Source organism: Anopheles ziemanni, chromosome 2, assembly GCF_943734765.1.
Source record: "Anopheles ziemanni chromosome 2, idAnoZiCoDA_A2_x.2, whole genome shotgun sequence".
In the NCBI taxonomy this organism is placed as follows: Eukaryota; Metazoa; Arthropoda; class Insecta; order Diptera; family Culicidae; genus Anopheles; species Anopheles ziemanni.
The window spans coordinates 85,938,077-86,080,473 of NC_080705.1; the positions used below are offsets into that span (position 1 = coordinate 85,938,077).

At 43.9% G+C, this 142,397-nt stretch overlaps 12 protein-coding genes and 1 non-coding gene across 19 annotated transcripts in view; 6 read left to right on the top strand and 7 right to left on the bottom strand.

Moving 5' to 3' along the window:
* LOC131285259 (uncharacterized) overlaps nt 1-9,925 on the bottom strand; it is an 11,981-nt gene extending 2,056 nt beyond the window's left edge. For both annotated transcript variants that reach the window (XM_058314123.1, XM_058314115.1), the window contains exons 1-2: nt 8,968-9,925; nt 481-622 (exon numbers count right to left, since the gene is read on the bottom strand). In XM_058314123.1, the coding sequence (XP_058170106.1) occupies nt 481-622; nt 8,968-9,014 (189 nt within the window). In that variant the 5' untranslated portion in view covers nt 9,015-9,925. The remainder of the gene's footprint in view (nt 1-480; nt 623-8,967) is intronic.
* Nucleotides 9,926-10,944: 1,019 nt separating this feature from the next.
* On the bottom strand, nt 10,945-11,017 carry Trnaa-agc (transfer RNA alanine (anticodon AGC)). Its single transcript has one exon. It is a non-coding gene; the product is annotated as a tRNA-Ala (tRNA).
* Nucleotides 11,018-17,106: 6,089 nt separating this feature from the next.
* On the bottom strand, nt 17,107-43,775 carry LOC131283493 (protein N-terminal glutamine amidohydrolase). The gene is made up of 4 exons (XM_058312775.1): nt 43,473-43,775; nt 19,558-19,860; nt 19,101-19,225; nt 17,107-18,343 (listed from the first exon to the last, which is right to left on the bottom strand). The coding sequence occupies exons 1-4, from the start codon at nt 43,541-43,543 to the stop codon at nt 18,207-18,209; spliced, it is 636 nt and encodes a 211-aa protein (XP_058168758.1). The 5' UTR covers nt 43,544-43,775; the 3' UTR covers nt 17,107-18,206.
* Nucleotides 43,776-47,076: 3,301 nt separating this feature from the next.
* On the bottom strand, nt 47,077-51,945 carry LOC131281995 (uncharacterized). The gene is made up of 4 exons (XM_058311376.1): nt 51,906-51,945; nt 49,855-50,550; nt 47,396-47,527; nt 47,077-47,315 (listed from the first exon to the last, which is right to left on the bottom strand). Exons 1-4 carry the CDS (start codon nt 51,943-51,945, stop codon nt 47,077-47,079), a joined length of 1,107 nt encoding a protein of 368 aa, XP_058167359.1.
* Nucleotides 51,946-55,649: 3,704 nt separating this feature from the next.
* Nucleotides 55,650-65,524, bottom strand: LOC131294606 (uncharacterized). The gene is made up of 9 exons (XM_058322651.1): nt 64,759-65,524; nt 61,769-64,559; nt 61,510-61,687; nt 60,842-61,162; nt 59,983-60,675; nt 59,666-59,905; nt 57,835-59,574; nt 56,655-56,946; nt 55,650-56,564 (listed from the first exon to the last, which is right to left on the bottom strand). The coding sequence occupies exons 1-9, from the start codon at nt 64,958-64,960 to the stop codon at nt 55,651-55,653; spliced, it is 7,371 nt and encodes a 2,456-aa protein (XP_058178634.1). The 5' UTR covers nt 64,961-65,524; the 3' UTR covers nt 55,650.
* Nucleotides 65,525-66,185: 661 nt separating this feature from the next.
* On the top strand, nt 66,186-68,068 carry LOC131282806 (V-type proton ATPase subunit G-like). Its single transcript, XM_058312348.1, has 3 exons — nt 66,186-66,362; nt 66,560-66,660; nt 66,728-68,068. Exons 1-3 carry the CDS (start codon nt 66,281-66,283, stop codon nt 66,899-66,901), a joined length of 357 nt encoding a protein of 118 aa, XP_058168331.1. The 5' UTR covers nt 66,186-66,280; the 3' UTR covers nt 66,902-68,068.
* Nucleotides 68,069-68,202: 134 nt separating this feature from the next.
* Nucleotides 68,203-79,901, bottom strand: LOC131282483 (tumor protein D54). The gene is made up of 6 exons (XM_058311963.1): nt 79,730-79,901; nt 71,305-71,426; nt 71,058-71,218; nt 70,775-70,834; nt 69,925-70,087; nt 68,203-69,846 (listed from the first exon to the last, which is right to left on the bottom strand). The coding sequence occupies exons 1-6, from the start codon at nt 79,740-79,742 to the stop codon at nt 69,730-69,732; spliced, it is 636 nt and encodes a 211-aa protein (XP_058167946.1). The 5' UTR covers nt 79,743-79,901; the 3' UTR covers nt 68,203-69,729.
* Nucleotides 79,902-85,642: 5,741 nt separating this feature from the next.
* On the top strand, nt 85,643-87,504 carry LOC131294607 (ribosomal L1 domain-containing protein CG13096-like). Its single transcript, XM_058322652.1, has 2 exons — nt 85,643-86,473; nt 86,534-87,504. Exons 1-2 carry the CDS (start codon nt 85,719-85,721, stop codon nt 87,444-87,446), a joined length of 1,668 nt encoding a protein of 555 aa, XP_058178635.1. The 5' UTR covers nt 85,643-85,718; the 3' UTR covers nt 87,447-87,504.
* Nucleotides 87,505-87,849: 345 nt separating this feature from the next.
* On the top strand, nt 87,850-88,652 carry LOC131282265 (uncharacterized). Its single transcript, XM_058311679.1, has 2 exons — nt 87,850-88,070; nt 88,139-88,652. Exons 1-2 carry the CDS (start codon nt 87,850-87,852, stop codon nt 88,650-88,652), a joined length of 735 nt encoding a protein of 244 aa, XP_058167662.1.
* A 727-nt stretch (nt 88,653-89,379) lies between these two features.
* On the top strand, nt 89,380-119,475 carry LOC131282079 (hippocampus abundant transcript 1 protein). Of its 6 annotated transcripts, none has more exons than XM_058311471.1 (11): nt 89,380-90,468; nt 114,689-114,784; nt 115,172-115,362; nt 115,442-115,583; nt 115,660-115,851; nt 115,933-116,141; nt 116,233-116,319; nt 116,398-116,495; nt 116,558-116,950; nt 117,446-117,506; nt 118,605-119,475. In XM_058311471.1, exons 1-10 carry the CDS (start codon nt 90,388-90,390, stop codon nt 117,493-117,495), a joined length of 1,539 nt encoding a protein of 512 aa, XP_058167454.1. In that variant the 5' UTR covers nt 89,380-90,387; the 3' UTR covers nt 117,496-117,506; nt 118,605-119,475. The 6 variants fall into 6 exon arrangements, with proteins under 6 accessions (XP_058167454.1, XP_058167456.1, XP_058167457.1 ...); XM_058311473.1 differs by having other exon boundaries at nt 116,558-116,938; XM_058311474.1 differs by lacking the exon at nt 117,446-117,506 and having other exon boundaries at nt 116,558-116,689; nt 116,795-116,950.
* A 2,903-nt stretch (nt 119,476-122,378) lies between these two features.
* Nucleotides 122,379-123,305, bottom strand: LOC131285897 (brachyurin-like). The gene has a single exon (XM_058314787.1). The coding sequence runs from the start codon at nt 123,303-123,305 to the stop codon at nt 122,379-122,381; it is 927 nt and encodes a 308-aa protein (XP_058170770.1).
* Nucleotides 123,306-124,978: 1,673 nt separating this feature from the next.
* Nucleotides 124,979-125,920, top strand: LOC131294608 (brachyurin-like). The gene has a single exon (XM_058322653.1). It carries the CDS (start codon nt 124,979-124,981, stop codon nt 125,918-125,920), a length of 942 nt encoding a protein of 313 aa, XP_058178636.1.
* Nucleotides 125,921-132,133: 6,213 nt separating this feature from the next.
* Nucleotides 132,134-138,775, top strand: LOC131282097 (uncharacterized). Its single transcript, XM_058311493.1, has 4 exons — nt 132,134-132,243; nt 133,067-133,292; nt 137,175-137,381; nt 138,455-138,775. The coding sequence occupies exons 1-4, from the start codon at nt 132,134-132,136 to the stop codon at nt 138,773-138,775; spliced, it is 864 nt and encodes a 287-aa protein (XP_058167476.1).
* Nucleotides 138,776-142,397: the final 3,622 nt, after the last annotated feature.

Below are 142,397 nucleotides of genomic sequence, written 5' to 3' on the forward strand. Positions count from 1 at the left end.
GCAATAGTTCCGCGCGATCTTACGCGCTTCAGTGGGCCCACTTTGGAGAGTTCGGAACAGAAACAAAAAAATGCTACAAGAAATTTAAGTTTACGACCAGGTAGGTAGGTTGGGGGCCGGGCCAGCGAAGGACGAATGCCAAGAAAATCGCATGGAAACGAGCAAGAAACAAACGGCTTTTTGTTCGTATTTTTTTTTTCGCTTCCCAAACGCATGTAACCCTCAAGCGAAGGATCCAATAATTAGTAGTAACAAAATGCAAATGGCGAAGGTTTCTTACTTTAAAGCAATACAAACCATATCGTTATATAATGAACAATAAAGCAAGTAAAATTGGATACAACATCGAACCGAACATCATCAAAACGAGCGCACAACATTGCGTTTTACAATCGAAGAAGTTGTGAAACCATCAAATAGAAAAACAAAAACCAGTCGGATTTTTCCCAGGAAGCGCACCACCGTCAACGCGTCAATTACCTTGCGATCCATTAACCGGCAGGGAACCAGTATCGTTTCGTCCATGGTGTTGACGGATTTGACGAACTTGTCCATCGCGTTCAGTATGCTTTGGTTCGAGAATTCCTGGTCATCGTGGCGGGCGATCCGTCGCAGGCAGTTCCTGAATGGTTTGAAATGAGAACGAGAAAAGCAAACAGTTGCATTACAACTTTATAGAGCAGGCGAGAGAAAGAGGAAAAACCGATCAATCCCTCACGATCTTCCTAATGTGACGTTCACGAACGAACGACGATAATGAAACCGATGGTGGTGGTGAAGTGAAGGCGTCCGGAAATGTGTATGAATGGTTTGATGCAATGGTCTCCACTTTCCAGAAGGTTTGGTCAATTATGTGTCATGGTTGTTTACCATACAGTTCATTTGCTCACCGCACACTGCCCACCGGAAGTGAGAATGATCAAGAGTGCAGGAAGTGGTGTGGCTGGGTGACGCAAAACGGTCCAGGCAGTGACGTCAATTGAAAGCATCGTTTAGGCAAGCTTTCACCCAAAAGCTAAGTATATCTATGAAAAAAAAAACGCAACTACATCTTGACCTTCCGAGAAAGTAAAACAAACCCATGTTAGTTCTGTCGATATCACTGAACCTAAAAATGTCGCTAAATCAGAACTTACTCGCACGACGACTTTCAATGCAAGAACCCTAGTTCCATGGTTCGGTAATGGAATGAAACTCAATGGGCGCCGCCAGTAAATCTGCTTATACCATACAAGTTCCCCAGCGAAAGTGCAGACCTAAACCTGACAACGGCCACGAATGGCGAGGCAAGAGTGTGTGGCGCCATCGGGGAGAAGCTTTTGGAATGCAAAACTAATGCGAAAGAGAAGTTGGAAATGTTACGCCCGTGCTAATAGGTGAAGGAAGATAGTGGGACTTTTAAAAAGCGAAAACCAGGACACACTGGTGGCCAGTATTTCATAATAGCGAAATACTAGGCGACGGTCAACCCAACGCAGGATAGAGAGCCGTCGGCGACCCACTTCTCTCCTTACCGTGACCTTTATGCGCGTCTCGGCCGGTGCAAAATATAGCTGCATGCCATACGCAAACGCCAACGTGGAAAAGGAGATGGCTAAGAGCATCGTAGGCGATTCTGCTCGATTCGGCAAAACATCGAGTTTAAAGAGTGTCCGCAAAGGACGGATGGATCATTTCGCGAACGTTCCCGATCTGTGTAGGGCGATGGTGAGGATACTTCGAGTTTACAACCACTTGTGGACGACACGCGCCACAAGTTCAGTGTATAGAAAGTCGTCGCCTTTGACCTATTCCTGGCCGACCTGTCTGCTTCGCCTAATGCGGCGACACGCGACGAGTGACTGGTTGTAACCGTACCGTACCTGATTGCACCTTCAGTCCTAAGCGGGTTACGATACCCTACAGTGTGGCAACATGGTGTGGCTTAACAGGCAGCATTTGCAGTGTGAGGGTAGCGATTCTAACGCCCACTATGAAGGCGCGACTTTTTCCCCCGAGTTCTTGCTCGTCATCGACTATGTGCTTCCCATATGATGCAATCTGATGAGTCAAATGATCTTCCGACAAGAACAGGAACACTCATCAGTCAAATGATCCGCCGACAAGAACAGGATCAGTCATCAGACTATATACAGTTTAAAGACATCGTTTGAGATGGAAACTTGACATGGGATTTAGACAGAACTGCTTTGTTACATGGGATTGAGAGAAATTTAGACTCCATAGTGAAGCCGTTTCCCAGAAAGTCACCCAACATTGACCGTTATCATAAAACAGGACACCCACCGAACGTTCAAGTTCAAAGCACCACTTACCCTCTAAATCGGGTGGCTTTGATCGTGTGTGATCTCTCAATCCGCACAACCTTCCTCCATTCCACCGCGCTCAGTTCAGGGTGAATAAAGCCAAATGTCCCGCCACGTACTCGATGCGAACGCATAATAACGCTGCGGCTAGGCAACGGGGCAACCCCTCAGCACGCAACACTATTTGGCGCATATGGCCGCGAAATACCTGCATTCGAAAGCTCTTTGCCTTCCCAACCTCACGCCGTCCCTTGCTTCCTCCTCCCGCTCTGTCCGTTCGTTCGTCCGTCTGCAACCCCGGAGGCATGCGGCTTTTGCTTCCGTGGAGGTCAATCGTCGAATTGTGCGCCGTCGCTTCCAAAATATCAAGTACCACCAGTACGACTGGAGAGGAGGGCGCAGAGGGGCAGCATTCCAAAGTCCACCGCAAAATGGCCCCGCGCTTTGATGCGCCCACTCCGGGCGCGCACACACGTTTCTGGCCTAACGGACGAAGTAAACCGTCGACGTCAGCGCTCAAGGTCCGGCCGGTACCAAAAACCCAGTGGACACCGTTGTGCCAAAGGTACGCTGTAAGATGGTGAAAAGTGAGTACAAGGCAAACGGCACAGCCGACGTGCTGGACATGCTGCTATTACATGCATAATAAAGATGGGTGTCTTAAATATTAATTCAGCGCACGAAAATAACGGCGCATGGAGCGAAAACCAAATCGGCTCGTATCAGGAAAGGCCGGCCAAACCGAACTATCTTTTATCATTAGAATGTGGGATTGGGGTCAATTCAGAGTTAGACTTGACCAAAATATTTTGTAAGGAAAGTAGGAGGTCTACCGATAAGGTTACGCTGTTTCTTCACTCCTCAATTCTTTTATCAACAAATAAAAGGCGGGCGATTAGTACATACATCAAAAAGTACTACTTACTTTGCGAATTCTGAATTCTGGGTATATTGCAAAATTCGCACAAGTTCTAATATTTTACATCGCTCAAGTTCTAATTTAGTCCTAATATCTCAAGAAAATGGAAAACTCCCAAATAGGATCCTGCGCACCAGATTGATTAGTGCCCAGCAAGTTCTGATGTGGGAAGGAACTAAATTTCTCAAAAACAAAAACCAAAAGGTACGTCAAAATTTCTCGTATCGGTAGAAATTGAATTCTCCAAAAACTCAACAAATGGTGCCTCAGAAGTTCTCATATCCGACGCAACTGAATACTCCAAAACCAGCATCCTCCTCACAGGATTTGACATCTGGCAGAATGCAATTGACATTCTTTGTCTCCCGCGGCGACACTCTCGATCGCTTAGTTAGATGGCTGCAACAAAGAACCTAAACATCCAACTTTATGGGGCATACTATCGAACGTTAGAAAAAAAAATGGCAACCAATTTTCGTGTCGATTGCAAAAACCCCAACGAATGGTCGCATTTGGTTCAGGTAAGACATACAGAAAAAAAAATCCGAACTCGTTCCCATTTACGCTCGAACGAAGTATTATATGATCTCGCTGGCAAAACATTGAACATTGCACACACAAACGGCGACACACTCTGGAGTTTCGTGGGGAGGACGGACGGTGGGTGGGGAGCACATGGATGTAGTAGAAAGGCAAAAACAAGATGTAAACAAAACATTGAGCAACCGAGGACCGCAAGCCAGCGCTATTGACCAGCCATTGAGTTGGTTCGTTCGCTCTCGTCACGTCTCCCAAGTGTCTCCCCGCATGCGACCCAGACCAGCTGAGACCGCCTCGAAGACAGCTTCAAGCTCAGGTCCGAGAGCCGAGATAACACACACGATCGCCACAACTTCTTCGAGAACCACCGACTGGGCCTGCTCGGGCCACGATCGCCGAAAGAGGGTGGCGAAATCAACCTTCCGCTGCATTCACATCTCGAAGCGCCCCTCCCAGCGTCGTCGCTGGCGTTTCGGTGGTGACTCTCGCTTTCGTCGTCGCCTCTGGTGGTGGGAACCTCCCACCGCTTCTCGCTCGACCGGAGATTGCTATCTCAAGGCGCACGGTAAACCCGACGCCGTGCCTTTTGGTAGTGTCTGTGTGGCCCCACACACTCCCAGACCGAAACCGCAGACGAGATGCTGTCCGGCCCGGTGGCCAGGAGAGGGTGTCGCGCTTACATTGCTTCATCGCGGGGTCGCGCACCCCCGGCTGCCCTATTATTTGTGAGCTAGGCGAGCGAGCGAGCGCGCGCCCTGTTGAGGAACGGCGCAAGGTACACGTCAGGTGGACGACCTTGGCGAAAACTGACTGCTGTGAATGAACGCCACCATCCCGTAAATCTCTCGCCCACCGAGAGGCTGCGACGTGGTGCAGCTCCTTCCCTGTGCTGCAGCGAAACATTAGGCAGATGCATGATTCCGCTATCTAAGTGGCACAACCATGACCAACCGTTGGCACCAAAATACACCTGTGACGCAGGAATCCTGGTTTAGTCCGCATCGAAAGGGGGAAGATTTTTTTCTGTTTGGTACGTGCTAGCTAGTTCAAGGTAATTATATCTTATCACTTTGCGGATTATGCGCGCTAACCAAATCACGCCACCAACGGTTTAAGACGAATCATAAGAATCGCACTATGGTCAAATAAACAAATAACAAAATCTTCAGACATCAGGCAATATTTGTGTGTTTTGAACATTGTTTCCTGAAGCCCAAGCTTTGTACATCTATAGCGTCGCAATCATATTGAAGGCCTTCAATCACTCCAACCATGGTACCTCCCCACACCCAAACCTGCCACCTCCGGTGTGTTGAAGATACCCCATTCGAGGACGAATCTCTGTGAGTGTTACATAAAGTAGCGGAGAGGGAGGGGGGCAGTGAACCACCTAAAGCTAGTTTTTTGGGAATTTGGAGCGAAAGGAGCTGCTGCCCCGAGCTATAGGGTGGGTGATCAACGGTCGATTTACGGTTGCAGATCCCTCGGAAAAGAAAGGGGATGAGGCAGGGGAAAGACCCACAAACCGATGGCGGGGCGGTGGTGGTGGTAACGCGCTAAACGAAACGAAATCCCAAATATCAAACATAAAACCCAGCCCGACCAGACGGAAAAGGTTTCGGTGAATGACTTTTACAAGCCTATGAATGCAGCGCGCCTCACCCCCTTTAGAAGGTGGTCTGGGCGGGGAATCTGTCGGGGGGGTTTTGACGATGGCGTGACCTCGACATGTTTGGCGAAACTACAAAAGTTATACGCACACGAGATAGCGAGACAAAATCGAAGAAACGAATCACACACCACTCACTCGGCGAGCGGACTGTGTGTGACATAACGGTTATCCCGGGCACCACCTCAAGGTTCGAGAGATTGGCTACCGCGTTGACATAAGAAACACCGAATGATCGTAACGAGTGTTTTGAACGAGCTTGAAGCATCGCACGGGTTGGTGGTTGGCCAGAACTAGTTGCGCCTGCCTATCCCGTTTCGGTAGTTCGGGCTCTGCGAAACGAATACCGATGTCGGCAGGGGATCTCCCAAGGACGCTAAACCCATTTTATGGCTGCAATAAACGCAATCCGTAGGACGAAATAAAAACAGTTAAATAGTTTGTTTACAGACTGGACGGGAGGAACACCAAAAACAAAACAAAACAAGAAACCCACGTGGTGGGCACCGCAAGAAGTAAAAGTTGTTCCGAGCTATTTTCCGCCCCGTGTGAACGGCCTCCGGGAGCGACGCTTCAGAGACCATCATCGTGGCCTTCGATCGATCACTTCCTAGCTTCCTCAAACCATAAACGCGAGCGCCCGCGGCCACAAAGAACAACCATCCTAAGGTTCAAAACAAAAAAAGGGTTATTGAACGTATGGAAAATACCTGTCCGCCGCTAGAATTGGAAACCTGTTTAAAAACCTCCCATTTTACCATAACTTGCCGATTATTGAGCATCTCCTGAATAGACGCTGCTTCGTCCGTGGTCTCTAACCCCTTGGGCATAAGTGCTCTTGGAACAATGTATACTTCCGGATCGTGGTCAATCCGTCGTACCTACGAAACAAAGAACCACGACGGGCAAAAATGCTTCGCTTATCGTAATCCTCGCCGAAAGGACACTCTCGTGCGAGCGTTTGCGGTCGAATTAGAATTTCAACGATTTTGACCCCGCCGAGGGTAGTGGCCTGGTCAGGCAAAGAGCAAAGCCATGCGCAAACAGTTTCGAAAACAAAAACTCAACATTAATTATACATACACCAGCACCGTTGCCTACTACTGTCGACGCCTGGTGGCGTTCGATTTTGACCCATTAATAGATAATTCAATCCACCTGCCGATTGTGTCGCGTCTGGGGGTCATAGATTTCTATGTCAAGCCTTAGGGGTTTCCTGACTTGCCGAGCATGCAAATGGAGTGTTTTGATTTAAAATTTACATCGCACTTTGCCACCTCTATTACCCTAATGGCACAACAAAGCAGGGGAACCACACTTGCAGGTACGGTAACTTTTTTAAACTCTTATCCGCAGTTTCCGATCCTGCTATCACTCGGTCCATCAGTAAAGTGTACCTACGAAGTATGCTACAGTTGTAAAGCTGTATTACTCATCTATACTAGCTTATCTTACTTAATAGTCCCGTCAAACTGTCAATTTTATTCCTGCAATGACGAAACCCATCGGTAGAGGACATACATTCGCACATAGGAGATTATCTCACACCATCTTGGTAAGTTGTGTAAAGCAATACCGGCGTGACGCTGCGAATGATAGTAAATGATGTTACCTCATCACAATAAACTTGCCCATGCCAGTGCCGGGGCGATAGAACATTCCAGGCGGTTTCTTTCTAAAACGATAGTACATTTTTGTGTGGAATAATTTTACAAATATCAAATAATCGCCGCAGAAAAACGAAACTATCAACCTATTTTCCCCTAATGAAGAAACCTCGGGAACCCTGTTACCAAGAGACATTATTTTTTAACAGTTGAATGCGGTTTTCGAAAGTATTTAGTCGATTCTTCTTTGTGTCAGGTGCATATTCGTTTCTTTACCTTGTAGGCCCACGCTGCGGTTGTGAAGAAAATCATCTGATCGACGCAAACCCCCAATACGCACGCTGGCGCAACGTACGGTATGTAGCAATAGAGCGCGGGCCTCGATGTGTGCGTTAGTGAGCCCGGTTGGCCACGTACGGCTACAGTGTGATACATTTGATTAGTTATACCATACAAAAACAACTCAAATTGTTGATATCTTTGCTGTCTTTCGGCAAAGTCGGCCATGCAACTTTTGTCCATATGTTTTCTAAAGGAAGCTGGTTGCTGGAATTTAGTAACATTTGTAAACATTTTAAAATCTTATCAAGCAAGACTTATTTCAAATAAATAGATTTCAAAACCGCCATTCTATTTACTAGCCAAGAATTGTTGAAAGCGTCTGTAAGATTGACAAGGTAAGAAAACTCTTGTCAAATTGCCTTTCAATGTACATTAATAAACATAACCGCACGAGTACCTCTCCTCAAGCCTACAACAAAAGCAAACTCCGATGTACACTTTAATTCTACCCGTAATTGATCGATTTCCATCGCTGGGTTTTTTGGCTTTTATATTAAATCATTTACCAGTAAGTTGTTTTACAAATAAGTAGTTAACCGACTACGAATCGACTCTTACTTAATCTAAGGGAGCCCACCTTATAAAGGCAATACATTTCCCACGATGATTATGGTATCTCTGCTCGGGAGAGTTCCCGTGATCTATTCGAACAGTATTTTGAAGTTGGTCAGCCGTCCGTAAAATCGTCATACAAAATGCTGGCTATAGTTAAAATGATACCCTGCACTGTGGAGAAACTTATTGAACGAAGTACGGATAGCTGGTAGTGTGGGTCGTATCCAAGCTGCAATGGATTCAGTGCGCATGCACCGAATCAAATCTAGTAGGCAGCAGATACCCGCTTTACCAACACCCCGATAGCGGCAGAGTGAAGCAATTTTTGACACTTCTTGACCCGCTGCTTCAAGCAATCGTTATCGCACCTGATGCGATCAGGTTGCAAAGCTCTATCTGTTATAGCATGCAAGCAATGAAGCAATACTGCTTTCTTATCAGCCGGGAATACCTTCGCCCAGACGGTTGACTCAGCCTCTTAGCGATGGGTTTGAGAACATGAATCAGCATTGTGTACCGTCTTGCCATTAATTTTACACTCACCATTCGAGGTATGCCAAAAGATGGTCCTACTCGGTGGTTCAGAAATATCAAGGTAAATCAAAGGAAGGCATCACATGTTGCACAATGCGCAGTGTGCAGTGAAACATAAATAAACGCTGACCTTAACCAACAAACTAATACCATATTCAGTCAACCCTGGTCCGGTCTAGGCCGTTGTGCGGACGAAGCTTGATATCCGTGACTGATAAAACAAATCGCTGAACCAACCATCCCCATTTGTGTGGGCTCATGTATTGTGGGTAGTGATTTTAAAATCTCGGTCGTGTATGTGCCTATTGTAGCAGTAGGTCCTCGACATCGACAGGAAGGATTGATCATTGCACCCCCGAGCAGTGGATGATGAAACCCTGATGCTATGAATCTGCGGAAACGAAGCGGACTTGTGAAAGAGACTGGTTTTCGGTTTCAAAGCCGCACCCTTGATGACGAACAACCTTGCCGAAAAGGATAGTTCTAGAAACTTACCGGCTGTTTTCCATGTTTGTGGGTAGATCTGTTGTGTAGCCGTTCATGTTCCGGTTTGCTTAGCGCGTCGAAGTACGGCTTCGCGAAGAAAAACGTTCTTCTACTGGTTTGATTAGGAAACAGCTGCGAAGATGGATGGTGACACGTTGGACACACAGTTTCCCGCTGCAGTCGACTGGCACGAAACTTTCTCTAGTTTTTATTTTCCGATTTCGACTGAACGATTCGACAAAAACACACGGGTGGCCACTTGAAACCGCACACAAGGGGCAAACCGTCGCGGGAAACACGCGATTGCTAGGGTTTTCTTTCTTGCCACTATCGAGCCAGGGGTTTTTCCTGGCACTGTGTAACAGATGTGTTCATCAAGCAAGCTTTGTTTGCCAGAGACCAGCAGTTTCAGACTCCGTACAAATGCTTCCGAATTTCGATCACTCCAGTTTGCACACGTATGCAAACGTCGACAGGCACTACACACGTTCGAGGCGAGACGGGGATGCACAGCGTTAAATCATACAGCACTATCCACACTGCGGGGTGGGTTTAACCGTTTTAATAAGCACCGATTGCTATATTTCGATGAGGCAAAGAAGACGACCTTCCGGCAGCATTCGTTACCCGCCGCAAATAGTTGAAGAAACCAGCTCCTACATCGACTCTAGACAGAGAGTTTTCCTTCTTCTGGGCCAGCAGCTAGCTAAGCTAGTTGACTATTTTATCTTTTCCTATCTTTCCCACAGTGCGACGAGTGCGGAAAACGAAACTTTCCTGCCAAACTTTACAATTCACACGACGACGACGACAGCCTTCACCTTTGCAGTGTGCTACTCGACAGGCTTTTCCTCGCAGTTGACTCCAGCTTTTTGATCAAATTTTCGTTTTCCTGCAACAAGCGCGGGCGTTAGGACACCACACCTGTTTTATTTCTCTCTGCCTATCGCGAACACAACCGACACGACCGAGCGTTCAATTCCAAGTGTTTCATCAAGCGACCCGCGTCTGCTGCTAGACTAACTGTCAAGCGGTAACGGCTGACTGGATGCATTAACGTTATTCCCGCACACTGGTACCAGCGCGAACACAGCTGCGGAGGAGCGCTTTAAACTGAATACAGCACATGGTTATCGACTACAATTTACGTCAAGCAGAACATTCAACAGAAAATAAATCAAACAGAGTTTGCTTTTCATATCGTTGATGTTTATTCTTCATTAAAATAAAAATGCTTGTGCCTCAAATTTCGTCCCCAGCGATAAACCATGTTGAGACTAGTGTGCGCAAGCGCGTTTCCACAAACACCAACGTTCGCCGCCACCGGGTGCATTGTACCTTTCACGCACACTTCCAACGAGGGCGGCTCGGCTGATCGTACGACTGGGCTGTGATTGGTCGATTTCGGCAGCGCAGTGCAAAATGTGTGTAGGGATACGGTGCATCTCTGGCATTCGGTGCAGCATGCAATGCACATTCGGAGGTGATTTTAATCACCGAGCGGTTTTTGTTTTAAAGAGCTTGTTACCGCTTCGTTTCGCTATTGTTGTGTGTGCGTTTTAATGTTTTATTTTATTTTGACATCGCGCTTCAAACAAACATACGGCCGGTCAGATTTTTGCTTGCACTGTAGGTCCGTGCATAGCAGCATCATTTGAGCGAACGGATTTCGGGATGCTAATCGCACAAAGCTTAGCAGCTCTTGCGTTAAGACTAACGAGAGACGAGGTAGCATGTGACGGAAGGTAGCAGAAATCGCACCGTTTGATAATTTTTCAAAGAGTGCGATGCGTGGAATGTTGTTTGCAATGTGGGGAGTCCTACTTGAATAATTTCCACTGTTTTATGTCTAAATCGATGGAATTTTTAAAATTATGTTTATTGATTTTTAAAAAATATGGGTTAATAATAAATAATAAAAAAAACTTTCTTACGATTAAATGTTAAGCTTTAAAAGTAAAACCTATAGAAAAAAGTATCTTTGGTTGGAGATGCCGGGTATCGATCCCGGTACCTCTCACATGCTAAGCGAGCGCTCTACCATTTGAGCTACACCCCCTGATACGATTCGGCAGGCTTATAAGCGCCCAGATTCAGGTCAAGAACCCAGTCAACATAAAAGCATAAATCTTCAGAGGCGCACCAAATTGCATAAAACAGCTTCCGTTACGTACTAGACAAGATATTTATTCCCCATTCGTTATACCAGAGCAGAATGGTAGAATGCGGTTGATTAAATAAATGCCGCACGCTTCAGACTGATAAAGCACTTCAAACCCTAAAGACGGCACAGAAGGCGTAGGTAACCAGACTGATAGCGCGAGTGAATAGGGTAAAGCGCGTTCAAAGAAACGAATTGTACTTGTGGGTGAGATAATGGCGGGTGAAGTTGGCGGATGTCGAAAAATCAGGCGATTCGCATGACTGGCTTTCGTGGGATGTCGTACGATATGTTTAAGAAAAATCAACGGCGCACTTTCGTGGATCAACGCTTTTTGTCTGTCTGGTGCCACTTTTTAAAACGTTTTATCCATAGATACTCTAGGATGACGGAAAGCCTAATTTTATTAATATTTAATTTTTTAAATCGATATGTACCACATTGAATATGGCTAAGGAATTTGTTATATTTTTTTTATATACTATTTTATATTTTATATTTAATTTTGTTTCAGACGAATTTAATTTTTTAAAACTTAACTTGGTTCCACGGTGATGGGGGCAATTTACAATATGTAATTTCATTTGTTTTCAATTGGTTATATTTTGTTTATTTTCATTTTTATTCTCTTGACTTATACATTCAGGGGTTTACCAACTTCAAGCATCACATTGAAAATTCACCACTGTTTGCGGCTCACAGAACATTGAATGCGGCATTCTGGCCCACTCACTTGCAGCCTCACTTGATCTGTGAGAAATTGCGAAAGTTCTAGGTCGTCGTTTTGCGTTCCCCATGTTTTATTAATTCGATTGAAGCGGTCAGTACTGTGCTCTTTACAAGTGGCGGACAATCGCCGTGATGTAATAAACGGAACCGCTACTGTCCCATCGAACTATCTAGAATTGTTTCCAACGGTAAAAGATTCTTATAATAAATATTTCAATTCCAAAAAGTTAGCCATGTCATCATGCATTAATGGCTAATCACTTATCAAATTATTGTATCATGCATTTAAGGGATGTTGGGGACTAATAAAAATATAAAAAAAATTTAGTCAATTTTTTTAAATATTTAAATTAAATAGGAAACATGAACTAAACATACGCAAAAAAATATTCAACTGATAATTTTATATTTGATTAAAATAATACTACATAACGAAAAATTGGAAATTCTAATACACCGCTTGTAATATGAGAGGTAGCATGTAACTCTACAACCGGTTTTAACCTGCAATATCGAATTTGAAGGTTAAATGTACTTCGAAGAAAAAAATGACTTTCAAACGCATAAAAGTGAAAATTACCTGATGTCATTTCGTGAGTGCTGTAGAGCAATTATCCAAATCATGTAAATGAAACAAATATTTGACTTTGTATCGATGTTGTTGTTTGGTTCATGTTTATTGAAGCATCCCACATGGCTGTACATGTTTAGTTTTTTTGTATTTTGTTAAGTTTGTTTCGTGTTTGATATATCGTTACACAAGGGTACGGCTTTGCTTCCACAGTCGTCTTTTTCACGGCGCACGGTACTTTTCTTATCCAGTACTTGCATAATCGCACAATTCTAGGCATTATCTCCTTCACTCCGTAACGTTGTGTTTACTTTCTAGTATCATTATTTTAACTTTCCTCGTCCCCTCAAACTGCCGGGGACCATGTTTGCATAACAACTTTAGACAAAAACGAGTGTTTTGTTTGTTGCGTAAATGATTGCTTGAAATCAGTTTGTCTCATAATCAGGAGTATGGATTTTATGTTCAAATATATCGTCTGCTTCGCGCATTAACAACTTTGCAACAATGCACTCCATCGCAGATAGTATGCCTTCAATCATCTGCTAACCTGCTCGTTCGTCAAAATGAGGGTTTGAAATAAAAGTTGTAAGTGTTGTAAACCATTTTGCAATATTATAGCTACTCTTTTATCGCCACTCTAGCTCAGCTCCTTAGAAAACAACGGTGCTGCTGAGTGCAAGGATTATTATGGGATAAGGTGCACATCAAAACGATTTAAATTGGCTTACTTTCGCTTATTTTGGAGACGATAATAAGTAGGATGATTATGCTTACACTAAGGATATAGCAAAATAGTAATATTCATAAACTTGTATGAAATGCAGTTACTTTTGATATTTATTTGTTTACAGTAAGTATATGTGTATGTCCGTCCGGTAGGGCGTAAGGAGGTCCTAATGGCTACTTCTACCTTATGTTTCAATCCACTCCCTGTTGATCATTCACATCAAAACGGAACCAAAAAGCGACACAGAGAAACAGATTTGATTCCGATAGGGGTTGTTTCCAGCTTTTCTTGATATAAATAGCCATTGTTTGAAATGGGACACACAGATACAGACAGACATACATTTATATTTTAGTCGTGTTTTGTGTAGTGTTTATTACATTGTTATTGGTCCATTGCGTGTAAACCGGACAAAATATTGGAAATACTATTCCTGTGGTAGAAATACGTGCTACAATGGAGTACAAAGTAAAATATGTTTTCAAAAATGCAAAAGCTTTGGATAGGTTAAAGTACATTTTGGCGGTTTGTTTTTACTTGTTTACGTTTAAGGTATAGATTTATTATAGCTAGCACTAGGTACACTTGTGAATTAATGGTTAGCTTTTGAATCGTAGGTAAGTATTTGTTGTATGTGCCATGTTTGGTGCAAAACCGATAATCGAATCTGAGAGATACCATCTTTCTATGCCGAAAGCAATTCCAATGATTAGTTGTTTTTTGTTGATTACCAATTAGATAGCTAAATTAAGGGCTCCAATACATGGATTTTGATTAGCACCCAACATGTTTATCTGTGTGTGTATGTGTTTTTTTTTTTAATTTTCCTTTCTTAACTTTAGAAAAACTATTAGTAGTTTCCTTCTGTATTTTGCTACTTTTTCCTGATTGTTTAAACAGTGAAAACATAACACGGCATCCGCTAAGATTCAGAGAATGTTCCAGAATTAATTTCTGTACCTAGTTAGTCTTAAAAATTTCAATTAGTTCAATTACTTTAACATCTCGTTGTATAGAATTATCAACACAGTGTACTAGAATAGAAAACCCATGTATAACCACGTCCGTTCAAGAAATACAGTTAATCGTGTAGACCAGCATCAAGAATTCAACAAGGAAAATCAACTACGAACACCTGTAATGATGCATTATCACAAAGTTTTACACACGAAAGTTAAAAGAGTACTACCTTCATTAACTTATCTAGTTGTTTTTTTGCTTTTCATTTAATTTTAAAGTTTATCGCCGTGCAAACAGCGCACAGCTCTCTTTTGCTAATTGTTAACATTCGTTTTCATGGTATTTTTAAAAGATACTTTTCTATTACGTCTGAAACTCAACTGATTACTGTAACTCGGAAAAGAAACATGCTGGATTGATGATAAATTGAATTCAGAGTATCTTATATGGACAAAGTATTAGGTAAGGAACACTAACTTATATTCGGATTGACACCCGTTACACATAAATAATATAGTTTTTGTTTTAACAAGATTGGGAGGTTATCAAATAGGATAGTTTGATTTACTTATGTGTCAATATTACAATGCGTCAGGATTGTTCACAATAACAATTATGAAACAAGACATAAGTTGCACATCATTTTTATAAGGAGCTAAAAAAATGTCAAATCAAGAGTTCCTTAACTCTAATATTGGCAAGCATTACCGTAATGTATCATATAAACGGTACATCATCTAATCGGGTACTTCACTTAAGCCTTGTTTTATTTTGACTAACAGTGTATTTCAGTGTTTTTAATACGGTTTTTTGTGCCATCCTTGTGTGTATCGGATGCCACGCACATCCTGCCTTACTCAATCTAATATTTCAAAACTTGTAGACTGCAGTTATGTTAAGAATATTTGACAAGTCACTATCTAAAAACAGTAAGGAAGGAAAAGTTTACAAACAGTTAACAATCAATTAGAAGAGATATTCAAGAATGGCTTCGGTTAGTAGTTTGCTTAGCGCTTCCTTTGCAATTTGTAAGGAATCATGTTGTAAAGCGATTATTCGCAGATTTTGTTAAATTTTTTTTATGTCAATTTATAGCCACATTTTTCCCTTTATTTCAATCAATATTTTGCTTGATACGCACTTAGTTTGTAGCGGGTAGTACATCATGTTTGCATTCTAGATTGAAATGTTGCGCATATGACATGGAAATTGTTCGCGATATTCTTTCTCTGACTTAACGATTTTCTTCCGTAATTATTTAGCCTAACAAGACTTTGCTAAGGAGCTGTAAAAGACCCGATGGTTTAAAAGTATGCGTTCACTTTTACTGCCTTCAAATTTGCGAACAAAGTGTATCATTTTTAACGCTTGAAAATGTGTTTGTTGATTATCCTACGTAGACTTTAATAAAATTTACTATCTGGTTTTAAGTATTATTTAGGGAGTTTTATGAGGATACCAGAGAGTTTCCATTTGTGTGTCAAAATCGATCAAAATATACGTTGAGAGGTAACCATGTGCATTGAATAGATAGAATCGTGATCCTAGTTATTGTACTACGAAATTGATCGAAAATTTAATAATAAAAAATAATATTATAATTCGTTACCGATTACAGCTGGATAGCTTTGTTGCGCGAAAATCTGTTGATTTTGTGCATTCTTGCTTTCAACTGTTGCATGCAACATTGTATCCAACAAGAGAGGTATGTTAAAGGCTGATTCGCACGTCGGCAAGTGCAAGTGGCAAGTAAGCAGGCAAGTGGCAAGTAGCCGTTCGCACTGCAGGCAAGTACTTGCCGGTAACTAGATCACTCACACAAGTACACAATAACGATTAAATTTTATTTTACCATTATTTCATCATCAATAAATAAAAATATTGATCAACGATACGATCAAATAATATTTCTCGAACATTAGTCGAAAATTGTCCTAAACAAATCACGAAAATGAAACAGTTTTTGTTTGACATCTTGTATTTACACGAGTTGTCAACCAATACATCCACCTACTTGCCTGAAAAATAGACTCGGTTCTATTCCACTGGCAAGTAGCTACTTGCCACTTGCCACTTGCTTGGTCCTGATTCGCACAGGGTAGGTACGCGGCAACTTGCCACTTGCACTTGCCACTTGCCGACGTGCGAATCAGCCTTAACACTAACTGACCATGAAGTGTTCATTTGACCTTTATCGTTTGTTGACTTCTGGTTCGTAAAAACGCCGACACCAACGTCATATGTCTGTTTTACAAATTTTCAAATAGATAAAAAAAAACAACAATGTGGTACCATTTTCTTTGATCCTGATTATCGCTTCTTGCTCGGATCTGAATTAACTTGACGGTAATGTTCGCAAGTCTTTTTAAATTTCCTCATCAAATAGCAACAGGTTTTGTCTTCCAATCATGTTATAAATGTTTTTTAATGTAATGTTATATTACTAAGGAGTACGAAACCTGAATTCGTCTATAAAATAAAAACATGTTGCTGTATACGGAACATTCTAAAACCCGATGGTGTATCGATGACAATTTCATAAGTTTTAGGAGAACGGGTGAGTACTAGTGGGAGGTATTAGGGTACTGTAAAAATTTGCCAAATTCAATTCAAATCAATCGAGAATGATCACAAAATGAAATCATCTTACGCCATCTTAACGAGCCCTGAAGGTGTTTGTGAAAGGACTATCTAAATTATTTGGTTGTTATCGGCAATTCGGGGTAGGATTAAACAAAATGAATCTCTTACTTGTTGTTGATGTTTGTTAAGGTTCGCAAGGTCATATGGCCGTTGCTAGACTGGATACGAAAGCGTTTCCCTTTTTTTGTTTTGTAAACTTTCCGTTACTTGCCCGCGTTTGTGTTTGTCGAATGGTTTATTCGTTTAGTTAACTAATATCACATTGTAGAGTAGAAGATATATTTCCATGTATAACTTTCCATTTAGCGCTCAATTGATGAAAATTGAGATTGTTTTAACTTTGTTTCGTTCGTTTCCGTCAACCCCCTCGTTACGGTTACTTCGTGCAATTTGAGTATCTTACTCTTTTGCTGCGTATGCAGATCTGAAAGCATTCGCATATGGCGCCATTCAACATTATTTCTGGTGACAAATAGAGCAATAACATGCGGCGCCCCATACGCCTATGCTAAGTACTGCCGTAAGTGTGTGCACATTAAAAGAGATTTAAAGTTGTGCGGTTCCCGTTCCATCTCGTTAACGATACACGCATGTCGATGGCGTTTTCTTGCGCAAAACAGCTAACAATTTGTGGGACCAACTGTATCGCCCGATTGCTATTACACTCTGTTCTATTGTGTGTATAAATTACTAGGGTTAAGATAACGGACTATACGTTTGCCTGTTCCGTTTTGACTGGCGTGGTATAGATTGTTGATTCTTACAATCAATCTATTCATGGTTTTTTTTTCTTCTCTTTGAATATCTATACTCTGCATGTGTTCATCGTTCAACATATTAAGGATAAAGTTTGTCTCATTTTCAAACCGATTAGAGTTTGCTATTACATTTGAGTTAGCGCATGTTTGTGCATTGCCTCCAAAACTGCGCCTTCAATTGTTTAATGTTGGTTTTATGCTAACAATTAAGAAGCACTATATAAGATTTTACATTTTAATAACACTTAAATACGCTTTACCTCTTACGCAGTACTGACAATTGTCTTAACCTATTCACGAGGCGTCGTAATCTTGCGTTTTTGCCCTTGCCTTCCAATGCTCTCCCGCCGTTTGCAGTATGAAGCCTTGGCGTAAGCATAAAAATATGCAAAACAGCCCGGTATGGTGCTCGGCCAACGATACCTACCCACCTTTAGTCGCTCGAACGATGGCACGGTGCGTACTCTGGTGTTGTGTTCCAATAAATGGTAGCGTCCTATTCTCGCTTGCCTGCTGCAAATACGCCCCGACACAGCCGGCCAAACCAACGCCTAGCCAGCATTTCGAATCCTCGTTCTCTTTGTCCTCGCGAGCGTTCGCGCGAGCTCTACCAATTCGTTCTCGCTAGCTATCACCATCAACGGCGTGAGACATTCGCCCACCGTGCCGAACTACAGCGCGTCCGTTAATGGGTTTTTAATTCTGCGTTTTGGTGCCGATGTTCCGATCCGGTGGCTTGTAGAACTGCTGAACAAAGTGCAACAGATCGTAGACCGCGCCCGGCCCGCGGCCCGGTTTCATGCAGATGAAATCATCCAGGCTGTGCGTGCTTGCTGTAATTAGAGAAAGTAATAAACATTTAGTGCAAATCGCACAAAGCGTCGACAAATATGTTGATGTATTTATAACAATTTGTTTTGTAAAGTGATGGACTATTACAATAGAAAAAAAGAAATAGGAAATACGTACGTTTCGAGTAGTTTATGTCCTATATACAAATGTGACAAATAAAAAGTGAGGTTTAAAACTAGACACCTGAGGTTTAGTTATGCAACTGGTCAAACACCTTGATTTTGTTTATACCAACAATTTAGTTTGTCATTACAATCCTTTTAATTTGTAGGCACGTTTGAGATTTTTTATTACACTTTCGGATACACAAAAAGGACAGTCCTGTTATAAAAATCTAGTGAAAGTATAAATTAGTTTAAAAGTACAGACAATCATGAATTAGAATATTACAGTCATTCGACACAAGCTTCTTCTAGGTAAATTCTCTGCTCACTATTTCAAACAAACAAAAATTAGGTTCTACTCTAAACGGATTTACACGTGCTGCTCCCTATAACTATAATTAACCAGGCGCCTCCATCGGAGCAAACAAATTTGATTAAAAATCCCTTTTCCTTGTTTTTTCTACTTCTTTATCCCTTCTAGGCAACCAGCTCTCCAGGAGACGAATTTTTGAACCACCACCGACGACGACATAAACTAAATTAATGAATCAAAGCTGACGAGAGGGAGAGAGAAACGTAAAACCCAAACGAACCGTATGACACTATTTGCAGATTACGCTCGTCAACTACCTACCGGCGGTCTGGATGGGCGAGTAGGACGGTGGCGGCTTGATCCAGGACCCGTCCGGTCTACGCATATGCCTTCGATCGGACGAAAACTCTGCCAGATACTTCTCCGCTGGTATCACCCGGAAGAACCTGCGAACCCCGCCGGCCCCGGTGGTGGAGGAGAGCGGCCCAGGTTGCGTTGCGTGGTTGTGGCAATGTTTATTTGTTTTTTCGTGTGCCGTAAACACCGAGCAAAGGGAGGGAGAAAGGAAAAACAAATCCAATTAAATTTAGCACACTGGCACAAATTGATTAACGACCGAATCAGAGCACCTCTCCGCAGGGCGGGATGCTACCGAAGGTGTGACCGAAGGGTGCACGGGCTGTGGGCGCCCGGCCCCATGGATTAGTACCGGACCAGGCCCTCTCAGCGTTTTTTTTTTTTGTTCCTCCCTACAGCCGAACCATCCCGAACGACCTACCTGTGGTGCTCCGGCGTTAAGGCATAATCCGACCGAAACGTTTCGGTAACGTATTTGTGGAAGTAGGTCGGGAACGGCAGGGTCGTGTCTAGATCGAACACCAGACACCGGTTCGGTGACGGATTGTGCATGAAAAACACGTGGTAGTCCCATATCACAAGCTTCTCGTCGCCACGGCCGGCCTTCTGCCGCCACAGGGGCACCGTGCGCCGCTCGTTCGATACGAAGACGGCGTAACATTTCGGCAGCTCGGAAGGGTGTGTTTTCTTGACCTGCTCGCACAGTTTCCACACGTTTTCCTCGCTACAGGGAAGGGGAGAGAAAGAAAATAATGGGGAAAAAAATGGTGAGAAAAAACGCACATTTATCATTCAACACTCGTCGGGTCTGTAGGACTGCGGTGTTAGGAAAGTATCGAAGTATTAGTTGGGGATTATGTTTTCATAAATAAAAAAACCTAAAACATACATTCGGTGTCAAAGTGTCATTTATCAAGAATACAATGTAATCCATATGTTATTTATAATTTTAAGCCGATTGCCTAGGTTATTGTCACCACTATTTTTTGCTGCAAAGTTTTCCAGTGTGGATCTGATAATTTTTATTAAAATAAATTTTTAATTAAAGTTTTCCAGCGTGAAGTTAATAATTTTAATTTAAATTCCTGCGACATATTAAACTTTAAATCGGATTGTAAATGTTTATTTACAATAAAAGACGATGAATAATCCTACCAGCATGGGAATGGTTCGAGCAAGCAGTTGATTTATGTTTCCTCTGCCAAACCGCAGTGGAGAATGTTTTCCCTTCCAAGTTTCTTGGAACACCATAACGATTCATGCAAACTTTTCCGTGGCTCGGTACACCTCGGTACAGCAGAGCCGGTCGGACATTTCTTTTCAAACGCGAACGCTGTACTTCAACAGACGCCCCCAGACAGTTTTCACTCGGAAGATGCTTGAGCGACCACATTCCATCCGCTTGCGAAAGATTTCCTTGCAGTAAGTTTCCCGGTGTAAGTGTAAGTTACCGTGGCCGTACTATTTTCGTGGCAATGATTTCGACCGCCAGTGAGAATAATGAAAATACTTACTCAAACTACATCAAACGGGAGGGTGGAATCTTTTGTTCAGAGTTTTGCAATTATTCTGGCAAACATAAAGCTACAAGTTTATGCATTCTGCTACTTTATATTTTATCCCAATTGTAGAACGTATGCGCTCTAAAGTTATCCTTAGACATACTAGAGTAATTATAAACCAAAGAAGCGTAAAGTAAAATCTTAAATTCCAATTTAGCAGCACAGGAGATATTTTATGAAGGAAAATCTTAAGACACCTTGAAGTAATTATAACAACATAGCAATTCAAATGCTACGCTCGTTTGGTGTTTAAGAGCAGCAGGAATAATTTTGCTGAATCTCAATCCGCAAAGCTCGTAAAGCTCTAATCAGACGATGGGGATGGCTCCCAACGCAGATCCGCCACATTTTCTTCCCACCAAGCAAAGTAGCCAAAATGGACAAGTTTTAAACCGGGGGGGGGCTGAAGAGAACAACTAAGCCCAAAGAAAACTAATCATCGCATTTCATTCAAGCATTCAAAATAAGTCCATCTTCATCGTCTTTTTCGAGGAATGATGGACAAAACATAAACGAAAAGTTTGAAGCAAAGAAAATTAGATAATTTAGGCATTAATTTTCAAAGTTCTTTGCGGGTAAGGAACAAAAGAAAGGGATGGATATTTTAACGGGGGTTTAAATATGACAGTGTGAAAATACTGGTGTGAACTGGTCGAACATAGAATCATCAATTTGTTATTTGTATTCATGAATTGAATTTTGCTACCTTACATTACTTTATTACTCCTGCACGTTTACAACATCATAATCCTGACCCCTATTCGTTTCGTTAGCTTCACTACTAAAAACGACCCACGTATTGCCGGCGCTTCATCAACGACACGCAACATCGACCCGGAAAACATTATTCAAATTCCTTTTGGGTAGGTTTTCGGGTAGCGTGTAACTCCTTCCACCGAGGGCGTGTGTGAGTGACCCCTGATTCCTATACCCATCACACCAGGACCAGGATCGAATTCCACTAGGAAAACCGTGCACGGATATCGCACGGTTTGCCATCGCCCGGGGGTAGCTAGTTCGCAAAATGGCCACTAAATCATTCATCGCAATCACAATTACCGTGCAACACGTCCTTTTTCAAGCCATCCGTGTATGGAACAAGGCACCGGGGAGTTTGATTTGCCTGCCCCTGCGGCCTTCGTTACATACATTTTTGACGGAGTGAAAAGAAGCTCCGGCTCCGGGGTCAACCGGAGGCGTGCCACCTGTAGGTTCCATTGCTCGATACTGCCAACGTTAACCCACATTGATTGTATCAGGTTGAATAATACCGCTTCGAGAAAGTTTTGCAGCAAACTGCACCTAGCAAGCACCTCCCACCGGGTCGCTCGAGGCTCCGTTGTCTGTCAAGTTTACCTTAATTCAGGTTCAACATTGTAGGATCGCATGGGAAAAATGGTTGTGCCCGAAAAAAAAAATTCGCAACGCTCAGTGTTTTCAAACTCCATTTTGCGACGCTCATATGCTCATAGGGACAAAGATGATGATTTTCAAATAAAAATTAACACGAAGACACCAATTAATTATCTGTAAACGAAAAATAAATTAAATGACGGCTAGAAAACCGTGAGCTGTTTGAAAAGGCCGAGGAAAATTTTGAAAATAGACTTTGCATTAAAACAATTGGACAAACTTTCGTCGGTGATAAGAAATAAATTACCAGTCTACGATAATTTGATGAAAAAAAATTTTATTGTAAAGTTACATCATATAGGTACATAGTAAACACTACTTTCAATTTTTATTCCGCCGGCCAGTCAGGCGGCATTACGGCACTTGGCCATAGCAGACAAAACTATTTTTGTTGGTATGTTTTTCAGCTTTTGTGACTTTCATGACAACATGCTAAAACGTTTGGAGTTTCAATTATTGGGTTAGATCCTACATTTGAGAGGGCTCAATGTTTTTTTTCGAGTGGAAGTAGTTGAGGGGCATAAGGAGGGTTAGCAGTGATAGCTATATTAATGGTCTTTGACCGGTTAAACTCGTCTGATGATCATTGGGCATGATTTACTGTGGCCAGATAAGTCCAAAACACTGGATCGTACTCTACGTGATGTTTTCTGATAAATTTGCTTACTGCAGGGAGGTACTGCAAACTGTTCACTTTTCGATACGCCGGAACGGCTCAGACTTGACAGAACGAACAGCGATTTTGGCCATAGCCTTTGCGATGATTTTCGTCCACAAAATGATGTTCTATGGGATTTTTGGGACCCCCAACTTTTTAAAATATGCTGTAACAAGCTTTAAAAAGAAACATAACGTTCCAGAATTTTTAACCATTCGTCGCTGTCCAGCTTCAATTAAGCTACAACATCCGGTCACGATGTCGCGATTTTCTGTAAACATGTTTTACAGAAGCTTCACTTCCGTATAACAATTTCGATCTTTTCTAAGTTGTTTTTAACTACAAGGCAAGTTGAAGCGACCATCCAGCCCAAAGAACGGAATGGTTAACCCATTTTTCCTTCTGTCTGACTTTACACCATCTGTTGTAATTTGGGGTCCCGATTTTGGAACCTTACTCCATAAGTGACAAAATAGTCAAAAATCCAAATCAGCTGAGTTCGGCGGACAGGACATATCTCAAACAACATCAAACATGTTCGTTCCGCGATATAGCTGGAAGAGCAAACATACAATCAAACGAAGTTGGTTATCTATTTTGGCTACGACGGGTTCAATGTTGATTATAAAGCTTGTCAAACTTGTTCTGAAAACAAAAGAAATGCTACTTTTGATGATTGCTTTTAAAAAAAAGTTGCTAGTGTTTTCCATGTTTGCACTAAAGCTCGTTAAAATTGGTCCATTTTTTATCGCAAATGGAGTTATCTCACATAAGTCGTCAAAGCACACGAACAATTCAGATACACAGATTTAAGCTAGGGTCATGGGTAATAGGATATTTGGAAAGCATAAACAAAAAAAAATAAGAATGCTGATACATCCACATGATGATTTCTTTTTCCTGCTTTACGTCCTGCTCAATGCTGTAGAATCAAATATCCATGACAGGAGCGAAAGCAATGAAGCTAGCGATTTCCAACGGTGAAGTGCCATCAACACACTGAACAGCGTTTCCTATGCTATGCTATGCACCACCCCGAACATCATCATCATCATCATCTGATGCGGCATGATTTCATGCAACTTTACAAACCGTTGTCGGTTGCAACCAGAATGGATCATCAACAGAAAACGAACGTCAACATCCATGAGCAAACCGACAAATCCTCCTGTCTCCGATACGACCAACATGTGTTGAGGCTTCCAGGCACAAAACGAACACTGGGACATGACACACACAGAGTGGAGAAAAATTGCATAGCTTCACAGCATCCAAAGTCAGTGGAAAATAAAAATCCATGTAGCTTACCGGGACGTCTGACCAAGACGAGTAAACCGGACCACCGACTCTGGCGGCATCAATGCCACAGACCGTGAGCCTCTAGAACCCTATGCTCTGGTCGGGAATGGGATTCCCAGACTGTTTCCAAGGGCGGCGGTTCTAGTTCCAAAACACATCAACAACAACTGACCACGGGCCCGGCCTCAACCGGCAGGAATAAGCTGTTAGTGCTCATTAGTTTTCTTTCCGCTTTTTTTCTTTCACACACACCCGTCCGCTGTCGTACCAATTACAACTTCGTGTTGATTTCGTTATGTTTGCGTGACGGTTTGTTGTTACAGGACAGCTGAAGAGGAGAGGGAGGGATACATTGCAACAGGATGAGACGGTGTGAAAGTATAATCCCATTTTTCTATCTGTCTTCCCCGCCCGGAGCAAATAATCTGCTAACAAACCTGCCCCGAGTAAAACACGGCCACGGAGCCGGCGGCTCGCACGCTAATGGTTTCCCTTCACGAGAGGCTCAATTACTTATTTAGCCAAATGAGATTAGAATGTGAAAATTTCATCACACTTTCGCAACACGAGAAGTGAAACGAGCTGGCGAGTGGGAAGATAATGTTCATCCGGCGATGAACACCGCCGTGGCCGTGCACCTGCCAATGCAATGTAACCAGCAAGTGTTGTGTGTATGAAAGGACCCAAGGATGTCTACAGGAGGCAGGAGGCATGACCGGGAGTGCCGGTCCGGGTGGCATGTTTTGGGCACTGCACACAGGAATCAGGTAAAACGTTACATACACCAGCGTATACATACATACATACATTCCCACCACAGTAAGCTTCGGACCTGTGCAAACATCACAAGGTCGATGATGATTTCACGTTTCGCGGTGGCCCTCTCAAAACGCTGAGATGAAGAATTTGAGGCAAACATTCTGCAGTGGGACGTGAATTTCCATTACCACTCGAGTGCGGGCAAAACGGAACGTTCGCCCCAGAAAGGACGAGCCACAACGCAAGAAGGGTATTCGGTATTTGGCATCTTGGAGGGATTGGAACGTACCTTGTCCACCATCGCACCCCGAAGCTTGTGCTAGTTGTGGCAGTCGTCAACCCAAGGAAGCATTGCGCACCGTTCGCGGTGGTTGTTAAAAGGAAAGTTTTCACCCCGTTTTCCACGGGCACGGCAGCAAGCAAAAGCATTCCACTAGTTTTCTCGAACAAGAGCAGCGAATGCAAGTCAGTTCCGAGGTAGTGATGGATCTGCCAGCTTTGGAAAGTTTCCCAATTGCGGGCGCAAAAGAAGGAGACGATTTACAAGTGAAGTTGTCATGACATTTCGTTTTTTTGGAAAACGAGCCCCTTGGTGCATTCATATCGATGAAAAGCGATGCTAAACCATCGGCAAAGTTTGTCGGTAGCAATGCGACCTTTGTAAGTGGATTTGTACACATTCATGTCGCCGCGTTCACACAATGGGAAGCTTGCGTTATTATCGGCTTTACCCTTTTACAATACACCTTTAGAATATACTATTGAAAACATTATGTCAGTGCTGTGCAGCAACATTTTATGTTTTAACAATAGGCACTTTAAAACTTGTTTTATTTTTTAATTGGACGAAAGGAATACAAAGAATTTAAAACATTTGTCAAAACAAACATGAATGCTGAAAGAAGCGACCCGCATTTTAGCCAAATAGAACTGTTATTTCATAACGACGATAAGACTTCCTTCAAATAAAAAAAAAATAGTCCATTAACTTGAGTATCGTATTTTTCTGTGTATAATGATCAGCTTTTAGTTTAAAAATATTTTACCCAGTTTTGTTATGCGCTACTTATCGATGCAATTGAACAAAATTTAACACAATATTGATCTAAATCACAAAAAATCTAAAAAAAAACTCTGAGAATGTGAAAGGGTATCCGTTATACACGGGTAGTAACTTTTCGAATGTAGCTGTATGGATTACCGATCAATTTACATTTTAACGTTTCGAGACTTTTTTTGACAACTTTATGTATTTGTTATTACGGATTTGTTGACAACTGATTATTTTTTTATTGATTCGTCTTCAAAATGGCGCAATTTAAGGAACATCTCTCCGACAAAGAGAATTTCGCATAAATCCAGTTCCAAGTTAAAAGTGACTTAATACGCAAAAGTGAATGGAAATCTTGCGGCAAAGAGGCAAGAAGCAGATCTACGATCATAGAGTGGAGGTTAAAAAAGGAATAAAATTGTAAAGAAATTGGTAAACATTGAATAATTTTGTAGGGGGGTCGTTATACACGGAAAAATGCAGTATTTTAGATAAAAAATGTAAGAAAAACACATGATTACAGCAAAAGGTGTTAAAAATAACGGGGTGTTGGTAGACGAGCAAAAATATGACCTTCGCGATTGGAGTGAATGTAAACTTTTAACTCGTCACCTGAAATAACTTTATGTAATTGTCTACCAATGGAATAAAGTTAAAAGTTAGTTGGTCAAACGTTGGAGCAAACGTAACAAAAAAAGAGGCCGTAAGGGTGTTTTATAGAGGGTGAGAAACTCCTGCTCAATTCATTATGTGAAAAAATGGTTATTCAATTTTAATTTGGAAAATAATCCAAAACCTCTTCCAACCGTCTTACAGAACAAAACCGTCCACTTACGTTCGTCAAGTCTTCTTTCTGTCTTTCATTTTGGCAACTGTTGTCAGGTGAATTTGTGGGCAACGTTGAAAAATCGAATTGCGTGTTACAGACGGAAAGGACGAGCAGGCAATAAAACGCGATGGAATATTCAATAGCAAAACCGGGCCAACCATTACCATTACCATTCGCCGAATTGGGTGGATTTCACGGCAGTTGGATTCGACATAATTAAATTCTTTCGTTGCATATTGAAACGGGAAGCCTGCGGGGAAATGGGAAAACTGTATCGAAAACCTGGTTTACGACTTGGTGGCGTCCAGAGTGCGTTGCATATTGATGTGGTCGAAGCATTTCGCGGCGAATTAATTTCCGTAACATGTGTTTCATTTTTGTGCAACTTAATGTAGATCAAAAGTAAAACAGTTGAAAAGAGAACTTCATTTGCAATTCCTCAATATCTGCGAGGAAATCAATATCATATAAGAAATTGTGTTTGCTAAAGGAAAGATATTATTTTTGCCACGAAAAGCATCAACGAAGAAACTAAACCCATTTCATGGCATTACAAGAAAAAGGCAAGCGTATAGATAATGGGTCACTATGCTGCTAATGCGTGCAGATCGTGATGGTTTGATACAATGTCCGTGCGTAGGAAGTTCGCCCCACAAAGACAGCAGCCCGGCAACTGGCACAGTATTATCCTAATCCGAAACCAGCCAGCCAGCCTGTCGCGCCAACGGTCGTACGCAGGATAACGAGAAACACCCACCGGCCGCTTTGTACGATCACCCAAACGGAAGTAAACACACGCCGTCACATGCATTTTGATATCCTCCACAAAGCGCTCTCGTTTTAGTGCTGGCGGATGAGGTGCGCATGGTGGGGCGAGGCAAACAACGAGGAGAGAGGCCGAGAGGCCCGACGCCGCAAACCCGAAGTTTGGTGCTTGGCAACGGAATCGTCCCGCTGGGAAAAACGGTGGTACTTCTCGGTGGGTGTTGGCTTCGGTTAACACCGCGTGGCTCATTGCGCTGGGAAAACACCATTTGCTGCGGGACTATTAAACTACAAGTCACTTAAAGGAAAGGATGCCCAAGACGCTTGCAAACACCCATCGTCGCATGGGAGGAGGGGAAGGATTTTCCGACGAGCCGACGAATATGTACGCAGCATTGTTCGTTTTTTTTCCTTGCCCCTTTTATTGAGTTTGTCTGATGAGTGGTCAGAGATTTCGTAATTTCAAATTTGTCGGTAGCAGCTTAATGCAGTTTTTTTTATGTTGGATTTAATATTTTTTCATGAGAAGTATCATTATGAAAACGAAACATATGAGCACGTCAGATAAAAAGAAAAATAAATAAAGCATAATTAGCATATATGATACAAGTTGGACATATAAAAGCTTTGATGGATAACTGTGCGAAAAAGATTGTGCGAGATTTTTTCTCAAAAAGGTTGGAAAGCTGATATATTATATATTGGTGCTTTGCAGTTTGTTTTACAAACAAACAATGAGCCTGCATAAATGTGAAAAAAGATAACTTTTTAAGCATTCCAATTACACAACCTTTTTTGAGAACCATAAGTGCAATGTTTACTCTACAAAGGCAATTTATAAACACAATACATATTGGTGGAAATTAACAATATTGTTTTCTATTTTCAAAATCTCAATTTTAGTTAGAACAAACAGCTTTGGTGCACGAAAAGAGACGTACGGAAATGTTCATCGATGACAAATATCACCAACGCCGCCAAAGCGCAAAAATATCGATCCGACTGAATTAGAAATTCATAATGCTCATGCCATTACCGGCCGGCTCCGCACGAGCACGACGCGTTGTTCACCGCTCAACATCCTTTGATTGATGTACTCACAATCACTTCACTGCATCAAATGCACGCCCAAAACCCATGCGATCCGGCCCTCGGCATATATGCAAACCCGGGTTGCTGTTGGTCCCCAGTCACGCTCATATGTATATGCTGCTGATGGAAGCTTCCGTCCAAGCACTCTACCAGCAATCGATTCAAAGGAGTGATAGAGAGAGAGAGAGCGAGTGCCACGGTACGGATATTAAAGTTTCATCCGGTGTGCCAGCGATATTCAATATTTAATTTTCCACAGCCTCAACACACCGGTGGCTTCCATTGTTTTTTCCCCCGGCTTTCTTTTGCGCACACTCTCGGCAATACTTTCGGTTGCGATTTTTCAGCGTTCGGCTCCACCAAGAGCACGCTTGTGTTGGCGGGCGGCACGGGTTTCCATTTTATAACTTCAGCAAAAGGCAAAGATAAAACGTACTTCCAATAGGACCTTTTGTTTACCCATGCCTCGTCGAAGAACAACCACCACTGCCCCATTTTCATCATCGTCCTTCGCGTGTGTGTGTGTGTGGTGGATTTATCATCTGTTACGAGGTCTGCTTATGGCTTCTGCAATAAGCAATGGAACATCAGATTGCTCACTGATTAACTTTACGCTGTATGCCGTGTCCGTGTTTACTGATGCCAAGTTAATTTGGGTACTTGTTCGGTGGCTGCGATTTATCGATTGCTCACCGTAACATTTTATTCACATGGAATGGTTTAATTTGCATGCAATATTGGCTACATCCGCTACACTGAAACGTTCAATCATACGATTAGAGATTTCCTATCCTTGATGGAGGTAAATTTATTACACTCCCCTGGCCTGGCTTTCAGTCGTGACTTGCGAACAGCGACGGCCGAGCGGTGCGAAATGATCACTTTATCGGTGAAGCTTGATTTATTTCCAGCTCGCTTGAAAGCGAAACGTGCGATAAAATATGGACTTGACCACACAAATACGCGCGCGCCCGTGGAGTCCTTCGTATCGAACAGGGCGCGAAAAAGGGAGGCATTCCTCTTTCATCGGAAGACGAAAGGCGCACTGCTCTCCCATTTGCCAAACCACCCTCCTTCCCAAGCGGAGATCGTCGCGGATTTGCGTAACATTTCCGTAATGACTACCATTACCGTTTCACTACCCCCTCTCGTCTGCCTTTGCTTGGAAAAACGGAACGGTAGCGAAGGCGCGGGGGAAAAAGGTTGATACCATAAATTTCGAAATAATTAGAAACCGGCATCCGGGGCTGCCTAGCTCGGTTCGAATGGGAAACCCTAATTCATCATTACCTGTGCGCGCTAGCGAAAGCATGACCTCCTTCCCACAACCCCCGCCCTCCATTCCCACCTCTTGGATGCAAATGAAAAGCGGCTCTTGACCGGACGACCTCGCGCGAAACCTCACCCCCTCCCAGCCTGACTTTTCGCGAGAATGGGAAAACCTATCGTACGCATTATTTTCGCGGCGAAATTAGAATGTTATCTTTTGGGACTTTGATTTGAGCCGCGTTGGAAGGATCACATTCTCGGGTTTTTGATAAAAAAAATGGAAAATATACTCGAACACGGTACAAATCGGGTCATCAGCTCAAACGATGCCCGATTTTCTTTTGCTCATCCTATCGTTCTAGCGAAATGAAGAAAAATAACATTAAATTCTTCTTTTTCCGTTTTAAGAAAATAATCAATAACATCCTAGGGTTTTTTTTTCTTTCGGCATAAAATAACGTTTCCCACCATTCCAACCGCCGATCCATTTTCGCCCGCTTTTTCCGCTAATGGAAAAATAATTAGTTATATTTTGGGAGATCCATTTCCCCGTCCCGATTTTCCGCTTCCAAAAGGCCATCGCACCGAGCTTTAGAATTACCCTCTTACTTTGATGCGGTTTGCCCACAGACACTTAGCGCTGCTGCTTGTTTTTAATTTAATAAACATAAGCGATTTTCATTTAAATAATTTAAAAAGTCCATTAAGAAGACTAAGTAAAAAGAGTTTGTGGCTCCATATAACGTTGAAATTGGTTAATTTTGAAGAACATAAAAATACAAGCACACAGTTTACAAAAATATTCTAGGAACGAAACCGTAATGTTGATTACATTACCCCGATGTATAGAAAACGAAAGGTAAATAAATTATTCGTTTCGAGTTTGGTGACTGCGTGCGGATTCATATTAATGTGCAAGCCACACACAAGACGAAGGTGAAAAATCGGTGACAGCTTTCCATCATGCGCCCCCCCCCCCCCCCCCCCCCCCCCCCCCCTTGATCTTGATGAACGTGCGCCACTGGCGGCTGGGCGAGTGGGGAGGGGCAAATGGTGCGGGTTTGGCACGCATCGAGCAGACGGTGGCGCCGGGCGGAAAAAAGGGAAGCGCACACGCATGGCAGCCGCGTGGTTCGCGTGTACTTTTTTGACAAGGGTACAAGGTCGAAGGAAGGAGACCGGTTTTTACATAGTTTATTTTTCGTTCTTTCATACGTTTGGTTTGTGTCCTACAAACCAACACCCACCACCAACACCACCACCGTTCCTTTTGTGTGACCAAGGGATCCGAAGGACTCGAAATCGTCAAACTCATTTTCTTTTATTGCAAGGCGTTCCACGGGGTCAAGGGAGGGCGTGGATGGCACGGCGGCCGTTTCAAGATGTTTATCTCGCCGGGCTGGGCTGGCCCAGGCCAAGATTTGCGCCGGTTCGACTACAATTTTGGAGGATTTGGAGAATACCGTTTGTGCGGTGGTTTATTGTCACGGCGGGATGTCGTTTGAAGTGTGTAACGGTTCGGTTCGGTTTAATGTGCAGCAGATATTGAAGCACACTCACCGGTACATGGTAAAATGAGGGGCGACCCTCGCGTGGATCGTTTTTGAAGGGAATAAGGGATTACGAAATGTAAAAAACGAACGGACAAAAAGTCAGCACAATATATTTATACTACATACACAGTGGCGCATAACAAATAAAACAGTCGGAATCCACGCGCCGCTTTCAAAACAGCTACCCACGTCCACGGAACGTGACACGGGAATACTTTGGAAGCGACGTGGAAGATAATCTTGAATAAGAACGTTGTTTCCAAGATGAACAATACCTACCGTTCTGGTAAAAGCGTAGCAAAGCATCTTCAATCTGTTCAATTTCGTTCTGTTACTCGAGGAAAACAGAGTGGCAGACGCTACGCGTCATCATTATCAATCCACCTGCGCCCCCACCTCGGTACATCGACGAGATAAACCCCGCAACCACTTCATGTCAAATTTGATCAATCGCTTGGGAGAAGCTTTAGCGATACGGTTCATAAAACACGCCATACAAAGGGTACACCGGGCCGGCTTTTCTTTTCTGTTTTTCGCCAGAAGTACGCGCTTCTGTCGAAGGCTCTTTTATTTGCCCGCCCCCACTCCCGGGACGATCACACATGATCGGTTCGGAAGGAATTATTCAAATCTTGGAAATTTTATCGGGTATTGAAAGCATCCCTCAAAGCAGGTACTTCTTGAGTTGTTGCTATGCTGCGTTGAAACAACCTAACGTAAATTCAAAAGCCTGTCGGGACACATTTCCAAGCAATCGTTTCGATGTACAAACAATTGGCCTCTTTTCAGAAACATCACACAACTTGAACCAAAGCATCTAGTCACAACACGTTGAGTGCATACTTGTTTCACAATGTTGCAGTTTTGCGACCAACGAGTGTTGTATCTGTTTGTCAAAACAGCGTAACTCCATCGATACCACTTTTCCCAATACGACGAAACTCCTAAAATCCTTTCCAAGCGTTTTTTCCCCACTTCGCGGATGGATAACAAAAAAAAAACCCTGGTTCAACCAAACTTGGGGCCCCAAAAAGAGATTAACATTTCCCGGTCGCAGTGCAATTCTTCTGTGCAAAACCCGAACCGGTTCGAACGGTATGGTGAAAACAAAGTACGAACAGCGCAGAATTCGCTGCCCGGCTTTTGGTTGGGCCGGTGATAAACCTCCACATTTGTGCCCCAAAAAGCTTATGAAAGAAAAAGGAGGGGGGGGGGGGGGGGGGGGTGAAGAGGGTCTTTGATCGTCCGGCGTCTTTGCAGGTGAAGCCAAGATAAGCGAAACGGTCCGAGCGGCTTTTCGGGCGAATTGTGCCCGTGGTGGATGGACTTCGCTTCGCGGTGGCTTAATCCGGTGTATTACCCGGGATGGACATCTGGACGGGGGTAGAAGCAGAACGGTAAGCGCTTTTTGCTACTGGGCTTTCGAAACGGAATTGGAAATCGCTTACATACTGGTCGCGAAGCAAAGGTCATGGATTGGTTGTAGAAAAGGCGACTCCCATCATCGCTGTTGAATTGGTAATGTTCTGCCGCATCATTCAAAGAAGAGCTCTCCAACATCAATATTACATTACTTTTATGAAAAAGCTATAAACTCCCAGCCAATATTTCATGATCGGTTTCCCTGCTTTTTGTTGATCCTCTTACGTTTGGTTATTAAACTGGTGAATTTGAAACTGATCTACTAAAAACGTTGTTTTCTAAATGTGCCAAAATCAAGTACACAAATTAACTTCCAACCACCGTTTTTATTTAAATACGTCGTCGAATATGAATTAACATCAAAAAGCAATTTCGAATGCAATCCTTTAAACGGAAACATTTTATATCTACAATCTACTAATCTTCAATCGAAGATTAAAGATTAAAAAAAGTTAAAATAATTCATATAATTTTAACAGAACAACAATTGGTGTTCTGTTAAAAATGTTATGATGGTAATTCCGATACATTTCAACATTTTTGTTCAAAGAATATTTTTTTGAAGGTAACGTTCATAGAAAACAATTTCTTGCTTGCTTTTATGTTTATTCATTGAAGTTGCATGAACATTGTAAAGTTAACGCATTGGCGGATTATTTGTTGACGATCTTTTCCCACACGCGGCTTTGTTTTATACTTCGTTTTGCTTCATTCTTTTGTCTACCAGCTTGTGGCGTTTATCCTATTTAATTAATCCTATTTCTACCGAGCTTGAAACATGAAACTATACGAAAGTTGACTTTTATGCAATTCCACTGAATTGAACTGATGATTTTGAAACAATATAACTCATCGAAAGGTGATTTTTAAGCAATTCAACTGAAATGTGCATCATTTCATCGTCATCATTAGAAATTTAAATTTTTCGCCAAAATTTCATACAAACAGAACAGTTTACAAAACATACAAAACATAACATCTACAGTATAAATTGATAAAAAAAAAACTAGCCATTAAAATATCAACCATTGTTACTAAACTAAACCACAAAGAATGTTATCGTAATTCAACCGCTAATTAATAATCATGCAATGAAGATACTTCATCCGGAATCCATTTACAAAAGAGACTAATCTTCACACTATACAAAGAAAACAAGTTTACAAAGAATCAAAAACCAACAGAAAGTCTTAAACAGGATAGATGTAAAGCAAAAGTAGATGGGTAAAATATCTGCTATCGTTAGCCGGTGAACAAAAATCGAACCTTGCATTAAAAAATTTCCTATCAAATCGCAGAGTATCGCTATCTTGAACGCTAAATCATGCAGTTTCAATATCTCTATTGCCTTGGCATCCAAGGGAATCGCACCGGTACGATATGGTAATCGCACTTTGGCCGCAACATCTAGCACCGGAAGCTTCCCTCTCCGGGGGTGGCGCAGACCCTACACCTAATTCCCTCGGTGTGCGCGCGCGCTTGGCGTTGGGAGTTGTTGAGGTGGGGGGGGCTCCAGATTCCATCCCGAGTAAAACCCGGCTGCGCAACATCCGGAATGCAACAGTTTAACTCCAAGGAGCAGCAAGGCGCAATGGAATATGGTTGCAAAAAGGCATCCACAAACACGCAACAACAAAAATAAAAAGTTAGTCGGGTGGGTGTGTACCGATTCCATTTGACGCCGGAAACTGGAACCACCGCCAAGACGCCGGCGAGGGGGTGGTGGAAAAATTGCTTTTGCTCGGAAAAGCGAGTGCCAGTGTGCAGGCACTCTCTTTTCGAGAGGACTTTGATATACGAGCCGAGCATTGGGGGGGAAAAGTGGGGCCACTTCTCCTTTGGAGCTTTGCAATACAGCTGCACGAGCTTTCCCACTCCCAGGACCGCCGTTCTGCCACCCGGGATTGAAGGGTCAGCACTCTTGAATAGCGTAAATTATGGGTACGTGACCACTGCGCGGGCACGGTGAAGATGGACAAGTCGCCTTTCGTACGGGAAGGCCCCCGGTTCCTCGCATCGCTTCCCCCAGTCCTGCGGCGCACTTATGGCGATACGTGGCGAGAAAATAAGCAGCTTCGGACTTTGGTACAATGTCGTCGTCGCATGGCGGTCGCGCGGCCGGAAGCTACCCCGATGTGGGGCGGGGTCGGAGTCACACGAAAAACCCGTGCGTGTCCACCCGCCCGTCCGTGCCGCGTCATCGTTCGCGCGTCGCCTGCTGAGCCGACACCACCACAGGAAGCCCGGTGCCGGCGAAACGGCGCAAAAAGGCTGTGAAGTGGACATTATTACGGTTTAGCATGCGATGGGCATAAACACCGGGGCGACCCGGGGACTACTGTTACTTTCCTGTCCCTGTTTGCTCTTCGCGCTCGCTCCAACAACCCACCCGGGACACCACCACTCAGGAGCTGCTGCCTCGGGGCGCCGGATCGTTTCAAACGACGGCCAAAACCTCCCAACCGAGAGCCAAAGTCCAGTTTTATGGGCCCCCATTCGTCAGCTCGTAACGTGCCAGTTAGTTACGCCGGCCATAGTCGCGACGAAACCCCATGCTTGCCACACCATTGCTACTTTCGGGGGAGGTCTTGCACACACTCGCTGTTAGCGTTTGTTTGCGTGGTGGGCAACTCCAAGGCATCGTTACAATCGGGTTTTAAAGTTCTCCGAAATTGAATCAAGTACACACTGGAAAGAAAATTTACGACACTCCGGTTCGGTTCGGAGCCTTTCCGCTCGTTTTCGAGTGTGTGTGTGTGTGTGTGTGTGTGGAAATGTACTACGGGGAGAAAACTTTGGCTCTGGCAATCCTTATCACGTTAATAAACAGGAGAATATTCAATAGCAACCAGCGACAAGTTTTGCGGTGCGCAAGCGAAACTCCAAAAAAGGACCAACCAATATACGATTATGTCGTGCTTGCCTCGCTGGCGCCATGTTATTGCCGAGCGGCATGCGAATATGACTCGCCCCCGGAGCTTCTTTGAACATCTGCCACTCGACGAGCTGGCGTGTGGGCTTAAAAGAACGGCGACGATTTCGAACGAACGCAATCATGTCAGCGCCACTCACGCGGAACACGTTGTTAATTAATTATGTAAAATCTCGGAATAATAATGAAATCATTCAGCACGCATCGTGTCGGAAATTTGACGATCACGAAACTAAGGTTAAGGACGGAACGATTTGTGCTGCTTTTAGTAGAATGAATCTTTAAGAACTCTTGAAGAATTACTCCGTCAAACGAGCAAACCACATTTAATTTCACAGACATATTTTCTCATTAGTTAAACCACCCTACAATTCTAATGTATTGTTTAATCTGTGCAGTGCAGTGTTTTATTTTTTTTTATGGGACACGACATCCCCTAGTGGGACGGGGCATCTCTCCGAAGAAAGTTGCGGTGACCAAAAGACGGTATATCATAGATCGGTGGTCAGCCGTTCCTAATATCGGTTCACAATCGTATTTTTTAGCCGAAGGTATATTGATGAGAATAATAATTATTTTTAAAGATTTAAATCAGAGTGAACAATCATCACGAGGATTCGAATCTTTATATTACTCTTTTGTGATTTGAAACGTGTAAAATGGATTATTAGTAGTCACAGAGATTTAAATCCTTGACAGGGAATCCTAAAAGAGTGAATAAGTCTGTAAAAGAGTTGCTAGTCGTCGTAGAGAGGCGAATCCCAAGTTGAGATTCGAATCCCAACTGCTAAAAGCATCATAAATCGTTCCGTCCTTAACCTTAGTTTCGTGATCGCCAAGATGCGAATCCCAAGAGTGTGTAAGAGAGTTACTAGTCACCACAGAGTTTCCCAGTTTCCCAGTTTGGGATTCGAATTTCCATTTGAGACTACCAACTCTTTTACTCACTCTTTCGAATCTCTAGTTGAGATTCGAATCTCAATCTCTATGATGACTAGCAACTCTTTCATTCACTCATTCACTCTTTTGGGATTCGAATCCTTTGAAGGATTCAAATGAAAAAGAAGTAATAAAAACTATCCGTTAGGATTTAAATTAATCATTCAATAGTAAGATTCAACTCACTCACTCATTCTTACTCAGTACATGGCAACGTGTGACATAATGATGAATTCTATTCACGTGTCAACACTATTTTTGTTTTCTTATTGTTTTACCTAGTATACTGAATTAACAAATCTAAACTAATTTATCTACAAACAATCGTTTTGAAATACTGTAACAAAAACAAGTTTCGAAGCTATCCCAAAAGCTTCAACATCTTAAAATATAAGTAGTGCAATAGTGAATAAATATACAAGTGTACAACGGTTCTATTGTAGTTGGTATATTGTTTTCAAGGTTTTTAGGGCACGAAATAACAATTTTACCCATGACTAAACTTTTTTATTAAATATACCGAAAAGATATAAAAATACTAAAAGGCTTAATTGTGCTCACACGAAAGACATATCAATTCTCCATCAAACATCCAAAACAAACCTACCAACCGAAACAAGCCCCTCCCAACCGGCATGGTGTATAATACAGCGTATAATTTATGGATCGAATTGGTAATGCAAAAAAAACCTTGGAACCTCCAGCCGAATGCAAATTACCTTCACGCACATAATCACGCACGTGGGCCGACGACGAGTGGTCAGTATCGGGAGAATTCATTTGCCTGACAAACCACCGTACAAAAGTAACAAAACTGAAACAAACAAATGTGGGAAAGATATGGCACGGAAAATGATCGTTGACCTACATTCCCAAATGAGAAGGGGGGGCTCACGACCGAAGACAACAACAAGGGCGAATTTACGAACTGGAGGAGTTTTTCAAGTGAATAATTCGCTAGATTCAAACAAAACACAAAATTATGTTTGCTTTAAACTTTATAATTTTTAACGAATTCCTATGAGGTTAAAATGTCCAGAAAAAGAACGAGGACGTATGTATTATAGTTTCCTATTTTTAAAACAAACACATAGATTCAATATAAATACAGGCACTCCATAAATTCAAAGTAGACATTCCAGCGATGAACATCACCAGTAATTTTCTTCAAGCAGTATTTCGTTACCGAAATTTAAATGATTTTGACATTAATCTTCCCAATATCAACGTAAAAAGCAAACGGCGGAGTCTGCACATTACAATTGCTAAACACCGCTCGAGCTTTTAGCCGCTTGCTCAATCGGTCCCGCCTTTCTGTCGGTGAAAAGATGCAGCATAATGGGCTCATGTTTCGCGAAACGCTCACCAAGTCGAAGGTCGGAATCAACTGTAATAAACCATAATCCATGCTTATCCCGATTCCGTGACTCCCACGAGAACTAATCGCCGGAAAATAGTAGAACGTGCCGGGATGGAAGCCACGGCTTGAAGCGTCGCTTTCGGGATCGTATTCTTTCTTACGCTACAACGTGAGGAAGTCTATCGATACGAAACAAAAAAAAACCGAGTGGGGTTCGCAAACCGATGAACGAAAGTAACGCAAATTTACACGTGAACGAACTATGGCACGGCACACGATCCTGGCAGGGAAGCCAATGGAAGCTTTTGCACCCCGGGAAAATTGTTCACGATAACCCGAAGGGGGCGAATTGTCTGTTGGAACAATTTCGTTCCATACCGCTCCGAAAAAGGACGTACGTACGTACGTTCGATACGTTCGGCCCGCATGGATAATAAAAGGTTCCATATCCCGTACGAGGAAACGTTTAGCATAAGATCCCATTAGGGCAATGGCAAAAGCGGGCGCGTGCATTTACGCTACCACTGCGCAATGGCCACTTTGGAGTAAATACTGGGATAAAATTATTTTTCAATTGTTTCATACTGCAAACTATATTTTATAACTGTTTTGTATGAAATTTATTCTCAAAAGAATAATTCCACCCAATCCCACTTGGGGGCGCTATATGCTATGGTGACTAGCTATTAAGCACATTTTACTGAAGCTATTGTTACGTAAAAATGTGCTTATTGCCCGATTGAGTCATTTATTATGATTTATCAATTGATTTATTTTATTTTCTTGTACTTTATAAAAATATGAAAACAATAAAATACGTTTTTTGATCTAAAATTATTATATATTCCTCATGGTATTAAAAACTTAAATAACTTTCGATTCTGCGCCTATCCGCAGGTAAACTCTTCATGGCTTAAAAGAATACATATCAGGCTATAATATCATGCCTTTGAACTTACGCAACTCCGCGCACTTTTTGTTTGGCAAGATGTCGAACTTCAAGTTGTTTCATATTTTATCTGTAATTTGATACGTTTTGTATAATATTTAAAAAAATATGAGCTTTGCATCAAATTCTATATTTTTTCTTTAAAGACAAATAAAATACCTTTCCAAAACAGTGTTATTTTTAAAAATATAACCAAAACTGCAAGAGTTATAAATATGCAAAATTGGATAATTTTTTTCAAATTTTCGGTCGGTTTTTTCGCAACTTTGGACTTTGACCTTTTGAATCTCAGAATTGGCTGGACGCATTGGCTTAATTTTTTGGCTAGTTCTTAGTTTGATCCTGTAGTTTGAAGCAAAAATGGTTTGTAAATGTTATAAGTAAGTTGGATTTCTGACTTCCATCCCGGCAAATGGGCATTGTGCACTGGGGGAACAACTCGAAGGATCCTCAGGTGACACACCTTCGTCACCTTCGTCACCATTACCACATTCACCGTCATCCGCAGGAGCAGGAAATCATCGGTATCCATCGACGGAAAGCACGAAAGGCATGGCGCACTCTAACGATAATGTTAATATTGAAAGCTTCATCGCGATAGTCGACGAATGGAGCTCACCACAGGACGCCTGTGCGTAAGACCCCGGGGCGTTGATTTGCTGGGACTATGGGATATTGGAACTTTGCCGTTGGGTTCCCGTTAAGGACGTCGCAGGCGAAAGCGTAGAAAGGCTCCTCACTGTCCTACAATTGGATTTTGGTAAAAAAAAGAAACCTAAAAGGTACCAATATAGTTTTCCATCCCCATGCAAGACCCGTGACCCTTACCGGCGGGGTAATGTTCAATCGTCCCGAACGTTTGCGTTAGCCATAAATGACCCGACATAGAGCGGATCCCTCAAGGACTGTCCTTTCTCTGGCTGATGATGCATAGGAGAAGAACCTGACTAAAGCGGCAGAGAAACGCATATACTACATCAATCCATGCAGCACTCCCTGCTTCCGCAAACACACGAGAAGACATGACAGAGAACAACGGAGGTCAAATGACCAAGGCTAAAACCGTACCGAAAAAAAAAGGTTTGGAGAATGTCGCTGGGTACCCCTAATATGCTGGCACGGATAGAACGGTACGTGGGGCGCACTGGCTCGTTTGAAGTCACGCCCTATCTCGAAGGGATGGCATCCCGCTGCGTCAGAACTTCGTCGAGAGCTTTGCGCAATATGTTTGTGCCTTTGGAAGCAAAAGTGAGGAAGGAAAGTGTAGCTAAGACATAAAGAATAATAATGAGATAGTTACTCAATTGGTAAATAATATAAATTTATCACATTGTGTAAATAACGAGTTACTTTACTTTTATGAATAAAATTTCTATGTGGTCATAGGACAAGACAACCCAAACACCAAATCATAATCTACACACATCTTCAGGTTTATAAATCACTCAAAAAAATTATAGAAATGTCTGACAAATTTTAATTACTAATACTGTTGCTTTAAGATACGTTATGGAAATGACCCTGGACCCACAAATTACCATACATTGTTCATAATTTCATTTCTTGTATATCCGAAGAACAATTTTGAAGAGATTAATGTTTTAATTCAATATTTGCATGACTCGTTGATTTTTAACCCCGATCCTTTGAAGCCCATTAGCGACACTAACTAGAGTTGTGTAAATCAGATTCAGATTCATGAATCTGAATGATTCTCTGCGTTTTAGGGATTCATGTATCTTTCGTCGAGAGATTCATGAATCCCAAAGACACATCAACTGATGAAAAGTGATCAGCCAAAAATGGGTAGAGAGACCCCTTTTTATTTTTTGGTCCTATGATCCACACCAATGAAAGAATAGTGGGGATTCGTGACAGAGCCACGTAAGATTCATGAAGATTCATTAGGCTTTCGAAAGATTCATTAAGCTTTGAAGATTCGGTTCCGCAAAGATACATGAATCAATCTGAATGAATCGTAGATGAAAGATTCATATGAATGAATCTCGTCAAAATATTCATTAAGCACAACACTATTTCTAACGAGTGTCACTAAAGTGTTTGGAAAAGTTAATCATTCCCCATTTGATTTTTATAACACCTAAAAACCGGCCGTGAATACTTGCTTTATTTATTTGATTTATTACATTTTACTAACACGAACATAACATTGTATCTTTACAATCTTAATATAAAAAGCTTTACTTTGCGGAATGAAAATAACTTCAAATCATGGACATAGGCATAAATCTGTCTCCAAAAAAGCCAAATTCGCATAGCGGCGTCCTACGAGTGCCTCGATGGAATCAAAGCGATGGGCGCCAGGATACTTTTCATTTGCGGATAACTGTCGGCACGATAGTGTCGTCGAGAGCACAGGACCAATATCCATCCAGCCCCGCTTGAAGTATACCATGCGGGGCCAAAAATGTGTCCCATCCATGTCATACTTTCGGCATTCCCTTCGGTTCCGTTCTGCTGAATATTCAGCGTACCAAGCGGGGACGCGGGCGAGATGATGACAGCCATGCCGAAAATGACGAAAAATTGCTGCCACTAGACGAGTCGTATGGGGCGCACACGAATGGTCAAGATGAAAGTCAAGCACCGTCGGAGGGAGAAATGCTACAACCGAAATGCTACCGGCAGCACCAGCAGCTTCACAAGGACATGAAAGCCGTGGACTGAACAACGACCTTCGCCCTTTTTCTCTTTTCGCACGCAGCACAAAATCTGCTATGCCGAGATCGTACCGGGTGAAATAAAGTAAGCGAGGCGAAAGGAAAAGAAATACACAAACATCCTTATCGTTTCGTGCTCCTGGCGTCTTGGGAATGTCCTAGCCGTCTTCATCGCCAATGATACGCTGCTTATTCCGTGGCGAAATTACGTGGATGTAATGGGAAAGAAGTTAATAGGTAAAATGTGCAACCGACCGCATGGTTTATTCGGAATCATTTACTCGCATCGAAATAGCGAAGATTCCTGCACAGTTGCGGTGAGTAATTGGGTACGGATTTTAACATTTATGCACGTAATTTCAACTTAGATGCACGCTTCGGAACTAACGCACAACAAAATTAAATACTTTGGACACCTCACGCAAATCTTTCGTTTGAAGTATCATTGAAAGAATAGGTGATTCCTGTGACATATTACTTTATCTGTATGAGTTTAGTAGTGATATGTATTTTAATACTTACTCAAAGTATTTATAATTATTTTGAAGAATATTTATAAAGGAGCTAGAGTACATGTTTAGTGTTGTTACATTATCGATAAAAATTGAGTTAGAAAAATTTCCTAGTTTTGATTCTTACCATCCTGGATAGGCTTAGGACGGATTAACTTAATTCGTATATTGAAACGTACATTATATAAAACCATTTCTCTATTCCCATTAGTTTGATGCAAATGCTGGATTTTAAAAATATTAAAATTATTTTGAATTTCGCGTTAATTTCAATGTTAAAACCATTTTTTTCGCGATCTGGAAAATATACTTCATATCGTATAGTGTTTATAGTATTTATAGTATACATGATGTTACATTTCGTTCAGTACAAACAAATTCCCAGATTTATTATGACAATAAATATTGGTTACAGCTTGTTGAGCTTCGGGTTAAAGCCAACATTGTTTTTATTCACTACCCATAAAGTTCGCAGACGGAGATGAACGCTTTACAGAGCATGCACAAATTGGGAACATAAATTCCGAGCCAAATTCTGTACATACTTCAATGAATAAAGATGCCACCAGCGGACGGAGATCTTGCCTTTGCCCAACGCATGTACGCCGCCGTGTGCAATCGGTTGCGTGGCACGCACGCACACCATTTGACCTCCACTTAAGCTCCACTCGACATCATCCGAACCGGAGGAAAGGAGATCCGAGAAAGGGGTTGTGAAACAAGCGAGAAAAAGGGCCCACAAAAGACTGTCCGAAAAACTGGCACCGCCGACTGGGCGGCTCCATCAGCAGCTAAAGGAAAACCCGAAGCAACCGTCGCACGTGCCTCGTGCCCGCCCGCCCGCCCGCTGCCGGTGCCTCGCGTAGGCAAGATAAACATGACCTTTGTTTGCCGAAATGACGACCGTAAAATTAGCAGACCGTGTGTGCGAGCGGCTGCGTAAATTTTGAAATATTTGCACCGAAAGGCTGCTCTTGCAGTGGCGCTGTTTATACAAACGCACGCTCGGCCGACGGTACGCGGAAGGAAAACATAAATTGATGTTAGAAAGATTGATCGAGCACCCGAACTCGAGTTTGGGAGGATGTATTCGGTTAGTTACGTTGGGTGCGGGTGCGGATTGCAGTAGCCTTTGGAACGTGCCAAGACCGTCGAACATTGGAACAGCTCCGCCACCCGCACACACACAAAGCTCTCGTGCGTATTTTTTAAGCCTATAACATCCCACGCAGCACTGGAAAGCACTCGCCTGTGGAGGGCGAGGCAAGGAAAGCGATGAATTTGCACTTACCAGTAGCAGGAAACGTACGAACAGTCGTTGATGTTTGGAAACAGCATAAAGTTAGCATCGTTTGCCGACATTTTCGCACGCGGATCGTCCTTTGCTCGCGTGTGTTTGATTTGTGTTCGTCGTTAGTTCGCGCTGCGTTGATGCTCGAGGATATGTTTCTTAGCACCGCTCGTTCTCTCCACGCAGGTACGGTAAGCTCGCTCTCTAGCTTTCCACGAGTGGGGAGCTCTTGAATCCTTGCGGCTACGACGACGGAAGTGGAGGAAAAACAGGGATGCAGACTTCACTTCCACATCGAGCCACACACACACTATACGGCCACCGTGGGTTCGTGAAGCGTTGTTGTTATTGTTGAATAGCTTTCGCAGTGAAGCAGCAGGGCTGTTGATTTTGGCTTGCTTTTCTAAGCTTCCTTTTCCGTGTCCCTGCCACAGCCTGCCGCGATTGGGAGCGATCCGCTATCGCGTACACGCTTTTTCCACGCAGTGCACACTAGAAACGCGCCAGCGAAATAGGTCACGTTCGTTGCTCGCACGAATTTCCACAGCCTTCCACCTTCTTTCCTGACACAACGATAAACAACGAGCTAACGAGGAGTATCACACATTCCCCGAAGGTTGGAACCTTACGTTTTGGGAGGAAAAACTACCGAACCACCCACGTTAAGTTTGCCGTTGCTGTTTGCAGTAATTTACCACCGCTGATTGATTTCTTACTTGCCGTTTATGGGCACTTCATCAGTGATGTCGGTTGGTATAATTATGTTTAGCTCAGTAAGCAGTGTTGCTTGATGGCTAATAATTTACGCTTTATTGCACAGCGCCAGATAAATCGATCATGAGCGCCAGAATCTGGCCGCAGCTGCACACCTTCCAAGCTCGGCAGGTGTGTATGTTTGTGTTCGGGTGTCGGTGCAAGAGCTGACAAAGAACGTCGAGCTGAAATTCTGCAGAGCGCGCAGAACACGGGAATGTTGTTTTATGCCGAAGAAGGAGGTAATTGATGATGGATCGTTATGATGCTGCGGTCGTCGATAGAGCGTTTTTTTCTTATTCTTCTCTGGATGCACCGAGGAAAGTTGTAGGACGTCGGAAAAATGGGAAATAGAACGCTATCTAACCGGCCCTACGCTCTCAGGGCGGGTGTCATCGCCGACGACGGGAAGATTTGCACGTTTTTCCACTACCGGGTGCACTCGCAATCCATTCTTCTTCCCACCCCACGTTAGACTCCGTCCGCAAATCTGCCAACTTGGCCACCTGCACGTGTCAAAGATGCTCGGGCGGGGGCTGCCACCAAACGTGGCGGGCGTATAGCGAAGACTCCTGCTACTAATGCGGGAAAACTGAGCAGCTTCTACTGCTCGGTGTAGGATTTTCCGGGACCACCACACATTAACACGCCGCTCGACGGGAAAGGAATCGCTGGCACGACCGCAAACCGTGGAAAACGTTCTCGTACTGCTCGGTCGGTTCGCTGCGGCGGTCTGCGGATGTGTTTGTTACTTGTTTTGTATGGATTTTCCCCGTTCAAATGCAGGAGGAAAAACCCTCTCGTTTTGCTGGCTCTGAAGAGAAAAGGAGAAAGTATCTCCGTTTACCCGACGATGGAAAATGAGACGGGATTCTCACGTTGCAGAAGTGTGGTTTTCCAAGAGAGTAAGAGAAAAACCGAACAACACCGAACCGAAGATCTTCGGAAAAAGGGATGCGGAGGAAAACTGTAGGAATTTTCAATGGAAACTCGAGAGCAACAACGAACAACACCAACGAGAAAAACGAAACAACAATAAACAACCGTCCAGTGTTGGCACCATCGGGATTCGGAAGATTCGAAAACTCGTTCCCTAGCCGGATTCTAAAGAGTGGATTTAATTGGGATTCGATTCAGATTTGGTTTGTTTGGAATTCAGTTACTCAATTCGAACGCTGGATAGGATGGATTGGACATAGATTGAGTTATTGCGCGATTTAACTTAGGTTCGAGAAAATTTCATAAACCTTTTTTTAACAAAGAAATACAGCAGAACATCGATTATCTGATGTGTTCTATCAATGATTTAATGGGAATTCATAATAGGATAAACGATTTCCGTTTGGAAACCGGCGTTGATTGGTATATATTGCCTTACAACTCTTTGATGTATTAGGATTCGGATTCGGATTTGAAGATTTCGAAGATCTCAGAATGGATTTGAATCGAAAGATTAATTGTCCCATCACTATAGCCGTGTACTGCACGGTATATAGAAATTACAGGTTGCTTAAAGCAAATTGACAGTTCGATCAAAACCTGTCCCCAAAATGTGACTTTTACACGAACAACACGTGATAAAATTAAAATGAAAAATTAACCGTTATTCAATGGATTTTATCGAATGAGGATTATGTAGAATATACATATGAAGTCCATAAGTTGATGAGTAATAAAGTAGATATTTTTCTGTTGATGAACGAAGCATCTTGCAAACAAAATTCAAGTATCTAAATTATGTTCATAAAGAATTTCTTCTAGCCACGAGTCACCGATAAAATTGTGGTAACTCAAGCATCCAAACACATCGATGGAATTGTTGACAAAAATCTATGCTATTTCATAAAAATAGTTCATTTGGCATTTGAAATACAGCAGTCAATTTGGCTTAAAAGATCTTAGATGAAGCAGATATAGAGACTGTTTTACTAAAACGTTTCAGAGTTTCATTGAACAGAGGGAAACCGAATTAATTTCACCAAATGGATGGATTTGGATAAGCTGAAATTATCTTCAAACGAATATTTCATGGAGATGTAAGTTAAAAAATTTAACACTTCTCAAAACACATTCCAAGGAATCAAAAGAGTTTTTGAACCTTGTAAAAATTCAAAGAGCTACTTTAAATCAACACAGAACAGAGCGAAAATGAAAATTTAAAAGAGAAAGTGACAGATTGGTAGTTTATTCCACACATCAAAAGCGAAACTGGTTGGTACAATTTATTGACATGTAATATTAATTTTCCAACGCCCTCGTATCGTATCGTTTAAAGTGGCATATTCCTTTTTGTTTTTGTTGGCTTCTCGTACTACAGATTGGTATCTGGTTTTCCCTTTTTAGCCTGCACAACTTTTACATTTCAAAGCTGGCCCGCGGTCGTTTTCGACACAATTTTCTCCGTCTAATTGTAGTATTTTTATTTTTCAACAAAATAAATCCTGGAATAAAATGCATGTGTTTCACTTCCTTAACATCGTCCGCAACAACTTGAACAGTAGTGTCACAGTTGTCTTTTTCGATATTTTCTCTAGTTGTTGCTACATCCATACACATATCTTTTCTCTTCCGCAGCCGAGAGACGCGAAAGGGTTCGTTCCTCAAATGTGTTCCTTAAGCTAACAACAATATGGCACCTATTTACAATCAGTACACGAGCAGGGCAAGAAAAAAAAGTATGAGCCATCTTACGGGCTAGGTTAGCATCGATATGGCAAGGGGGAGGAGGTTCCGGACCGGGTGGTGAAGGTGAATTCGGCGGCAGACGCCACCAGCAGCACGACCCCCGGGCTGAGGCCTTCTAGTTCAAGCAAAAGTCAGGGCCGGCGGCGGCGGCAGCACGCACACTCGCTTAGCAGGACGCCAGCAGAACCGAGTGGGGCGGTCGGATGGTCGGCGGGTAGCTCATTTTCCGAGTCCGGCAAGCATATACACGGGATCGTGATAGTTGGTGCCACGGTACAGCTCCGGCACGGTGGACACCAGCGCCCGAATTCGATGCGAAGGCCGATAGTTCCGGATGGCGTGCAGGAAGGCGGCACTGCCCGCCGGCTTTGGATAGTCCGCGACAAACTCTGGAATAGAAGAAACCTTCCGAATTACCAGGCGGCCATTGCTGCGCCCGTCCGCACTCCGGTTCGGCGGGAGGGACCCTCGCCGAACGACCGTACCTTTGCGCAGGTGGCTGATCATGTTCTGGCCCTCGAGCAGCTTCACCTGCTCGGTGTTGAGATGCTTCGACTCCAGCGACTCCAGGTTGTGCTTGAGGTTCTGGAAGAAGTCTCCCAGATTCGTCAGCGCGCCTGCAAAACGGACCGGATACAGCGGAAAACTCGGTGTAGACCATATACATTCAAATCTGCTCTGAACGACCCACAGCAGAGATTATACGGCAACGAGGCCTTATGGTACGTGCGTTGTTCTCTGCGTGCGATCATTCACCAGATTACGCCATGAGATGATGTCGAGATTGGCCAAGCAAGTAGGAAGCGTGAAATATAATTCATCACCCGCGACTGACAGTGACGCGAGGGATAGGATTTGTGCGATGCCTCGCCGGAAGCGGATACCACGCGTGAACATGCTACATGGGATGAATTAAATCATCGTTATCGGATGTAAATAAATTAGCCATTGTCACATTGCGCCGCTACGACGCACGGTGCGATTTCAGCATCGAAAGGATGGAGAAGCCGTAAGGACCTACCGTGCAAGATCGTATCCAGGGCTGTATGATAAACAAAAAAATACTCCACCCACCCACCAGTGGGTCGCGTAAAACGCCCACTACAACGACACGCCTGACAATGATAGATTCCACACCGTTTTGCCAAACCAGCTCGTCAGCGTGCCCGGATAGTTTTCGCGCTACCTGGTTGGCAATTAATATCGCTATTTATGGGTCCGTGTTGCCAACGGGAGAATCCTGCCTCATCGCGAGAGTAATGGCTCTAATAATCAAACTCAGCAGTGTGAACACAGCGCTTCCCCGAGGAGCGAGGTGATCAATCAATCCCACTTTTGCCACCAATCAATTGAAGTGATGTAAAAACATGTCACTGTTACAGCGTACAACTGGGTAAGTTAAGGGGGGCAACGGGAGGGAAAAGTATGCTAACTACGCTCCAACTACGAGTTTGTATTGTGCATGTAACCAATTAAATAGTCAAGGCTTGAGTTTGGTACTGCCGGTTGACGCGTTAACATTCGTGTGTTTGGACCGGTTGCTCATCCCATTCTTAGTTTGGTGGATGGGTTTGTTTCACGAAAATGATTAGCATTCCAAATCAGAGGTATTTCTGTTAAATTTAGAATTATGTATCGCAATCCGGGAAAAGCAAAATTTTATCAATCACGGAACCAAACCCATCACGTTTATTTGAGAACGTGTTTCACTTCCGATGCAGTTCTAAAAATAAACTGTTCCCACAACAGAAATGTGCAGCGTTATAATGTTTTGATCAGTTTCTATTGATAGAATTGATTATAAAACAATTTCGAGTCATATAATATCATGCTGAGAATAGCAAATGTTCAAAAGTTCATTAATAGACACTGGTTTAATCTAGGTTAAAGAAGGAATACTATTACTACAGGGTACAGCACTAGAATACGATATTTAACAACCTGGACTCTCGTGATGAAGACTAAAATACTTTCATTATACTTTTACAACCAGGTTTCATCTGGAACATTTTTTGTAATTTAATAGTGCGTGCTAGAAAGATTTTGTAAATTACTAAAACAGTTTTAATCATTATTTATTAAGTAGTGAACATTTAAGTTACAGTCAAATTAATAAGTATGGGTTACACAAATTCAATTGCGGTAAATTGTACAAAACATGTTTTCGCAATATATTGATGTCCTATTCCTGGATATACATTTTAAATCATTCCGTATGCTTTTATATTTTAAAATAAACCTCTAGATCAAGTTAAGATAATATATACATTTATAACATTTCAGGTTGCCGTGATAAATTTATAACGAAAAAGTTAGACACAAAAACTCCCGAGAATTTGGAAAACGAAGAGAAAACAAAGATTATGAATAAGCTCTGGTATAAGCTGTGAAAAACAACAAACTTTTATGAAACAACATAAGCAAAGAAAGCTTAGCGGAGCCTTAAAGATGCGATCGTTCCAAAATTTTAATTATTTAAAATGAAAAGGATTTCGTCAAAAATGTTCAAGAAGATGGAGTTAATGTTACATTATTTTCGCATTTTTGAAAATTGCGCAATTTTCAAACTGAAAAAAAAGATTCATGCTAAATTACAACAAATCATTCTTCACGAATAAGTGTTAATAACAAAAATTTTTAACCTAGAAACCACATCAATATGATACAAGCCAGTTTAATCAAGCAATAACTACGAAACATCGATCATCTACTCAGCTGTTACTAAACCAAAATGTTTGCATATCACTAAACCACAAAGTAGTTATGAACCAAAAGAAAACTGTTGAAATCAGCATGCCTTTCGGCGGATACGGCACCAGACGTTGAGCTTAAAGCAGTTCAAGCGTGCAGCGGATGATGAGGCACCGTTTCAGGATGCCACGTGTGCGTTCGTTTCGGTGCGATGAAGGAATCGAATGGGAAAACCTTACTATTGTGACCGTACCGTAAAACTCACCAACACTGATGGAAGGCAGGAAGCTGCCGTCCTCTCCGTTTCCACTTCCCGCTCCCGCCGGCAGGGCGTGCGAGCGACGGGCGACGGTCGAACGAAGGGCGGCGGCTCGTTTCTGACCCACGGCCCCAAGAGGCGCATCGCCCGCCGTATCGGCCAGCAAGGAGCGAGCCGCACCATATCGTCTCGGACCTATTTCCACCAGCTTTCCGTGCAGCATGTAGTTGGCCGTTTCGGGTCCGTCCGGTAGCAGCGGGTTACCGCTGGAAAAGTCCCCCGGATCGTCCCCAAACGGTGGTGGGTGATCATCGGCATGTCCATGGCTGCCGGGACGCTGCTGAAGACGACCGTAGGGCAGCAGCACCTGCAGAACGGTTGCCAAAGAGTTCCGGACGTTGGCCATCTCCGAGTCGGATGCGGGTTTAAATTCGTGGCCCGAGGTGTATGGATGATGAGCCTTGGCCGGCAACTGCAGATGTTTTATCTGGCTGAACAAATCCGTCTCTTTGGAAGATTCGTCAGAGTTTTCACGGGAACCGAAGCGACCGCGGGTGTCCACAAAGTCCAGCGGGGAAGGTTGTGAAAGAAGTCCCAAGCCAGATGAAGAACCGGAAGCCGACGGTTGGTCCGTGTCTTCCGGACTATCGTTGACGCTGCCGTAGACTGTCGCGTCGGAAAAGGTAAGTTCTGAATTGAAATGAAAAATACACAAAGTAAAAATCAAACAACACTTTAAACCACTACACGAATTTATGAAAACTCGTAAGAAGTATTCGTCAAGAAAAATACTTTTTAATTACAAAAAAATGCTTCGACGAATTTTAATGTCACGGACTTGGCGGTTGAACGTTTTGTCCATAATTCATTGCCCAAAACCATTTATCACTGATAAGCGGCAACCGGGGGAGTGTATTTGTGTCGCGGTTACTATAGTTTCCGGAACGCGCTGGTCGCCAGAACATGGCCGTCGCAGAAGTCTGGCCGAGTGCGACGTGCTTTGAATATCAATTTGTTATCATCGGTAAAATTAGTGTCTTCTCAATATTTTTTGGCATCTATTTTACCATCTGCGTGTGAAATTCGTAGTAGTATGTGATGAGACTATCCTGTATACTTATAATTGTGTATTAATGATAGTGCCAAGATTGTATTGTCCTCCAAATTGTCGTCAACATGGTTTTCGAGAAGCAAAATTTAGAACTTGATTTAGTAATTCATATATCATATGAAAAAAAAAAATCCCCCAATAACAACAGGATGAAAATACTTATATAACTAGTGCAAAATACACGTTACTTGCATCCGATGTGAGATAACAATTGTCGCAATATTAAGTACTGATTTTATGACCGTAAGCACCACCTTTTCAATATATTATTATTTTTTCGACATTCGAGACCATTTGTATCATACAAATAATATAGTTTTACAGTTATTTGATTGTGGTAAAATTGTGGTACAGTGCCAATTTCACAATTCCCATTATACAAAACTTATCCTTAACGAACCACAAATGGTTCGCACTATTAGAAAAAATCTCAAATTGAAAAATACCGATTGAACCATTTAAGTTTGAATAGAAGACATTTTGCGAATTTTAAAATAAGTAGCATGGGACTACGGGACACTTTTAAATAAGGATTGGCGGAAAAAATGATCAGAGCGAAGGCATATAAAATTCAACAATCGCTGCACAAAAATAAAGATCACTTTTTCGATTAAATAAATTCTATAAATTGATTAACGTTCAACAAACGGTATTTTTAGTAGAGTTGGGTGGAGTAATCAAACCTTGCAATTAGGAACTATTACTGAACAATAAAACCACAATTATTCAACGTTTATCCGCAGCTCTAATTGGACACATCAATATTAAGCGGGTTTTTAAGAATACTTCCGTTCGTAGAGGGTTAGACATAAAAAACACATAAAACTTTATAGCTTGTGGATGTGTCTAGTGGGATTTGTGGTAGGAGGTGAAGACACACAGGACTGTAAATATTCATCTACTACACGATGGTACACAGAATAGAGGTAATTACCCGCCGTAAATATCAATAGTGCAATCCACAAGAGCCACATTGTGCCGATCTACGTTTCGCACGAAAATTTAAGCTCAACGTAACACTATCTTCACATGCACACAACTAGCACCTAGGATTGGAGGGGTATTTTTCACTTCACCGAATTAACCACGAATGAGAGACACACTTTGGAAGCTGATGCAGATGCACCATACGTTGCACCGTTGGATGTCCAAGAACTGATCTACACTTCACGACGGGATCGGTTGGGCAAAGTCTTCCCACAGCTAACACCCACCGGATGCGACCTGTTGCTTCCGGTTTGGCACACTGAACGAGCGCACCGTCGAGCCGTCCACTTTTATACACTCGTCCTGGCCGGGCGGAAAGGACCCAAAAACCGCGCGCACAGTCCCAAGCGGCGGCGGTGAGAAGGACCAAGTGAGCAAGTGAAAGTGAATCGCTGAACATGCGTGTTGCAAATGGCAACCGATCCCTTCGACGTGCAATAGCCGAACGGTGCGACAAACTAATGAATGAACGGTGACGCCACTGGAAAGTCACCTCGAGGCATGAGCTCCGATGTCCACCTGTCCAGTGCTAATTGATCTCGAAACTTTGCGACTAATTAAGACAAACTTATCAACACAGTGGTTTTGCCTGCATTTTATTAGAGCTCAATCCATCGGAAGTCAATCCGCAAAGTATGTCAATACGGTCCTGTGTGTCGTCGCAGAAATAGCGCCTGCGAATGCGATGGATATACCATGAGTTTCACTTTCGCTTGTGAAAAATTAATGCACTGTGAACATTTACCAAACGCTCGTCCCGTCGTCGCCGCCTTCGACGGGGTGCTCCAACTGTTTATTTTTTAATATCATTCAACTTTTCCTTGTAGTCACGTGTCCGAAGCATTCGTGGGTGCACAATTTTCTACCGTATTTTTTTGTTTTTCTACATAAAGGTTCACTATAAATATATGTACAAAAAATTATATGTATTTGCGGAAAAGCCAACGTGTGGGAAATTCCGAATTTTGTCCGACACGTCCAAAGGATTCGTGGGGGGGAGTTCAGGAATCCTTTGAGAAACAACCAGTAGCTATAATTGGCCCTCAGGGATTTCTTTGGCGTCGGTAGAGTTTGAAACGACTTTGCGCCACTTTATCTTCCGTATTTAATTTTACCAGTATCGTCATAAAACCATAACATCCTTAATCGATACCGCAACAACCGGCACCACAAACGTACACAAAAAACAACTCACCGTATAGAGCAGGATCCAGTATTTTTATTGCAATCGAATTTTCAACTTTTAATCCATTCATCCAACGATCAGGCCAACACATTTGCAGTCGCCATTGAAACAGAAACTGTAGCGGAACTGCAGCGGATCACAACGGACCTTGCAAACAGGCTCGGTGTAATGTTCATTTTAAACATTTGCAACGGTGTGCTACAACTTGTGCAGTTTTGCGAATAGATTGATTATCCATGTGCCACTTTTTATACCTGGTGTTCATGACAAAATTGTAATTAAAACTGTACATTCCCCACCGAAAACATTCGGCGTATCAGCCTCGTTTTTGTTTTTTGGGTATACTTTCCAATCAAAACACGTCACTCACTGTTGAACAGGCAACGGCATTAACTCGTCAACTTGGCCGGGCAGTTTTAATATGTCTATTTAACGCCCATTGTTGTATGATTCAGATGTGCATACAACTTGTTTGTTTGTTTAAAAGCCAAACCATGAATTTCATTTTTTAAACGAAAAAAATTGAAACAATACACAATATTTGACTCAATCGGGTGTTTGAATTCACTTCAGAGTTTATTTCCAGTGCTGATCAAGTGTAAAAGCAATGAAATAATTTTGGAAGTTTGGAAATAATATTTTAAAATAATATTCTAATGAAACGGACTACCAATTGGACAAAAGCAATTATTACATAGACATTACATTTTGCATCATCTCCGTTGGTGCTCAAAATTTTGTTTCTTACAACTCATCCAAGAATTTTCCCAAAAATATGAGTTCTACAGGTTCCTGCACCCTGCTTGATTTAGTAGAAATAATATTTAAACAACATTTAATTAATGGGCAGGACAATCGCTGCGCCTTCTTTGCCTGACGAAGCTCCATCCGAAACTGGTCCAATTCCGTATTACCGTTGTTGGTTGCTTGCTCAATCCGTTGGTATGCTACTGCCACATAGAAGGTTCTTCTACTAATAATATGAGGATCTGGATGGACTTATCCCCTTAAAAAAGCCCTTTTTGTTTCACCCTTCGAGTTTCGGGTGGCAAATTTTAGCGATAGGTTGAATATGCAGGCAACCCCATACCTTTGGCGGTGGTAGCAATGGAACTTGAGAGTTTTCCAACCACCTTCACCTGACAAGTGACGTTAGTCTTGGTCATTTTTACAGGTCTTATTAATTACTGTTTTTTACAGTCATAGTTTTACTATGGCTATGCGCCTTTAATGTCAATGAAGAGATGGAAAGGATTTTGTTGAAACTCTCTGATTACAGATGATGATTGTAATGTAATGAAAAAATGGAGGCTCCAAATATATGGACGCAGCTAGTTTTAAGAAATGAATATGAAAAAATGTTGAGCATTTTAACGTTCAGTCGCCGTTCTTTCAAGAAAGTTAAACAAGGATGAATTTGGCAAAATACAACACATGTACCGTTCATATTAATATTTATTCATTTATTTGTGTTATTACACGGTTGCCACAGCAAGCCTCCAGGAGTTATCCGGGTCGGTCGGCTGTTGTACGCCTATGATTCAAATTGAATAATGCTCTCATGTCCCACCATTAGCGTCATCTATCATCCACTCATTGCAGTGCCTTAAAAAACCAATAAATGCATAATGCTTCTCTTTTGGTCATGTACGATCACATTTCCCAAACGGTTGTTTCTCGATTCATCCATCGGATCTGCACTATTGCTTCTACCAAACTATCGGAACATCACCAAAGTGCCACACACACACATACACACATACACACACACACATGCACACAATCACACAGAATAAAGAAGTGTATGGGCTCTATTTAACTTTCATTTCTACCCGGTCAAACAGAGAAAAGTTTTTCTGTAACCGTTTTGCTTCAATGTGACAATTTGCATTTCCTGTGATTCTGTGGTTAGGAGTGTGCAAGTAATAATATTGCACGAATTATTTCATTCGAAGTTGCGTCTGTCTTTCGACAGCTATTACGTTAATGTACAATCAAGATCATCAGCTAAACTGCTGTACACAGGTATCTTATTCCATAAATTGTATCACTTATTATATTTATATCACTAATACATAACGATTGCGAGATACAACGCACATTCGTTGGTACGGGAGGTCTATATAGAGTAGAGGTTAATGTTTTTTTTTGCTTTTGCGCGTTTAATATATTACTTTAGAGCATGCTTTTAAAATATTGTTATTGATCAAAGCAATCGGGGAAAGGTCAGTTTTTGAAGAACAATTGTACAGGAATGGAGCTGGAACTTGGAGATAGAAAAGATAGGATTGAAGGGAGGAAGAATGGTTCCCGATATTTCCTGTTTTAGCTTTGCTTCTAATGCTTTCATGCAATCCTGCTCTCTACCGATACTCTCTAATCTCATAATCCTTACACAGTAAATGTTAAATGTACCATCCTCCTTAACCGATACCCTACCTTCTATACTAGGCATTACTAGACTCACCAACGTTCTCATCAATTGATCGACAGGAAGGAAACGATCCTACGCATCTTTCGACGACGAATCGAGCAGCATCGCATCATCCGGTACCATGCTGAGTAGCTCCTCTTCGGACAGCTTAGCTAAGCGACTTTCACCGCCGCCATCGACGGGAGGTGGCGCACTTACGCTGGCCGATAGCGCCGTTCCTGGCAGACCGGGAACGATGCCCGCCTGCGCCGCGAGTGGAGCAACCATATCGAAGGGCGACACGACGGGAAGCGCGGCTGGCATGATTCGCTCGTCGATATCGCCCTGGCTGTTGGCGACGGGAATGGCGGGATAGGGAATGGCAGCCGGCTTGTAGTTCGCAAAAATTGACGGTGCTGTCGGGTTGTACTCCTCGTCGTCGACGGCCGCAGCCGACTCGACGTCGGGCACCAGCAGTGTGGAGGGTGTTTCTTTCGCGATCATTCCCATCCCTCCTACGGTCGACGGTGCGCCAAGCGGTTCGTTTCCAATGCTGGTACTACTGCTCGCGCTACCTTTAATACTGGCCAATATCTCCGACAGATTCGACGGGATGGGAATATCCTGGATCAACGACGGTGGAATGGCTGAATTGATTTCATCCTCCTTGAGCTCGGCCATACTGATTAGCCCAACGATCTCGTTCTTCTGTTCGGCGATCTTCCGGTTCAGCTCGTCCATGGCAAGGCGCATCCGTTCCGATTCGGGATCAAGCGTTGGATCCGCACCGGTGACTCGCGTTGCCATCTTTGACGTGTCCACGATTGCGGTTACATCGGCAAAATTGCTATCATCGCTGCCGCCGCCCGGTGAGTACGGTTCATCTTCGTCATCGTCGATCAGCATCGCGCTCGATTCGGTCATTGATGCGTGGGCGGTTGCACTCGTGTTGCTGCTATTGCTATTGCCATCACCAACCATCGCCAGAACCGACGAAATATTGCTTACTATTTAAAGCGAAAAAAGGTAGAAAAATGTGTTAGAAAAATCTTTAAATACTATGTCGCTTCTGCAAAGTAGTTTCAATTATCAATTACCTTTTCCTACAACTGGCGCTTTGATAATATCCATGTCAATGTCCATATCCATGCTTCCAAGTCCCAATTCTACGCCCTCCTTCGTTGGCGGCAGGTTCTTACCCTTTTCGGGATGCAATTCGATGTTTCCATCTTTTCCCACGATACTATTCCCGGATGCAATCGGCTGCTTAGTGGCATACTTCGTAATTACCTGTTGCAAGAGCGGGTCTGTTGTGGTTGAGCTGCCTCCAGCTGAGCTCTTGGATGACCCAAGTGCACTCATACTGTGCTTGGACTGACGCCGAGCGACCTGTAGAAGATTCAAATAAGTTATTAACAAAAAAGATATGACGTAGTTCTTTATGAATCTGAATGAATCGCAGAAGATGCTTTCAGATTCACGGATCGGAATATGAGTCGTAATTCTTATTAAATTACCCCACAATTGTTGTCAGACTAGACTTGAATAACTCAGATTCTGATTCATGAATCTGAATAAATCTTTCAACATTCATGAATCAGAATCTTTGTCCGAAAGATTCATGACTTTTCTATATTCATTACTATTCATAAATGAATCCTGAAAGAATTATGAGTCTTGTTAAATCCCTAAATTTAACAAGACTCATAATTCTTTCAGGATTCATAAAGCCTCATGCATTTTGTGAGGTTGAAACCTTAAAGATTCATTAATCTTCAGGAAATCATGAATTTCATTTGATTTCCACATGAGTCTTCTTTCAAGATTCGTGAAACGATGGAGGCGACTCAACTAGTGTTGAGTGAATCTGATTCATGTGAATCTTTTATAAAAGAATCTTTCAGAATGATAAATTAATCTTTGGGGGTTCATTATCATCATCAATCTTTTGGGATTAATGAATCTTCTGTGAATCGTTAAAGATTCATGACTCCCAATGATTCATAAATCTCTACAAATAAGAAAAGAATTAGAAATCTTGGTGACTCATGACTTTTAAAGGAATCAAGATTCAATTCGTGAGTCGTGAAAACATTCATATGCCTTGCATCTCATCGGACGATTCTCGACTAGAATCTGTTGAGATTGATGCATCATTGGGAGCCATTAATCTGTAAGGATTAATATCGCTATTCGCAGAAGATTCATGAGTCTCGAAAGATTGACGAATCGATCCGAAAAAATACCCAAAACTTTAAAAACGCAAACGGTACTTACTTTGAGTTGTGGCTGCGTACTGACAGGAGTGGAAGGCGCACCGCGCTTTCCTCCTCTGATCTTCACCAGTATACCCAGCAGCAGGTTGGGCTTGCGATCCCCTTCCACGATGCCAATGCCCCGCACCGGTTTCAGAATCATCGGTATCATCTGCTCCGCAGGCAGAGGGAAGATGTAGAAATCCTTGATCGCCGGCGAGGGCGTCTTCACCACGCTGTACCGCTTGCGGCTGTGCAGGTGGCTGTACAACGTGTAGTACGCACCGGTTTCCGTCGAATGGAAGCGCACGAGACAGACCTCCTTGTTGGGGCTCTTCTTGATCTGCCCGATGTACTCCCACACAATTTCCGGCTTGATCGTACCACAAATGTTCAAATCTTCGGTAAAATCTTTCGTAACGTCATGCACCTCGCCACTGACCGAACGGATCGACATTTCTACGCTCGCCACATCGACCATGTGAACGCTGCCCTTCCAGTGGTCCTTTTCCGCTTCCACCATTCGCTCGTCGATCTCCGTGCCAGCGGCGGCACCAGCATTCCCCGCATCGCTCGGGGGTTCTCCTTCGTAGGGATAGTGTGGAGGAGTCGGAATCGTAACGGTGCTGCTCGGTTCCTGATCCTGATCCGTCTTCGTCTCTGTACTAGGTTCGGATCCCTCCGCAGCACTCACAGTGGCATTATTATCGTCCGTTGTGATCACATTCACTCCAGGATCTTTTACCAATGCCGTTTCCTCATCCCTGGACTGCTCGTTATCTGGGGTTTCTTTTGTTGACGCCTTCACTTCCGTCGGCTTATCAGCACTAACAACCGTAGGGGACGTCAGGGGAACATCGATCGTCGCCGATCCCTTGGTGGACGTCTCTCCGGTGCGCTTCTTCGATGAACCCACGGACGACTTACTCTGCCCGTCGGTTTTCTCTTCCTTGCGCTCGGAGCCTTCTGCAGTGGTTTTTGAAGACAGATCCGTCCCGTCCGCGCCGCGACTGCTCGGCCTCGTAGACGATCGTTTCGAGCCGTCCTTCTCCCGGGAACCCTTTCGGTCGTGCTTCGAACGCTCTTTGCTTCGCTCACTTCCCCGATGATGGCGATCACGGTCCCGATCTCGCTCCCTGTCCCGCTCCCGTTCACGATCTCGATCGCGACTTGAGTGCCGATCGTGACTTCGCTCCCGACTGCGCTTGCGTTTGTGCTTCGATCTGCTGCGATCCCGTGACCGTTCGCGATCATGCTTGTGGCCCCGACTACGGCTGCGGCTGCGACTTCTGCGAGATTCCTTCTTGCGCGCCGAACCCGACAAAGAAGATCCCCCACCGGCGCCGCTATCCGATTTATTTCCACCGCTCGCCACCGCGGCAAAACTGCTGCTACTTATCGACCCACTGTAGATTCCACTGTACGATTTTCCATACCCTCCTCCGTAGTCGTAATCCTTCGATCGGTACAGGCTGTCCTTCATTCCGGACGAAGAATCGTCCAGCTCACTGGTGCTGCTTACGGCCGAATTGTTCAGCAGAGATACAACGTCCGCCACGGCCGTCGATGGATCCAGCTGGATGCGATCGTCCGTCTTCCCTTCAATCACCTCCTCGCCCTTGTGCGTCTTTAGGACGTAGTTCTTGGCGCAAGCCAGCAAATCGAGCTCCGACTTCTTGATCATCTCCAACTGGTGCTTTGTTTCGTTTTCGCGCCACTGCGCCAACTCCTGGCTGGCAAGCTCTTCGGCCGTCATACGGACCTACACAAGTTGAACAAGGTAATGATAAAGAGAGATTTGTAATCAATAATCGGTTCTAATTAGCAAAAGAAAGTATATGTACTAAACTTACCAGCTGCTTTGGCTCAATCGATTTCTCCGAAATCTTCTGAAACAGAGAGAGATTCTTGCGATCCTTTATGTTGAAGACGAGCGAGCGGTACTTCGCGCGGTACTTCATGCCCGTGTCCTTGTTAAACAGAACAAAAAGCTCCCGCTCCGTACTGTTGACGAACTGGTCAATCTCTTCTTCGGTCAAACGGGTTATCGGGCTGTCGTCCTTCAGTTCAGTCGTACGTTGCATAAGATGCTCCTAAAGAAAAGAAAAAAGCGCAACGACGAAACATTAACCTCATGTAGTGCAACTAAGTGCGACGTTAGGATATATACCTTCAATGTTTTCTTAACGGTTACGCGAATATTTTCACCGGCCGGCGTAGTTCCCGGTTTGGTATGCTGGGACTGCTTGGTCGATTCCGCCGATCCCGCCGACGACGAGGACGAAGTGGTCTGTTTCTTTTGCTTACTGGCGTTGGCCGCAGGTGTCGCAGGCGACGACTGTACGGCTCCACTACCGCCTTTCTGTTGATTCACGGAACTGCCCAACGTTCGGTTGGCGGTGGAATTTGTCTTTACACCGGAAGCTGAAGCCACGATCGCGGTTAACGGGGTTTTTTGACCGGCAGGATTTTTCGAAGATGCGCTGCTCGTAGCTCCGATCGCCTTTGAACCCGCGCTCGATGCCTGCGACGTTATGACCAACTTTTTCTGTTCGTTTAATTTCAGCTGAGTTTGAATCTTCGGCGACTGTGCACCGGTGCCGGGGGAGGAAGTAGTGGTGGAAAGTGCAGTAGTAGTTCCAGCTGGTCCTGCGCCGCCAGCGGCCTTCTTTTCGGCGGCCTCTTTTGCAAGCTGCGCCTTGCGTACTTCGGCCTGTTTCGCGATAATGATCGACGCTTGAACCGATCCGGGTGGGACGAGCTCGAAGGTGGGATGAGCCTCGAGCCAACTCTTGAGGTTTTCCAGCGAGGGTGCGTTCTTGCCCGTTATGCAGCGTCCGGATTTCCGTTCCATTACGATAACCTGCGGAAGAAAGCATAAACAAATCAAGTAAAATTAAAAAAGCCAATATATTGTACTTCAATGTTACTAACAACTATTACCATAATGTTGTTTTGGTCATTTTCAAATTTTCATTAAATGAAATAGAAAAAAAACCTTCCAAAAATATCAGACGATTGATTCTTACCACATTGGTATCTTTCGAAACGGTTGGACTCGGAACCGATGGAGTAGTCGACGGTGGTCGTTCACGTGTTTTTTCCACCTTAGCAACTGGTTGTGCCGTGCTGGCCACAGTACTCGACGCATGTTTTCGAATGCAATCGTCGCTGCAATAGATCGAGCTCGGTTTGGCCGGTTTGCTGCACACGACACAGTTTGCTTCCTTCTCGCTGGTGGCTGGTGTCATGACCGCTTTGGTACCCTGGGCAGGTTTCGCAATTGCCGGTACCTTAGCACCCTTGCTGCTGTCGTTGTTTGACACCAAGAATTCGGTCATTTTTGGTTGCTAAAATGGAATGTTCAAGAAAACAAACGAGGTTAGTATAAGAGATGGGAAATTCTGATTCAGATTCATGATTTTTTGAATAAGAAAAAGCTTAAACGGGAAGGAAATACCTCCTTGTTTAGCTCGCTCGATCGATACCCATGAAAGAATCATGAAGATTCACTGAAGATTCATTAAGATTCATGAATGTTTCCAAATATTCATCAATTTTCGCCCTCAAAGAGTCATAAAACAAACTGAATGAATCTTAGGTGAAAGATTCATATGAATGAATCCCTTCAAAAGATTCATCAGGCACAACTCTAGATAGTATAGATTTTATGGTTCAAGGGTCAACAAATCCATACCTGACGATCCTGTTTCTTCTTGAGGCAATTCGGGCACGTCCACTCGATGCCGTCCTGTTCCATTTGCTGACCCATCGCCTTCGTAATGTTGACGCACTTGCCATGGAACCAATCCTCGCACGAGTCACAGCAAATCATGAACCGATTGTTGTGCGGTTGTCTGCAGATACACCACAGGCTGCGAAAAACAGAAAAAACCCAAGGCCGGTCAGTTTCGACTCACATTGGAATCCCAGTTTCATTCGGGATTTTATCTTACCGATCCGGGTCGTCTTCGGAGTTCCAGCTTTCATCCGACTCGAGATCGTCGTCTTGGGCGGCTTCCACAGCGATGGCCACGTTGGAGCTACTCGCTCGCTTCACGCGACTATCGACCGACTGGCGGACCTTTGTGTTTCTTCTACCCTTGGTTTCATCGATGACCAGGTCGCCGGTACCGGGCGTGCCACCATCGTCCACCACTGTTTGTCCCGGTGTTGCCGGTCTTGAGGTGGATGGGGTGTGTATGCTGCCCCTCGGTTGCCGGGAGGATTTCGGTGTTTGCACGAACGAAGAATCCAACGCTGACTCGGTCCCGGTTACAACGGCCGGTGACGCACAAGACGAGGGAGTGTTTACGGTGGGTGTGCCACCCTGTGCGCGCCGCTTTGAGGAACGCGTGGCCGGTGCTTCGATCGGTGGCAATGTTATTACCCGACCATCGCTGCGTCGAACCAGAATCGCTTCCTTCCGTGCCGCCGACGCCGCCGCCGTTTGATCCTTGCCCGTTGGTGCCAGTGTTGGAGAATCTACCACCGGAGGAGGTTGCAACATTTGCTGCCCACCTAGCTCGGTTGGTTCGTTGTGAATCGGGACATTTTGCTCCACTGGCGGGAAGGTGGTGACCATGCTCGTCGTCGGTTGCGGCATTACCACCGGTTGTTCCGGTATTAGGTTGGTCAGTACGCCACCCATCGGCACCGAGGATGGCCCGAGAAGTCCATGCCCGTCGGTACCGATAACGCTCAGCACCTGCTTGTCGAGAATTTCCTGCAGCTCCTTGTTCTTTGCCAGTTCCGCCACATGCTCGAGGAGCTCGTCCGGCAGTGCATCGTGGTTGCTATTCAGCGCCTCGAGAATACTAGCGTCGGGCAGAAGGTTCACGACGGGCGCGGGTGCCATTTGTTCCATCGGTTTTACCTCGGGAAGCATGGCGGTGTTCAACAGTGTTCCTCCAACACCGCCATCGACCACGCTGCTGGAGGATGTTTCGAGCATTTTGACAATGTTCGGAATTTCCACGGGAGACGGCGAGGGTGGTACGGTGGATCCACCGGGGACCGGGATGGCAACCTTTGGTTGATGCAATTCTTCCTGTACGATTGCATTGATCATATCCAATCGTTGCTCGACCGCGGGACTTGGCGGAGGAATGGCGGCTTGGGCAAGGGACACCGGAACCGGTGTCGGTTTCGGTTCAACCGATTTCATCACCGATGTGCTCACTAGGGTCGGTTTAGCCATGGCCGGCGGTCCACCTGTAACGGATGCCAGCGGATGAACCGTTGCCGTGCCAGGGGAAGGTGTCGTTGGTGTCGTCGCTTTACTAGCGCTAACCTTCTTGATGATGTCCGGAGTGGAGAACAACGCCGACATATCGTTCAGCAGCGCCGTATCATGTGCATTAGATTTGGGTTTCTTTTCCTTCTTAGGGACAGGCGTAGCGACGGGAGTTACTACACTCGGAGTAGTCGGAGTCACTGGAGTCGATTTTGGTTCCGTCTTCGGTTGCGTTTTCGGGAGGCCATGCATTTGATGTTTGCTAGTCGGTGGCGTGGTGACCGACGGTCCGGTCGATGTTGGAGTGTGAACAATGTGAACACGAGGACCATCTTTTTTCACAAACTTCGGGATTTGACCGGATAACTTGCCAGCGACATTTTGCTGTGGCCATGACCCTTTTCCACCCAGAGTTTTGTTACCGTAAACTTTTGTCACCTTATGTTTGCCACCTTCCCTAGCTGCTGCTTCCTTTTCAACGAGTTCCTTCATGTCAAACTTTCTGAACTGGGCCCGCGAGGGAGTCTTCGGGGAAGGTTTGCTCTTGATTGTTGGCTTTCGCTTTCTGGGCGATGGTTTTCCACTGACACTGAAATCGGCATCCATCTCATCGTCGTCCTCTTCCGAGTAGGAACTTTCGTCCTCCTCCGAATAGTCAAAGTCCACCTCGTCGTCTTCTTCATCCTCGTCCACGTCGTCCATTTCGAGTGAATCCGTTGGGGCGGTCGAGCGTATAGGTCGGTTTACTTTCGGCTTCTGTTGTTGTTCCTGTCGTACTGCCGGTACTGGAATGGCCAAAATCTTTCGAGACTTCGTACCCTCGGCACCGGTTACGTTTCGCACCACCTGAACCGGGACACCAGCTCTGTTGCCCTTAAGCCCGAGCGATTTCCGCCGGTTAGCGATTTTCGAACTGGGGTGAGAGAGCGTGATCACTTTCGGCCTTGACGGAACCGTGGCAGAAGACGATTCCTCGGACGAGTCGACCTCGGACGAATCGAACGGTAACCGTGGCGGCAGTTTTTGTGTTGGCGACGTCAGCGGCGTGTAGCAATGATCGTTCATAACGATGTGCTTTAGGTAGTCGATATCCACGGTTTCCTTCCGAAGCGGATGCTGGTACCCGGTGAGACTAAGAACTTGTGCGGCAAAATGGGACGCTTCCTCCGGTGGATAGTACGCTTCCACGGTCAGGCTGACATGCTTCGGATCATCGCTGTCTTCCATAGTCAGTACGGTACCTCCCCCTTTCCTTGGGGCCGCTGTTCGAGTTTGGCGAGTCGCCACGCCAGTTACGCTGGAAGCTCCGGAGCTTGTACCCGCCACGGAGCTGCTCTCCTCGGAGGAGTCCTCGTTCGAGCTCCCGGCGCCACCACTACCACCCGCATCCGCATCCATTTGTTGCTTCGCTTCCTTCAACCTTCGCTGGTCTTCTTCGATCTCATTCTCGATGCTGGGCGTTGGAGAAGTTATTCGCACCACACTGACGGACGTGTCTGTAGTTTCATTTGCTAAAATCAAAGAAAATGGATCGTTAGATTTTTATGTTTTATTTATTTAATTTAAAGCACTGCACTATTTCCAATAGGAAACGGGAACATCAAAGAAACAACAAAAATAAAGCGGCGTCGCGGGGTAAAGGAAAAAGCGGGAAAAGAAAATGTCAAAACACTGAAAAACGAATGTACCGGAACAGATGTAAACAATTACCTAGCAAGCTCTGGAGCGTATTTTGATCGACCGACACTGTTCCATCTTTGTTGACTAATATTACCAAATTAGAATCGATCTTTAGCTCTTCGTGCACCGCACTAGCGTTGAGATCGGATTCTTTAGCGCCACTAGAGCCGGCGTCACCTTCCAGCCCATCCCGGCTGGTGGCAGAGTACACTTTGAACACTGAGCTTGACATTATGCTACAGCGGTATATACGCTAGATAATCGAGTACCACAAATTTAACGCCATGTGTTTCTTCACTTATAAAATTGCCGTAAAAATATCAGAAATAGCGATGCCTTCGGCACTGCCAAAGGTAGCGGCGTATGTCTAACATGCGCGCAAACGGCACATGCACTGGTTCTACAAACTATTTTTCACATAAACAATGAGGTGATGACGCCCAGCAGGAATTGTATCGCACCCAAGTGCTCTGTATCGCTTTTTTCCAGTGGCGACGATGCTTCGTTTACTTGCCAGTGGCGTTATTTGCCTTCGAATTGATCGCAATCAAATTGCCACCGGACCATGCAAACTTTTTGTTTAAACCTCACAAAAAGGTTACGAGCGCTTTAAAAACTGAACACTAAACAACACAGGAACGCGCATCGACGCCATGACTCTTTCGCACGCTTGGCTCGCAAAATCAGCCACTAATTCTGCTGATCCAGTTGATGAAAACGAGATGCCAACAGGCGATCACTACTTCTACTGATTGGAGCAATGCTGTGTTTGGTGAACAACTGGAATTTGAGTAGATTAATTCAATGAATCAATGTAATTTAGCAAGAACACAAATTTCGTGTTTGTGCGAGTGAAAATTCCCTTTCCACTGTTGAGGAACGCTGCCAAAATTGTTTCACTTTCCATCGACTGCTGCCAAGGTGCTTAAAGCTACTTTTCAATGTACATACCTTGGTTTATGATAATTTGTGACATTTCGAAAATCCTCGAATCCGAAAAAACATCGCGTTGATTAATCAACCAATTGTTTAATTTAACCAACATCAGTAAAACATTGAAAAATAGCTTCAATACTTTGTAAAATATATTCAGGGTTTTCTCAAATAACATGTGTTCTAATATCTTCTTTCCATTTATTTCCTGTTTTAATGCGATGTTTTTTCATTGAACGATATGTCAAACGCATTTACGAAAATTTAATCACTGTGGAAGACTGTAGCACGGATGAACGGACAAAACAGAAAAAGGTACATTGTAAAACATGGTTTTGCACATCAAAGCTTAGTTAGTTAGAAAGATGGTTTGAAGGTCCATTTGTTAACGCAGTATCATATAAGTATATTTTTAATTGAACAGCATATTAAAAATAATTTGTGTATGACGTGTTCGAAACCACCGTCCTATATCCCACAGTGAATAGATGACGTTTTCAAAGTCAATCGCAGTTTTAGAAAAAAAACTCACTTGCAGTCGAGGAGATCTCCAAAAAGTCGTCAGAAAATCCAAGAAAACAGGATATATCGGATCACCTAACGTCCTGAAAGTATTATCATGGCTAGCCAAACACAAGGAATTCAACAATTGCTGGCCGCAGAAAAGCGAGCCGCTGAAAAAGTGGGCGAAGCACGGAAACGTAAGTGCTGTGTTTTTTTTTGCTTCTTTATTTCGATCCCAAGAGTCGCCACACGAAAAATCGATAGTACACAATAGCAGCGAACGCCTCACTTGTTGGCCTTGCTGTGCAGCTCATTGCAGCTACGAGCCTCCCAATTTATGCCCCTTTATCATAAAGTGGGTTAAATGAATGACGCGAATGGTTTTCGTTTGCAGGAAAGCAACGCCGTTTGAAGCAAGCCAAGGAGGAGGCACAGGAAGAAATTGAACGATACCGTCAGGAGCGCGAGCGACAGTTCAAAGAGTTCGAGGCGAAGGTAAGCACTAACAAGGATTAGTCTGTAAAACAGCAGCTGATCGTAAACGTTCCCCGTTTTTCCGCAGCACATGGGCAGCCGCGAGGGGGTGGCGGCCAAGATCGATGCGGATACGGTCCGGAAAATCGAGGAGATGAACCGTTCGATTTCGGTGAACAAGGCGGCATTGCTGTCGGAGATCCTTACGCTGGTGTACGACATCAAACCGACGGTGCACAAGAACTTCCAGGTCACGAAGTAAAATCTATGTAAAGGCACATGTTTTCGCTAAATATGATGGGGCTCGTTAAGCGTAAGTGTACTATCAAACCCTAAAGCCACTGAAGTTTACACACACAGGCAGGCTCGCGAGAGCAATGTACTAGTTAAAAAAAACAGTAACAAAAAAAATGATTACAACAAGCGCCATTAGAATAATCGATGTTTGTCTAAGCGGAAGTAAGCCAGGGCAATAAGCTACTTGCAGTTGTTTTTAGTTGTTCATGTTTATCAAATGCGGATTTTTTACGTTTTTGGCACACCTGTTAAGTTAATGTTTTCTTCTACCCCACTTCCAAACAGTCCTATTTCTTTCCCGTCGAATTTTAGTCGCCGGACGGCTATTATCTTCCTCAAACCCTTTTCCTCGCTTTGTGAAGAATTCCTCTCTTACATTTCATTCGAACCTGATAGAAACCGCGCAAATCGAATATTGTCGTTCCGGAGTCTCATTCCAAATAAAATAAAATTCAATCGATGTGTGACTTGGCTTGTCCTTCCTGTTCCTATTTCCGCTGGGTAGTGAAAGATGAGATCGAAAAAGACATGACAATATTTTCAATCGAATAATGTACAAGAGATGAACCCCAAGAAGGTGGCGAGGGAGGACTATGTTGTTGATCCTAGTACGGCTTATCCGTGGTAGAACGCTACAGTTGATGGCTCGAAGCTTGCAAGTGTCCCATCGCTCTTATCAGCTCTCGTCGTTAGGGTTTGGGGGCGCATAAAAATGTCCCCGTTCCACTTCGACAGCATAATTTGATTTTAATGTGTGATTGTATTACTTTTAACCTTGCTCTCGTTATTCTCTTCAATCGCAATACTGTTGCATCTACTAATATAGAACGCCTCGTGAAATTATATTACCATATATTATACCCACCACGGAAACAAATCTACCGAGAAGTCGACGTTACATCGTAATTCGAATAAGCAAATGCAGTAGTGTCTGGAGAAAAGAGTTGATATCAGAGTTTAAACCAGCTGGGTTTAGGACCTCCAGGATTGAGCTAGGCTATCGGCGAAACGTGACCCGTAAACATCGGCTTACCTTTTAGTGATGTCCCTCTCCTCTCTTTCCGAATCCACTTCTCGACCTCCAGGTTCGACTGTATTTCCGAATGAAATAAAGTTAAAGATAATGCGGTTGAAAAGGGAGTGTGTGCTATGTTAGTCCAACAAAAAGAAAGAATTGTAACTTTTATTTCACAATATTCCAACTGATCATGGCATGCAGTCCGAGCTAACTTTTTTGTTCATGCAATGAAACAGACCAACTTTCATCAATGTGAAAATAGACACACCAAAATTGCAAGATTCTTTATTCTTCCTTAGTCACGAGCAGTTATTATTAACGAAACAAAATTTGCATCATTGTATTATTTCATTATTGTGTTACTAGTCCTTCTTTCGTACGATGTCCTCTCACTGACTAAATATTAATCCTGATGCATACACTAGGTTGGGAAAAACCGTCTTCTTAACGCGCGATTTACACGCATCGAATGTAGAGGATTTTTTGTTTTATGAAAGGTTGGTTTATCCCAAAGGGGTTACATCCAAAATTCTACACTTATCCCGGGTAGCATGGTGTCACGAATATTTCATTAAATTTGTATATAATTCGTTTTCCACATTTCTTACTCTGTCTAGGAAGGTTCGATAAGTACGAACGATAGAACTATAAATAATTATCTTTGCTGACTGTTTCTCGACCGTGTCTCAGCTATGCTATTCTCTATGAATGGGAGGGGGTGTCTTCCGAAAGAATACGTCTTCCAGCGGTAAGCTTTGATAACCGAAGTACTACTACTACGAGAGTGAAGTTTGTGTGCTACTATTGTATGTTTTATACTTTTGAACTTCGCGAGGAACTATGCCCGGGTAGTAATGCTATCAGCAAAAATCAGCATGGACCGTGTTTACTATGAATTTAGGCACATTTAGTTCGACTGTACGGTATAGCAATTGTTTATCCGCCTTCAAGGAGCAACATACAGTTCCGGGAGGGAGCTTTTTTGTCGTAGAAAACATACATCTGTACGCCCCCCGGAGGGCGAGGGCGTAATATCAATCACTAGCGTATTAATTCTAGCTAAATAACTTCATTGTTTTGTTCACTACCTTTTCCTGTTGTATAGCATAAGAATACACCACTCGGCCACTAGCAACAATCGTGCGCTGTACACGTCTAAAACGAAACGAAAATTGAGGCATATTTTGCAATGCGAATCCTGCAATTGTTTTCTCTACGTCAAAAATAAGGATAGCACCATTAGGGACATCTATGCAACTTTAAGAGAAAATTAAACGTAGGACACCGAAAGAGGTTCTTGCTTAGAAGACGCGAGTTCGCTATCGTTTATTGTTAGCTTTATGTTAACGACAAGGTGTGATTCATATTCTCTTCATTACTTTAAGCCTTCCTTCTGGATGATGTGATCTTTTACCGCGATCGCGATTCGTTATCATTTGCACGAGATTTGCGTAGGAGTCGGCGGCGAAGCCGGCATTTAGCTTTGCGATTTAGCAGTGTTTAACACACACTCACACCCAGACATCGACATAATGTACCCTCTTTTTGTTGTACCGACACGACTGACTGCATCCCTTGTCCGGGAGGAATAACGGAATATAAATTAGCACATATGATAGATTACAACATGTTGCAGATATACGAAAAGAGATGTTAGAGAATAGCCATTTTGTTCCTAACACGCCACACAATTCATCCAAGCTCTCTTTCTGTTGGACGATGGTCAAGTAAGGATCGGATGATCGACAGCCTAACTAACTAGAGGCTCACGGAACTTAAGAAAGGGGCTTTTCCTCTGGGATGGCGGTCGGCGTGGTCACGGAACTGCGGCGCTCATCGTTCTGCATGTCGGACAAGCTCTGCACCGAGCTAGAGCGCGAGGATACTTTGGACTGTCGATGGAAGAAAGATACAAAAAAACATAAGTTTGATGATCCTCGTTCGCGGGAAAACGGATTTGTCACACTTACCCGAACGTTTTCGTATGCCGTCCCGACCCGCTCCTCGAACGATCGGTACGAGTCGGATTGTTTCATTTCCGTCAGCTTCTGGGTCATCTTGCCGGCGATGCCGCCAATAACGGACGTCGTTTTTCCGGCGGTCGTCTTAATGGCGCTTTCCGTTTTCTGATAGCTATGAAAGGACGCGAACAAAAAAAAATGTTTAATTAACTCTCCATAGAATAAACACGAACTGAAGGCGTGCAAAAAAGAATACAGTGTGTGTGTGTTTTTTGTGCAGTATTGCGCCAGCATACAGTGTGTGCGACACTCAGGGAATATAGAGAGAAGGAGGAATCATTTAGTGCAGAAACGGACTAGAGTGAAGGTTAGTGATTTTGTAAGTAAAAATGGGATACGGAAACTTACCCACGCGCTATCCTATTTTTTACATGCAAGCATAAGAAAAAGAACGATAACTTATTGACCAAATATTTAAACTAGAGGTACAAATTTCAAAAGGGGAAATGGTGCCAATTATACACAACATAAGATTACAAGTTGTTATAAAATTAAACGAAAAGAAACAAAGGCAATAAAATAAATAGGAAAAAATATTGAAAAATTATTTTGTTTCGTTTATACTCGTCGAATTTAATGTTATATAAAATTTATAAAAAATAGGTTGGAGATTGTTGGGAGCATAAAAGCCGGGTTAAAAGAACACATTGGCTAATATATCGCACACATTTTTTTAGTTAGCATAATATTGAGTAATAGTTTACAGAACACGTGAAAATGGTAGCATCACACATAAAGCAGACCCCGCCGATCGAAGGCGGAACTGAACCCGCGTGGCCGAATTTATGGATTTACTTACATTGGTGCGCTTGTTACAACGTTAGTGATTTCTCCGACCTTCGTTTCGACACTTTGATAACTTAAAAAAGCATGAAGAAAATAAAAGAAAAATAAAAACCGATAAAACGGAAGAAGATGAATGGCAAATGGCGAGATAAAATTCACAAAAATGAGCGAAACATTATTCATATTTTTGAAAACCAAATGTACCAATCGGTAATACTTTCGCCGCTAACAAATAGGCTGGTTATGTACTTATTTTTGTGCCGGAGATTTCGCATCACCACAAACCTGATACTTACACGTTGCTTTCTTTAACGTTTTTCAGCCCTTGGCTGACATCGTCGGTGATTTCCTTCCACACGGTGATCCCGAGCTTGCGCTTCAGCTCGCTGGCGTGGCGCATTTTCGACTGTAATACCGTCCGGAGGGTTGTGATCTCTTCCTCGACGCGTGCCAGCTCCTACAAAAATGAAATGGTTGCATTATAATTTACACTTTTATTTTCCCTATTTTCACTCGATTTTTTTTTTGGTACAGGATTCTTACCTGACTCCATTCTTCACGCTGGGCCGTTTGCTCTTCCGCGGAAAGTCCTGAGAATTCGTTCGCAATTTCGGCTGAACTGATCGATCCAACGGGAGATGCATCGGACAATTTATCGGGATTGTCTGTGTTGGAGGTAGTAGAAGAAGGGAATTGTTAATCGTAAATAGTGGTTCTGAAAACGGAGCACAGCCTTAAACCGTGGTAAATATATTTAACAAATACGTTGAGGGAGAAAAATACTTTTAACACCTGTTACAAGAGCTGGTTATGTAAATTAATAATATAGGTTAATCAGATTTGTTTTAAATTCTTAAGAATTGAAACAAAAAGGACGAACAAATTCCTAGAGCAACAATCACAGAATCTCGATGATGCTGCTTAAACACCACTTATTGCATTCAGTAATTTCCACAATGGTCTGGTACTTGTACGACTGCCGACGTTCCGTAGTGGACGTCCTTGTATGTTTTCTCGCATTGTTAACAAACCACAGCCAAGTGAACGCTTTTATAGGGCTTAGCACAAGGCGCACAAAGCTCTGTACAAGCACAAATCCAACCTCACCGTGGATAAGTTTTGCGGTCGATTTTTCCACCCCGGATCATCATGTACCGATCACGTGGCTCGGTGGGCACCGCCCGGCAGGAAAATGCACCATACGTGGAAACCATATGGAAGTGAAGTTGTTTAGAAAAGGAAGGAAACATGGCAAACATTAAAGAGGCAATGCCACCGTTGTAGTACCAAACGATAAAGCCGCCAAAACAGGGTGGTACGTGGTAAACTTCAATGCTTATGAAAATGTGAATGCCTCATATCTTTGAAAATTACCACGAAAGGTAAACGTGTGCATAAACTGGGTGAATGCAACAATGCAACTGGTGGTTGGCCTTCCCTTTCGATAGCTGAAAAGCAGTACGGATTTCACGAAATCAACGATACGCTACACCCTCTAATCAATACGTTATTTTAATTTCGTGAAAGATAACAGAAAAGATGAAGAGGTTTAACACGTTGCGTACCAAGCGTTTTAGCACAATTTTTAGTACAATTTTTCAAATTACAATTTGTTTATAATATTTGTTAAACCGATTGTTTTCGAAGGCCAAGCAAAAACTTAGCTTCCCAAAAATTTATATAAAATATTATAATAATTTTTATGTTGCATTTTCATTTATTTATGGGTCAAAAACTTGTTTGTACTAAAACTGCTGTCACCCATATTTGGGTGACGCGGTACGCAACGTGTTAAAACAATTTAAACGTATTTTGATGTATGTTAACGACCACATTACGATTGAAAAAAAGCGAAGATAAACGTCGGATTTACCTTGCTTAAAGATTGTAGAACAATGTATGAAATAAATTCCGAAAGTATGGAATACAAATTATTGTAATAACGTGTAATAACGTAACTGGTAAAGTTAGGAGCGATCAAAATGATCAACCATCCATATGATCGGGATCGTATAGTTGGCAATAGGAAACGTGGAAACACAAGCCTTCAAACATTCCTTTGCCAGTGACCTCACGCGAACTTAGGAAAAGTGATTAGCCTATTCTTTTTTTCATGCCGATATTGCCTGCTATACGGTTTTGAGCTGTAGGCCGTAGCGTTTCCGTCCACCTTGCACTAAATCGGACTGTAGTCACGAATCCAGGTGTAAACGTGACATGCAGCGTAGGAAAACGATCGTTCCAGTTGAAGTAGTTCTCTCTGCGCATAAACGTGCCCACATGAAACATGATATGGTTTTATTCTTTCTGCACTTATAGAGATAGCTTTTCCATGAAAGGTAAAAGTGTTTTTCAACAAAGGAAAACGTATTCAATTCATTTTTTAAACTGAGGAAAGATGTACTTTTTTTTGTCTTGCATTGATCCCCTCTTGAGGGTACGCGAAGTTTGTACAAATTCTCAACTAATTCCATGTATTCCATGTCCATCCTTTAACACGTCTTTTCATATGTGTCTAATATGTTTAAAACTTCAGGGTGTTTAGTTCCACATGTATTTTATAAAAAATGTGTAGGTAATAATTTTAAAACCTTCGGTTTCAACTACTCTGAGAGTTATCACCAAACGCGCACAATGATGATCTTAAATTAATTTGTGTAAATAATAACATTAAATTATTTTTCTAAAAACAAGTCAAAATAAATCAAACCTAAATAAGTTTGCTGTCCAATGACACAATTCTACATTGAAATGATAAGAAATAATCTGTGACATATAGACTCTTCAAGGTATTCAAGATTGCTAGTATATTGTCATTTTTCAAACTCACAAAAAACTAAATCATCTTCAGGGTTGATTACAGAAATGGCTAAGAAAAAAACAGAAACACATAGACAAATAGACAAAAAACCACAACACAATATGTTGGTACCGTAACAAATTTGAAAATGAGATTAAATCGACCAAGACTGACGCCAATTCGGTTGTGGCATGGTCAAAAAACACGCTGTCGAAATTGTTAAACCGCGTAATTAGCAGTCTATCTGGGATCTTTGGGAGCCTCATGTCTGTTCATAGGGAAGGGTAAAATGTAACATAAACCTATACGACATCGAAGGAGATTTGAGCAACAGATACATTAAAATTCACTTCTCTATACACAGTGCTGTGCGCAGTTTTTCACTTATGTCGCGATTACGAATAGTTTTAATCATCATTGCGTTATAATCAGCCCTTCTATTTGAAAATTTATGAACTACATTTTCGATTCCTTTTCCATAGCAAGTGTGTTAAGGCTTCAGCACACGTCATTTAGATAGAAATTTTATTCCAAAAAGTTAACCGCAAATAATTATGTCATTTTCAACTTTGTTTGTTTTGTTTCATAATCCAGCAATAGCAAAAACCCTCTACGAAACAACCACAGAACCATTTTTACGCTTACGCCACTCTTCCGATCAACGACATTTTGACGTCAGGTAGGTTGGTTGACTTGATAGGCTTCACTAGAGGGTTGCCATTTCGTCCGGTGTCCATTTTTTCCGATTATGTTATTTTTGTTCTACCCTTGATATAGTTTACGTAACTCGGTATTAGCGGCATATGTGAATAATATGCTTTCCGCCTGTCCTGCTCGTGTCCTTTCGTGCACCATATAATTTCTCACCTGCTGCACTGCCAATGTTGAGGAAACTTTTGTAGTTATCACCGCTCGAGATGCGCGCTAGGTATGGCTTCGAGAAATCGATGAACGTGACCCGCACGTCCCGAATCTTTCGTCGATTGAATAGCGCCCGGATGCGCCTGTTCGTGGCCCCGCCGAGCAGCTTACTGGCCAGAATGTTTCGCACCACCCCACCGCCGCCGGGAGCTATCCCACGGTCAGCGTGTCCCTGACCTGCGGTTCGCAGCGGTTCAAAGTTAATCCCCACGCCTAACCGATCGTGCTCGGCAGTCGTTCTAGGGCCGCGCTCACCGGTGCTGCCGCCCCCTTCGTCCGAGGAAAGTGGTGGATTGAATTCCGTTTCCACAGCCTGCAGTTCTACCTCGGCCGGTGCCGGATTGACATCCCCATCGTCATCGTCGTCATCATCGTCTTCGTCGTAAGGTACCCCGAGGATTTGATCGAGCGTCAGCGATCGCAGGTAGAGCTCCGTTTCGTCCGGCCAGTGCTGCTCGTGCCCGATCAGCCCGTCATCCTCGTCGATATCGTACACCTCGTCCAACGAGGGCGTGATGCAGTTTGGGTCGAGCTTCGGTATGTACGGATCCTCGATGTACTCGAGGCTCGGGAGGTCGTCCTCTCCGACGCGCATCTTGCTCGTGTCAGCTGCTCCGGGCGGTGGTGGTGGGTGAATTTTCCGGATCGATTCGCTCATTCAACCGCTCAATGATGCCGACCCGTAGGGTAGAGTGTGCGAAAACCCGGCACAAAACTAGACGGTGCCAATCATGACGAAGCAGGGCGAGATTGTGTCGTTTACTGCTACCAACGGGGCTTAGTGTAGCAAAACTACATTTCCATAACGATCCCAAAGGCTCTGGTCCTATTATGCAAGAGTGCTGTTGTAGTGCCTTCGAAAGGGAATTTGGCCCCAGAAACCATCCACTACGAAAGGTAGTACGAGTACATGCTGCTGCTGATGATGAAGTAATTTCGTTGGGTTCGTAATTGCACCTGGTACATCATGTTGGACAGCGATTCTATCGTTTCTTCAGCCGTCTTCAGGCCGTTGGTTGCACAAAAAAAACTTCCTCGGTGGTATGTCTTGTTTTCCCAACTATCAAATTCCCAACACAAGCTGTGGTGTTTGCTCAACAACACGTTGTCGATCAACCGCTCCTTTCGGATCGCTGCCGCTTGCGAAAAGCGTTGAGTTTTGTGTACCAAAACACTGCTTCTTAAACCACCCGAAGTACGTAAGAGAACTCCGATTTTTCTTTATGATTCTTCGACTGGTATATCTTCTCTTTGACCCAGTTTTATCTCAAAGTGTGCAAGTACCAGGCAAACTTTGAACGTTTTATGTAACGGGGGTTTGTGTTTTATATGCTTTCTGCCGCAACCGCTCACTCTCAGCTGATTGACCCAAACCACAGACTGGAAGACTTTAATGTAGGCCCGCCTAACAGAGACTGCTGATCGTTGTTTGACGAATAGTTTTAAGCCGGCGAGACGGACACAACTGAGATTGTAGTTTTTGTAGAAAGTGTTATTTAATTTTTAAACCAGTAATTTTCCTTAATGGAAAATTAAAAGCGCAACAAATAGGTCAACGTGGTTCGTCTTTGTCCATTTCACTGTGATTACTTCTCGTTCATCAAACAAGGTTACAACAATCAAACACAGACCCCTACCGACGAATGACCTTTACGATGATGGAAAGCTAATAAAAAAACCTTCTAACAACCACCAGTGTCACGAAAACGAAATGGAGAAAGCACACGTTCTTCACGGCCAGCGACGGCGGATCGATCGGTCGAATGCAATATACATAATTGTAGGACCATATTATGACACTCCACCAACGGACGAACCACTCGGCATTATCGATCAATTTTCCAGCCCTCGCTCGCTGTGCTCGCTTGGAAACCCTCCACAGCACACACTTGGGGTTGGATTTTCTTCCCCGTTGGCACCGTTAGCTCCCGGTGGTGGCTCGCCGAGAGTTCGCCGTTTACGGTTGTTTATTGACCAAACTCATTTGGATCACCCGTGGCGCACTCCCGCGCTCCTGCACAATTGTTACCGAAATTTCCACCGGGAACATTATTTCGTTACATTCTTTTTATGATCATTTCTTGTTACGGGCGCGGAGGAGAACTCGCGGCCACAAAACGGGAAAGTTGCTTGGGGCGGTTACGATCGATTCTTGTTTTTTTTTCCTTCTTTCCGCGGCGCTTATTTTCTCCACCGTTGTTCGCGAAAGGCTTACACATTCACTAAGGGTGGCCCGTTATGGTGCCGAAAGGTACGCGCGAGGCAATAGCGCAGTGATGTGTCCGTCAACGGCGAGTTGCGAACGCAAACTAAAACCCGCGAACGTTCCAGCATACACAGCGTGGCAGGAAAACCGGGGCGAATCGGACGAAAATGGCTTGCGTAAATACACAGCCCTATAGAGCCCTGGTACCAACACGAACGAAAGCCCCATGGAGCCGCAAAGCGCCTCTCGGCGAACAACGCGAAAGCTTCCCGCGAGTTGGCCACGGTTAGGTTCGCTTCCGCGAGAGAAACCATGATCCGCGATGGGGCGTGTGTGAGCGAAGAGAAGCATTCAACCCGCCACCCGTAAGAAATATACGGTGGAACGGTGATCGTTCGCGATCTTCCGCCGATCGAGAGAATATCACGGTCGGTGATCCGTTAGCTCCGTGGTGTCTCCGTAGACATATCCCATGGAAGGAGGCGAAAATGGTGCATATACAATCACTTTTTCTTACAACCTGCTTTGAGGCCAAGTCTCAAGTTTCAATGAGCTAAGGTCGACATGTAGTTGCCATTTCTCTGCCCGGAACCGCATCACGTTTGCGTCGATGTGACTTGGACCAGCAAGATCGCACGGCAGCACCATCTGTGGCAGAACCATATCATGTATCCGATTTATTGTCATTTGAAGTCGGCAAGCTTGGAACAAAATGTCTAGAAAAGAAGTTAGTCTTATGGCCAACATGTAGAGGGAAAGGTTTTAAATTCATCTCTTGACTATTAAGTTCGAATCATCGAAAGATTAACTATACAGTGGTACGGAAAAATCGAAAAAAAAAATCTGTTTGCACATTAAATTCTACCTCATCTTCTTTTAGTACATTTTGTTCATTATATTCAATGCTAATCTTGCAGTTATTTTCTGTGACGGTGATCTAATATAACAAATAGATCGTTACAGCGATCGTTCAAACGTTCCTTTCGTTCATAAAGTAATTTAAAAAATTAACAAATGAAGATCGTTTATATTATTTCAAAATATTTCATTGATTATATTAAGAAATAAAATGGGATGTTTGTAGAAGGCTTTAAAAATGTTTAAATAAACTTCTTGCTTGCTGTTTTACGTTTAAGGGTAATGCATGATTTTAGAGGAAATGTAATTAGATACAAACGGGGACCATAAATATCAGATCGTTGCACTTTCCCATATTTGTATAACAGAACCACTACTTTTAGATATGTTTTATTAATCATTTCATATAGCGGGTTTCATTTTTAGACCAAGACTGATAAGCATATTCTTGATGATCAGATTTAATGATCAGCAAACGTTTGTAGAATTAACAAGCAAACAGTTAACAACAGATATATTGGCCTATTAGAAGGAGAAATAGAAAGTGTTTACGGAATTTTTCATATACACTAGCATATATAATAACCTGATATTATTTTACCAAATTGGAGTAATGACTCACATGGCATGTTACAATTTATTTAGGTCGATCTGGCTTAAAGAGTTCAAGTTTGTAAATGATCAAATTAAAAACACATTTCAACGCTTGTGAGTTTAACGATTGTTGGGGATAATACACTGTTTTCAGGGCCAATTCGTCGGTATCAAGCTGTTTTTTGTTGGTAGTAGGCAGTCAATTGCACGCGCACGGTTTTTGTTTGGCATCGTTAGGAAACACTTTGGACTTGTTAAGTTTAACTTTGCCATTATCGGTAGCAACATTGACGCGACAACAACGCGACCTTTTCTCGTCGCGTCAATGTTGCTACCGATAATGGCAAAGTTAAACTTAACAAGCCCAAAGTGTTTCCTAACGATGCCAAACAAAAACCGTGCGCGTGCAATTGACTGCCTACTACCAACAAAAAACAGCTTGATACCGACGAATTGGCCCTAAAAACAGTGTAATTTAAAATATACTTCAATTCCATGCACCGCATTTTTCACTAAAACGGTAACCGATAGAGGAATTGATCATTATGAAGGCAGAATTTGTGCTCAAAATAGTGGAGAAACGAATTTCCACAGTACGATCAAGTGGTACACTGAGTTCAGAATTAGTAATTCATTATTTTAAATTGCAAATTGCAATTACAGCGATATAATAGTGTCAATGAACTTCGGTCGGCATTGGATTATTATGAAAGAGTATGCAGTTCTTAGTGTGAACATTTATTCCTCGAAATCCATTGAACAAATTCCTTCAATTTTTTGCAGTTTTGTTACGAAAAAAATCCAAAACACCGTACGAATTGTAATGCATTATGAATGAACCGTGAACAACTCCTTATCAGTTACGCGTAGGAATTATAACACATACTGGTGTTAACAGGTTGTTTAAGGTGCTAAGTACTTTATGAAATGTGAATCATCAGTGTAAACTTCTCATAAGTTTCATAAGAGGCTCCAACAAAACATTGGCACATTTGAACAACAGCATCATTTAAGGCCTCGTCTGAGGGCAATCGTATGTAAACCATTGAAACAGACGATAAGTTTGTATTTGCGATAACATTGTAGTTACACATGAGTCACCCCAATTGCCCGATAACAAATTGGCATCTGGCCGTACAGGAGCCTATGTGTGTAATATTATTTTCCCTGTTTTTTTTTGCTTTGCAAAATTCAACCATCTCGCATGTTCCCGTTGCCACATCAAACAGCACATACCTCGTTCGTTTGTCGAAGTTACATTACCATTTAATTTGATTACCAATCCTGGGATGTCGGTCCTCCGGGTATATTTACTGTGTCACGCAAACCATTTGTGCACAATGACAACAAAGAATTATTCCATTTTACAGTCTTCGGACAGGTGACGTGGTGTTTCTTAGCTTTTCTGCTATTGATCTTAAACTTGTAATCCCAACCTGCCCGACCGCACAGGAGTATCGGATGTAAGTTTTTCGAGTTACACGGAACCAATTTCTATGCCATCGAAAATGTCTACCGTGTGGGAAGTATTTTTCTCACTCTACGATGAATTCACGCTGACCGGTCTCGAACTTCGACATGTTACTTACATGATTCCTCCATCGTATTGGCAAGTTGGTTGGTAACACGGGATTGATAAACACTTTAAAACAGGCAATTTGCACGGAGCACTACCGAAAATACACGTATCTTTAATGCGTTTTTTAGAATACCGCACGCACAAAGCAACGTTAGGCCAGAACACCAGGTCTAGTTATGTTGAAGAGAAATTTCCACTGCAAAGAAAAGTGAAAAAAACAAGAAACGGCATGTCAAATCACTAGATGTATTTTGAAACGTCGCAGACGTCAATTTGGTTCAATACAACCCTGTCCTCTAACTCGGGGTCCACACCAAGATGATTAAATACTGAACAGGTGACTTTTTAGGAGGTATTTTTTTAGAAAATGGCGACCGTGGCTTTTGACAGCATGGTGATAAACAGCATAGAATGTAAACAACTATGCGAGTAACGAGAGGTGAAACTTCGATACATTTCGTCGAAAAATCGGTGACCCACTTCGGCCGACGGCTTCTGAAACATTTTCCATGCGAACAAAACGAAAGAAATAGAAGAATCGGTTTGTTTGGTTCTCGAGCGTTGTTGTTTGTTTATCTTCTTAGGACGATTCCCGCCAAATTTGAGTATCAGCATACTGTCAAAAGCTATTTTTCGATTTTTTGCAGTGTAGACGTCAAAATGCTCTACATTCCGCTACCTTATATAGTGTGTATTTATCTTGGTCCACACTACACTGCGACGTCGCCTGACAGGAGCTGAACTCCATATAACTCGGGGTCCACACTACAGCGCGACGTCCCGTCACGAAACGCGACGTCGCCTGACAGGCGGCAGAACTCCATACAAAAAAAATGTCGCACAAATCGCGCTAGTGTAGAAACAGCGAAAAACGCGACGTCACGCTAGCTCTTATCAAATGTCAATTCGAAACGAAAACAAACCGACAGCTGGACAAAACGTTAACAAGCCGAAACACAAACGCGAACAAAACGAGCAATATTCTCCACGAAACATCGGATTTTTCGTTTTATCACTTATTTCTAGCCTTCACAAATGTAATTCAGTTATCAAACTCCGTTTTAATTGATATTTTTACCAAAGTTTTTTAGGGTGCCGAAACGTAAACAAACTGCTCTTCAACAAGTAGGAGATGATGTGGAAATATATACTTCCTACGGCGAGCCAAAATATCGTCGTTGTTTGTTTAAGTATGTTTTCTCAGTGAATTTCAAATGTGGAAGCGCCAACCTCACTCAGGCTGCATAAAATACGTAGCTAAACAAATATCATGCATTACTACCTCAAAATTCAACAAAAAATTTTAGCCGAGTTTGCGCCCCAATGTGATACATATTTCCACATACTCTCCTACCTCTGTCGCGCTTGGCTTGCGCGATTGTTCTGCCGGAACTGGGCTACTTTTGAGACGGGACGTCGCGCTGCAGTGTGGACCCCGAGTAAAAAAAGCCTTGCGCATGGAGTCAGCGCCTGTCAGGCGACGTCGCATTACGCGACGGTGCAGTCTGGAACTCGGGGTCCACAATGCAGCGCGACGTCCCGTTTCAAAAGTAGCCCAGTTTCGGCAGAACCATCGCGCAAGCCAAGCGCGACAGAGGTAGGAGAGTATGTGGAAATATGTATCACATTGGGGCGCAAACTCGACTAAAATTTTTTTGTTGAATTTTTAGGTAGTAATGCATGATATTTGTTTATCTACGTATTTTATGCACCCTGAGTGAGTTTGGCGCTTCTACATTTGAAATTCACTGAGAAAACAAACTTAAACAAACAACGACGATATTTTGGCCCGCCGTAGGAAATATATATTTCCACATCATCTCCTACTTGTTGAAGAGCAGTTTGTTTACGTTTCGGCACCCGAAAAAACTTTGGTAAAAATATCAATTAAAACGGAGTTTGATAACTGAATTACATTTGTGAAGCCTAAAAATAAGTAGTACAACGAAAAATCCGATGTTTCGTGAAGAATATCGCTCGTTGTGTTCGCGTTTGTGATTCGATTTGTTTACGTTTTGTCCAGCTGGTTCTACACTAGCGCGATTTGTGCGACATTTTTTTTGTATGGAGTTCGACCGCCTGTCAGGCGACGTCGCGCGCTGTAGTGTGGACCCCGAGTAAGCGTTCAACATCTTTCTCGGGGTCCACACTGCAGCGCGACGTCCCGTTTCAAAAGTAGCCCAGTTTCGGCAGAACAATCGCGCAAGCCAAGCGCGACAGAGGTAGGGGAGTATGTGGAAATATGTATCACATTGGGGCGCAAACTCTGCTAAAATTTTTTGTTGAAATTTGAGGTAGTAATGCATCATATTTGTTAAGCTACGTATTTTATGCACCCTGAGTGAGTTTGGCGCTTCTACATTTGAAATTCACTGAGAAAACCACCTAAAACAACCATGGACGATATTTTGCCCCACCGTAGGAGGTATATATTTCTCCGTCATCTCCTACTTGTTGAGTGCAGTTTGTTTACGTTTCGGCACCCGAAAAAACTTTGGTAAAAATATCAATTAAAACGGAGTTTCATTACTGAATTACATTTGTGAAGGCTAGAAATAAGTAGTACAACGAAAAATCCGATGTTTCGTGGAGAATATTGCTCATTTTGTTCGCGTTTGTGTTTCGGTTTGTTTACGTTTTGTCCAGCTGTCGGCTTGTTTTCGTTTCGAATTGACATTTGACAAGAGCTAGCGCGACGTCGCATTTTTCGCTGTTTCTACACTAACGCGATTTGTGCGCGATTCGTACTATAAAAGATTTTCCCAATCGGGATTCGAACACCAAACCTCTGATACAAGGCTCGAGCACCACTACCAGTACACCAGTTGTACGACTGGATAGCATAGGGAAAATACAGGTATAAATGGCTATGTGAATAAATTGAACCACCAAGCTTTTAATTTAATAATGGTTATGATAATTTGAATTTATGTATCAAAATATGATCGGAATTGAAAAAGTACATTAAATATCTAAAGAAAATCATGAAAAAAAAAAATTTACAACCGTCAACAAAAAAGTTTTTCCTAGCTTAGATTTGAACTCCGATTCTCCGGAACAACACCCATGCACTATTATCGGATTTGAAAAATTACATTAAATATCTAAAAAATATTTCACAACCGTCAACAAAAAAGTTTTTCTCAGCCTAGATTCGAACTCCGATCCTCCGGAACATTACCCATGCACTTAGCCCCCTAGACTATTGATGAACGAAAATTTCCGCATGATATCACAGCTACTAATATGTATGTAGGCAAACTGAATATAGCATAGAAAATGAACGAAAAATAAAAACTTTTGTCGCATTTTTCCTCCCCGAGCTTCGCCGGGGCTTCCAGCTAGTCTTTATTTTTATAAATTTCAGTTTCACAGTCCCGTGATGAGACGAGGCAATAAACCCTACATTTTAACAGTGCACGTGCAGCATGCTTTTTACATTTTGACTCTAAGTGGAAACGGGACTCGAACACGGGTTTACCAAGAGCGAAGCCGTAGTCTTGCCGAGGAACCATAGCACAAGTAAGAATTAATGAGGAAATATCGCTACTTGATTATCCCAATCGGGATTCGAACACCAAACCTCTGAGACAAGTTTCGTGCGCCACTACCAGTACACCAGTTGTATAAGTGGATGGCAATGGGAAAATACTGGTGCATATGGCTATGTTAATAAATTGAACCACCAAGCTTTTAATTTAACAATAGTTATGATAATTTGCAATGTATGTATCAAAATATGATCGGATTTGGAAAATTACTTAGAATATCTAAAAAGTATCATGAAAAAAAATTTTGCAACCGTTAACAAAAAATTTTTTCCCAGCCTAGATTCGAACTTCGATCCTCCGGAACATTACCCATGCACTTTGCCCCCTAGACTATTGAGGAAAGAAAATTGCCGCGTGATATCACACCGACTGATATGTCTGTAGACAAACTGAATATAGCATAGAAAATGAACCAAAAATAAAAACTTTTGTCGCATTTTCCCTCCCCGAGCTTCGCCGGGGCTTCGAGCTAGTGTTTTATAAAACGTAGTGTGATACTTTCATTGCGCGGTTTTTGGAGAAATTCTTGGGATGCTGTCTACTTTAAATGCATTAATAATCCACCAAAAGCGTCCTGTCTTGCCATTAATCGGAGTTCTAAAGGTACTTTTGTGAAAGATCGTACGACTGTTGAATTGTTTAAAAAAGTGAAATTGAACTCGTGTGGTGAAGATCAAAACTACATAAACACTACAAATCCCCCTAGCGCAAGTTTAATAATGTTCTTGAATAGAATTAAATATTAATTGTTTTGGTTTTTCTTAGAAAAGTGGTTTAATGATACGTTTTAATCTGCTTAATATCCATGTGTATTTAGAGTTACATTTTTATTTACCGTAAATATTTTTAACCTTCCATGTAGTACAGTAGATATCCGACATACGCGGTACTCGACATACGCGGATACGGAGGTACGCGGTTTTCAAAACTTGGCAGTAGATTGGGTTTATAACATCGATGTAAATTCCTCAGATGTATGTAAATTACACATTTGCATAACTTACGCGTATTATTTCGTTTATTGCAATTTATTTTACTCGAATACGTCTGTACCCAACGAGAAATTTTGGCGTTATTTTGGAGTAAAAGATTTCTTTTCAGAACTGCACGCTCTTCTTTTGAGAATTCTTTTACCCCTTCTTTTGCAGCAGATTTCCTATGCAATCTAGGTGTAAAACGACTTCTGAAAAGAAGGGTAAAACAATTCTCTTAATACTTGCGGGACAGAGCAAAAGAGAACAGTTTTGACAACGTGACTGTCCGTTTATAACACCTGTTTCTAACTATACGTGGAAAAAACGTATACCCATTCGTAGTAGATTATATGAGCTGGGTTCAGGACATCTTTTCTTTCCCAAAATAATTATTTTCATGAAGGAAAATATTTTTGATTGTTTTTTTATTTTGATACATCGATAATATTATATACATATCGTCCCTTTCGGAAAGCAATCAGGGGAAATGTTCAGAAATCGTCCGACGCCTCCTCTGGTTCGTGCTGGCAAACAGCGACCACGGATCGTTGCAGGCTCCTTCGATGTACGATGTGCAGCACCACTCCGTCATGGCCAGTGAAAACACGTAGAACGCGTTGATGTTCACTTGAAGCCGCTTCTTCCTCCTTGTCGAGACACTGAAATGTGTGAAAAGCGCGGAAAAATCATCATCAGTAAGAACTCTGCTGTGGGTTCTTACACACGTACTTACTGTCTGGTGCGAGTTAACCCGGCCCTGGTAAACCACCCCGAGTCGGTCGATCCATGCGCTGCTATCGAACACTGGCCACCGATATTATGTTACACCCGGTAACACGCTGTAACCGGTAACGGCTATAAGACAAATCTAACAACTAATTAAACAACGAATACGCTGGTAAAAACACGGTCGAATGCTTGCTTGCTGGGCAGACTTGCACAGTAAACAGTAAACAGTAAACAAACAAAGGTTTGACAGCCAGTACCTCCTTCCACTGCGGTGCCTCCCAAAAAAAAATTATTGGTAGGTTATGAGGAGTCCATGCCTACCAAAAATACACTTGGCAAGGTTCTTTTAGGTAGGCATGTATACCTTTGGTAGGAAAGTGCAGCAAGGTTCTCCTTGGGCTGTTTCTGTTGGTTGCTGGAAATATTCACGCCAATGCACAATCGTAAAGATTCTTGAAGAGTTTTTCAACACACGAAACTACTCAATCATTTTGATAGAGCCAAATCTTTTCGAGTGAGTTAAATCACAAATAAATCGGAATAAAATCATCTTGGCGTATTGAGTCGCTCCACTCTTTGCGAAGATATAACTCATTCATTCTGACTCACTTTGTACTCCTCTAGTTTAAATGGCGCACCAAAATGCGGTTGTCAGGTAAACGTCAAAAGGAGGTCCGGTAAACACGTGCGTTCTGAGTTTGTCGTGTGATTCTGTGTCGAAATAAACCCAATTTTGCACGTAGAAATGAAGGTAAAGGTAGAAAAAACACCCGAAACGGCCGACAGCAAGTTGGTGGACATCAAGAAAACCAAGTCCGACATACAGAAGGCAAAGAAGCCTAAACAGGAGCTGAAAGTAGCCGCCACCAAGTTGACTGGAAGCAGCGTGGCTTCTCCGCTTGCCTTCGCCGAAAAGAAGAATCTTTCCGTGAAGCGCAAAGCCAAAGGTAAAAAAGCATCCGGTACTCCCATCGCGGTGAAGACGGAACCGTTGGATGCGCAGGGCATGACTGTTCCGAAGCCGTTTAAAGAAGAAGCAGTTGAGGCTGCAGAAACGAAACCTCCGTTGAAGCCCATAGCGAATGCTGAACCATCCGTTGCTACCAGCGAGGAAAATCCGGAAAAAAATGCGAATGGCTTGAAGAAGGTAGAAACAGATCCTGTGCTTAAAACCGAACCCGCGAAGAAATCCGACAAAGATGGTTTCTGGGATCGGTTCAAGGTCGAACAGAAACAAAAGAGACAAAAGAGAAACAATAAGTTAAAGAAAATTAGGGAGCCCAGGGAAACAGGACCAGTTGCAGCTGAAGTAGCTGAATCTACGCTGAAGCTTGTTCCGGAGCAGCTTGTTACTGCTGCCAACTTCAAGGTGTTGTTTGAGCATGTTCAGAAGAAAGCAAGAGGCGACGATAGAAACCGCCTGTTTGGTGAGGACTTTAAATACGCACTTCAAATTTCGTCGGTAAAGATACCGCAAGTACCAGTCCGTAACTGTCGAATGTAAGTAGAGCTCTTGCTTTCGGTGATGATGATTTTTGACTAACGCCCGTTTTCTTTCAGCGATCTTCCACATTCGACGCTCCGCAAGGAGGACGATACGTGTCTCATCGTTAGTGACAATAAACTTGGCCGAAAAGTACCCTATCAGGGATCTGTGGACCACTGGCAGAAGAAGCTGCAGCAGCTGGGCATTAGCGGTGTGACACAAATCATCCCATTCCGGCAATTGAAGGAAGATTATTCATCGTTCGAGATGAAACTAAAGCTTGTTCATCGTTTCGACCGTTTTCTAGTCGACGCGCGTATCAATGGCCATGTGTTTGCATTTCTCGGGAAAATTTTCATTACTCGTTGCAAAAATCCCATCCCAGTGAAGTTGGACAAAGATGCAGAGGTGAAGTATCAAATTGAAAAAGCTCTCCGCACCGAAACATACCGTCAGACCAACTCGGGCAGGCAGACCGCCATAAAGTTTGCCGCTGACTGGATGCCGGTGGAGCAGGCGGTCGAGAATGGTATGGCGTTGGTGGAGAAACTGAAAACCATACATCCCGGTGGGTGGTTAAACATTCAAGCTTTGAACTTGATTTCGGCGTGTACGGTCAGCGCTTCGTTCCCGCTGTACGTGAGCAATATTGACCCGAATCTGATACCGGTACCGTACAAGCACAGTCCTAAACTGGAATTTATCGAGAAACAGAACCGCAAGCTGCTCGCGGCAACTGGTGGCAGAGTTAGGTTCACAAACAATGGTACGGTGGTTGTGAGCGCCCAGCAAAAAAAAAGCAATAAACAAACCTCAACCGTAACGCCCAAACCCGAAATACCGAAGAAAAAGGCGGTAAAAAAGGCAGGAAAAAAGGCAGTTAAAAAGGCAGTAGATGTTAAAACCGAAAACGATCAAGTGGTTCAGGTTAAGGAGGAGGTAAAGGATGTGGGAAAGATTAAAACCGAAAAAATCAATGACGTATGAAGATATGCCAGATGACCAGGAGTATGCCAACGATTTTGGTGATGAAGATGATGATGATGATGGTAATGAAATTTACTATGTTTGGTGAATTTATAATATGAATAAACAAGCTATAACACGAAAACCGTGTGGGTCTTGATCTGATCTATTCGATTCGGACAGAATGATGAGAAAACATGAATTATTTGCTAGTAAAGGCCTTTCTATTGGCTACTCACGTTTTCTTTTCAGAAACATTTTCATCGGCAACCGTCTTGCTAATCCGCTTAGAACGGCAATTACCGGCAGGTGGAATATGTTCTAGGGAAGGTCCAGAACAACAAAACTTATAAAAGGGCGATCAAATGATCCATTCGGTTTATTCTTCATTGATATTTAGTTGTGTGTACCCGCGTTTTTCGATATGGCACGTGTTTTCTATACGTTAGTGGTACTGGTTTTGTTTAAATGCACCGCTGGACATTCACCACCAATTACAATCGATAAGGATCTGGTGCTTTCTTCCGTGTACGAAGCGATAAAAGGTAACCGAATTGATTCACCGGACGTGGTTAGTGTCCCAGATGATTCGCGTAATAAACGAAATGTGCGCTACTACACCTACGACGATCCCAAAGGAGACGAGTAAGTGCTAATACACGTAGGGTTTGTGCTGAAAAGTAAAAGATTTTATTTGGTTCAACGAAATCCAGATTGTATCCTGGTTATGGCGAAATTGTGCACCCTCCTTTGACGGGCCCCGGTCCGACGGCGAAACAGTGTAAACCGGATCTTTCACCATCGCTGCAATCGATCAGCATTTCCGACCACAGCTGGGGCGGTATCGGAACGTCGATCATCCACTTGCTGAAGTACCTGATCGCCGGACTGGCCGTGATGACGCTTCCGGTGCTGTTGCTGCAGGCCTTTATTGTACCGTTGAAAATATTGATGGGATTAAAATCGATAGCCGTAGCTAATACGCTTGTGCTCGGTACGTTCTTGTGGAAGTATCTCAATCGCCAACGGTTGAGAGACGAGGACGAGGATGAATACGTTGAGGATCAGACGAGTGGTGGGACGGGTGATACCGGGGGAAACGGGGCACCAGCTAACGGTAACGATAATCGGTTCTTTCCCTTCCGGGCGGAAGATTTTGAGAATATGAACGAGGAGGAGATCAAAACAGCACTCAAATTACTTCTCAAGCGCAATAAACGGTGGTGACCATCGATTTCGATGTCTTAATTATATGTTGTTAATTAAATAGCTTCATTTTGGTTGGTTTTGAAAGAAATTTAGTTTTGCTCCGAAAGGGATTAGTGAAGAATGTTCATTTTGTAACGTAGATTTTAGAACGTGCTAATGCTGCTGTGTTCGAAATTATTTATTATTATGCATTACTATTAGAGACACAAATTAACATATTGGCCATTCGTATGTATTCCAAATCATTTTTGAGAATAAAACATTAAAATTTAATTCAAATCAATCCATTGAGCAGCATGGTTCTGGATCGTTTGACAATAGAAGCTAACACAACCCTGCAAGTTCCCCTTTTTTAAATCAATTTGACAGTCGTCATATGAAATTGTTCGTTTCCGTGGTTAACACACTACACAATTCGATGGACATGCGTTCTAAATTAATGCAAGTATTGCGAGATACAATCTAAATATGAATTTATTGTATAGTTTTTGATGAAAAATGCATTGACTGTTCGTGCATTGATTGTCAAAGTTTGTTTCTCTTTCCATGGATTGATACGTCAAAATGCTCTGGATGAAGCTACCTCTAAACAGCTACCTTCGGACCCTTTCCTTTGCACTCCTCCGCCGACCTTGGTCTTAACGAACGAGACAGGAAGCTACGTTGAAAAACAAAAAACCCAAGCACCCGCTTCGAAGCAGCTGCGGTGGGAAGTCAAGCTGCAAAACTCAGCGGCACACACTTTTCGACGTATCCGTAAGCAAATATCACCGCGAAAAGCGAGGTATTTGCACCCGTCGAAGGCAAACGCGAATCGTACGTGTGCTTGATCCGGAGTGCTGGCGTACGTTAAAAGTGATGAAGTTCGCGTGCCTCACACGGGAGGAAGGAAAATTGGGCCCTTAGGTCAGTACGACACTGGCAGTGCATCCGTGGTTTACGAGAAAACAGTTCCAATTCCGTAAAACCGAGCAAAGCATCGTCGAATGGAGTACAACGTCGGTTGGTGTTTAGCTCCAAGGCAACGTTCTTGCCACTGTTGCGCCGACCAGTATTTTTGTGTCTTGGTACTTGGTGACATTTTCTAGAAGTTTTTAGTCAGTCTCGAGTGCCGTGGGGAATTGTTTCGATGAGTAATTTATGACTTTTCACGAGCCACCCGCTTTGAGTCGCTGAAGTGCGGAAGGAATTTCCAGTTGAAACCGATGTATCGCGCGAGCCGCCTATCAGTTCGAGCTGCTAGAAACAGGTGGACATTTTTCGCTGGAGCACCAGCAAGTGTCATGTCGAGGGGGTTGGAAATTTCTTTTCCCAATCAACACATGAAACGTGTCCGAGCGGAAGGAACCGTATCCGGTCGTTGCCTTCAGCACGGGTGAAAACAATGGGAAAATAAAACAACTTCCAGCGGTTAAACAGAAAGAATCGGATTGTTGAAATAATCACATCCGGTCAGCGAATTTTGTGCGCGTGTTGCTCATGTGTGTGTTTGTGTACGCGTGTGTGTACCCGCGATTACGATAACCGTGGGGTCCAGACAACGAAAAGATATTCCCACAGAGTGCAGCATCATCATCATCTTATCATATCGACCATCAAAGTCGGCAGGTGTGTGCACAGTTGGTCGAGTCGAGTAGGCTACTGAAAACATATCCCAAATCGGCGTCCCAGGTGGGCTACGCACGCAGCATCCTGCAAGAGGACAAATCGAGTGAACCGCCGAGGGAAGAAACCAACAGGAGGGTAGAAAAACATGACGAAAAAATCGCTACGAAAACCCATCATGGTGCTTCGCAGCCGGAAAACGGCCATCATCAAGGACGGCGTGATAACGGTAAGCTTACTTAGCCTTTGAGTAATGTTACTAATGCCTATCATTTGGGTTGCTTTAATTTAAAGGTTTCGTTCCACCGAGGCGGATTAGAAGTATGAGAGAAAATGCAAACAAATCCCTTGAATACACGCCCCAAAATACCGTCATCGCCATTCGCCATTCCGATATGGCCATGAGTCACTCTATCCCTCCTTTTGCGCCCATGAGTACATATGATTTTTGGGCTGAAACAATCAAATGGCAATCCAGGACCAATGACTTCATCCTCCCACATACCATACTGCGAAGGACCAACATAGCGCAACAGTTCGAACGCCGAAGGAGCACCATTATACACTTATCGATCCGTTTTCGCTTTGTTTTGGTAGCTTTCTTCGCCTTCACCTCAAACTCCATTCAGTCCTAGACCGTTTAGAATTCGACAATCGCATCATGAGCGACCGAACCAGTCGCCTTTAGGTCACCTTGTGCATAGGCAAAATATAAATATGTCATCGCTGCTCGCACACGTTTCGCGTCTTTTGGAAGACCTTTTGGATTCACCTCAAACCCCGTCCGGGGGGGAACTATAATTGGGTTTTACGGTACGGTACGTGCGACATGCATGACTACCTCCGGGCCGGGGCCCTGTGCACGTAAGCACACACTAATGTAATTTGCGTGGACGGATGTATAGTTGACAAAATATACCGTCGACGTTACGACGCCGGCAAACGCTTGTCCGATAGGATGGGCCTTGAAATGAAAGAGAAACTGTTTATTTGTTCACGGTCTTTACAGGAAGAAAAACATATCTTGACGAACGGAAAGCGAATGAAACCCATATGGTCACGGTGGCACGGTCAACTATTGAATTCGACGTACGACGTACAATTAAAATGTAAAAAGACATGATTATTATAATTCGGGAGGGAAAAATATATCTGGTCAAGTGGATGCACCATTGGATAGTTCCGCTTAACATCTTCGGAACGATTCAAAACGCCAATGCGCTGACGATGTTGATGAAGTCAAGGTTTGTTGGAACCGGTTTTTGTTGTTGTTTGTTATCGCACTTCACCTTTCCTCTGCCTTGGAAATAGGGGAGTAATGGAGAGGAGTGAAAGACTGGCGGCCACTTTCCAAAATAAAAACCGTCTCTAGATGGAGCCCAAGAAAAACACGAGATAGTGTGAAGCCCGCAAAATGGAGCTGAAAGAGATACATGAACAACATACGCAACCACCCGAGTGGACGCTGCGGTCGCTCGTATGAACATACTTTCTACTTACCGGTCTCGGTGATCGTATCTACAGCTGATCAGCTGGACCTTCTGATTTCGCCCCAGTCCGGTACCTTGAACTTGACCGTGATCGCAAGGGACTAGCAACATGACCGGATTGTGATTACCCGAGCCGGCTTAAAACCGGAGGAAATAATGATCGGTATTGCTTGCAAGTGAAGCCCTTCTCCTTTTACGCAAAGGAAAAGAAGCCTAACATTTTAAAGCACAATGTTGTTTTTAAAACAATCATCCATTGTAACGCTTGCAATGTATCGAAATCATCTACTTTTATCAAAATCCATGGATTGTATATGAATATTTTTCTCTACAATGTAACAGCGTTTTTAAATATACATTGCTTACTGTGATCGATCATCTTCTCATTTCAAACGCTGTGCCAGTGGTCTTAATTATTTCCATACTTCACCTGTAGATTTTACTACGATGATTGTTTATTTTCGAGTTTCGATTTCAACCGGTTTTCGGCACGCCATCCATTTTGGGTGTGCAACTTCGAGTTCTCGCCCGGGATGGAAGTCGCCGTGCTTTGAAAGTATATCGATCGTAAGCTACTTTGCAGAAGAAAAAAAGTTTACGATCGGGAATTCCTTCGCCTAAGATGCATGAGGTAGCCGTAGGTCAGGTTCATGGTGTGGCAAAATTCATACTAAAAAAGGTAGCAGTTAGAAGATTTTTCCCTATTCTTTTTGAAATGGTATCGATCCCATCGGATGAAAATACAATTTAAGAGTCGATGTACGAACGACCGATTCGTTTATTTTTACTCTTTCGGTGCAAATAAATAACCATTTGCCGACGGACATGACGCCGCTGTGACTGTTTGTTGGAGGTTGCAATATTCTTCCACAAACTCCAGATGTTGTAAAAACTGACCAAATAAGCATCACATTTTCTCTGGCCTTTTCCATTCGAACGTTTGTTTTCCGGTGGATAGAAGGGCGTCTGGGTGCAATATGGCGCATTTATGATTTTTCTGTTGCCTTTCGACAATAGCATAAACACTGGTACACATGGTGCATGTTATTACAATGCCGCAGAACCAAATTTCCGTCCACAGTGGCTGGGTTTTTTGTTCCTTCATGTTAGCGAATTTAATGAGAACTGTTTTCGGTTCGATCCGAGGTGCTCCATTTGCTTTTCTTCAGATTTCAATCCGCTGCCGTGATGATGATGAAAAAAGAACGCTACCGGAACAGAAGACTGCGTTGGTTTTTCGTTTCAGTTGAACCTATTTGCATTTGTCTAATCATTCCGTTCTTTGCCAACACCAGTGCCAACACCACCCCCACTGCGTGTGCGGGGAGGAAATTTGTAAGACGATTTGTTCAACATCCCTCCCGACCGAGGGAGCACATGTTTTGTGCGCTGACGTCGTCGTGCGTCGTCGATTTGACATGTGGCACATGTTGCTCATTACTTCCATATTTTTTTGCAACGAAAGCTCGGCCCAAAAATGGAAGATTAATTTTAGCTTTCGCGGTGTGAAATCGAAAACTGTAAAACTCGAAGAATAATTCCAATTGAAGGTACTTCGAGCGCATTCTATTAATTTTTTACTGCATAATTCCGTTCTGTTGTTATTGTTAAACAATACTTACTGTATTTTGTTACTTGGTCGATTGATACATTCACAGTCCACAACCAATTTCGGCCACTCGAACTCATAAAATGCTAAACGATCCTTCAAAAATGCGTCACTCGCTTTTTTTCTCGTCCTTTCCTATCCACTAACCCAATTTGACCTGCCTCGTGTTTACACAGCGGAAAATGTGTAAGCTTCCATGTGAAGCGCCTCCACCCGAGGTAGTGGCTGCATGTTTCAGTGAGCAATTTTTGTTTCACTGTTTTCTAGCGTGCCCACCACACCTTCAGTTTCAATTATCACCTTTCCCAATATCGTTATCAACACGACGACACACTGGTGGCTACCGGAAGCGAATGGGTTGGGGGAACCAGAGCCGTTTGCGAAAAATGAACGCACACCTGATACAGCAAATTTTCTCCAGTGTCATGCTCATGTGTTGCGACCCACCGATTGATGCCAACCTTTCCACTGATAAGACGCCGTTCGGCTTCGATCAATATCCGTTAGAGCTTGGAACGATTAAGCTCAATTCGTGTTGCGACATCAAATCGGCCATCTATATGAGTGCTTCGCTTTAGTTTATCTATTTTTATATCCCACGCTCTGTAGACGTCGGCTTCCACGAAATGGCTCAATCGAGCATATTCGATTGTGTATCTTTCGAGGTAGAAAAGTTCTCTTATATCTTGCGGATGGTAATTTCTGCTAACTGAACACCCACTGCCGGTGGTTGCTTGTTTTTGCTCTTTGATGTTGTAAAAGCTCTCATTTTGTATTCGAAGATATGGCGTTACATTCTGAAAGGACGTTAGATCTTCAAGTTATTTGAGTAGGAATTGCACGTGGGTTGTAATTTGTTCCTCTAAGGAGGCGTCGCTTTTATATGTATTTTCTCTTGTAGCTTCTCAAAAGACTGTTCGGTTTACGAGAATTTATGACTTTGGTGCAATAGACCAACCTACCCTCTGAATGTTAATCGAGCTGTTGTTATTTGCCTGGTAAACTTCATGGTTATTTCCGAAAGACCCGAAACGGTGTCGCTCAACAATATTTACCTTTTGCTCAACGGTTGCAATTGTGCCCAGATGTCCTCAGCCTACTCTGCGTTCTGCTCTCTACACCGTTACAATTAACACGTTACTCCTAATGCAAGTGCTTTTCGCAACGTCGTTAGTACTTGTTGCGGGGTTCAGCGTCGTATTGGATCGTGGAAGTAAAAGTGCAAAAATTTGCACTATTAAATGTGTTATACCCCCTCTGTGACCTTTTCCCCTTTTTTTCGAAGGGTCCAAGGTTCAGTTTGGCGATGGGCCCGAAACGATCGTGCCTTTAAGAATTGTTCCGCTTCCATTGGCCGCCTTTTCTGCATGATTTGCACCCACACGCGATTCCAATAGCGATTGGAATTAATTGAAAATGATAAAGCTGTATGCTTCCCTAAAAATAAATATTGCCTTACCATCGCCTTATGCCATGCGTTCCATAACGGCAAGAACAAGTAACCTTCCAGCATACGTTTTCTCAAGTGGTCTCGGTCGTCACCCTTTTCGCACCACGTTCACCGATGGTCGACTGCCTTTGCCTTCGGTTTGTGGCCGATGCAATTGTCCAATGATTGAATCTGCCGCGCTCTACCGATTGCATTTGCAGTTTCTGTCACCGGTTTCGGTTACGTCTGCCTTATGAAGACGGTTTGTCCGACGCTTTGTTTCTTGGTCGTTTTTGACCGATCCTGGAATGGTTTGGCTCCTTAAAGTGGCTTTAAATAGATCAGACGGACAAGGGAACTCTGTTGGACAGCAGACGCGGTGGCACGAACGATCTTCATCCGACGACTTGATTACGTTTGTTGCTTGGAAACTAATGATCTCAATTTAAGATTAAGGTGCGCTTACATGATCTGTGAATTTAAATCACTATAAGTATCTCTTCCTATTGTGTTTTTATTTATATTCAAAAGTAGATAGTAAAAAATGATTGTATTAAAAACAATACGAAGAACTGCATCGGAGATGTAGAAATGTTAGATTACTTCAAATCTTAACGTAAATATTCCAGTGAACATGAAACTATTCTATGCACAACAGAGAATTCTTGTACGATGAGCTTAGTCATAAGCAACATAGATTAGAGGAGATAGGATTTAATTGAAATTATACTTTAATTGTTGTAAATTGATTTAATTCAAGTCATCATTTCGTAGAGTTCCTCAAGAAAGCATGGCGTTGTCAAATTGTTTCTTTTTGCTTTCGTTTGGCAATCATATTTTCATTAACTCTAGCGGCCCGTGCCCCGAAATGACGGGACGATTCGGATGTTGTCGGTCGCCGTCGAGCATGTGGCAATTTTGCATGTATCCTCGGCAAGTTGGTTGATCATTTTATTATTCCCGCGTCAAGTTTGGCCGAGTTCCGCTAATTTATTGTCACCTTCTCTTGACCAGCCGTCATCTTCTTGCAGCCATCCCGGCCGACTGACGTCAATTGTTGTGGTTGACGCGGGTCGTCGGGTCGTTGTGTTGATTGTGGGGCTTTATTGTTGTGTGCCTTTTGATTCGCGGAACACACACCCGTCGGGCGGGCGGGTTAGCGTGTGGGGGGTGGTGTTTCGCGTGGTTTTCCACATTGTTTCGCGGCCGCATGCTCGGGGGCACGCGATTCGTGCGCTGGAAACATGTGCATCACGAGGTGAAGAAGTTTCGCTGCTTTGTTTCCTATGATCCAATCTCCAACGGTACACCTTGTGGGATTTTTATTTCCGTATTGTTGAGCGCCCACCTGGTCTGGACGATCACGTGCGCCACGTCCAGAAGAATTACCGACCATAAAACGATCAATGTCGAGGGCTACAATTTTGTTTTACACTTACCTTCCACTGGACTTCCGGGCTCCCATCTTCAGCCTCCCGCTGCTAACCGTTTCCTCTTCTCTTCCCAAGTCACTTTTGCCCAACGACAAGTATCTGGGTCGCCACTAACGCACTAAGCGACTCTAATCTCTATTTTTGGTCATTGTGTGTAGGCGCGATTAGCTAAAGCCGGTGTTCCCTATTTGCTGCAATTAAAAAGGCTGAGATCATCGCTGATGGTTCCACGTTGGCAGTGGACCCACGTTGGGGTGGTTTACAGATTCCAGCGTTTATTACAGGGATGTCAAACATGCGGCCCGCGGGCCACATGCGGCCCGCAAGAACATTGGGTGCGGCCCGCGACCCCTTTGAAACATTACATCGAAAGTTTGGATCCTTGAGTATTGGCTTATAGCAAATAGCAAAATATTTAATGTAATTTTTTTCACGAACTGCGAATTGCAAGAGAACTGAACGAATGTCACAGATTTTTCTAGACAAGTGGATAATTAGTGTTTATAGAAAACAAACGTCATGAACTACAATACCATTCCAAAAAAAAAAACACATGCGGAGCAATAAGTTAGCTATTGTAATTATATACCTTTACTTTTCTAAAATCTTTACCAAAATACACAATAGTGTTGAACTGCAACATATATTTCAATAAACTTGATTTGAATTCGTTAAAATTTGGAAAACGACTGAGCAACAAACCCTCTCTTTTACTCAAAATTTGTAAATTTTATAAGAAGTAATATAATATGAAAAAATGTGAAAATGTAAAATATGATTGCCTGTTAAGATAAAACCACATTGATAAGAACATATTTTCATCACTCCAATCAATTATATGGTTTGGCCCGCGAGCCTATTTTGGGAGAAAATGCGGCCCGCGAACCTATTTTGGGAGGAAATGCGGCCCGCAAGGTGAAACGAGTTTGACATCACTGGTTTATTATATGCTTCTGTCGTGGGTGGGATGATGATAATAACATAGCTACGGCTGCTGTTATCATAGGGAGTTGGCGGCGCCATTATATTTGCATAAAAAGTACACACACCTACACGAGCTTGTGCAGTTAGTCATACGGTTTGTTGCTATTTGTCGTTGATTTTACCGGGATTTTTCGGGGTGACTATTATTATAAGCATATGATTATATCAGAGAGGCAAGGATATAGTACCTAGAACTTTATTGCTGCGGTTTAATTTTCCGGTTATGAACATTAACTAATTCGTGTATGTACTTTGTTTCTCGTTTTAGGTAATTAAACGCATCGATTGACTATTAACATTCCTGCAACAGTATGCGAATGATGACGAAGGAAGCACTACGTAAATATTCATCGATCTTGCCATATGTCCATTCAAAATCTCTATTCTTTTTGCTGCAATTTTGCTACCGCAATATAAGCTTATTTTCACATTTATCTTATTTGCGCCAACACTTTCAGTCCAACGTGGTTTCATCGCAACCCTGGTTATATATTTGTAGCATTGCACACGTTTGTTTGCTGTCCGTTTAAACGTTTGTAGGTGGACGTGCAGAAATTTTAAACATTGTCCGTTAACTTTGCTTATGGTCATTGAAGACGTACCACGTGTTTAGTTAGTACGTTTGTTTACCATGTAATGGAAGTTACCGAGAAAATGTTTAAAAATAAAAGCTTTTTAATATAACTTTTAAAATTAGTTAGTTGGTTATAAATCAAACCCTACCCAAATGGGTGTAAAATTTACGCAAGCCCTATTTTGTGTTTGGCGAAGAATGCTGAAGAGAAACTTTATTTGCTTGCATTGCGATATTGAAATCTTATCTTTGTCAACGTGTGTAAACTCAAACCAGCAGTTTTTGGGAGCTGTTTAAATACGGAAATATAGTTTTTATGGTATTTTTCAACAGAAAGCTATTCAACTAAACCAGGGCGAATTGCTGATACTGTCGCCGACACGGTCCAATAAAAAATGCGAATGCAAATATGCGCAGCGTCGAGCGTTGTTGTAACTACAAACAAACTAAACGATAAGTTTCTCCACTGACAGTTCATATTTCAGCCTGCAAGCGGTCATTGCACGAGAGCATAGAACGTTTCGGTCTGCAACGGAATGGAGCATACCGAGAGCTGGCATGGGGCCACAGAAACCATTGTTTTTACTCTCCAAGTTGCGATCCTTCGTCGACATTCTCCGGGGGAGCGCTTGCACGGCTATCGAGTTCAAAAATGGATGCCGTAGAGCACATGGAACACATAAACAAGGACACGGTCGTCTCTGTTTAGTTGGTTACCTTCCGTTGCAGGCCGTTCTAGACAGAGAGTCGAGAGCGGAAATCGATGCTCACCCTCGGAACACGCCGTCAAAATGGCTCTCCTTGGGGGGATGTGACATCATGTGGGGTTCGGTGCGCGAGCCATGATCACGGGCCAGAGCTCTCAGTTCGTGTTTTACCGTCGAACGCGAATGAAGCTGCTCGTCGTTTTTGGTTTCTTATTTTTTTGGTGGTGAAAGAAAAAATGGTGGTGTCTTCTGGTGGGAAGGAGAGTACGCAGGGTCTTTCTACTGCTGTCGCAACTGTGGAGTGAATTTTCCGTCGAAAGTGAAAATCAACACCAAAGCCTACTTGGTCTCACTGCTTTACTAATGCTGCCTACTGCGTTTGACTACGCAACGTTGGATGAAGAAAATCGTTACCAGTGCTAAAAGCATCGTGCCAGTGGAAAACTATCCCAGCGAGCAAAGGAAAAATTAAACAGAACCAGCTCACGAGAGGCATTCGATGGATAATCAGGTGCAAAAATCGAAGCTGTTTGGAATAGAAAATTAGAGTTCCTGTCAGTGGTACAGTACATTCGGAGGGCCACCTTCCTCATCTAAACTCAGTCGACTGAAAACCGTAGCCGTCTGCGAGGGCAAGTGAACTGTTTTTTGCCTCAGTTTTTCTTGGTGCGACAATAAGACGAACGTGTCCGGAATTTGCTAGCGTGTTGGAAAACGGTAGACTTTTCTCCCCCGAGGAAAACATCACTGCTTGTGTCCCGTCGGACAGCAAAGCGCCTAAATCGTGTGAAGTTTCTCGCGTGTGCCGTGAAGAACGTTATCCCGTTCGGTAACAAAAACAAAAAAGCAATATTTTTCCACTATTCACCGTAGGGAACGTTTCGTCTGACAGCTTTTTAGAACAAAACCAACACTAAATCAAAAAACCGGAACGGATAGCTTTCCGAACCAGATAATAAAGTCTGCCGTTTGCACATCCATACATTGCTCCATTGGACCGACGAGGGAGGGCCTTCAGGGCGAGGGCGTCTGTTGCAGAAGATTGAAATATTTGGCGCGGCAGCGCGAAACTTTTGCGAAATGCAAATCATAGCTCCACAGAAAACCCCTTGCCAGGGCGGAAAACAACAACCTTCCAGAGTATGTATGACCGATATCTTTCTCTCCTGCCTGTAGTGTGGCGGTGCCTGCTGAGAAAACTAAATATTGCTACATCGTATGTTTCACAAATGGTTGCAGCAATGGTTCCTTGGTAGCCGTATAGAGTCCTTTAGATGCTAGTTCAAACAAATTCCTTACTCTTGATTGTTGAGGAGAAAAAAATCTCTTCTTTGCTTACTACGCTAAAATGCGATTCTAAAACTGCCACCGCTAAGGACAAATGTACTTAAGACGTAGTGTCAAGAAACGTTGAAGGATGTAGAAGCTTTTCGTTGCGAATAGCAGAAGGGAAGTAAAGGAGAGAAAACGGATGAATAGAAATAAAAAGGATATCCCTCTCCGCCCGATGGTAGAATTATGGCGCTTCTGGAGTTGGTTGAGAGGAGCCGTTTTTTTGTCGGTTTCCTTTGGGGGGTTTTCTCCCCGCCGTGGACGATGACCGTGAGCCCAGTCGACCGGTCGCGAATTCTCGTCCTTCGAAACGCACGAGAACGCTAGAGCGATTGCGAAATAGCGCCGAATGTATCGAATTCCTTTTCTATCCTTCGAGACACATAGCTAGTTTTATTGCCCGCCATTGTCTGTTGGTATCCGTTTGCGTTTTTTTTCCCTTCGGTTTGTCTCCGAGCATCCATTTTCTTCTACCACTCCATTTTTCTTGGAGCGTGGTCAGGGCGCGCGTAGTTTTCACACTGAATGGATCACAAACCAATCGTCGGCAAAATGTGTATTGGAAAAGGCACACATTCGATTCCATGTTTCGATTTTCTTGGCGTCGCTGATGGCGCGACATGCGGGAGCCTGCTTGGTTGTTCGCCCGCCGGGTGTCCGCAGTCACCGGAGAGGCTGTTTCCGGGCGACTGAAGCGCCTAATTATGTAACGTCGTCGTTGACGGTTGCCGCTGCCAGCTATTTCCCACTGTCCTCGCACTGGCATCCTTTCTTTTCTTTTTGGATTGGATTCGATTTGGATGCGACGTCATCGTCGATTTGAATATTTGTACCCAAACAGCAGGTGTATTTTGATTTCTTTAACTTAATATTTGTGATTTCATTTTAGCTCATCTTTTCTGTCAAACGCGTCCATTCCCAGCATCCCCATCGCCCGGAAAACTAAGTTACATAACAAGCTAGGCTTGGCCGTTGTTTCGACAATATGATGACGCTTGGGAGAACCGTTGAGTGCGGTGACAAAGTAGCCAAAAGGGCCGGTACACTGACATCACACCGCGAGTAGGTCGCGTGATCGTTTGCCGTTCTCGACGCTGGTTGGTGCAGTAATCGTTCGATCCGCGCGCGCGACCGTACCTTATGGCATCATCTGAGGTGGTTCCTCATCAGCGCCAGTATTGCCGCAATGAGTGATAATGCCGCGCGTGTGAATGGAGGACAGGCTCAATCCATCAACTCTCCGTTAAGGTCTAGGTCAACCGGTTTGCCATTGGCATCGACCGAACCGGACGACGAGATGCATGTTGGCACGGGTGTCCATATCGCCACGCTCGGCGGTCATTTCTTTTTGCCCGCCTGTTCTCGATGAAAGCCTATTTCAACGGGACGCACAGACACGCCCGACGCAACGTCAGCAGCGATGCGACGACGGTTGCACTTCCCGCTGCAGAAGCCCCAGTCGATAGCACCCGCCGTGTTTACCACGAATTGCTTTGGACCGATGCCCTACAACGCTGATGCTTCTGCGAAGGAGATTACGAAGGCAAGAATAGACGAACGAAGGGATCGCGAAGCGACATACCCAATGCTCTGGCGTACGAATGCACCACCGGGTGTTTGATATCGATTTTGGCAGCATATTTATTACTCCCCAACCGGTACGGAGCGACCGGCCAAATATGCGGGTGCCGTCGTGTGTGGGTGAGGGTCCATTGGGGAGCGAAAAACTGCTGAATCCTTATGAAGCGCTGGCCACAAACTGGTGGTCGCCCTGTTTAGTGTTGGCGAATGGATTCGTTTGGACTCGATATTGGAAACGTCGCTGGACTTTTTCGAGTCCTTTTTGCTGTACTTTTTTATTGCCCGCCTAGTCGATTCTTTCCGCAGTATCCATCGATCGATGGTGATTTCCAAGGTGGCGCACTTCATATGCGAGCAAATATGTAATTCGCTAGCACTTGGATTGTTCCAATCCGCGGCTTAACGACTAATTACAATTTCGGAACACGAGCTGGCTGCGGATGGTAATTCGCCATCGAGTACTGCTTGTGCCTTTCAGGCTCCGGCAGTGAAGTTATTGAAGTGAAGGCTACCAAAGCAATGTACGTATGCTCAATCGATCGTGCTAATGAAGCAGTTGATTGTTAGCACCGGGCTGAAGGGAAGGACACAGGTCGGTTTTCTCTACTTATTTCTCTAGTTATTTTCTCCCAGTAATGCCATGTTAAACTGTGTTTTTCAGGCTCATGCACTCAGTGTGTGAGGGTTGGTCAACTGTAGCCGCAGGACTTTTTCGGAACTCGATCGTTGCATATTTCATGAACAGCTTTCGACGGCAAACTGTTTGTCTAATTAGTTTGTTCATAATTCAGATGTGTACCGTTGTTGAGCATGGTCCAGTGTGTTCAGCTGCTACTCTCATCGGGCGCCCACTTCCGTGACCGATAATCTACCAAAACCAAATGTTTGTGCACCGCAGGAACTTTTCCATGGTCTGCCGGTATTCCATTTCATGTAGATTACTTCTCACGCGTTGCGGTGTGTTGAAAATGGTCCTAGCGCTGGACCAAACTGTGGTGCGTGACTTTTTGTACCAATGGAACCCCGATCGATTCGCAATGCGTCTTCCGAAACCGGGTGGGTGGGTAGGACGTGGGTGAATTTTTCGTCTCTTTTTCAGCCATAAGACGTTTTTCATCAGCTACGCCCTCAATGGTCCCGTTTTCGAGTGGCTGACGGGACGGTCAATATTGACGAACCGTTTAGGTACGACCCGTTATCATCCACTTCAAACCCTCCCCTCACCCCCTGCTGAGGTGCTGGATGTGTGCTCACTTCCAGCCAGAGCTGTTTACCGGCATCATCCGATGGTAAACTGTGTGTGCTTGCGGTGGTCGCGAGGCGGAAGCAGTCAATGTGCGGGCAAAAGGTGAGGTGGCTGCGGGATGGTCCGATAATGTTTGCAGAAGCCCACCAGAGAAAAGTGCAAAACTGGCACCTTTAATTTACCGAGCGAGTGGTTTGATAATGCAAACTCCGGGACATCATTAGCATGATCAAAGCAAAGCTCGGTTTTTGGTGGCGTTTGCTTTGTGTCTGGAGTGGGCGATTTATTGCTAGGGGTTTATAATAGGTGTTTTGCTGGGGACAACGACCAAGCAAAATGTTTTACACGTGAATCTTCAGGTAGAATATTTTTTCTCATATCTACTAAAAAATCTGTTAAAATCCTCAAACTCCTTCCAATTTCAGTTTTGAAATCATTATTTTTTTAATGACATTTATCTCACTCTTTTTAGGAATTTTAGTCAGTTGAATCATTGATTTTCTGTTTCAAAAATGTCTATTTACTACAAAAAAAAAAAAAACAAAAAAATAATACATCATAAATTGAATTTCAATCGCTCTGACTGAAGAATTAGTTTGATGTTTGCTAGCAAAAATCTCCTTATTTTAATTAAGTAGTAATATTTTAAATTCCACTGGTGAAAGTTGCAGCGACTCATCTTCTACTGTAAAGAAACGGTGGAGGGAATATACTTACTATTACTTTTATTCTTTTGCAACATCGCCTAGTGTTGCAACATCGCGCTTTTTTCCATGTAAAGTTTTTGTTTTATACTTCATTATTTCACTGATTGTGCAGTATCAGAACACAGGGGTTAAAGTTTTGTAAAAAAACGATCACTATTGTGTCTGGATCGTGCAGTTGCAGGTTGAAAGTTTTTCGCCATCCTAATTAATCTTCACACGATTGATGGACAACCACCCGGCACGTTGTGCAAGGAGCGTTCTGCGCAAAGCTGCAGAATATAATTCACTTTTTTTCTCTGAGTAAGAGAAAAAAAAAGCGAATGAACATTCATTTTGTTTCCCATGAATCTGCCGTTCTGACCCGATGGAGGCGCCTGGTGTTGGTGCCTGCTTCAGCATATTTTCAAATAAGCTTCATAAGCAAGCTTGCGGTCCTGCTTTGTTTAGCTCAGTTTTAGCTTCTGTTTTAACCGTTTGCTTACACCGCAGTGTCTCGTTTGCGGCATTCTGTTTTGCTCACTTCATTCAGAATCCCTGATTTTTCCCGTTGGGAAAAAGTCACGCCTCGGCCATTAATCAAATAACTGAATGAAGCGTTTTCCGTTGCAGTTCTTATTAGCTGTGGGGGTCTTTGTTTCTCTCGCGAGCCGAAATGTATTTTTATAAATATTTCGCCTCAAAAATAAGCCAGTGTTTTTTTTTCTTGGGTTTTCGCCATCTTTTCGCGTTTGTGGCATGGATTCTTCCGCCATGGAGTTCTTTCTTTAGAGACAATGCAAAATTAATGGTGTGTGCGTTTCGATGGTAACATCATGTTCATCATCGTCTTCATTACTATTGGCAGTTTGCTGTTTGTTCCCCTCAAACAACACTGAAGCATAACAAAATTGAAAAATCACGCAAAGGGCCCATTCCGGTGTCCTTAGGTTGAGTGTTTTTATGGCACTCGGGTGGAAAATCTCCGTACCCCGTGGCGCTCGATAGGTCGATAAACATGCGCCTGCCGTTGGGCCGGGCTCGGTGTGTCTGTTTGGTAAACGTGTGCACACCGTTGGGTCGTTGTACCGTGCATAATCGCGCGTGTGTGTCGGAGACATGTGTCGCTGAAATTACCCTTATTGGAATACGATTTCTGCGAGCGGCACAATACTGTGCTTTCTTCCGTCCGCCGGCATCGTCTTCGTGGATCCTTTCGGCCCTGCCGGTGACACCATTCCGTGGAATTGGGAACCAGGCCCAGTTGGGGGCGGGGAGGCTCTTTGGCAAATGTCGTTTACCGTCGTTTGGTTTCGTATGCCTGGTGAAAGGATTTAGCATACTGCAATATCGCTTATGATATTTCGCCTTAAAGCGCCACAATGATATTACCTGGTATTCAAAGGCAGCAAAGCAACGAAGTATTGAATCGTGAGCCTTTCTTTCAAGCTTCTTTTTCCCTCGTTGAAATGAAAGTTCGAACCGATATTAATGTGGAATGTTTTGTTGGTGCCATTTTACAATTTTTTTGCAATTACATACATTTCTGATATGAAATATTTCGTGGAAACATTTTCTCTACTCTATACAAACGGTTCGGTCTTTTTTATTCTCTGTTATGAATTTTTTGGTACCATTTCTCCACGAAGAAAATTCTCTAAGAAACGCGAGGAACCCATGTAAGAAATTTCTTTCCCTCCCTGAACAAACATTTGTACCATTAATATCGATGGGTATCAATAAAACCGCTCAGATCTGTTTCACCTTTTTTTCCCCCCGACGATCGTCGCCGCCGATGGCGTCATCATTGAAAAGGAAAAGAAAAAAATCTGCATTCAGAAGGAAAAGAAAAGCGACACCACCCCATGCTCTCGGTGCACGTGCACTCGGTTCGCGGGGCAGACCTTGAGAAAATCGCTATCGACAGCTGTTGTAAATTACTGCTCGTTGTGACGACGGCGTCCGTCCGCCTATCCTGACCACGAAGCATACACTCACGGGCAGACACACACAGACACATTCTTTCATCGTTGTGTGCCCTTTTTCCTCACCTTTCCCCCGTGGTGTTCCGTAAGTCCTCTTCGCTTGAACGGTCCAGCACAACCGAGTACAACGTGTCCCTCGCGTGGCATGGAAACGAGTTCGGCTGATGGGGGGAAGGTTGAGCGGAGGCAAGTTGTTCCAGCGAGCCGAATTCTCCGTCGGAATTCGAACAGCACTTTTCCACGCTGGCACATGCGCACCGGAAGCCACCCATCGGTGTGGAAATGAATGAAGGAGAAAAGAGGATGACGCGTTGGGTCTAGCATTGCGCATCCTTCCAACAGCCGAGGGAAGCATACACATTCCCATACACATGGTCGTGACCCACGGCGAGTGTTGTTGGCTCCGGGCCTTCTGAAGGGGGCCGGGAAACCCGTCGGTCTGTCTGCCCGTCGGTCACGCTGGTGAGTGAGTTTTGTTGATTTCAATTCACCCGACGAGAAGTCTGACTTCCGTTTCGCTTCGTTCTCAAGTCGCTTTTCACAGGCCGACGGGCTTTTCGTCGCCGAGGTCACCCGGCTTCCTGGGCCTTTTCCGAGATTAACTTTTTTCTTTTGTTTTCAATTAAGTCTCAAGGCACAATGTCGTCGAGAATTGAAAAAGATGGTCCTTTTTCCCAATGTTTGCACACACGCACAACAACCCATTGTGGCAACCTAGTGGCAATAAAGTTTCCTCGCCCAACTGCACCCGGCATTCGGCCAGCATTCGGGACAGATGGTCAAATGACTGGCTGCCATGAGAAAACAATTAGTTGGATTACTCACGCGCACGTTTTTTACACGGCCGGCCAGTCCAGCAGCCCGTGCCAACTACACTTTTTCGCCTAAACAAAGGGTTAATTTATGGCACTGTAAGCTACGCCCTGGTGTACTAACGTGCCAACGATGGCTTGCCCGTCCGTATGGTAATTACTTAACGTCATTAGCCTGTTTTGTGCTTGCTCCGGTGCGCAGCACCAATCCATCCCCGAGATCGATCGGAGCGGGAATTTCTGCCCATTTAGCTACATTAGGAGGGCCAGATCCGGCTGGTTAGAGAATCCAAGATAGATTCGGTTTTAATTATCGCCTTGCGAACCGGTTTAGAATCAGGTGCCATGAGCGATTTTGCTTTTACGTTTGAAATGTGGTGATGCTTCTATAACAAATACTTTTATAAAGCGTTCTCTTTACGTTTGCCTTTGGCCAAAAGGAGTATAGAACCTTGAGTGTTTTCGATTCAATAAGTTTTATGTGATCCGCTTCGGAAATAACATTTTGTTTTAATCGAACTGCTTCAACGCAATCTTAACAGGTTTATATTCATATTCAAACCTCTGTTTAAATTTTACATAACTTATTTATACATGAAACTATATAAATGTAGACAGCTATCCGAAGCACAATTTAATATAGAAAGTAAAGGTTGAAAATGCAACTGTAATTTTTATTAGCTTAATGTTATTCAAACTACACCCCTAGTTACATTTTTTTTTATAATAAAACTTCCTTGAAAACCTTGTTGCTTTAGAAATTGAACCACTTTTTTACAATATAAGCTGAAAAATGTATATAAATCTTCCTAATGTTGGAAGTGGTCATAAATTTGTTGGATTTTTATTCTTTGCATCTTCTCAATCCGACATGTATGTGCTGGAAGAGTAGTGACGATTTCATACCACAATAAATGTCCGCCACTTTAGTGTGTCGTTAGCGACTCGGAAGGTCAATCGTAGCTCAACTCGTCAAATATATTTTTCCCCGCTGTATCAGCCGACGATGAATGACGTTCGTTGCTTGACGGAAAAAAGGGAAATTACCCAAGACGCAAGTAAATGTGATCTTACCGGTTTGTTTGCCGGTCGTTTAGCGCAGCAATAGTTGCGATGATGGGTTGTTAAAGATTGTTCTTATTGCATGATGCACGCGGCGATACTTTGTCATTACTCGCTTCTTAATCTTTCTCCAGCACGCCTGTTTATTTTCTTCGGCTGTTCGCGTGCGAAATTTGTTTTCCGAATGAGGTGGATAATTCAACCCTCACTTCTGAGCGAAAGTGGAAACAAATTGAGCCTCCCTGTCGCAAATTTCCCTCCCCAAACTGAGCGACACTCGAAGGGAGGGCGAGTTTTGTTGCTGTTCAAATGACCTTTCCCCCAACCGGTGGCCATCGGTCCGGTGTTCTATTTTTTTTTTACTCTCTCGTTCATTTTCATCATACCGTAGTGCTCCCGCGGGCACCATAAAACATAATTCCGCAATGTATCATAAATCGTTTATCTGCGTGCGTTGCTGTGGCACCGTTTTGTGGGTCAAGGATGATGGAAACGTTTACTTGTTTTTCGCGAACGCGATGCCATTTGATCTCCTTTTTCGACGATGTTTTTGGGTGGCAAGGGGCTGAGAATGCGATAATTTGTACCCATCTGCCCTGGCTACGTCTTGAAGAAATTTCGCTTCGTATGGAAAAGCAATTGGAGTTTTGTTTTGGAGCTGGAGCACAAAAATGTCAGTCCTGAAAAATTGGCCAAGTGTTTTCGTCTGGCTGATATCTAAATTGACCAACTTGTGGAGATAAATAATTAAAATGATCGTCTGGCATAGGTTTCCTATAGGTTTTGTATCCTCTTGACATTCATTTGAATCCTCAGCAATTTCAATCAATTTGTTTTGATATTGTTAATTGAAAAAAGAAATTATAAATGTTTGACCTCATACTTTTCCTTATGTGGGCCACTCGATTTTCCTTCGAAAATTAGCTACATATTTTACTTTGGACATCTGTTTGCGTTGGGCCAGCAATAAATCAGAACTCTCTCTTTCTTTCTGTAATAAATAATCGATACACGCGGTGTGTGGCGTTTCATGACGATCACGGTATCGCGCCACACTCCAAGCCTGGGAAATGCCAGTCACGACATTTGACCACCACTTCGTTCCCGGATGCCGGTGCCCTCTGCGCGACTCTTGATTGTTGCGGGGCTGCTCTTTTCGGGGTGAGAGTGGGAAAGCTCGATGCTTAAATTTGCATTCAAATACGTCCGCGTGCGAAAGAGATCGGAACGGTGGCCAGCACTACTGGGGGATGCACACATTACACATTCTGCGGATTTTCGACCATCCGTGCAGCGACGTTATTGCGGCACCGGTGGCGACAGGGCGAATGGTGCATAACCACAGAGCTGAGCCTGTAAGGCACTGCACGAGGCACCCAGCAACTGTTTTGGGCTACCGGGTGATTTGCCAGCCTAAGTTGTTCAGGTAGTAGCTGTTGGCTCATCCGGGTATGCCACTAGCTGGCGTGCCAAGTGTAATGGCGTTCTACTATTATTTTTCCACCGCTTCCCTCGGGCTGATGGATCCGTTCCCAACCAATCGATGTCGCTAAACCTGCCCCCAGTGGAGTAGCGAGCTTCCCGGTTGTACCTTTTCGTGACTGTGGTTTACCTGAGGACTCTAACAAACCACTCGTGCCTGCAATGAGCAACCGCAGTTTAAGCTTCCCAAACTTCCAGTGTACTGTTCTTCTTTTTGTCTCTCCTTGAAATGTTTTTCCCTGAAACGGAATGTTTAGTTGACCAAAGTGTGTGTCACAATTGCCTTGGAGGAGGAGGAAATGTTGGGGTTTTCGTGATGGTTTCATGATAGCGAGTGAATGTTACGACTTTGATTATTGTTTAACATTTTATTACCAACGACTAAAAGATTTATTCATATTCGACAGTAAATCGGTATATTTTGTTGAACTCATTTAACTTGTTCATCATACTGTTAGTTGTCCTATAATGTTTATGAAATTAGAACGAAAAGCGTCGTAGCTTAAGTTTTGCCTGATCGCAAAGAAGTTCAGAAAAAAAGCAGCCGATTAGTTTGTAATAAACGAGTGTGGAATTTTAATAATCCCAACTTTATTTAAACCATTTCTAAACATATCTGGAGAGAACTGGGGGACGTTTGCAAGGTGAACAAATTTCCAAAATGGCTGGTTTTATATTATTCATAGATTCACGTTCTTTTATAGTTCCTCCATCCTGATCGTTGTTTATTGCTTCCTCATTTTCATAATGCAACCAGGGATTTCCCATTTTTTAATGCATCTGTCACATCGAACACGTACATTTCATTTGTAATCTTTTGCTGCTGCTCAAGAAGATACTTTAAAAGAGAAATGTACCGGACTATGATTTTGTACCGCATTGAAAAGGAGGAAAAGCAGTCACATTGTCCGGACGTCGAGATGTTATGTTTCGCTCGTGCAAAGTTAATCACCTCTGCTGATCGTAGCAAAAACCACAGCTTTCCAGTGTTGATGGAACTTAGCCCAAGTGTTTACTTTGCACCGTACGTCCTTTCGGTCGCTTTTAAGCTTTGCCCGGCAAAGCTACTATTCCCTGTGGGCGTCCGAGCATCACCGGTGGGCGTGTCATACGGACTGGGAGAAAAAAAAAACAAGGATGCAGTGACAGATTGCGAGCACCATCATGTCGCTGGCCATGGGTTTAGTTTGTTTGTTTATCCTTCATGTCGGGGGAAAGCATAGCTATGCCGGGACGGTCTAGAATTGCGTTGGCCAGAATCAACAAGCGGCTCATTGCTCCCATCACCCCCCAAGCCGCGAATTCCAATCACTCGAGGACTCCTCTTTTGATGGACGGTAAAGTTTTCATTTATTCTCGTTAGCTGAGCGCAAAACCCAGCGAAACAGCCGTGTGGGAGTTACTGAAAAGCATGTTAAAATAGGCCTGTTATTTGTTTTCTGCTGTCAGTTCGCAAAGCATTTTTCGAGAATATTTTTTCGACATAACCTTAATAAAAAAGAATTTTGGTCTACATTTGCTACACATTCATCTGAACAAAAGGACTCTATACGGAACCGCTACAGGCCTCAGGCAGGGAGATTCTGGTACACAGTATATAAGAGGCACGGACACCTTAACCTAAGCATGGCCATTGAATATCTTCTTCTAGGTGAGCAAACAGAAGCGCGCCTGAACGATCGAACGTTCCAAATGTTTGGCAATTGGCATGATTGTACGAACTCCTCCGTGGCATAGAAATCCACCAACGACTCGAACCCCGGAACAGTGTGAGCAGCAGAACCCTCTCGCAACGGTGATCAGCAACTGCGAAAACACCAGTACATTCTCAACTCAGTGCCTAACAACAACGGACAACAGCAAGAGAAACCCGTTCAATTTTCCACAACGCGCACACAGCGACTCGAAGCGTCCGGTGGACGTTGTTCTGCGTGTCGCAGATAAGACTTGTAACGCTTTAAAGGAACTGCTGCAGAAACAATCGTGTCCTTCCTTCTTCGCCTCCGCCGTAGACTGTACTCGCTTGAAACAAGGACAAACCTAGAGCTACCTGCAATTTGAACTTGAGGCATACTGAAAAAGGCCTAGAAGAAATTAAAAAAAAAACCGAGGTATATATTTTTATTCCACCTGCGCGACTATAAAGCTGATATTCTTTAACTTCAGACGACAGAGAGAAGCGACACCCGTCGGGAACTGGAGACGCTGAAAAGGTGGCCAGTGGAAAAACAAAAATCTGTCCTAGATCACACCAGACCAGTGTGTCAAGCAACTCCTTCATTACCTCATCGCACACCGAGACAGCGGATAAAGTTATTTTATAATCAGGAGCATATGTGGCGGTCCATTTAACGGCTTGGTGGATGAGATTATATATACTTCAGCACAAAAACGGATGCGTCTGCAGGTGAATGAAAAGAAAATAGCACAACACAACCATTGAAGAGACGGATTGAAGCGACCGTGAGGAATTCTGCATCTGCAAAAGCAAACCGCTTCCGAACCGGGAGCGAGTGGAGACCATCCGACCATACCGTCTCGTTTGTTAGCAATTCGGTTAGCAATTCCGTCCGTCCGTGCGGTTGATTGGCGTGGTCGGAAGTGGTCGCGCGCGAATCGCGGCTTGTGTTGGTACCACACTCTGCTCATCATTGGCGTGTTGGCGGTGCACTTAGGTACTAGGCAGGCGTCCACCGGACACAGACACACACGCGGAGTGTGGTGTTAAATTTAGAACCTTCCCGTCGGTGCCCGGCAACGGTCGACAACCTGTGCACGAGGAACATCCAAACGGCGTGGTGGCCATGCAGCGATTCGTCTATCTCTCACGACCACAAAAGACGCAAGTGGTGGTGGTGGTAGTAGTGGTGGTGGAATGATGCTAGTGGACAAACGGCACTAGCGAAACCATTCTCCCCAGAGAAAAGGTGCAAGCAGATTGCTTCGGACAAAAATCACGCCCCTGGCAGATGGGCAGCAGCTCAGTGCTCGTACTCAACAAAGCTCTGAAGGTCGACACTTGGGCCACGAGTAGCGCCAGGTGTCTTTGCAACCTGCTCACCCGTCGCGAACCCTGAAGAAATCCTTCTTCGCGGTACTAGGAGACACTTTAATTTCCGTTTCCACGAAAGCCGAACCGGAAGAGCGGGTGTGTACGGATTGGAAGATTGAGCACGCTTTTCTCCCCGGTTAAATGAGCCCCATTCGGTGCCATTATTGTTATCACTGTTATTGTTGTTGTTGTTGTTGTTATAGTGGGGGTAGTGGTGCTTGTGGAGGACGCCAGCGGCGCACCGGCAGAAGTTCGCTAGCCTGGATGCAGCATCGGCAGCGCAAGGCAACACCACTCGCCGGAAGCAGGGAGCAATTGGCGACCGATACTCGTCGCGATAGCTGGTAGGAGGAGGTTCTTCTCCTAGAAGAAGAAGAAGAAGATACAACTGAACGGTGGTGGTCAGGACGCAAACGGGAACGGAATAGTACAAGTGATGGAGCATTCTTCGAAGTGCCCGGCCGAAACCGTCGGTGGTGGTGTTGGTGGTGGCGCTGATGTCATGCGGAAGACCTTCCAGCCAGAAGGTGGAGATGGGGGTGTTGCAGTTCACCAGCGCAACCACGGTCAGTTGCGGCCAGCCGTCGAGAATGCATGTGATGCGGAAGTCTGTGATAGAAGTAACCTGGTTACCACCCTGGATGATGTTGGAGTTGGAGCATTGCGGGCCCTGGGGGTCGGTGGAAGTTTAACTTCCGGCGTTGGTGACCCACATGATGTGGGCTTGGTGGAGGACAACTGCACCGATACGGATGATCAGAATAGTAATTATCTAAGCATTAGCAACAGTCGCAGCAGTAGCTGCTTCGATCTGCCCGGGGAGACATTACCCATGATCGCGGGGACGAGGCTGGACGAGGATGGTCCGGTGCATGAAAGCAGCCGAGTAACGTTGGTCCACGAAAGGTACGGCACGGGGCGGCCAGCAGCACCGGTGGCCAACACAATCGATCTGGAACGACAGCAAGCGAGTGGATCGAGTAAAGGATCACCGGTTGCTTGCGTTGTCCCGCGCAATGACGACGACGATGACGACAACGTTGAGGAGGACGACGAAGATTCCTCCATGCTGACACACTCGGCTGCCACGACGGCGACCATCTCCTCCAACAAATCCCGCCTGAACGTGACCAGCGAGCTGGTGCAGCCAACAGTGAACCAAACGCCGGGCATTGCGGAAACGACGGCAATGAGTGTTAACATCGTCGATAATCCGGCGACGGTGGAAGATATGGCCGGTGGCAGCAGTGATGGCCCTGGCCGACCGGCGGTCAACGGCCTAGGTGGCAACCCACACGCACGCGTCACGGCGACACCCTCGAACATGAGTAATTGTAGTGGCCTACCGACCGTCACCGTGGTCCAGCTGAAGCAGAGCAAAAACATCATCTACTTCCTGCGATTGATCTTCAATCACTGTAAGGTTGGTAGCTGATTTCGGAACCTTCTTCAAAGTTCCTTTCCCCCCTGCTGTTGCATTGATTTGCTGCTTGCCGATGGGGAAGAGGTGTCTGCATTTGTGTTTATAATTTGGCTGCTACTTTCTTTATCGTGTCACACAAATTTATTTTGAACTGACATTTTTGCCATTTTATTTCATAACTCTAGAACGGTTCAATATTTTTTCATGTTTTCCGGCGTTTCAATTTTAGATTGAGAGTACCTTTAGTATACAATAGGTTAAGAAACGAAAAATTGATATGCGCCATTAATATAAGTTCGGATTTTGAGTGCAAATGCCGAACTAATGCTTGTTCGAATTAGCCATTTAACATTTAAAACAAGACAAAAGAACATCTTGTAAAACTTTCTTTAGGATGAATGTAGAAACGGGAGAATCAAATCCTACGTTTTAAATAACATAATGGCAATATACAATGGTTAAACAGTGCTTGGAGTCAAATTCTAGACCTGGGATTGAATGCTCCTTATAGTAGATAGAAACAACGTGTCAAACATCGATTGCAAGTTTGACACTTCACTGAAAACAACGTGTTGAACATCATCGATTGCAAATTAATGTTTTGCGGTTGATTTGCGCCACCTGGTGAACGTGAACATGGCTGCGAACATGACATGATTGTAGATACATACAGCGTCAATCGTTTTACGCTACTAATTTCCATTCATTAACTTATTGATATGGCGGTTTTCGTAAGAGAACTTTTTTTGGCACTTTCTTCCCCAGCACATCCCTGGGTTTGCATGATACGATAGTATATGCCACTTGCATTATTAATTAGTGTCCATAAATAAATTGTCTTGCGGGGAACGTCCGAGCTCCGGGAGCACTTAAATACTTAGCAGATAGAGACAGAGAGAGAGAGAGAGAGAGAGACAGAGGGAGTGTGCCCGGTCACTACGGTGGCAGGTACTCGTCCTAATTGGATTCGAATTTGGTTCCAATCATATGTCCATCCGACCGTTCGCTACGTTTATTGTTGATCGGATGAATTCTTGTGGGATTATTATATGAATGGAATCAATGGCTGCGATGTCGGCGGGACGGATGGATGTATATACCCGTCTTTTTTTCCTCTTGTATTACTTTAACTCGGATATCTAGTGCCCGGTAGACCGTGATCAACCTTTAATCGGAACCGTTCAATCGGTTAACTAAGCGGGACGGTCCATGGAGTTGATTGTTTAGAACTGGAAAATTGAATCGGAATATGATTGGTAGTGATTGAAATGAATTGAGAAAATTAAATTGCATTGTCTCTACTGACAGCAAATTGATCATCTTTTCAGTACCATTCTCGGAAAAAGACACTTCCAGGTGGTGTGCCGTGGAAATTCCACCCGAAATCCAGTGGCGTGGATATTTAAATTTGTTTCTGGGCTGCTGTCTTCTGCACGAGCGCTCGCCAAAACCTTCTGCCTTCGTCATCATTGTGCTATTGTTTTTAATTTTCAATTCGATATATTTGTTTTACTCCGTTAAACTTCCGTTTTTGACAAGACTTTTTGTTTTCCTCCCATTCGCAGAGCTCCGGAATCGGTGAACCGAGCGTTTATCATGCCTTAGTAGTCATATTTTTGGAATTCTTCGCCTGGGGGCTATTGACGATGCCCGTCATAAATGTAAGTATAAATCTTCGACGAACTTTGTGTGTGGTTTTTGCGGTTTCCACGAAGTGGTAAAAAAGCAGGATGTAACATAAGGGATGTTTCCGAAGATGTCGTCATTCCTGTACGTTGTTATGCAATGGGATGTAAAGCGGCATCTAACGTAAAACTAGACCGCAGTACCATAACGTAACATCCGTGTCTCATACTGTGAAAACACTTACCGGCTTCTGCAAATTGTATTAGTGGTAACTTTTTTTTTGCTTCCAAAAATAAACTTGTTACATAATGATTTTTGTACAAATAACAAGCAAAGCGTAAGGAAACCGAAAGATATGATACTGTTGTGTGACCGAAGTTAGAATGTTTCTGATAGCAGCTTTTTTTTCGCCACCTTCGTAGGTCCTCAATCAGACCTTCCCGGATCATACCTTCCTAATGAACGGGCTGGTGATGGGTATCAAGGGTATACTGTCATTCCTGAGCGCTCCACTAATCGGGGCCCTTTCCGACGTGTGGGGCCGGAAGTTCTTCTTGCTAATTACGGTATTCTTTACTTGCGCCCCCATACCGCTGATGTCGATTAACTCCTGGTAAGTGTCTATGCTCCATCGTTTTCGCTAATTGCGCTAACCTACTAACCTTTTGCCTTCCGTGCGCTTCCCTCTGCAGGTGGTTCTTTGCCATGATCTCAATCAGCGGCGTGTTTGCGGTCACATTTTCCGTCGTGTTTGCGTACGTGGCCGATGTCACCACGGTGGAGGATCGATCCCGGGCGTACGGTCTGGTATCGGCTACCTTTGCTGCCAGCTTGGTATGTACCGTGGGCGGGTTTTGGGGTGGAAATTTATTCAATGGAAAGTAATCTAATAATGCTTCCTTCTCCGCAGGTCATTTCTCCCGCCCTCGGCGCCTACCTGAACGACAAATACTCGGAGCCGCTCATTGTCGCCCTCGCGACGGCGATCGCTGTGTTGGACGTATTTTTCATCCTGGTTGCGGTGCCGGAGAGTTTACCGGAGAAGGTGCGTCCCAGCTCGTGGGGTGCTCCGATCAGCTGGGAACAGGCAGATCCATTTGCGGTACGGTTTATATCTTGCAATACATAACTTTACCCACGGTCTTACTTTATCTTCGCCATCCTGCTTCCTATCACCTTGCAGGCGCTTCGTAAGGTTGGTCTGGATCAAACGATTCTGATGCAGTGTGTCACGGTGCTGCTCTCTTATCTGCCGGAGGCTGGACAATATTCTTGCATTTTCGTCTATCTGAAATTGAAGATGCACTTCAGCTCGATCGACGTGTCGATCTTCATTGCCGTCGTTGGTATACTAAGTATACTGGCGCAGGTCATCCTAGGCGATCTAATGAAGTAAGTTGTTAGTGACCTGTGTGCCACGATCGATAGACGTTTTACTAATGAGTTCTTTTTCTGGATATTCATCGTAATTGATCCAACTTAGGGCACTTGGTGCAAAGCGTACAATAATAATAGGATTACTGTTCGAAATGTTGCAACTGCTGTGGTACGGTTTCGGCAGTCAAACATGGTTAGTAACCGGCATTTCCCGCAACCTACTGTGACCACACTCACACTGACTGTACTGTATTACTTTCGTTTTCCGCAGGATGATGTGGGCGGCAGGAATTCTGGCCTCACTAGCGTCAATTACGTACCCTGCAATCAGCGCTTTCGTGTCGATACATTCCAACCCGGACCAACAGGGTAAGTGTAACGTTGTTTCAACGTTGAAGCCAAAGCTAACTTCCGCCTGTTTCGACTTCCAGGGGTGGTCCAGGGTATGGTGACCGGAATGCGTGGTTTGTGTAATGGTCTCGGACCGGCCATGTTCGGCGTCATATTCTACGTGTTTCACGTCGATCTGAACGACGAGCACGCGGGAGGCGGTGCGGCGGCGGGTCTGAACGGAGCCGGTGGTCTCGGTGGCGTCGCCAGTGGCAGTGCCAACGGTATTTTCGATGGATCCGACGCCAAGTTCGTGCGGAACGAAACGTTACTCGGAGGCGTCCATCATCACATCGAGGATGAGTACTCGCAGCTCATGCCGGGTCCACCTTTCGTGTTCGGGGCGCTGATGGTCATCTGTGCCATTGCCGTGGCGGCATTCATCCCGGAGGCACCGAGCGACAACATACGGCGGCCATCGGGTGAGAGGAAAAGTAGTTATTCCCAACTTTTTTTTTCTTCTTTTATTGTTTCATTGTTTTCCCTTATGTCTCGGTGTGTTTGTCGTTCAATTCAATTAATGTGCTGTTGAATTTTAACTAACCATAATAACAGCTACCAATGACAAAACCTCATGCTATGTGCAGGGTATGTGATTGCGTGACCAACTGTGTCGCCTAATTGCACTTTCACTAACCCACTAACAGATCGGTATCGGTTCGTCCTGGGTACAGGGGTTGTTTTTTTTTTGTTCGATTAGGGAGAAATAACTGTAAGAAAAAAGAAATCAATTCACTCTACACACTAACCACTTCTGTTAAAGGATATACGTGTGCATTTACATGTGTTGTCCAATGTTGAAATTGAGGAAATGGTTATATTATGCCGGTATTATTTGTACCAAGAGGTGTACACCTTCTGGAAGGCCTTTTGTTTTGTGCTGTTAGTTTTGTTATTATCAATGCTTCTTTTTCTACCCTGTTTTCCAGAAAGCGGCTATCGGAGCCAAGACAGATTGACCGTTCTTATTGGAGACTGATTAGTGCGATGGTTGATGCGAAAAAAGGTCGGCGTAGTGCTACCACGAGCTCTTCGCAAAACCGACCGCATCGTCACAGCTGAGGAAGGGCCAGAAGAAACAGTGCATACTAGCGCTCTCGTTCCATTATCTCCCACGACACCGTTGCACCTTTCCATCTCTGAAAGGCCGTTCCAATTCTAATTGCTCACTACTGCTGTTGTCCCATTGTCCTATTACTAAATCGAATGCGGTTCCGTTTACCCTATTATCCACGGGCTCCACGGGAGGAGAGTGGTTTTGAATAACTTTTTAACACACATATTTTTCTACCACCAAAAAAAAAAAAACAAACCTTTTACGATCGTAAACCAACCAAAATTCGCGTTTTCTTCCCCTCAGTACCAGAGGGCATGTTCATCCCAGCCGAGGCTGTAGTGGTCGAAAGTAATTATATTATTGTTAATTTACTACTTTTCCTACTCTATTCTTCTATTCCTGTAACTGTCGCATTGCTAGAGCACTATATCCGTTTGTAGTAGTGCTACCAGAAGCTGTTCACGGGGAAATATTCATTTTTCATCCTAACGTACACTCATTTTCCAGTTTTTCTTTCTTTCTTTGGCCTCTTACTGACTAGACAAACACATCTTTGATTTGTTTTCAACTAGTGCATTTGTTTCAATAAATGCATAGAATAGTTCCGCCATTTCACATTTTTGCGCAAAAGAGTATCGTTGCATTATTCATAGGGTATTTGTTTAGCACACTTTCTTCTATTGCTGCGTTGCACGCAGTTGCAGACATGAAAGCTTATGATTTTCTTGTTCCCCCGATGTGTGATATGTGTAAAAGAACTATTTTTAGCGGCAATGCAAACAAAAACACTCTTCAAATCCATCCGGATAAAGCTATGCGCTGCTAGTTTCAACCTTCTATATACACATTTGTCTGCATCACTTAAGCAAACTTTTCCTTAAAATCGTAATGGAATAGATCAAGCTGTGTATTTGCCAACCTTTCGTTTCCTCTTGTAGATACCCCTACTTGTAGACAACCTCTCTTCTACAAATCCTACAAACCACGATCTAACGTTCGTTCGCTTTGTTACGTTACTCTTTCTTGTGCAGGACTTTCGCTGGATGTCGACTATGAGTACGAGCGGGGACGCAAAGTAGCGGGCCCACTGTCGCCACTGATGCACCAGGACTCCGCTCAGCTATAGTTTTGTCACTGGCCAGTCGACCAGCAACCGGAACGACGTGAGCTGTCCCAGGATGGCGTTACGTCCGTCCTAAGCGTCGTTAACTATTTCGGCTAGTGTGTACAATCTAGTTTTAAGCGATATTGTGTAGCAGCAGCAGGAACAGGTAATTCATGAGACGCGTAACCCAAGGCAAAGGGGAAGGATCGTTGAGTGCAGTGGCATTGAAGAGGAAGGATTAGTATTGAAACGAAAAGTAGCGGAGGAGGTGCGCGGTAGACGTTGTATTTAGTTTGTTTATTTTATTGTCATGCCTAATTGAATTGTCTAACTGAAGGCGGTTTAAGATACAAAAACAGGTACCATTCGAAAAACTGCCACCAGTCATCTACCATCGCAGGAGTGGTGGTTTAGTGTTCTTTTATAAAATTCAGCTTCAGCCACTTTATGGTGCGGAAGAGTTGTAAATCTTCTTTGAAAACTTATTCTTTATGACATGCAATTTAAGCTGTTCTTGTTACGAAAGCCGAGGGAAGGAAAGTGTTGTTAATTTTGCCCTTTTCCCATGTTAGTTTTTCTTTGGAATGGAAAGCTTTAATGTTACTATCCGAGAACTCTGTTTGCGGTTCAGATGATGGAACACGCACTAAACTAAAAAGTGTTGTTGTTGTGGCACAACGAAACGAAAAACGAAACGTGTGAGAGTATATCTAGCCATTTGCCAGCCTCGATCGACGTCAATCGTTTATTCTTTATTTTCTTTTAGTCTAGTCAAACGACGGACCTTCTCACACTCAAACACACTTAATCAACAAACTGATCGTGCTGGTACGAACAGATATAGTATTCCCATCGCTATCGCTAGCTCCTCATGGTCTGCTGGAGTGGAGTTGGTTGGACGGTGACTTTATATTTTAGTGGAGGCGCACGACGCGGGAGAAAAGGCGAACGAACGGGATGTGTTAAGTGGAAAACGCCGGCCAATGGAGGAAATAAATTGTTTGCGAAGTATTTTTGTCCGTGGTCCACTTTTGGTCTACGACAGGATAACCGAGTGATAGTAGGATTAGATAAACCGTTCAAAGAGCATGGCAAATGAAAGTAATTGAGCAGCTAGGCAGAAGGGGTATGAAATTACTGATCGGACAACGGTGACTCGTGGGTCGTTAGTGTCTTGCCCTCTGGACAACAATAAAGAAACACAGGCTCTACCATTAGATTTTCGCTGCTGCTTATAGAATAAACCGTATATCGTGTAAATTATGTTTAAATAGAAAGTTTAAAAATGTGTGAGCGATCGTTTGACTTTGATTCGATTTTAGTGTTTTACCATGGTGTGTGGTGATGGTAAGCAACATCAAGGTTCGAAGGAAGTAAGACGATTTTTTCCGAAATGAAATGAATTTGCATTTCTCTCGGTAGTTTTTTGTTGTAGTAATGCTCCTCCAATCTTACCTTTGCACGTGCTAAAAAGTGGACGTAAGTCGTTGGTACGAACGAATCGTTTTTCATTACTAATATGAACCATGATTGGAAGTACACATACTCTTTAGTAGACATTTTCCTGTGTAAGATTTTCTTAATGTTTAGTCGGCAAACGAAGGCAATGTTCAATAGAATCTAGGTTCCCTTTAAGACACACAAAGCCGATCCACGAAGAATGATAATGAAACTAAACTAACATACGGTATACTGTTCTTGAAGCGCAAGCGTAACGAGGTATCTTTTCAAAATCATCCGTTTCCTAACTCTGTCTTACTGTATAAAGTTGTACATGTACAAGAAGGGTAGAAACGCTAAATGATCCAGATGAAAACGAGAGCAAAACAAATGAAAAAAACGCATGCACACAAGCTAACTGACTGCAAGACAGAGAGAAAATAAACAAAAGCAGAGCGTAAATCATATAATTACTAAGCGAAACACTGTTAGTCCAAAGATTATAAATTAACTTGAACTATTAGTGCTAAAAATTAAAATGAAAGTAACAATAACAGCAACAATTGAATCACATGTAGATGCAAACGTGCAAACTAGGGTGTGAGAAACCGAGTTGTGACAAATTTTCACAAATTTGACACCAACTACGGTGGGATGTAGGGTGCGACAGCAAGAGCGAACAATAAAACCATCTATCCAGTAATGCAAATTGACTTAAAATGTCCGGGCTTTGGTAGTTTGTTGCGTTTTTTGCCCACTAGATTTCTCTGTTTGTAAAATATAAAGATGAGTCACTGGAGCATATTTGCATGGTCTCGAACTACTTAGAAAAAAAAATGAGAGTAAAAGAGAGGAAGAGCGAGTGGGAGATGAAAAGAAAGAGAGAGAGATATAGATGGTTTCCCTCGGGATGTGAAGGAGATTAATCTATAGTGAATAAGGCAAGTAGGCGGTTGCTATAACAAACCCAACTACACAGCATTTTGCACGTTACACGTGGTTCATAGAACACGTGGTAACCTTCCTTGCGTGAAGGGACGAAGTAATTTTGTGAAGCAAAACCAGCAATCAAAAACTATACTACTGTTGTTAGCCGTTTTCCTGCGCTATCCATGCCGCTAGCTCTCCGGTAGGTCTTTGTGGCCGGACGGACTTAAGGACGGAAAATCGCAGAAGGAAAAGACAGACAGCCCAGTTGTTCCCTTCCCTAGCTGTCCATACGCTCTAGCACACAATATCAACGAGAACTGAAGTGTTAGCAGTGTGCGCACTTCTTTTGTAATGTTTAAATTTACTCGTACGGCTCCAAGCGTAAAGTGTAATTGGTTTTTCCTTTGAAAACGTTCGTGTTCATCCACCATCGTTCGCGGTCAGATAATAAACTATACTTGCCCATATTTAGCGTCCTAGAAAGGAGACGAAGGTAGGGAGATAGACCTCTGGGAGGAGCAGATTTAATGAACAGAATTATATATACACACTCACACACTTAGAAAAACAACCGAGTCAATGCGTCAAATATCTCTATCTTTCTCTCTCTCTCTCTGTCTCTCTTCTCTAGTTTAGAAAAAAAGGAAGTGAGGAAGAGAGAGACAGAAAGTGTGCGATATTAAGTATTTAGAACAACCCAGTTCAATGAATTTGTACATCGTAAGTCAACAAAAAAGGTGAATACAAAAAAACTAAAGTTAATACAAAACAAAGCAACAAAAGAAAAGGTAATACACACAAAACAAATACATACACAAACCACAATAGGAGGAGGAGGAAGAGGAAGTGTAAGTCAAAGAGTAAGAAATTTAAAGATAAACATTCGGGTAGAAAGAAAAGAAGCTGGTCGTCCTTGAGGTGATGAAAACCACGGCGGTTCGCTGTGGTGTGAATTTACTTTTAAGAGTGTATGAGAAACGCGTGCGTGTGTGCAAGAGATCGAGAAAAAAGGGCCAGTGTTGAGGCAGGCAAGGCGGGAAGGTAGAGCGATAAGTAGTGCAGAGGATTTCGCTCTTCTCACATGAGGGAGGGGGTGAAATGAAATAGACGAGGTAAACGAAACAGAGCGTACCGTAACGTTGTTGTTGAGGAAGTAGGAAAACGAATGAATGCAGGTGGAAACAAATAAATATTGATAAAATAATTTGAAAAAAAAGTTTACGAAGTTAGTTGAGATGTCATGAAAGAAAGCGACAGGAAAGGAGTCAAATATAACGAAAGTACTCAATTTGTTTAATTTCTTGTACACGTTCTAGGATGGGCAGTTTATTTACGGCAACAGGGTCACGTCGGAGTTCTCCGCAATGAAGTCAAGGAAGGAAGTGGTACGTGCGAACACGGACGGCCAGTTCAGCTCGCAGCCGAGAGCCAGACCGAACGACACCACACCGAGCTGGACGGTGGTTCCGTCGCGCTGGATGGTCAGCGGGCCACCGGAGTCACCCTGGCAGGCACCACGGCCGGCGTCTCCCGAGAGGCAAATGTTCTCCGGCTGTACCACACCCGGGAAGCGCAGCGAGCAGGCCAGGTTGGTCTGGATCGGATTGTTGACGTAACGCAGCACGGTCGACGCCTCCGGCACGCTGTCAGCGAAGCGTCCGAAGCCGGACACGGTACCGATCAGTCCGGCAAAGTCGTTACCGACGTCGCTCAGGCGGGGCAGAGTAACGGGCTGAATGCGGGGGCTGAACGTGACGGGCGAGACGACGCGCACGGTGGCAATGTCGTACCGGATGAGGGCGGGGTTCCAGTTCGGGTGCAGCCGGATACCGGACTGCTCGAAAGCGATGCGCACCTGGGACGGTTCGTTCGCGTTGGTGCGATCCTCGGCGCCGTAGATGACGAGACCGCCGATGGTACCGGTGTCGACGCAGTGGGCCGCGGTGAGGATGTAGTTGGCGGACAGGACGGAACCACCGCACAGACCGGCACCACCAGTGGCCTGGTTGCTCAGCAGCGCAATCTGGTACGGGAACTGGCCGGGCGCGGCAATGTATCCGTTGACGATGCGAGAGTTGCCGCGGGCGCTTTCGGGCAGGCTGCGCACCTCGGACAGGTACTGCCTGAGGATATCCTTGGGCAGGCGGCGCCAGTACTGGGGCATGCGGGACATCGGACGCACCTTCGACCAGTCGATCTCGTCGGTGGCCAGGACGGCACACGCGAGCGCCAGGAGCGCCAACACGGAGAACTTCATCTTGTTTCTTTCACCACACACGCACCGGGTTTTCTTAATCGAAACGGAATGTGCCGTTGGCCGCGAGCCGGTTGCATTTATAGCTGCTACCGGGTTCCAGACACTGTACACAGACGAGTCTCTGTCGTTTAGATTCGACGGTTACATATAATCATCACCTATCGCCTTCTTTTATTAGCTACCACCATATAAATTTGCAGGAACGTCATGTTCCCTTTCGATAACATAATCGGAAGCCTTTGGCATTCAATGGCCGAAACGTCGAAGAAAAGGGGTTCGTATCGTATCGTATCAGCGTGGACCATCGGTAACAGTTTTCGAGAATACATACCTCTAGAGTAAAGTAAATGCTTCCTGCTGCTTGATAATGGATAATCTCATCGATAAGCACTACGCGTTAATATTTGGCTATTGCCGTCTTCGGGCTTTCTTTCGGTGGCGGATAGGTGAGGAAGCGGAAAATATACTGACGTATGTACTCGTTTGTGATATCTTTGGCAATTCCCAACCGATAAGGTAACCACCGCCAGTAACCATTTTCGTAAGTTGTAATTCAAGATAAACCACTACTAGAAGGACCGTATAAGAAGCAATATTTTGAGTTGCGTCTGGAGTTGATGTGAATTTTAAGGTTATCTTATCGCAGTTATAGTTTTAAACTAAGACAATTCAGATAGTCAAAATCAAAGGGTGTAGGCCTCGTTACTTTAAGATAAGATACAGCTCAACTCAAGCTGCTGGAAGATTCCATTTGAATGAACAGAAATTTTTACAATGGGTCGTTTTAAACTGACAGTACGAAATAACTGTTTGTAAAGCTTTCACAACTGACCGCGTGGGGCGCTGCAATCGTCAAAGAGGAGCTTATTTCGAAGGTTTTCCTTTGTTTTTGAAAATCCTTGTTATTTTGTCGGTTTAAAACATAAATGTTGTATAGAAAAGGGCAATGGTGGTAGGAAAGGTGGAATAATGTCATTGGACTTGTACAATTATAGATTCCCACCTTAACCCAGGCCGTTTGTAAGGAAATATTCGCTAACGTATGGTAGAAGCAGCGGACATTTTTGAATATTTTTGCGTTCACCGTCATTGTTGTAAGCCCCCGGTCAAAAATGGCCAATGAAACCATTTTATCTAGCACGCTCTGGACAGGCGGGTACAAATATGGGTTAGCGAAGCGGTTATCACCAAAAGGGGCCCAAAAATGGCCACTGTTTTCGTCGCAATTTTCTTCCACCAAAACATTGCCAAAAACCTTGAAAGTGGGTTGATTGAGAGGGAGTGCAACGACACTTGAGCCGTTTCAGGTGAAGGTCATCGGCAGGAAGTCCGTGCGCGCATAATATTTGTTTTCGTAACACAATTTTTCTTAATGGGGGAAGTGTAGCTGGCGATAAGCAATACTTATCGGCAGACTGAGCTGGCGAGCCGAGACAAATCTTATCGAGCGGAAACTTAATCCATCAGCCCCGTGACGAACGTGCGTGCGGTTTATTCGGGGAACCCGCTCTTTCTTCCAAATCCGGACGCATGATACGAAAAATTGCCAGTCTCATTGGGAAACGTTATCGGAGCGGCCGATGTCGAGCGCCGATAAGTCGTCTATAAAAGGAGTGCTGCGCGAAGTGTTCACGTCAAGTCTAAAAAGTAAGCCAGCCAAGGAAGGTTAAATTATGCGGTTCCACGTGGAGAAAGGCGGTGCGGTGCGATTGTTGGCAGTGGGTGTGTGCTTGTTGATGTTTGCTGCGGCTGAAGCTGCTCGGGTCGAGATCGATTGGAGGCGTGTAGTGCCGGTCGAGGAGCTGGACCACTACTGGGCGCGACTCCCCAGCGAGCTACAAGTCTTCCGGAACGCCAGCCACAAGGCTGGACGCATCACCAACGGGCAGGAAGCCTTCCCGGGCCAGTTCCCCTATCAAGCGTTGGTGCTGAGCGAGTACGGTGCCCTTACAACCCTGTGCGGAGGGTCCGTGTTGACTCAGCACTTCATCCTCACGGCAGGCCACTGCGTCATGCTGGACCAGAGCACAATGGCTGGCGGTGGGACGACCATCATGGGTGCGCACAACCGCATGGTGGTGGAACCGACCCAGCAACGCCTTCGCTACGGTCGCATGGACATCTTCGTCCACCCGCAGTACTCTGCCGGAAACTTTCGCTTCGATGTGGCCATCATCCGTCTCGGAGCAACGATAGTCTTCAACGAGTGGGTACAACCGGTGCGAATTCCGGCGCGCTCGGACGAGCGGCTATTCGACGGCACGATCGGAACCGTCACCGGTTTCGGGCGCATCAGCGACAGCACGACCACCTTCGCCACCATCCTCCGGTACACGAACAACCCGGTGCTGAGCAACGAGGACTGCCTCGGCTTCTGGAGCACGCTGCTCGTCGAGCCGCAGAACATTTGCCAGTCCGGGGCGGGAGGTCGATCCGCATGCAATGGAGACTCCGGGGGGCCGCTCACAATTCGCGAAACCCATCGGACGGTCCAGATCGGTGTCACTTCGTTCGGTTCGGGAAATGGGTGCACGAGTGGGATGCCATCCGTTTTCGCGCGGATCACTTTCTTCCAGGATTGGATCCGAGCGAACTCGGACTACGTCGACAGCTGATGAGGGCCACTGAACAGGGCCTCGTAGTGTTTTTGTGTGAAACTCTGATGTGATATTACTGCTAGGTGGTTTGACATTGTGTCGGTGCTAGTGTTAAGAACTTCGGATAAGAAGATTTGGATGAGGAACAGTCTCGAAAGGTTCTACTAGTTTCGATGACATCCAAGATTATAAAGCTGGATAGTAACACAAAGTTTTGCAACGATTGCATTTTACAAAAAACTCAAGTATTTCTTATGCAGTTAACAATTCTAAGAGCTTGAAGTGAATACTAGTGCCGATATTTGTTGTTAAACCAATAGATACACTTTACTTAGTTTTGTACAATGTTAGCACATAATGAATGAATCCAACAATCATCATTAAAATCAATAAATGAACGACAGTGGATAACAAAAATACATTAAAACTTTGTTTTGGATATTTGTTGCAATTGCATTTCATCCAAGCAGCTTCTGAATCTGAAACAAGGTAGAAGTTTCGCTTTATGGTATGTTCGGTTTCCAAAAACCAAGGTTTTTATAGTTACAGTTTCCTGTTTGCGATTGCCTGCATCACCCCTGTCAAGAAATTAACTTGAGACTTGGTTAACGATCTTTAAAAAATCTGCTGGATGGAAATGGTAGAAATTTGCTCGTGTTAAACATTAGTTTACAGTAATTTGTCACAAAAGAAACAAACTGCAAAGTTTGATATTAATGACACGGCCAGAGGAACTTTTCTTTGCACACAATAGCAGTTCTAAATTTAATGATGAAACTTTAAAAAATAATTGCGTGAAGAACAGTTACGTTGCCAACATTTTAGCACAACCTCTTAAGTGCTATAATATATTGTTACTTGAATTACGTTACCTTCATAAACCAAATCGATCCGACTAAGAAGCGTACCAAAATAAAAACAAAAACTGGTTTTCTCCTATTTTTGATATCATATGTATGTTTGAAAACACTGTACGCCTCGTCAAGTTCACGCTGTTCCACTTTTGAGGCCCCGTTTTGCACCCTCTCACATCTTCATCTTACGAGAACTGAACCTGAGCTATGTCAGACAGCAACCTCCCACCCTGAACACTGCTGATAGTGACCACTGGGAGAGCAGGCACCAGAATTCATCAAACATCGCGACACGTCACGTCAATGCCAGAACGCACCGTTCGTTTCATAAAGCCGCTCCAAGGTTACCCGGTACCAAGTAGAGCTGAACGCTAATCCTAACCCGCGTGTACCGGGTTTTAGCCGGGCGTGCACGTCGGGGACGGTGAGGAAACCGGTTTCAGGGACCCTGTCCGTTAGTAAAGAGTCGTTAGTTGAACGAACCGGCCGGCCACTTTTCCGCGCTCGACCTTTCTTCTGCCGAATGGGGCACTATTTTTAACGTCACTCTCAATCTTTCCAAAACCAAATACTGCTTATACACACGCACACGCTTACATATGATCGGATGGTGTGTTGTTTATTTTTCGTCAATCACGTCGTCTGACGGAAGCACTTCGGAAGCAAAACCCTGGTGCCCCGATCGTGGTCGGGGAAAATGGGAAAAATAATGACATGTTCCGGTTGCAAAAAAAATCCAACCCGCACTCTGGAAGCTTCTTGCTGCCTGAGTGCATCAGTTAATCATAGAGATTTAGCGATAAACGCACCCAACAGTGGGAAATGGTTTGGTGCTTCGCTTTAGGTTGTCGATTAGTCACATCACGTATTTTCTCACGTTTAAATTTGTCACCCAAAGCGTTGTTCGTTCGGTGCGGGGTTCCCGCTTCTCTCTATCAAAAGATGATCATGACGAAGCGGTTTGACATTCGGCCATACGACACATAATCATATCTGCCCATCGTTTCTTTTACCCTTTTCTTTTTCTTCGCTACGAGATAAACAATCGTAAGCAATGGTACTTTCTGTTCCACTTTCTGGTGACCCGGTGACTAAACGGTAGAATATGTTTCCGTTCCGATTGTGTGCCGCATGATCTGCACGGTGTTTTGAGAGGGCTAAAGATAAATGGGTGGTGCACTTTTTCCCACCCAGACGTACACTTACACCCGATCTCTAGAGCACTCCTAGAGACACCTGCAGGATTTTCGTAGGGAAAAGATGCTCGAGAACGCGCGAGTCTCGGCCCGATTCTAGCAATACGGAGCGGTACGGAACCGTGCCTGCCTCTCCATCCCACCCTCCGGTGCCGTCGTTCCCGGGTGCTTATTGCGTATGCGCGAACCGAGCCCGGGACCGGCTTGCGCAAGTGCGACTCGGTGCGTGGTGCAGGAGATTCATAAAACAGTGTCCGCCGGAGCCGGGCGCCTTCAGTCGGAACTCAGGACTTGATCGGAGAACGTGCAACAGGTCAGCCGGATAAAACGATTTGTGTGTGTGTGTTTTATGTGTGCCTGTGTGTGTGTATATATGTGAAATATTGGTTGGAAATCTAATACAAAATATATGTATATTCCATATTTTTCCGCCACTAGGAGAAGTTTTAAGGAGCGAAGTAGAACGCAGCATCATTCACTCAACCCATCGTGGAGCTACAGATAAAAGTGATATCAAACGGGCTGTGGTGTGTGCGTGTTCTGTGGTTTTCACGATCGTGCCAGCTGTAGCGTGTAGTAAAGCGTCCGTGACACTAGTGCGTGCCTAAAGTTTGCAAATCCCCATAGGTAGGTGTACATGGATTTTTTTTGGTGAAATTAAGTTGGTTCAGTTTCCGCCGTACATTCTGTAAATAGAACAAAACCTCTGGTCAAACTGCGAAGGGGAAAACACCCGAACGAAGGGAAAGACGATTGTGATGACGCTAGCATCATGAAATTAAAATGGAACTGTAAAAGACACACCACAACTCCCGTGGTCCCATTCCCTTTTCGAGTGGAAATGGTATGGAACGCAATTATTTAAAAAAAACAACCCCTCAACCCGTGGTGTTGCGGAAAACGAAACAAAACGTTCGTAGGACGGTTGTCGATCGGTTGCGAGTGATCGTGTCATATTTTTAATTTATGATCTCATAAAAATTCCACCTCCCGTACCCACGCCACTACGTTTGGTGGTGCCGTTCGTGAAGTTTATCTTTTGCCATTTTTTCTCCGATCGAACGGTGCTTCTTTGTGGTTGCGTCGAGTTTAGGCAATTGTTGTTGGCGCCGCCAGCCAAATGTATGGGTACAGTGCGATCTTAAGTCTGTCTAGCGGTGGACACGTACCAGATGCGTCCCATATGTGGAACGACCGTTAAAGCCGTTTTAAACATGACGTTAAAATACTATTTTTACTGTGCAGTACTATGAGGCCACCTGCGAGATTAAAGAAAACACTACGGACCATGCATGCGGTGTACTCTCTCTACTTAACAGTTGGAGAGTAAAATGAGTTTTTTTAGTAATTTGCTTTTTGTTGCAAACTACTAACATTTTTGAAGGCCTTTTGCCTAATTATGGCTTTGCGGGGATAGTCTAAATAGGTGCAATAATCTCACCTTATAAAGTAGAACATTTGTTTGTGATTTGTAGTTGGAAATTGGCAAAAGCAAAACAATTGTTTGAAGAGAGGAAAATGGAACGTAAAATATTTTATTTTTCCTAATGTCGTAGAGAAAAATGATTTGAAATGTTTGATTTACTTTAGGATTGGTCTTCTCTATATGAACATAACCAAATGTTTGGGAAGTTGTACTATTGTATGATAAAAAGTTTCGTCCCACGACGTTGCCCTGCAATTTGATAGTTTTGCTCCAAAAAATAATAAAAAAAAACGAATAAAACAATCATTTGAACGGAAAGGAAACATTGGGAACCTTTCTTTAAATTACATACTCACCAGGATGAGCACGTTGTTACCGCCCAGTATTCCGTTTTAAGTAATTAGAAACGGCAAGTTCATACCACAAACGTGCCATAATGGAGGCGCCTGGTATCCTGTTCGCTAGTAAATGGAGGCGCCTGGTATTTTGTTCGGTTTCGAATGAAGAAGCATGGTGGTTTTTTGGCACTTCCACAGTGTCTTTGACATGTTCCTGTTAACCTTTGGCCTACGGTAATCGAGACGCCTACTTTAATTGTGATTTGTTTTTTAAAACAATTTTTCGGATTCAAAATTGAGTAGAATTGATCCAATTATTTATTTTACAACGATCGCCTTCACGTGTCACCTGCAGTTACTCGCCACCTCAACTAATTTTAGGTTGGACTGTCCCTTTTAAGCGGACTGTTCTCCTCTCTCCCTCGGGTCCTCAAGCAAAGGAATGTGGCATCGATCGGGAGCAGACCAACGTCTAGAATGAACCCGCACGTTGGACCCCCGTCGAAGACACGTTGCACCCTCACCAGCCGTGCTGACACGTCTTTGGCAAGCCCGGATTGCGTGAATGAGTTTGTCAAACGGGTGTTTGGCGTTGGCTCGCATTTTGGTTGGAACAGTGCGCACTAAAACCACACACACACACACAGACACACACTCACGAAATTACTCGGTGAAACGTGTCGCGGTTGATGAGTGTCTATTTTCGATGTCGTAAATATTCCTCCGACCTGCTGCCCAACGCCACCAGGAACGAGGCCATAGGCGCGGTTAAAGTTTCGGTTGAAATGGTCGGTTCCCGCTCCGCGCGAGAAATCTAAGTCAAGGTTTAGAGCTGGTGGTAGAGTTTTGGGGCACGACGACACTTAACGGGGTTTAACGTCGACCCCAAAATGGGTACCCCATAAGTGTGTGCCATTTTATACTCGCGATGGTCACCTTCTCATCCAAACGAACGGGATTGGTTTTAGTCGCCTAATTAAGTGCTTGATTGTCTCGAGCGGATGACAGAATGACTGACAAGTCATCCCGGTGCATTCGAGTGCGGAACGTGCGGCGGGGGGGAATTCTGGTGTCCCCGTTATTTCATTGCATCCCATCCGTAGCATTCCAATCCCTCTACCCCACAGCCGCTTCAGATGCATCGCTAACAGCGGGAAGATGGCCGAATCACGAGAGCATTCTGTTACGCCACGTTTGCACATTCTACACCCTCTGACAGGAAGACGTTCTATTCCAAGGGCTACGCAGGGCGGTCGCTTTAAATATAGCAGGGAAATTAAGATACTTCACTACACAAACACAAACACGCACTGGTAGAGTCACTCACGGGTTGGGAGTATTTATTTCTCTTCAGAGAGGGCTCCAACTAATTAGTTCGGTGGAAGAGGACAGCATCCAATCCGTTTTCAACTTGCCAAAGCAGTGGAAAATACTCTGGGCGAAGTATTTCCCATTTGCATGGCTTTGCCGGGCCTTACTAATGAACCGAATCTCGGTACAATTAGCGTTGTAAATTTGGCTTTGTTTTCCACCGTTTTCCGGGGCAGCACAAGGTTGGGATGGAGCCAGCGTTTGGTGCATTATTTTAATACACTAATGATCTCGTAACGGGCTGTGTTTATTTATTTGCTTATCTCGTTTATTTATACAACTTGGCCGTGAATGAGTCTGTGCCGTTGATCCATGTACGAAATAAAACACCCACACATGCACACACACGGAGGAATGCGAATGCGCGTTAATGGTAATGCTTGGCAATGTCCGTCGTAAAATAATTCATCCCATACGACCAGCTAGCGCCCGGCTGGCCAACTCCGGACATACTCTGGTCCATCGATGATTGAAGGTTTCAAGCGGAAGTTATTTTTTCGGCTCCATTTTTCATCAACAAATCTCTCCCCCGCTTAGGCATCATGATGCCAGTTCCGCTTAATGGTCAGATCCGGGGCCGTGAAAGAAATAAACGGAAACCCCTCGAGTAATCGCGCTGTGGTTGTTTATGAGTTTTTAGGATTTGGAACTCTTGAACGCATTATAAGGGGGGCAAGGATGTGGATGAGCAAGTGGAAGCTGGAAGGTAGGGAGTGATCGTAAATACGGTAATGTTTATCCACGAGCTGCCCGTCAAAAATTCCGGTCGGTCGGTCACAATTTTTCGGCGAAACATGTGGCAAAGTGTGGTGTGTCTTGCATGTGATCTTATCGGGAAGGTTAAGTTCAATGGAGATGTTCTTTTCTCGTGGTCATGTGCGCACGTAAACATATCATCTGTTGAAGTCTTATAATTTCGCTTCGGAAACCATCTTTATCCTAACTTTTAAACCAAGCTCTTAATGATTTTCTTTTCTTTCTGCTTCTCGCAGGTGAACTAAACTCCTTCCAGTAAAAAAAAAAAACAAAGACACACAGTCGTCAAAATGAGCGCCCGCCGAGGACTTCGCACCCGCGTGTACGACGCCAACATGAGCATGGTGGAGAACAACTACCGTGCGGCCCTGGAGCGCCTGGAGAAGAGCCGTCGTGCCCCGTAAGTAGATAGACACACATTTGACTTCCATGTTAACCATATTGATAAGGGGTATTTGGAGGTTAGATTAAAATGCCAAACTATTGGATTGAGTTTGAACATTCACAATAACAAGCATAGCAAACAGTAAAAATTGTTTTAATTTTTAACAATTTATTTCACAATTAAGCTACTTTACCAATTAAAAGGCTTTGAACTTTCAAGGGGAATAGTTTACTTCATAAATCATTTACATAATCAAGTTATACGTTTGATGTACAAATTTTTGTTTTATCCAATAGAAAGATTGTTCAGGTGGACCTTGTGCGAATTCCCATTTCACATGGATTACATTTTTTTTAACTTACCTAAGCTTTTCTGAAGAGCTTAACTAAATTGTTGTACAAAATAGTCACCGGATTATGCAAAGTTTACTTATTGTTCTGAGTAGAAAGTGACACTTTCTGGGTCTTTCTTGATAATAGCAAGGATGGAAATTTTTAAAACATATTTTATCAAGCAACACCGTAATGCTTCCGGTTTGTATGCGAGCTACGTCCCCTTCAAATGTGATCTACATCCGCGAATGAAAAGCAGCTGTTGTGTAGTTTAATATGGGCAGGGATAGCACAGGGAACACAAAGGAAAAAGAGACTACGAAAATTAGTAGCGGTTGACGTCAGCGCTTCAGGTCGGTTCGATGTAAACATTAATTTCCCGGCCACCCAAAACCGACCGACGATCGTCGTTGGAATCGATGTAAATCTTCCGCGCGCTATAATTTACTCCCCGGTCAGACTTCGACGGTTGAACTAATGTGCGTGGGTGCGTTCCTTTTTGCCAGGTCCCTCGACCGGGAGGTGGTCAAGTCGCGCCCGTCACCCTTCGTCAGCCGGTACGACTTCAACGGCGCCGAGGTGGACGAGGAGCTGCAGGCCGCCCGCAGCCGCGCCTCCAAGGTGATCCACGAGAAGTCGGTCATCGACCAGCGCGCCGAGCAGTTCCGCAGCTCCAGCCTGGCGCCGGCCCCGGTCTCCTCCGCCCTGCTCGAGAGCGAGTTCGACGATCAGGTGAGAATGAGACGGTTTCTGTTGCGACGCTCGTGGGTCAACCACGACAACAGCGTCATTTACGTAATTCCGCTGCCGAGCGACACTAGCTACTTCCCGCGTTGCTACTACGACTACTACTCCAGCTGCTGCTGAACGGGTCGGCCTTCCCTCCCGACCGCCCGGGAGACCGTTGCCACCCTTCCACCCTTTGTCCCCGAAAATGTCCGACGTGAACACTCTACACCTTCCGTAGCGAACCAAACAACACTGTCTAACCACTTACGATCCCTGTTTCCTGTTGTCGTTACTAATGTTACTACCAACGCCTACCTCCCCCGCCCTCCCCATGAGATTGCAATATGTTTCCGACGGGTTTTATCGTTAGTGTGTGTATGTGTGTGTCTGTGTGTACCGAACGTCAGACCAAACGGATGGCCTGCGGATAAGATGGCCGGATCGGTTGCTAGCGGAATGTTACCACGCGTTACCTGAGAGAACGTACAATTACACTAGGGACAGTATATATAAAAATTCACCCCCAACCGAACCAAGGTAGCGAACAAAAACAAGCAAACGAAATTAACCCCAATGTTGTATCGGATCGGAATGTTATTAGGCTTACTTTGTTTAGGTTTCAACAAAAGAATATGTACAAACAAAGCCCCTCGAACGAAAACAATTAGCGAACGATTTTAAATTCTTCTGTTTACTCAAACCAAGGAAAAAGGAGCACACACTACGCTTTAGGTGTTGCCACAGTAGTATTTCCTTTTTTTATCCCTATTTAGTAGTGGAATGTTTAACGCAAAAGTATTGTAACCATTTTTTAAATTTGAGACACAAATTCGTCAAACGCAGTGAGTGAGTAGTGGAACATGTTCTCTTAAGTTTGTTTAAAAAATATATACACAGAGGAAAAACCGGCTGTTTCCGTCTCCCCAAAAAAAAAAAGTGCTTACGATCAGCATAAGAAAGGATAATGTCCATGCGCGAATGATACGATCTGTTACCGTTGTAAACCACTCTAACCCCTCGAGCGTTCTACCCAGTGCAAAGGCGAATGCGAATAAAATGTGATATGAAGCGGATTGCGTTCCGTCTCTACCGTCAATGTTGCGATGTTGGATGTTTCTTTCTTTTCCACCGACTGCCAGCTGGCTTACCACAGTGGTCACACGATCTTAATCCGTAAGTTGGTTGGATCATGCTTGACATTGACGCCTTTCTTACGCTACTTGTGCATCCCACTCATTTCGCTCCATTGTGATCTGCCTGCCCTCATCGGTTTGCGGAGCTCATGCGTGTCGCGTTTGGTAAAGATAAAAAAAAAGCTTGTTGGAAAGTAATTTAGATCCAAAATTTCGAGTCCACGGTTTCATGCCGTTTGGTCAGTTTCGGAAAGCAAAACACCCATTTTACCCGCACGGCAAAACGAGGAAACATATTTGGTCGAAATTGTGTGCATGCTTTATAAGTGACAAACTAACATTCGTTAACAATTCGTGTGTTCGTCTTCCTAATATAATCTCTTCGTCATGTTTCATGCGTAGAAGTATTTTTAAAACATGTTTCAGCGTATTGTATGTGTGATCTAATATTTTTAAAACTCCTCCTTAAGTTTGTCGGCCTTGTTCAAGGTTGATTGATGACATGGGAAAATAAAACATGTCCATGAGGAAAAAGCCACTCGTAGACAATCGTGCTCACCAAACAACGCTCTTGTTGTCCCATCTTTTTGCACATTTGAACACAAGCGCGATCACTTCGGTGACAAATTGTTACATTTTATGCAAACAAAGACGTTCAAAGGGGATAAAATGTTGTATTTTCCCTATCCTGCTTTTGCTCAGTGCGACGATAAGTTTCCGACAATGATCTCATCGGTTTTCGTCCGAAAAAGAAAAACACTCAATTGTTGGTAAATTTTAATCACCTGTTTTTCATTCAACAACCGTTCACCTTGGTTGTATTTACCGTGCCGGGAATGCAATGTTTTGCTCCGATCGAATGTATGTAACCTTGTGCAGTGGATTGTTTATCTTGAGCCACATTGTCTGGCATTCCGCAGCCGAGCCACAACTATTTCGGGGTCGTATGGGGTGAAGAAAAATTAACATAAAGCAAAACAATCTGTACCAGTCATTACTGCTAATGGTGTTTTTGTCCGTCCTTTTACGCCAGCTGCATGATAAATGTGCAATTCGCTTGCAATTTTTCCGCGTTGGACAGAGACATCACCCTAATTCTCTCAACAATCGAAGCAACCCGCGCCATCCGCGTTGTAGGAGGGGAGATTATGAAAGATGAAAGAAAGCAACTTCTGTGTTGCCGCCAAAATGTGTCCATCCGTCGAGGGGACGGATCGTACGTAGCTGTCCGAGATCAGCTGATTGATGGCCGAGGGATATATTGTCACACGGTGCGACTAGACGTGTCTGGCAAGCTTTATTGCCCGCTGATTCAGAGGGGTTGGGAATATTTTCGGTATTTTTGTCGATTTCTTTCTGCCATTTTCCGACGAGTAAACGCACGCCAATGAGTAAGATTTTATTTTCATTTACCCTGTGCATCATGTCCCACCGTGTTATCGAACCTGCTCGGTGGCAAGATCGGAAGGATCACCGTCTTGTTGGCCGCCTTTGGGACTGCTTCCGAGCGGTTACGTGTGTTGTGCGGTGTGATAGATTTAAAAATACCCCCGAACGGGAGCAGGCCAAACAGAGACCGATCGGAGCCGGGTGGTCGGCTCGGGAGGGGAAAAAAAAACATGGACGGAATGGAAACCGGGAGCCGCAAGCCCGAAGCTCCTTTTCGAGGCATTCGGGTTCGGCTCGGATGCGCCAGTTCGATGGCTCCGTTCCGGCGTACCGATGCGGTAGTCTTTCCGGTGCGCGGGAAGCGGCGGCGGCACGTTCCCAGGTACCGGGCGATATCGGGTGAGTGGCCGCGATAAAAATAAAATCTCTCGTTGCAAATGGCGAAATGGCAAACGGCCCGTCGCTAATTATATTGTACAACGCGTACGCGGGACGCCACGGGGCAATGGTAACGACCAGTGCTCGTAATATTCGTTTGTTTCCCTCTCTACCATTTCCTCTTCTACCACTGCCCTGTGTGTGCTTGTGTATGGGTGCGTTTGTCGTGCGCCGGCAAGATGTTGTCTTTTTGCCATTCGTTTCAGACAATCCTTATCCCGCGGGCAAGTAAAACCTACACCACTTTTTGCACCGACTTTAGGACCATTGTTCTAAACATTGAATGGATGACTAATGGTCGCAACATAAACATACTCTCTCGGGCTACAAACTTTTTGCCCCCCATTTTTATCATGTTCCTACAATTACTCTTTTTCATGGCAGTGTTTTAATTAGCATTTAATTTCCCCTTAATAAAACCATTCGCGGTACCGTATTATGTTCAATTAAAATCTAATAGGTACCGCAAAGCCAGGGTTATGCGGAACAAATGTGAATTTAATTACCTGGCAGAGACGTTGATTATAAATCATTTTACAATTTCTAATTTTGAAATTAGTACTGAAGTGTTTAAAAGAATGCTAGCTCATAAAAGATGACGACGCTTTATACGCTTTAACACGTTTAGTGGACTTATGGAAGGCAAAACTCCATACTCTTAGTTTGATCGAGGAATCTTTAAGTGGTTCAGACTGAACAAAAAATCCAGTTTGAGTTTCTCTGCTTTGCATTTTACTGTTTCAACCTAATCAACTAAATTAAATCAGCTTTCGCGTTTGTGGATTTACTTCGACACACAAATTAAAGGCGTCTACCGGTGTCCCGGGGAAGACGAACGATACCGTCACCATGTCAACCGCTCGTTGGGCTTACCTTTTGCCGCTTGCTCTACTTTGTTGTCTCTTCCACCCTCCCCCGACCGCAGGTCCAGGCGACGCTCGAGCGTATCCGGGCCAGCAAGGGTCTGCTCAGCCAGCTGCAATCGGACGATGCCCTCGAGTCGTACCGCAGCGAGACCCGCTCGAAGCTGAGCGAACAGTCGGCCCGCAAGCTGGCGGAGAAGCTTTCCGACACGAGCTACGACGAGGATGAGTTCGCGTCCAGCGGCATGTCCACGCGCAAGGCGCTCAAGGTAAGATAGAAAAACAAAACGGAAAACTGTGGAGCGAAGGTTTCACAGAGCTTCGGATCCGCCGAAATCCCCTTGCTGACATCGTGCCCTTTTGAGCCCCCCTCTCCCGCCTTCTTTCCTGTACATCGCATAATCTCATCCTCATGCAATGGCTTTCCTTCGGCGTCAGGACACCGTCGTGACTAAGTCCTTATTTCGTCGATTTAGACGCACTTGAACAGTGCTAGGTTATGGAGAAAGGAATCCTCTTTCCATAGAGCTTGTGGTTTCCATGACGTTGCATTGTTGGTTTCAGGCATGTAAAAATAGGTCAAAATTTTTTTTAGTGCTGTTACATTTTATTGAAATTCATTTATCTTGAAGTTAAGCCTTTAACTAGTATGTATGTAGGTAACTGGTCCCCTTAATCGTATTTTACGGACTATAGACGGTATTTAGATTTGCACTCTGTTTCGTGTTAAAAATTGTAGTACAAAAAGTACAAGCCATAACCTTTCTATGCACATATGAACAAATTATCTTTCAAAACATTAGTTAAAAATCGGTAAAAATTGGATTGGCAGACATATTGACTAAATATCATATTAAATTTGACCCAAATCACTTTGATAAACATACTATTCAACTTGATGCTCTGTTTGAAAACCTACAAATGTATTTTGACCATTGCCCAATGCCTCTCGCCCATAGTCATTAATTGCTTACGTCAAGGCGCTCTACGACCTTCGCTAATACTATCCGCTTCGAGCAGACACTGTTGCTTTATCATTCGCTTTTCTTATTTCTCATTTCCACGCTTTCCACGCTTGTTGCTTGCTTGATCCCTACGCCGCCCAACCAAACGGCCCACCTCCAGTACAAATACCGCAAATACCTCGCCGAGTAAGGAGCTGCTACGTCCCGGTAGCCTCGGCGACGCCTGCAATGGGATATCCTTGCCCCAAGTGGGCGACCAAATGTTGTTGATGTTGAAACCGTTCCTTAAACCTGTGTACCATTCCACTTTTCCATCGTCACGCGGCGCGTTTTCCCAAAAACCACCCGCCTGAAAACAACAACCAAACCGTCGACAGATGCGGGCCAGCACCGAATCTTCCTCGCTGTCCAAGAGCTCGCAGGCGCTGAAGTGGAAGGACGAGACGGCCGAGTCGTTCGCGAGCAAGCGGGCCAGCGCCACGCGGGCACGCCTGCAGGACATCGACCAGGAGATCGAGGACTTCGAGCTGAAGCAGGCGGCCCGGGCCCGGCGCAGCGCCCAGCTGAAGCAGCTGCTGGCGGAAACGTCCGCCCAGGAGCTGGTTCCGGCCGGCTTCAGCCAGCACACCGACGGCACCAAGATCAGCACCGGGGTGGTCAAGATCAAGACGACGCAGAAAAAGATGGTCAGCTTTTAAGGAAAAGACAGGAGGGGGAATAAGCGGGAAACGAGGGAGGGTCTCTCCACGAAAAGCACGCGTGTGGTTTGTTTTTCCTTTCTTTTGTTGTGTAATAATTTTGTGTAACTCTCGTACAAGTGTAGGCATTAGCGGATAAGTTTCTTAGAATCTACTCACAACGATGAATGTCTGTAGTGTAAAAAGAAGTGTTAGTTAGGGGATTTCGTCCGCCAGCCGGCCGCGGTGGGGTGGGGGAAAGGATACAGACAGCGTAAGAAAAATAAAAGAAGCAATCAGAACGCACAACAGAACGAGGTTTCTTGCATTCATCGACCAAAATAAAAGAAGCAACGTAATCGATCACTCGTAAAGACAAAAATAGAAGACAGGAAGCGGTGGTCGGCCTCATCATCAGTTGTGACCAAAATTATCCTCTCGTGACTTCGTTCGGGGGAGTTTTAGTAGAGCTTAGGATACGCAGCGGGCTTGCGGAGCCGCATTGCCGAAAATCTCCCTCGTCGTATCTGTTGCATGAGCGGATGAGGTGAACGTTAACCGATGTGAAAACATGATGAATAATAAATGATGTTTATTTACTTGTGGCGTGTGTCGGTTGCGTTTCGATTGAGTTTCGTGTGTGGTTTCAGTGCGACAAATTGTTAATTTTAAAAGCATGTACGCGGTGAGAAAGAAACGATGGCCAGACGATGTCAACGGTGTTACAGCGAAGGTGGCGTAACAAGCCACTTTTACGATGCATATCAAGTGGTTTCATTCTCACCAGCGAGATATCGTTGTTTAGACCGGCAAATCGGGTTGAGAAATATTTTCTGGTTGGCATCCAAATTGTAGAGATTTATTAGGGAAGGTAAGTTGTTTTTATTGAATAAATCAATCATCACATCATCATGAACATCATTTCGCGGGCAAATGCCTCTTTGGTGCATTTTTCAGTAAGGTTGGCTTAATCTAAAAGATTAAGTCATAAATAGCGTGTTTAGTCGCAACTTGCTTTATTCATCCGAATTGCCCTCCTGCGCAATCCTTCTAATCATTTATTAGTCATTGTTGAAAATAAGGTAAAGTCCTGGAAACTCCTTAGGTTCCAACGAATTGGAGAATTTTACTTCAAACGCAATAAGAATTGTCCGTGGAAGTCAATTTTATTTATGACTAGAAAATCATCAACTGTAACTAAATGTAAATCATCTGATACTTATTTTATTGGCAAAAGTGGCATGGGGAATGTTTTAAACGTTTTTTAAATTACACTTTGACATTCATTATACCGCAAAACTCACAAAACTGCCTTTAGTACAGCTTCCATTAGCATCACATTAAATTTAGTACAGCTTCATTTTACCGATGTGCGGTATGTTGCCGCGTTTCAGGCGCTTTAAAACATTTTCCTCACTTTGTAAAACCGTATTTTTCAAAGTCCGCCCGTTAACGCCAAGAAAATTGAACGTGGTTTACCGAGAAAATGTTTACCGGCGGTAGGAAATGAGGTCCTTCTGGTGATTAAGCACGGCAGGGGAAGGATGAAAATAAAGTAATTGTCTCACTTGTAACGTCCTACTGCCGCAAATCCTTGTCATACTCGGTCGACGGCGACGTGGGTCGACCTTTAGCGTCAAGACAAATGTAACGATTAGTTTTCTGTGCGAGATTACATAAAGTATAACAGCCATAAAGCTTGCTTTACAACGGAATTGCGGTAGGTGGCATATTAATGCTTCTAGGCTGGGCGAACAGACGGGCCGAATAAAAACCACAGCTTAGTCGATGTACATGCTATATTTATCACGGCATCTCGGTGCTTTGTGTGGGGCGGTGCACGGACAAAAGAGGACGCCGTTAGTGTGATAGTTGGTCGGTGCAATTGTTGCAGTTGGAGGCTTACGTTTTTCTCGAGAGCCGGTGTCGCAGGACGACACATTCTCGCATTCGCAATCGATAATTCACTTCTCCTCCCGACTGCACTAAATATGGCACGAATCGCATTGGAGGCCACTCCCGGGCGTCATAACAGGCGCACTGACTCACGGCTGGCCGAAAGACAGAGCGCACTCGCATATCGGAACATTTGCCAGCCATAATTCACTCGCGGAAAGAGTTATTCGAGGGTGAAAGTCCAGGCCAGGGAAACTATGCACGTTATTTTAAGTGGGGTAGGAAAAACGCGCTCGAAATGCGCCGGTAGGCCAGGTGTTCCGTGGCGAATGATTTTGATGAAATACTACATCCCTCCATAGGATGATCTCGTTTGTTTTGGTGTAGTCGGTTCTTCTCTCCCTTTGGGTCTTCTTTTACTCTCCATTTTGCACCATCATCTTCGACCGTAGTAGCAGAAGATCGTTTGGTAATAATTTATTGGTTCGTCAGCAAAGTGTGATTCCAAACACGTTTTAAACCGTCCGTTTCACGTTCGGATCGACAAGACAGCAGGGTTTTTTTTTAAAAAAAACGTGATGGTTATTAACATTGACGCACAAGTGACAGCAAGTAGGTGAATGAACAGCGTTTGATTTTCAACCTTAGTATAATTGTAGTAGTTCATGAGAATGATGAAATTTCAGGTTTGAGTTCAAGAAGCACCTTGTTGTAAATATTCCCACTAAAGGCATTCTAAGTAACAGCTGTCACTTGGAAGAGAACCGAGGCGGTAGTCCCAGATGGGAAGAGAACATCCTCTAATGGAAAAGGCAGCTGCTGGTGTTGACCATCGCCGCTAAACGATGCTGCCAGCTGTCATGCGTCAAAGCACATCATCGCACTCGAGGTGTTCATTACACACAAGGACCGTCGGGAAAGAGCACAGGACCGTTGGAGGATGTTGAACATGCCGGGCAGAGCGGAATGTTTATAACATGTTTCCCCACCCGAACGAAAGGTATTGAAATTTTGTTGTAGTAGAAATTTAATAATAACGATTCGAAACCGGCGGTAAATGCTAACCATAATCAAAAATATCCCCCCAGCGTTCACCTACCCTTGGCCGCCGGTAACCCTGACCGAGCCGCAAGGACGCGATCGGGCGCACGAACCTGGCCGCCCCATCGGACACTGACAAATATCAAGTTGGACGGTGGAAAGTGGGCCTCCAAAAATAGGTGACACTTTTGGCGTCACCTGAAGAAGTGCGGCACCGTATGAAAAAAACAATACCCTACGCTCGATTTCCTTCGGCAGCGATCCAAACGGGCTCGGGCCGTTAGTGCGAATTCCTTGGTTGTGTGAGTGTGTGCCTTTTTTTTCTTCTTCTCAGCGATGACTAATGGAAGGTAAATTTGCAATGGTGAGCAATAAGAGAGAAAAAAAAGTTGCACTGTAGTAACGCGAAGGAAAACGATATGCGTTAGGAAGAAGGTGTTTTAAAATTGTTTTGGATTTGCTTTGACGTAAGAGAAATGTTTGGACGTGGTTTCGGATTGTCCATCCTCCGTTTATTGTCTTGCGAAACAACCACAATTGGAATGACTGAATTATGTGTTCCGTTGGTGGCAATAATCATTGAAATTTATTAGTTGTCTTACCAAATTCTTCAGTAAAATTGTTTTTGAGTGTATCGTTTAAATGGTTATTTGGAATGATTATTCGATTCTATTGATATCATGTCTGTTTTATAACAGTACTTATT

Bases quoted from the DNA above. Each gene is read 5' to 3' on its own strand.
- LOC131281995 (XM_058311376.1), bottom strand. From the start codon at position 51,945: ATGTGGCTCTTGTGGATTGCACTATTGATATTTACGGCGG. The intron at 47,528-49,854 runs GTACGGTCACAA...TCCGTTTTGCAG, and splicing joins CAGTGTTGGTGAGTTTTACG to GCGCGCTGACGAATCTGGGA. The intron at 47,316-47,395 runs GTACGGTCGTTC...GTAATTCGGAAG, and splicing joins GATCAGCCACCTGCGCAAAG to GTTTCTTCTATTCCAGAGTT.
- LOC131294606 (XM_058322651.1), bottom strand. From the start codon at position 64,960: ATGTCAAGCTCAGTGTTCAAAGTGTACTCTGCCACCAGCCGGGATGGG. The intron at 61,163-61,509 runs GTATGGATTTGT...ATTCCATTTTAG, and splicing joins AGAAGAAACAGGATCGTCAG to CAACCAAAAATGACCGAATT. The intron at 59,575-59,665 runs GTAAGTTTAGTA...CAACTTGTGTAG, and splicing joins CGATTGAGCCAAAGCAGCTG to GTCCGTATGACGGCCGAAGA.
- LOC131282265 (XM_058311679.1), top strand. From the start codon at position 87,850: ATGGCACGTGTTTTCTATACGTTAGTGGTACTGGTTTTGTTTAAATGC. The intron at 88,071-88,138 runs GTAAGTGCTAAT...AACGAAATCCAG, and splicing joins GACGATCCCAAAGGAGACGA to ATTGTATCCTGGTTATGGCG.
- LOC131282806 (XM_058312348.1), top strand. From the start codon at position 66,281: ATGGCTAGCCAAACACAAGGAATTCAACAATTGCTGGCCGCAGAAAAG. The intron at 66,363-66,559 runs GTAAGTGCTGTG...TTTCGTTTGCAG, and splicing joins AGTGGGCGAAGCACGGAAAC to GAAAGCAACGCCGTTTGAAG. The intron at 66,661-66,727 runs GTAAGCACTAAC...GTTTTTCCGCAG, and splicing joins TCAAAGAGTTCGAGGCGAAG to CACATGGGCAGCCGCGAGGG.
- LOC131283493 (XM_058312775.1), bottom strand. From the start codon at position 43,543: ATGTCGGCAAACGATGCTAACTTTATGCTGTTTCCAAACATCAACGAC. The intron at 19,861-43,472 runs GTAAGTGCAAAT...CCTTCCCTGTAG, and splicing joins TCGTACGTTTCCTGCTACTG to CGAGGAAAACGTGTGGAAAC. The intron at 18,344-19,100 runs GTAGGTAGTTGA...CTCTAATTACAG, and splicing joins CTCGCCCATCCAGACCGCCG to CAAGCACGCACAGCCTGGAT.
- LOC131282079 (XM_058311469.1), top strand. From the start codon at position 90,388: ATGACGAAAAAATCGCTACGAAAACCCATCATGGTGCTTCGCAGCCGG. The intron at 90,469-114,688 runs GTAAGCTTACTT...TCCCATTCGCAG, and splicing joins TCAAGGACGGCGTGATAACG to AGCTCCGGAATCGGTGAACC. The intron at 116,320-116,397 runs GTTAGTAACCGG...CGTTTTCCGCAG, and splicing joins GGTTTCGGCAGTCAAACATG to GATGATGTGGGCGGCAGGAA.
- LOC131294607 (XM_058322652.1), top strand. From the start codon at position 85,719: ATGAAGGTAAAGGTAGAAAAAACACCCGAAACGGCCGACAGCAAGTTG. The intron at 86,474-86,533 runs GTAAGTAGAGCT...GTTTTCTTTCAG, and splicing joins CCAGTCCGTAACTGTCGAAT to CGATCTTCCACATTCGACGC.
- LOC131282483 (XM_058311963.1), bottom strand. The intron at 71,219-71,304 runs GTAAGAATCCTG...TCATTTTTGTAG, and splicing joins AGCGTGAAGAATGGAGTCAG to GAGCTGGCACGCGTCGAGGA. The intron at 69,847-69,924 runs GTAAGTGTGACA...TTCCATCGACAG, and splicing joins CGGCATACGAAAACGTTCGG to TCCAAAGTATCCTCGCGCTC.
- LOC131294608 (XM_058322653.1), top strand. From the start codon at position 124,979: ATGCGGTTCCACGTGGAGAAAGGCGGTGCGGTGCGATTGTTGGCAGTG.
- LOC131285897 (XM_058314787.1), bottom strand. From the start codon at position 123,305: ATGAAGTTCTCCGTGTTGGCGCTCCTGGCGCTCGCGTGTGCCGTCCTG.
- LOC131282097 (XM_058311493.1), top strand. From the start codon at position 132,134: ATGAGCGCCCGCCGAGGACTTCGCACCCGCGTGTACGACGCCAACATG. The intron at 132,244-133,066 runs GTAAGTAGATAG...CCTTTTTGCCAG, and splicing joins GAGAAGAGCCGTCGTGCCCC to GTCCCTCGACCGGGAGGTGG. The intron at 133,293-137,174 runs GTGAGAATGAGA...CCCCGACCGCAG, and splicing joins AGAGCGAGTTCGACGATCAG to GTCCAGGCGACGCTCGAGCG.